We start from the raw sequence: 144,179 nt of genomic DNA on the forward strand, positions 1-144,179 counted from the left end.
AACAAAATTCTATCAGTGTTGGATTTACTATTAACTATTAATCTAGCATCAATTGTCATTCGTGGAACAGGATTCCAAGTGTAAAAGTGTTTCCTAACTTCACTCCTGAAATATTTGTCTCCAATTTGTTTGATTCTATCCCCTAGTCCTAAACTCTCCAACTAGCGGAAATAGTCTCTCTCTCTCTCTCTCTCTTTCATACCCGTTCCCCCGAATACCTTGGAAATTTTGATCAAATCTCAGTTTAATCTTCTAAATTCTAGGGAATGCAACTTGAATTTGTTTAATAAAAACATAGCCCGGAAACACTCAGCAGGCTCTGGCAACATCTGTGGGGAGTGAAACAGAACGGACATTCTCAGTCCAACATGACTCTTCTTCAGCACTGAACTCTTTGATTTGTTTAATCTCGCCTCATAATTAAATGCAGTGCAGGTATCATTCTGGTAAATCTCTGCTGTACTTTCTCCAAAGAATGAACTTCTTTTTAATCCATATCAGGGACTAGCGTTTATAATTTCCGCAACTAACCTGATTTTCTCCTCTCCTGGCTCCTGCTTTGGTACAGTCCAAGGGGCAACCAGGCTTCTCCACCCCTCCCTTCAGTAGGAATTCTTCCTAACTGAGCCCGGATAATAATTGTTGCGTGGGTTACCACTCAATGGGAAGCATTGGAACCAATCCTGATCCTATCCACACATTAGCATTTGCCAAGGAAATATCACTGGGCAGCAGTCAGGAATGAGGAATCTGGCTGGTTTTTCTCCCTTTCTCCTCTATCTAACTCATTTCCCACTCTGCTGTCTTGGCTGAGACCAGCTTGCTCGATACAGGCCCAGGTATCGAACCTCCTCCTAGCCTGATCCAATGTGGTTTACTTACTGAGCCAATGAGGAATCTCTATGTTTACTGTTTATATTTCTTAAAATAGAATGTGCAGGGCTACAGGAAAAGGGTAGGGAGATTGGGGCTAATTTCTTTCAAAGTGTCGGCACAGACATGATGGACAGAATGGCCCCTGTGTGCTGTACCATTCTCTGATATCATGAGGATACATTACCTTACATTTATCAATATCGAGTGCTACCTACCTCTTATCTGTTCCTTGCTGGATAGCAGGAAGGCCCTTTGAATTATATTCCTTTACCGTAGGATATTTCTACTCAGTGCAGCATCTGCAGTGGACATAAAACATTCTCTTCATAACATTTTTGTCGAGTTTCTAAGTGAAACTTAGCAAAAACAACATTTCAAGGATTTATCGCTGTTGCCTTTACCAGCAGACTTGCCCAGCCTGAGCTGCTCATGTTTTTTTTTTGATGACTCTCAGCTTGTCACTATGCAGCCAATTTTCTAGGCAATTCACCTCCTGACCATGGATTAAACAAGCCTTCACCTTTGCTTTAAGTATTTTTAAGGTAGGTCCTGTCAAATACCTTCTGAAAGTCACTGTGTTCCATTATCAACTTCATCTCAATGATGTCCTGCAAAAAAAAAAAAAATTCCAATAGCTTGACTGGGAATAATCTCTCCTGGCCTGGTCCCATGCTGGTTTTCCCTTTATTACTTTCGATCCCTCTAGATTTTTCTGAATTTCTTCTCTTATAATAGGCTTCAAGTATCTCAGCATCTTGCCCGTGACTGATGTCAACCTCACCGGCCCACAATTTGCAGGTTCACATATTTTTTGCACTGTCTTGGCAACTGGAATCTTGCGAGCTGGGTCTTAGCCTCCTGTTGCTTCCCAGAATTTGTAAAGAATTGACAAAATCTCAGACAGCATTTTGCCCTCTGCCTCCCCTAGTGCCATTCTCAACTCTTTAATTATTCTTGGATGCCTTTCATCAAGATCAGTTATTTTGTGAATCATCGCTGTCTTGGGTTTCCTAATGACCTTGATTTCCATAACCTTCTCTGATAAGTCCCTTGTTAGTCTGATTACTGGAATATGGTACCACAGCACTGAATACTTATTTAAATGTTCAGCTATACTATTCTGTTTGGTCACTTGTTTCCAGCTCTTATCTTTAAGAGGGCCCCCACCTGCATTGAACACAGCAAACGTAATCTTGTAATCACTTCCAGACAGAATAAATATCAGTTGAGAAATTACTGTTTCACCTCTGAGACAGAAGGTCATGGGTTCAATTCTCAGTCTAGGACTTGAGTATGTAAAAAAAAAAAATTGAGGCTGACAATTTACTACAATGCTCAGGGAGTGCTGCACAGTTGGGGGTGCTGTCTTTGGGACGAGAGCGTACAACCGTCTGCCCTCTCAGGTGGATGCAAAAGATCTCATGGACGCTATTTTGAAGTCCGGTGTCCTGGCCAATATCTGCCCCTCAATCAACATCACAAAAAACAGATTATCTTGTCGTTATCACATTGCTGTTTGTGGAAACTTGCTGTCACAAATTGTCTGCCCCGTTTCCTACATTACAATAGTGCCTACACATCAAACCTACTTCAAGGAGAGTTGGTGGAGTAGTGGTAATGTCACTATGGCATGGATGTTATGGCACAGCCGATGTTAAATGCTGAGTTGTTCAAACCACAGGTGGAAACTTGAGACAACTGCCACAACTATTTTTGCAATTTGTATGTTTCAAGATGCGGGCTTTGAATTCAGTAGTAATAAGACCACCGAGCCTTTAGATTTTTACAAAACTAGATTAAAGATTTATTAATAAGAGAAACGATTTTAAGCACATGCATATGTCTACAAACTACTACTATAATAACTTCTAAATCCCCTAATTAATCTGGCTCCCAGTTACACCTCTGTTAAGGCAACAGTAAGACACATAGGCAAGAATTTTCCTGCTCACCAACATGTAAAATGATGCGGAATGACCTCGGGCGGAACTCCCAATGTCATCCCACGTCATTTTCATTTTCGAGTTGGTGGGGGCGCAGCTGAGTCAGCAGTGTGCCCGCCGACATGTCAACGGCCAACTGAGGCTATTCAAAAAGCAATTAGTGGACCTGCCCGTCCAACCTTAAGGTTGGCGGACAGGTCGGGAGCACTGGTGGCCACCTGAGAAAGAATGGAACCTCCACGGGCGGGATGAGGTTTCATGACTGAATTTAAAAATTAACATTAACTTTTACTTAAAGTTATGTCTATGTCCCAACTCATATGACATTATCACATGAGGGGACATGGATGGTTAATGACATTTTCAAAAGAAGAACTTTTTCAGTTTGGGATCCGATCTTCCTGAGGCAGCACTTAGTCTCAGGGAGATCGGAGCGCTCCTTCACATGCATGCGCGATGAGGCACACTTCCGCATTAATTGGCCCGCCCACAAAAAATGGCCAAGGGCCCCCGATCGAGGCCAATCAGAGGGCTGTCTGCCCACACCCGCTCCCATACTCCCTCCCCACCCCCCCACCCCAACGGGGGGGAAATTTTGCCCATAGATTTTAAAAGACCCAGACAAAAAAACATGATACACTGAACAATCCAGTTCAAAGGGAGTTTTCTTAGCTTCAGTTCATTGCACACAGCAGCTTGAGGCATGAATGCTGAAGGCTTTTCACACTTGTTAGATCTTAAAATGTCTGCTTTTAAACACAGCCTTCTCTCCTTTATACATATTTTCCCCTTTGAATGCAAATTCCCATTGTTTCACGCTGCCTTTGGACTTTACCCTCCTGATAAGAAAAATTTATCATAGTGCCAATTTTATTAAAAATAAACACACTTTCTGAACTTCACCTCGCTAGGTGATACATTTCACACCTCCTTTGAAAACAGTCTAGCCTGGTTTATTTAGAAATGCAAATGTTCTTTTACACCTTACATTCTAAACTTCCCCCATGTTTACCTACTTAACATTTCAAACTAGCTTAGCTCCTAATACATCAAAGCCTCCAGACCAGCTGCCTTTAATCCAATTAAGCTTCTCTCTCTCACATACACACACAAACATATATAGACACAGATACCACTATTTTACAATGAATGCCAATAACATTATTATATCTTTCTAAAACTGGACTAGTACTTGAGAGGAGCAGTCTAAAGCTCTGGGTCATGAGTTCAAATCCCAACATGGCAGATGGTGGAATTTAAATCTGATTAAATCTGGAATTGAAAGCTAGCCTCAGTCATGGTGACCATGAGACTACCATTGATTGTTGCAAAAACCCATCTGGTTCCCTAATGCTCTTTAAGGAAAGAAATCTGCCGCCCTTATTTGGCCTGGCCTACTTGCAACTCTAGGTTCACTGCCCTCTGAAATGGCCTAGCAAGCCACTCAGTTCAAGGACAATTAGGGAAGGGCAACAAATAATGGCCTTGCCAGTGACACCCGCATCCCATGAAAAACATTTTAAAAAGCGATTCGGGACATCCAGGGAAAGGTGCTATATAAATGCAAGTCTTTTTTCTTCATGGTATTATCTGGCAAACATTTGGCTCATTTGTGAGATATTTGCCCTGTCCATTGTTGCATCGGGGGCGGGGGGGGATGTTAAATGGGTCCCTTTAAAATAGCACACAGAGGGATGCCAAACAAGTCCTTGATGACATTCATCATTCGTTTTCACCATAGCCTTAGTGGGGCCATTGGCGTCATCTTCCTTCTTCTCTGGCTTTCTTCAAGCCTCCCTCCGTCCATGCCTGAATGTTAACCACCCATTCGATTTTTCTTCTTCCTCTTCTGTTTTTACCCTCAATTTCTCCTTCACTTGTTGCATGTCAACACTTGATAGCGTGAGAATGCTGATTACAGTCATTTCGAAAGAACATATTGGGGCATTATGGTGTCCCCGCTGGCGGGTTTGCAGACAGGTGTTCATAAAATTCCCCAAGCGGTCTTCCCACCACCCACCAGCCAGCCACTGATCTGTCCACTATCGTAGGTGGGGCGGCGAGGCCTAGGGTCTGCCCCAAGTTGAGCCTTGACTGAATCTTGAGCTTGGCAGGGGGAATTCAGGGCTGGTGGCTGGAGTTTGAGAGCGGGGGTGGGGGGAGGCACCCGGCAAGGTCACCCTACTTGGGCCTCAGGCGGGAAGTGGGAGGGGGGCCTCTCTTAAGGGCCCCTCTTTCCACACCGGGAGCCCCCACCATGGTTTGTCCTCTGTTGGTGCTCTCTTCTCATCAAGGCCTCTTCATCAGGACCCCTACACCCTACTCCCCCAGGCCTCACCTCTCCTCCCCGCCCTTGCTTGGTCCTGGACTCCGGGACTTAGAATCTGGGGACTGCTTGTAGTCCCAGTCTTCGCTACTGTCGTGCTGGTGCCATTGGTGCTATTGGGCCTACATACTTGCTAGCCAATCAGATTGGCTGGCAGCTCTCTGAGGTGAGACTTCCTCCCGAGTGGGGTACAGAAGTCCCATCTCCAGCCCATTCACACCCCTCAGAGTGTTAAGTGCCTATGGGGCTACTGGGATTGGTGAGGATGAGATCTGCACTGACTCTTTGGGTGGTGGGGCAGGAAACTGTCCCCTCCATCTGAAAAATCCTGCCCTTGCATTTACATAGTGCTTTTCACAACCTCAATGTCCCTGTTATAACGTAGGAAGGCACCAGCCAATCTGTGCACAGCAGTTTCCTGATAATGCTCTTCTTCAAATCGTGGGATCTTTTGTCCACCTGGGCAAGCAGACTGGTTTTTGATTTAACATTGCATTAGAGAAACAGCATCTGTGGCAGTGCAGCCCTCCTTCAGTACTGCACTGAGGTCTCATCCAAGATGGCATGCTAAAGTTCCTAGAGTGGGACTTGAACTCACAACCTACTGACTCAGAGGAGAAGGCTTTATCCACTGAGGCATGGCTGATACTCGATAAAAACCACACATTACAGAAAATGATTCAATTGCAAAATATTCAGCGCCCTTAAAATGAATGGTGAAAATCTCAGGGAAAGACTATTAGATCTAACAAGTATATTTGTTCTTTATTGATCTCAATCCTGCTTTGCACATCTCACTGAGTCAAAATCCTGGAACTCCCTCCCTAACAGCACTGTGGGTGTACCTACACCACATGGACTGCAGCGGTTCAAGAAGGCAGCTCACCCACCACCTTCTCAAGGGCAACTAGGGATGGGCAATAAATGCTGACCCAGCCAGCGAAGCCCACATACCTTGAATGAATAATAAAAAAAACTATATACCTTCTTTCTAGAGATATAGCCATTGCTTACTCCAATGATCTTCTTGGATAATTTATCCCATAACCCTATCACCCTTTGGTTCAAAGAAGGTCTCCTTGACTACTTCATGTTTGTAACTTTCTGATTTATTTTTAAGAACTGATGCATCTGAACATAAAGAATATAGTTTCAAAATGTTTGTGTAGGAGTTTCCTTTGGCCTCAAAATGAACATTAAAAAGAAGGGTAGAACGTGATGTGATAAATGTGGAGCACCGTACCTACAATCAGTGCTTGTGCAGCTGGAGGTTCATTAAAAGCAACCTTCTACAAGAAATGATTAGCCTTTGCCCAATACAATTGGTATGCTGAGCAGCTATAACATGAATAATTACACCTGAATCAAAAATCCAATATTATGTGAAGTGATACGTTACATTGGAATTCTGTCCTTGGATGAAAATTATAATTCAATTGGCTAAGGGCAGCTGGATCCATAATTTATTACAAAGTGCAAATTCTTAATGCTCTTTGTGTGAAAACTTTGCAAATTTCTGGCAATTATTGTACAAGAGGAAAGGTTTACTATCCATAACTAACACAACTGTATGCACTTAGGAGGAGAATAAATTTACAAACAGGCTGTTTGCTTAATACAAATAGACACATTTCATGATACCAGCCCTCGAGTATTCCTTGCAACTACTGACATGTGATTAAGTTCTTTAAAGTAGAACAGCTGCTGATGCATAATTATCCTCTTTTAAATCAGAGCCATTACCAACTTAATCAGATTGTGTGTGTGTGTGTGTGTGTGGGAGCTCCATTAGGAAGTTGTGCCGAAAGTAACAAACTCAAATCACAGAAGATTTAGTGCCATTGGTGAGAGAGCAGGAAACAGACACAAAGACCAGAAAAAAAGATAAAAAGCAATTGTGGCTTTGTAAGGTGCTGGCTAGAATCCCTAAAGAAGAAAGGGCATCCACCTAAATAGCGCGCAGTCCAACCTCAGGAGGTCCTGCTGAATGCGGCTGTCACCGTGTGCACAGCAAGCTCCCTCAAACAGCAATGTGATAATCACTGAATTGTTGCTGCGCAGGAGGTGGCTATTTGGCCCACTGAGTCTGCGTCGGCTCGCCCCAGGTACAATTTATCTAGCGCCACTCCCCCCCCCAACCACCACCCCCCCACCTCCTCCCTGTAACCCTCCACTGTCTTCCTTTCCAGTGAACAATCCAATTGAGTGCCTTGATTGAATTTGCCCCCACCACGTTCTCAGGCAGTCCATTCCACATCCCAGCCACTCACTGCTTGGAAAAGTTTTTACTTGTGTCGCCATTGCTTCTTTTCCAATTAAGCTTGAAAAAAAAAGACCAGGTCATTTGATCTTGAAGTGATGTTGGTTAATGGATAAATATTGGCCGCAAAATTGGCGTGAAACTCCCCTGCTCTTCTCTAGAGAAGAGAAAGCTAATGGGTGAACTAACAAGTCTTTAAAATTCTGAAAGTGCTCAATAGGGTAGCTGGATGTGCAGAAAAGGGTTTCTTGAAGTGGGAGGAGGCTCGTGTGGAGCAGAAACTCTGGCATTGACCATTTGGGGCGAATGGCCTATTTCTGTGCTGTAGCTTCTATGCAGTTCTCCAACATAGAGCTATGGGATCTTTTAAGTCCACAAGAGCAGGCAAAAGCAGTTCACCCTCTCATCCAAAAGGCAGCATCTCCAAAAGTGTGGCACTCCATCAGTAGTGCTCTGGGAATAGCGGTCTAGATTACGTGCTCAAGCCTGGAGTGGGCCTTGAGCACATAAACTTCTGCCTCAGTGACAGGACTATTACCAACTGAGCCACACCTGACAAGAGTACCGAAAAAGAAAGCACTCCGTGAATGTTAGTTGTGGGCAGAATCAGATCTTCGTCTGTCATCCTCCAAATGCAAGGAGCCAGCCAACACTCACCAAGGGGTCAGAATGAATATTTAGCATCTTTCCCAATGCTCACTTACTGGGACGTCAATAGATTTGAAAATCAGGAGAGACGTATGACGGACGGCTGATTCCATATTGTCTGTTCCCCATTATCCCTCAAAGTCAAAGTTACCCCCATTGTCTCAGCTCACATGTGAAGAGTAGGTAAAAAATAGAAAGAAAGACTGGCGTTTATCTAGCGCCTCTCATGACCACCAGGTATCTCAAAATGCCTTACAGCCAATAAAACACTTCTGAAGTGTAATCGCTGTTGTAATGTAGTAACTGGTTCGGGATAGAATTAGCAGTCACATGGAGAAATGTGGGTTGATTAGGAAGAGGCAGCATGGATTTCTAAAGGAGAAATCATGTTCAACAAAGTTGTTGGAGTTTTTTGAACAGGTAACAGAGAGGGTTGATGAGGGTAATGCTGTTGATGTGATCTATATGGACTTTCAAAAGGACTTTAATATAGTGCCACACAACGGACTTGTGAGAAAAGGTATAGCTCATGAAATAAAAGGGACAGTAGCAACATGGATACAAAATTGGCTGAGTAATAGGAAACAGAGAGTAATAGTTCATGGGTATTTTTCGGGCTGGAGAAAGGTTTGCAGTGGAGTTCCCCAGGGGTCGGTATTGGCACCCTTGCTTTTTCTGATATATAATAATGATCTAGATCTTGGTGCGCAGGGTCAATTTCAAAGTTTGCAGATGATATGAAACTTGGAAGCATTGTAAACTGTTAGGAGGACAATGTAGAACTTCAAAAGGACATAGACAAGTTGGTGGAGTGGGCAGATAGGTGGCAGATGAAGTTCAATGCGTAGAAGTGTGAGGTGATGGATTTTGGTAGGAAGAACATGGAAACACCATTCTTAAGTGGGTGCAGGAGCAGAGGGACCTGGGTGTATATGTGCATAGATCATTGAAGGTGGCAGGACAGGTGGAGAGAGCAGTTAAAGCATACGGTATCCTGGGCTTTATTAATAGGGGCGTAGAGTACAAGCACAAGGAGGTTATGCTGAGCTTGTATATGACACTCATTAGACCTTAGCTGGAATAGTGTGTATAGTTCTGGGCACCACACTATAGGAAGGATGTGAAGGCACTGGAGGGAGTGCAGAAGATGTTTCCAAGAATAGTTCTAGGGATGAGAAACTTCAGTTATGAAGTTAGATTAGAGAGGTTGGGACTGTTCTCCTTGGAGAGGAGAAGGCTAAGGGGAGATTTGATAGAAGTATTCAAAATCCTGAGGGGGCTGGATAGAGTAGGTAGGGGAGAGGCTCTTCCGCTCATAAAAGGATTGAGAAGGGGGGGCCAAAGATTTAAAGTGATTTCCAAAAAAACAAACGTGACGTGAGAAAAAAAGTTTTCACACAGCGAGTTGTTCAAGTCTGGAATGCGCTGCCTGGAAGTGTGGATGAGGCAGCTTCAATCGAGGCATTCAAGAGGGCATTGGATGATTATTTAAATAGAAACAATGTGCAAGAGTACGAGGAAAAGGCAGGAGAATGGCACTAAGTCATGATGCTCATTCAGAGAGCTGGTGCAGACAGGATGGGCCAAATGGCCTCCTTCTGCACCATAACAATTCTGTGATCCTGTCAATTTGCACAAGGAGCAGTGTGATAATGACCAGATAACTTATTTGTGTGATGGGGGTTGATTAAGGGATAAATATTGGTCAGGGCACAAGCGATAACTCCTGTATTCTTCTTCAAAACACTACCTCAGGACCTTTTACATTACCCAAGGGTTAGGGTTAGGGTTGGGTGAGGCCTTGGCTTCATCCAAAACACAGCATCTCCAACAGTGCAGCAGTGACTCTGAGGTAAGTGTGCTACCCCTGCACCATAACTGACACTGCATTGGATACTCTTGTACACGAATCAAAGAAAATTAACATGCAAGTACAGCAAACAATCAGGAAAGCAAATGGTATATTAGCCTTCATTGCAAAGGAATTAATGCATAAATGTAAATAAGTGTAAGTACAATTATACAGAGCCTTGATGAGACTATACCTTGCGTACTGGGTACAGTTGGGTCTCCTTACCCGAGGAAGGATATATTTACCCTAGAGGGAGTGCAACAAGGGTTCACTAGGTTGACTCTTGGGATGAGGAGATTGGCCTCTGAGGAGCAACTGAGTAGACTAGGGCTGTATTCCCTGGATTTTAGAAGGATGAGAGATGATATAATTGAAACGAGGGGCTTCACGGGATTGATGTTTCACCAGCTCGGGAGTCTAGAACATGGGGCCACAGTCTCAGATTAAGGTGTCGGCCATTTAGGGTGAGATGAAGGGAAGTTTCTCCACTTGGAATGTTTGGAATCTGTATCCCAGAGAGCTATGGATCATATGAACATACATACATACGAATGTACGAATGAGGAGCAGGAGTGTGCCACTCGAGCCTGCTCTGCCATTCAATAAGATCATGGATGATCTGATTGTAACTTCAACCCCACGTTCCTGCTTACCCCCCGATAACCTTTCACCCCCTTGTTAATCAAGAATTTATCCAGCTCTGCCTTAAAAATATTCAAAGGCTCTGCTTCCACTGCCTTTTGAGGAAGAGAGTTCCAAAGACTCACAACCCTCTGAGAAAAAAAAAATCTCCTCATCTGTCTTAAATGAGCGACCCCTTATTTTTAAACAGTGCCCCCTAGTTCTAGATTCTCCCACAAGAGGAAACATCCTTTCCACATCCACCCTGTCAGGACCACTCAGGATCTTAAAGGTTTCAATCAATTTCCTTCACAATAAATGATAACATTCTATTAGCTTTCCTAATTACCTGCTGTACCTGCATACTAGGACTCATGTACTAGGACTGAATCTCAGAGTTCTGCAATCTCTCACCATTTAGATAATATGCTTCTTTTTTATTCTTTCTGCCAAAATGGATAATTACATATTTGCCCACATTGTACTCCATTTGTCAGATCTTTGTCCACTCACTTAACCTACCTATGTCACTTTGTAGCTTCTTTAAGTCCTCTATACAATTTACTTTCCTACCTATCTTTGTGTCATCGGCAAATTTAGCAACCAATTCGTCGGTCTCTCCATCCAAGTTATTTATATAAACTGTAAAAAGATGAGGTTCCAGCACTGATCCCTATGGCACACCACTCCAAACATCCTGCCAACCAGAAAAAAAACATTTATGCCAACTCTCTGCTTCCTTTTAGCCAGCCAATCTTCTATCTTTGCCAATATGTTACCCCCTTCACAATGAGCTTTTATTTTCTGCAGTAACCTTTGATGCGGCACTTTATCAAATGCCTTCTGGAAATCTAAGTACAATACATCCACCGATTCCCCTTTAGCCACAGCACATGTGACTCCATCAAAGAACTCCAATAAATTGGATAAACATGATTTCCCTTTCACAAAACCATGTTGACTCTGCCTGATTGCCTTGAATTTTTCTAAGTGCCCTGATATAACATCTTTAATAATATTTTCTAACATTTGCCCTATGACAGGTGTTAGACTAACTGGTCTATAGTTTCCTGTTCCTGTTTCCCTTTGTGAATAAAGGAGTTATATTTGCTATTTTCCAATCTAATGGAACCTTCCCCGATCTGGGGAATTTTGGAAAATTAAAACCAGTGCATCAACTATCTCACTCGCCACTTCTTTCAAGACCTTAGGGTGAAGTCTGTCTGGACCTGGGGATTTGTCAGCCCACAGCCCAAGCAATTGGCTCAGTACCACTTCACTGGTGATTGTAATTTTCCCAAGTTCCTCCCTCCCTTCCATTTGTTGATTTACAGCTATTTCCGGAATGTTACTTGTGTCGTCTATAGTGAAGACTAAAACAAAATTCCTGTTTAATTCATCCGCCATCTCCCTACTTTCCATTATCAATTCCCTAGACGCACTTTCTATAGGACCAACGTTCACCTTGTTAACACTTTTCTTATTTAAATATCTATAGAAACTCTTACTATCTGTCTTTATAGCTAGCTTTCTCTAATTTTCCCCTCATTATTCTTTTTGCCATTCGTTGCTGTTCTTTAGGTTTTTTCCAATCTTCTGATCTACCGTCTGCCTAATTATATGCTTTCTCTTTAACATAACATCATAACATTCAAGGCTATGGGCCAAGTGCTGGTAAATGGGATTAGGTGGGTAGGTCAGGTGTTTCTCACGTGTCGTTGCAGACTCGATGGGCCGAAGGGCCTCTTTTGCACGCTGTGATTATGTAATTCTGTGATACTGTCTTTAACATTTTTAGTTAACATGAATGATGGGCCCCCCTTTGGAACTTTTCTTCCTCATTGGAATGTATATATTCTGTGTATTCTGAAATATCCCTTTAAATGTCTGTCACTGAACCTCTATTGGCCTATCCCTTAACCTCATTTGCTAGTTCACTGTCTTGAATATGCTCAGTCATTGAGCATATTCAAGACAGAAGTTGATAGATTTTTGGATACCAAGAGAATTACGGGATATGGGGATAGCGCAGGTAGGAGGAGTTGAGGTAAAAGATCAACCAAGATCTTAATAAATGGTGAAGCAGTCTCGAAGGGCTGAATGGCCTACTTCTCTTATTTCTTATGTGCTACCAGCTATAGACCCCACAGCAGCATCTGTTTAAAGCCTTCTGGGTAAGACATCAGTGTAAGGCCCATATACCCTCTCAGATAGATGTGAATAATCCCTGGACCCGATTTCAAATAACAGGGGATTCACCAACACTTTTTCTTCAACCAACATCACTTAAAAGAAACAAGATCATCTGGTCACCATCATGCTGTTTGTGGCATGTTATGTTGTACGCGACTTAGCTGTCTCACTTCTTGCATTATGACAGTTCAATTGCAAAAAGAGCCTTTAAGCTCTTTGGGAACATCCTGAGGGTGTGAAAGGCGCTATATAGATGTAAGTTTTAAAAAGTTCTTTCATTGGATGTGAGTGTTGCTGGCTAGGCTGGCATTATTGCTAATCCCTAGTTGCCCTAGGGAAGGTGGTGTTGAGGCCCCTCTTTGAACCGCTGCAGTGGTGTAGGTACATAGACTCGGAAAATAGGAGCAAGTGTAGGTCATTCGGCCCTTCGAGCCTGCTCCACCATTCAATATGATCATGGCTGATCCTCTATCTCAACACCGTACTCCCGCTCTCTCCCCATGCCCCTTGACACCTTTGGAGTCTAGAAATCCATCTATTTTGCCTTCAGAGTCTAGAAATCTATTTCCTTCTCAAATAAACTCAGTGACTTGGCCTCCATGACCTTCTGTGGTAGAGAATTCCACAGGTTCACCACCCTCTGAGTGAAGAAGTTTCTCCTCATCTCTGTCCTAAAAGGCCTATCCCATATCCTGAGACTGTGACTCCTTGTTCTAGAGCTGCCCCCCACTCCCTCTCCACCACAGGGTTGTTATGAAGGGAGTTTGACCCAGCGACAGTGAAGGAACAGAGATATAGTTCCAAGTCAGGATGGTGTGTGACTTAGAGAGGAACTTGTGGGTGGTGGTGTTCCCATGCATCTGCTGCCCTTGTCTTTCTAGATGGTAGAGCTCATGGGTTTGGAAGGTGCTATCAAAGGATTCTTCCTTCCTTTCTTTCAAGAGCCACAAGAAGGGAGGGGAAGTAATTGGATGAAACCTTCTCTGCAGAAGCTCCAGTGTACAGATTAATCTCTCAGAACCCAGCTCCTGACCTGCACTCAGCTGAAGAAACGGCTGGGAGTGTGAGAGACACGAGATCTGATCTAATCCAACAGCAGTTCACAGAAATTCATTTTATGTTTGATTAATGATGGTTTGATATTCTTTTTCATAACTGCAGATGTTTTCTGTAACAGCTTCTGTCCTGAACTCCCAGAAGAACTGAATTGGTATAATTAGAGAAGAAGTGCTGCTAGGCTCCAAGTAGATATGACTGCAAGCCTGAAACAAAGGCAGCCATGTAATTAAAGTGGAAAGAAAGTCAAAGGGGAGAATGGGTTTGCTCAAAGAATTCTCTTTTTGTTTTAAAAGAAGTGGCCAATCACTGTTTTTTAAAAAAGAATGAAAGACTTGCATTTATGAAGCACCTTCCACAAACATAAGACAGCCCAAAGCACTTCGCAACCAATGAAGTATTTTGGAAGTGTGAAATAAAAACAGAAAGTGCCGGAAAAAAAAACTCAGCAGGTCTGGCAGCATCTGCGGAGAGGGAAACAGGGTTAATGTTTTGAGCCCATATGACCTTCCTTCACGAGGAGAATGAATAAAAAGAAAAGGAAGGCATTTCAAAAAAAAAAAATTATGCATTCATTAGTGGTGGTGGGGAGGCAGGGAAAGGAAGTACCTATCTCAGCTGCCCGTTCCCTGACGCTGGGGGAGGTGGGGGGACGGAGGGAATTTCCAATCCCTCATCCAAAGTCTCTCGTTGTGGGAGTGAGGCAGAGGGGGAGGGCATGTGCCAACTGTGAACGAGTTCATTCCGAAGGAAGGAGGGAGCTAAGCTTGGGGCCTGGTAGAATCACCCCTTACCTACAAGGAGGGCTGTAAAGGCACCACCCTTTACCCCCAAAGCTGTCCTTGCCTCCCTTGAGCTGTCTGGCTTCCCCAAGTTGTTGGAAACTCAGCAGGCCAGGGTTAAACCTGTAAAGCAGGTTACAAGTGAGGCTTACAGCCTAATTATACTGTTTAACCAGCTATCCCATCTCCAGGGAGTGAATAGGTTGCCCATCATTCATCAAACCCAGATGTGGGGTGTTGGGGTGGGGTCAGATTTGAGACTTTCAATGTTTTAACATCTCACCAGTCCCTAACTCAGCCATTTTTTGCAGGGTTGCCAACTGTACACAAGGAACACAAGAAATAGGAGGAGGAGTAGGCCTTATGGCCCATCGAGCCTGCCATTCAATGTGGATCACGGCTGATCTTGGACTTGAACTCCATTTTGCCACACACTCTCCATATCCCTTAATTCCGAGAGAGCAAAAGTCTTTCGATTAAATGTATCCAATGATGGAGCATCCACAACCCTCATTAATTAGCCCTCTGTAATTAATTGTATTCCTGGAGGTTTCATCACATGACTTGCCCCCACTCTCCAGCCATTAGTTGGCCAACACATCCATCCTTGTGACGTACTGCCTTCCTACATCAACTGGAAAGCAAAAACACCCATTACCCAATTGTTAGTCAGACAAACAGCCTTTTCCCCCCTCCCCCACCCATTTTCAATATTTTTATATCTGGTGAAGAGAAACTTTCCAAGAAAATGACAAAAAAAAAAAAAAATTTTTTATGTCCCGATGATTTGTCTCCAGGATTACACACAGCAGTGACCTGGAGATTGATCTTCAATTCCTGGATGAGGGCTGGAGGGTTGGCAAAACCAATTTGGTGGTTAAGGTTACCCCCACAGTCATTGTCGGGGTCATTGTTGTTAAGGAAGTTGGATAGCTGTGTGAGCCACAAAGATAAAACCTACAGGATAAAAGGTTACCTTTTTATAATGGGAGCTGCACGTATTGGGAAAATGACTATAATGTTACTGACGGGATCAGGAACAAAGCTTGTGACGGCTGTCTTTGTAAGGGTTGCAAGCAGAGACAGCATGACTTCATGAAGGGGAAATCATGCCTAACAAATTTATTAGAATTCTTTGAGGGGGTAACAAGCAGGATAGATAAAGGGGAACCAGTAGATGTAATATATTTGGATTTCCAAAAGGAGTTCGACAAGGTACCGCACATAAGACTACTTAATAAGATAAGAGCCCATGGTGTTGGGGGCAGTATATTAGCATGGATAGAGAATTGGCTAACTAATAGAAGACAGAGAGTAAGGGGGGCATTTTCGGGATGGCAACCTGGAGTGCCCCACGGATCAATGTTGGGGCCACAATTATTTACAATATATATTAATGACTTAGATGAGGGAAGTGAGTGTACTATCGCCAAATTTGCGGATGGCACAAAAATAGGTGGGAAGGCAAGTGATGTGGGTGACACAAGGAATCTACAGAGGGATATAGACAGGTTAAGTGAGTGGGCAAAAACGTGGCAGTTGGAATATAATGTGGGAAAATGTGAGGTTATGCGCTTTGGTAGGAAGAATAGAGGAGCTGAATATTACTTAAATGGAGAAAGACTGAAGAAAGCTGCAGCACAGAGGGATTTGGGGGTCCTCGTGCATGAATCCCAAAAAGCTAACATACAAGTTCAGCAGCTAATAGGGCAGGCAAATGGAATGTTGGCCTTTATTTCAAAGAAAATGGAGTTTAAAAATAGGGAAGTCTTGCTAAATCTATACAAGGCACTAGTTAGACCACACCTAGAATACTGTGAACAGTTTTGACCCCCTTATATAAGGAAAGATACACTGGCATTGGAGGCAGTCCAGAGAAGGTTCACTAGGTTGATCCTGGGTATGGAGGGATTTTCTTATGAGGAGAGGTTGAGTAGGTTGGGCCTGTACTCATTGGAGTTTAGGAGAATGAGAGGCGACCTTACTGAAACATTTAAATTCTTAGGGGGCTTGACAGGGTAGATGCTGAGAGGTTGTTTCCCTTTGTGGGAAAGTCTAGAGCCAGAGGGCATAATCTTGAAGTAAGGGGTCACCCAGTTAAGACAGAGGTGAAGAGGAATTTCTTCTCTCAGAGGGTAGTGAATCTTTGGAACTCTTTACCACAGAGGCCTGTAGAGGCTGGGTCATTAAGTATATTCAAGGCTGGGATAGACAGATTTTTAATCAGTAAGGGAATCAAGGGTTATGGGAAAAGGCAGGAAAATGGAGTTGAAGATAATCAGATCAACCATGATCTCACTGAATGGCGGAGCAGATTCGATGGGCCGAAAGGCCTATTTCTGCTCCTATTCTGATGGTCTTATAGTCGACAGAATAGGGAGAAATTATGCAGCGGCCTCAACAGCATCTACGTCAGGATAAACTCAAAACTTAATGGGGAACGCAAAAGTAAAGTGGCCAGGCAAACTTTTCATGTTTGGCAAAGGAAATGAATTCATAAGGAAAATTGAAGATGCAAACAAAGGCAAAATCTCTCTCTCCCCTTTCTTCAAAGGCTAGCAGCTCAGAAATAAGCCAAAGGACACGATGAAGAGATAGGGAGGGCATGCGAAAGTAAGCAGGTTGTATTAAAATGGGATTACAAACAAATATTAAATTGGTGGTGGTCTGGACTCAGAAGTAGTAAGTGCAACGGAAGATTGCTTTTGGGCTCAGCACCTCACTGAAATCACAAGTGGCAGATCGTAGCGCGGCTTAGTAATGATAAGTGACCTTAACAGTGTGCAGTAAATGGAAGTCATGGGACCCTGGATGATATTGACGCCAACCTGATTAAATTTGATGTGACTTGGGATTTGACACTGCCAACATCCAGTTATGCCATTTTAAAAGAGTCAGTTATAAGGGCATGGTGGAAGAGCTACATTTGATTGACTGGTGAAAATTGTTTTAAGACCTCAGTCGAGGATGAATGGAATATCTTCAAAGATGTACTAAAGAGCATCGAGGGGACTTACGTTGAATCACATCGAACATGCAGCACAGAAGCAGGCTTGTGGGTTTTTATCCTCGTAGCTGTCCAACTGCTACAAAAAAAATTGAAACTCAAGCTGGACATGGGCAAGAAATTGGTGGAACTTGAATCTTGCTGAAAAGAGAGGTGTGTTGTCCAAGCTCTTTGTCTTGCGCTCATCAGAACAAACTTAAGAACACCAAATTGGTGGAAAGAAGAGACTGATTTGTTAGGGGACTGATGGTCGGTGGCAGAGGAGGAACAACTAAAAGATGTATCTCAGGTTTGGCCAAGAGCTACCATTGTTAAGTTATGCATAGGATCATAGAGTGATGCAGTACAGATGGAGGCCATTTGACCCATCATGCCTGTGCCAGCTCTTTGGTACAGCTATCACACTGCCCTGCTATTTCCTCATAGCACTCTAAATGTTTTCTCAAGTGCCTATCCAATTCTCTTACTGTTCAATCTCCTTCCACCACTCTTTCAGGCAGATCATAACCAGGCATACCTAAAAATGAGGTGTCAACCTGGTGAAGCTATAACACAGGACTACTTACATGCCAAACAGCATAAGCAGCAAGTGATAGACAGAGCCAAGTGATCCCACAACCGACGGATCAGAACTAAGCTCTGCATTCCAGCCACATCCGGTTGTGAATAGTGTTAGACAATCAAACAATTCACTGGAGGAGGCGGAATATCCCCATCCTCAATGATGGGTGAGCCCAGCTCATCAGAGCAAAAGTTAAGGTTGAAGCATTTCCAACAACCTTCAGCCAGAAGTGCTGAGTGGATAACCCATCTTGGCCTCCTCCAGAGATCCCCAGCATCACAGAAACCAGCCTTGAGCCAATTCAAGTCATTCCACTTACTATCAAGAAATGGCTGAAGGCACTGGATAGTGCAAAGGTTATGAGCCCTGACAATATTCCAGCAGTGGTACTGAAGACTTGCGCTCCGGAACTTGCCACACTCTTAGCCAAGTTGTTCCAGAACACCTACAACACTGGCATCTACCCAGCTATGTGGAAAATTGCCCAGGTATGTTCCATCCACAAAAAGCAGGACAAATCCAACCCGGCCAATTACCACCCCATCAGTCTACTCTCCATCATCAGTAAAGTAATGGAAGGGGTCATCAGCAATGCTATCAAGCAACACTTGCTTAGCAATAACCTGCTCAATGACACCCAGTTTGGTACCACCAGCATTACACAGCTCCTGACCTCATTACAGCCTTGGTTCAAACATGGACAAAAGAGCTGAACTCCCGAGGTGAGGTGAGAGTGAGTGCCCTTGACATCAAGGCAGCATTTGACCGAGTGTGGCATCAAGGAGACCTAGCAAAACTGGGAGTCAATGGGAATCAGGGTCAAACTCTTGGCTAGTTGGAGTCCTACTTAACACAAAGGAAGATGGATGTGGCTGTTGGAGGTCAATCATCTCAGCTCCAGGACATCACCGCAGGAGTTCCTCAGGGTAGTGTCCTCGGCCCAACCATCTTCAGCTGTTTCATCAATGACCTTCCTTCCATCATAAAGTCAGAAGTGGGGATGTTCACTGATGATTGCACAATGTTCAGCACCATTCACAACTCCTCAGATACTGAAGCAGTCCATGTCCAAATGCAGCAAGACCTGGACAATATCCAGGCTTGGGCTGACAAGTGGCAAGTGACACTCACGTTACACAAGTGTCAGGCAATGACCATCTCCAAGAAGAGAGGATCCAATCATTGCCCCTTGACATTCAATGGCATTAGCATCACTGAATCCCCCACCATCAACATCCTGGGTGTTACCATTGACCAGAAACTGAACTGGACTTGCCATATAAATACTGTGCAGGTCAGGAACCCTGTGGTGAGTAACTCACCTCCTGACTCCCCAAAGCCTGTCTACCATTTACAAGGCACAAGTCAGGAATGTGATGGAATACTCCCCACTTGCTTGGATGAGTGCAGCTCCCACAACACTCAAGAAGCTCGACACTGTTCAAGACAAAACAGCCTACTTGATTGGCAACCCGTCCACAAACATCCACTCCCTCAATCACTGACGCACAGTAGCCGCAGTGTGTGCCATCTACAAGCTGTGCTGCAGGAATTCACCAAGTCTCCTTGGACAGCACTTTCCAAACCTACAACCAATACCACCTAGAAGGACAAAGGCAGCAGATAGATGTGAACACCACCACCTGGAAGTTCCCCTCTAAGCCACTCACCATCCTGACTTGGAAATATATCACCGTTCCTTCACTGTCACTGGGTCAAAATCCTGGAACTCCCTCCCTAACAGCACCGTGGGCGTACCTACACCGCATGGACTGCAGTGGTTCAAGAAGGCAGCTCACCCATCACCTTCTCAAGGGCCATTGGAGATGGACAATAAATGCTGGCCTAGACAGTGAAGCCCACATCCCGTGAATGAATGAATGAAAAAGAAGCAACAACTCAGTGTGTAAAAAAAGCTGTTTCCTCAAGTCACTGCTAGGTCAATTCGCGATGATCTTAAACCTGCGTCTGCTGGATTCCCGACCCTTCCACCACTGTCATTACGAAGTTGGATTTATAAACGCAATGCAAATTAGTCAAGTGAGTGTCTGGAAATTGGTAGCCGTGTCCAACAGCGTTTGGTTCTCAGGTCATTGTTGGTCACTATGAATACAAATGACTTGGATATTGGTCTAGAGGGAGTGGTGTCAACGTTTGCAGGTACTGAAATAAGAGGCACAGTGAATTTTGTTGGAAGATCAAAGCAGGCTGCAAAGAAATATTAATAAGATGGGGGAATAGACCACAAAGCTGCAAATGAAATTCAATGTCAGTGAGTGCAAGGTGTTGCATTTTGCTAAAAAAAAAGCAGAATTAATTATACTGTGAATTAAGTCAGCCTGGTGTGTATGTGTGGTGTGTGTGAAAGAGCAGAGAAATGGGCTACAAGTTCACAGGACATTGAAGGTAACGCCTCAGGTTAGGCTGTAAAAAAAAACTAATGGAATTTTAAATTTTATCACAGGAAATATGGAGTATCAAAGGCAAGTGATAATGATGCACTGATATTAAACTTAAATAAAACATCAGTAACCATACTGTGTGCTATATTGGACTCCACTCTGGAAGATCCCATGCAGATCCATTCAAATGATGCCTGGCATGAAGAAGCATACCAGTATAAATATGAAGAAAAGACCCAGCAATGTGTTTTCTTTGTTAGAAAAACGTGCTACTGGGAGATCTAGAAGAATTTAAATTTACCGAGCTCACTTCACAGCTTCAGGACGTTCCAAAGCGCTTACAGCAACTTTTGAGCAATAGTCATTGCCGCACTGTGGAAAACATGGCCACCAGTTTACACACAGCAACGTGATAAAGGCCAAGTCATCTGTTGTTAAAGCAATGAAAACATTATCCACGCAATCTGTTTTTGCGTGTTGGCCTGGGAACGCTGGTGAGAATCCTCCTGCTCTTCATTCAAGTAATGCCGTGGGATCCACTTAGGTCCACCTGAGAGGGCGGACGAGGTCTCGGTTTAACCTTAACCAAAAGACAGCGGGGAGGCGCAGCACTGGGAAGTCAGTCTAGGTTATAGGTTCAAATCGCTGGAGTAGCTCTTGAATCTACCTCCTTCGAACTGAAAGGCAGCTGTGTTATCCACCAAGTCACAAATGATTCTAAACAACAGATTGTATTTCTCTAGTGCCTCTGATGTAATAAAATGTCCCAAGGCACTTCACAATAGCATTACGTGCCAAACTTGACACCAAGCCACATAAGGCTATATTACAATAGATGACTTGGTCAAGGAGGTGGGTTTTAAGGATCTTCTTAAAGGAGGAAAGAGAGTTTAAGAGAGGGGATTAGGGCTCAGGCAGCTGAAACTCTAGGTACCAATAGTGGAGTGATGAAAATTGGGCAAGATGAAGAGACCAGAATTAGGGGATCACAGATACCTTGGAGGATTGAGAGGCTGGCTGAGATTACAGGGATCGGGAGAGGCCATGGAAGGATTTGAAAACAAAAATGAGAATTTTGAAAATAGGGATTGTTAAATTTGGAGTTAATATAGATCAGGGAGGACAGGAGGAATAGGTGGACAGGACTTGGTGCAAATTTGGATGACTTCAAGTCGGTGGAGGGTAGAATGCAGAATACCAGACAAGGAGAGCATTGTAATAATCAAGTTTAGGGGTAACAAAGGGGTAACAAATGGATGAAGGTAGCAGTTGAGCTGGGGCAGGAGCAAAGACGATGTTACGGAGGTGGAAATGGGAGGTCTTAGTGCCCCACGAATATGTGGTCAGAAGTTCATCTCCCAGTCAAAAATGACACAAATTGCAAAACAGTGTAGTTCGCCTTCAGAGAGTTGCTAAACTAACACCTTAAACCTCATTGAAACAATCTCAAAATGCTTTGCACAATGACTTACTATGGAAGCTCAGCAATGTCATGTAAGGAAAATTTGCCAACAGCTCAGTGCCAATAATATTGCACAAACAGTACAGAGAGAGGAGAGGAAGTCAATCATGAGCATCTGGATGAACTGGAGGAGTATAGGACACAAGAAATCCTTTTAAAATTAAGGATCTGGTTGAATTAATGCTGTCTAAAGCTCTTAGCCGTGTACTATAGCTTTACATTAACCACAGCAGGTCACCACCAGCAGACTGCAGCTCAGTATTAAATGTTCTTCAAACAATGGCTACCAGTTAACTGCAGAACAGCAATCCAAGAAAAATATAAAACACTTCCTCTGGAATGAGGCACAAAGTCAACATTTTTTAACATATCAAATTCTGCTCATTGGGCACATGAATCCAAAATTACAGCCCGTGGAAGCTCTTTTCTGGCTGAAATTCATAGAGCTCCCGACTGTAAGATCAGGAATTAAAAAGAGTTTAGCCTACAATGAAATGGAACATCGCTGTTGTTTAGGAGTTTGTAGTATTCTGTCGTAACTATCGCCACAAACAGAACCAAAATATTTTTTAAGCTGGCGGCAGATTGTAGATTTTGAGAATAGCCCTCTAAGCAGACAGGCACTAGGCAGATGCAGTCATTTTAAAATGCCTGGGAACATGCAACACTCTCAGATCTACCGTGAGTTCTGACACTACCTCTATCTGCTATCAGATTCCTAAGCTACTTGAACACTGAATTATACAGGCCTGTGTCCTCTGCATCCCTCCAATGTTATTATGTGGTCCAGCTGTTGCTCATCAATAACACTCTTGCCGTCTGTCTTGAGAGATGATGGACTGCACCCAGGGTGTACGTCATTTCTTGCATTGAACATTGTCTGTTGAGGCTGATTCGTGAGGGGCAATCCCTTCCGCAGCTGGCAAGGATGAACAACGTTGGCCCGAGGTCAACTGATGTTTTATCCAGCCAGCCTGCTCTCTTTTCCACCATCTGGTCATTTCTTTCGCCCTCTGCTTTCTCCATGCCATTCCTGACTCTTTGTCTCCAGGCAGTCGGATCAGCAGCGAGGGCTTCCCCTACATCAACCCCAATCCCCGTTATCTTGAGGTCTCGCTTGCAGACGTCCTTGTATCACAGACGTGGGCGACCTGCTGGCCTCCTGCCAATAGCAAGCCCATCATAGCACATGTCCATGGGGGGGTGTGGCCATCATCCATTTGGCTCACATGACCCAGCCAATGGAATGGTCGCTGTCTCAAGAGAGCAAACACACTGGGGGTCCCTGCCCGCTGGTGTACTTCCATATTCGGCACTCTGTCTTGCCAGGAGATGCCTGATATTTGTCTGAGGCTGTGGAGGTGAAAGCTTTCAGTTGCCTTTCTCGGCTTGCATAAATTGTCCATGTCTCACTACAGTAAAAGATGGCACTGAGGGCACAAGCCTGGTACGCACGGAGCTTTGTATTTTCTGGGTAGCTTGCTGTTGGCCCACACTTGACGTCTCAACTTTGACATGAGGCCATGGTGACCCCTGCGCTGATTTTGGCCTCAAAGGGACAGCTTGCTGGGAATTGTTCATTATAGGTGTGTGAAACTGTCAACGCCTGCCAGAGTGAGGTTGTCGGTGTTGGTAGATGACGGTGTCTCTACATCCTGGCCCATATCTTTGGTCCTTCTGACACTGATAGTCAGTCCAAGCTCCTCGCAGGCCTGGGAGAGCCGATCTACAAGCTGCTTCAACATGAGATGCCAGAGCAGCATCATCAGCAAACAGCAACTCATGGACTAGAGCATTGTGCACTTGGTTTTGGCGCGCAGTCTTGCCAAGTTGAACAGCTTGCCGTCAGCTCTGGCATCCAGGTGGACAACCTCATTTCAGTCACTGGAAGCATACAATAGCAGCATGGAGAAAAATATGCCCAAGAGCTGGTGCCAGTATGTAGCCCTGCTTTACCCCCGCTGCTGACCTTGAAAGCTTCCAGTGATGGTCTATTGTAGCTGACAAAACTGCACAGGTTCTCGTAGAAAGGAAATAGGAACACACATACAAATTAGGAGCAGGAGTAGGCCACTCAGCCCTTCAAGCCTGCTCCGCCATTCAATAAGATCATGGCTGATCTGATTGTGGCCTCAACCCCACATTCCCACCTACCCCCCAATAACCTTTCACCCCTTCCCTTATCAAGAATCCATCTACCACTGCCTTAAAAATATTTAGTTTCCACTGCCTTTTGAGGAAGAGAGTTCCAAAGACTCATTAACCTCAGAGCAAAATCTTTTCCTCATCTCTGTCCTAACTGGGCCCATTCTTTTTAAACAGTGACCACTAATACTGGATTCTCCCACAAGTGAAAACACCCTCTCCACATCCACCCTGTCAGGACCCCTCAGGACCTTATGTGTTTCAGTCAAGTCACCTCTTACTCTTCTAAACCCCAGCGGATCCATGCCTAGCCTGTCCGACCTTTCCTCATGAGACAACCCGCCTAATCCAGATATTAGTTTAGTAAACCTTCTCTGAACTGCTTCCAATGCATTTACATCCTTCCTTAAATAAAGAAACCAATACTGCACACAGTACTCCAGATGTGATCTCACCAATGCCCTGTATAACTGAAGCATAACCTCCCTACTTTTGTATTCAATCCCCCTCACAATAAATGATAATATTCTATTAGCTTTTTTAATTACATGTTGTACATGGATGCTGGCCTTTTGCAATTCATGCACTAGGACACCTAAATCAGTCTGCATCGCAGAGCTCTGCAATCTCTCACCATTTAGGTAATAAGCTTTTTTATTTTTCCTGCCAAACTTGACTTTCCCACATTATATTCCATTTGCCAGGTCTTTGCCCACTCACTTAACCTATCTATATCCCTTTGTAGCCTCCTTGTGTCCTCTTCATATTTTACTATCCTACCTACCTCTGTGTCATCAGCAAATTTAGCAACCATACTTTTGGTCCTTTCATCTAAGTCATTTATATAAATTGTAAAAGGTTGAGGCCCCAGCACAGATTCCTGAGGCACACCACTTATTACATCTTGCCATCCAGAAAAAGACCCATTTATGCCTACTCTCTGTTTCCTGTTAGCCAGCCAATCTTCTATCCATGTTAATATGTTACCCCCTGAGCCATGAGCTTTTATTTTTCACAATAACCTTTGATGTGGTACCTTATCAAATGCCTTCTGGAAATCTAACATCTACATCCAATTTACATCCACTAGTTCCCTTTTATTCACAGCAAGTGTTACTCCTTCAGAGAACTACAATAAATTTGTTAAACATGATTTCCCTTTCGCAAAACCATGTTGACTCTGCCTGGTTTTACCCTGAATTTTTCCAAGTCCCCTGCTATAATGTCTTTAATAAAAGATTCTAACATTTGGCCCTGTAGTTTCCTGCTTTCTGTCTCCCTCCCTTTTTGAATAAGGGAGAATAAAGAAGAGGTGATCTTATTGAAACACAAGAGTCGGAGGGGGCTTGACAGGGTGAATGCTGAGAGGATGTTTCCCCTCATGGAGAAATCTAAAACTAGGGGGGGCACAGTTTAAAAATAAGGAGTCTCCCACTTTAGATGGAGATGAGGAATTTCTTCTCTCAGAGGGTCCTTAGTATTAGGAATTCTCTCCCGCAGCAAGCAGTGGAGGTTGGGTCATTGCAAAAATTCAAGGCTGAGTTAGACAGATTTTTGATTGACAAGGGGGTCAAGGGTTATGGGGACAGGCAGGAAAACGAAGTTAAGGCCACGTCAGGTCAACCATGATCTCATTGATTTGAGGAGCAGGTTCGATAGGCCAAATGGCCTAACTCCTGCTCCTAGTTATATGATTTTGTTGTTCTTTCTTTCGTGGGACGTGGGCATCACTGGCACTTGTTTCCCACCCCTAATGGTCCATGAACTGAGTCACTTGACTCACCATTTCTTAGGGTAGTTAAGAGCTGACAAGAGGCAGCTACATTGCTGTGGGTCTGGAGTCACATGTCGACCAGACCAGGCGAGGATGGCAGATTGCCTTCACTCACATACACTGGCGAACCAGGCAGGTTGTTACAACAATCAACAATTGCTTCATGATCACCTTTACTGAGGCTAGCTTTCAATTACAGCTTTTAAAAAAAAAAATAATTGAATTTAAATGCCACCAGCTGCCATGGTGGGATTTGAGCACAAGATGCTGAAGCATTAGCCTGGGCCTCTGGATTACTAATCCAGTGGTATTACTACCACGCCACCACCTCCTGTGCTCCTATGTTCTTTCAGCCCCGCTCCCCCCACTGCCTCCCAGTGACAGTCACTCTTTAGGAAACATTACCCAAGTGTAAAAAGGACCATTCTGCATTAAACACAATGCAGAGGGGTGAAAATGCTGTTGTTTAACACATTTGGGCCCAAGTAGTAGGATATATTCCCATTTCTCTCAACATATGGGCCTAAAATCAAGTGTCTATGATACTAGCACGTGATAGACTGTTGTGATATTCTTCAGTCTATTATTTGGGCAGAGGCACGTTGACAGTTACGTTAATCCATTATAACGAGTTAACAACCGTGTTAAAATGACAGTGGAAAACCGGCCTTAATATGTTAAACAAAGGCTACATACAGTAACTTGTAGGTTATATTTCTTGATGTTCTGCCAGAAGATTAATAATAGCTATTTGTAGCAATTAGCTACAGCTTCTTAAAACATTTACAATGAATTACTAATACAAAAGCAAATTACTGCAGATGCTGGAAATCTGAAATGGAAACAAAAGAAATGCTGGGAAAAATCTCAGCAGGTCTGGAAGCATCTGTGGAGAGAGAAACAGAGTTAATGTTTCGGGTCCATATGACTCTTCTTCACAGCTGAAGAGAGGTAGATATGTGATGGGTTTTATGCTGTCGAAAAGGGACGAGAGGGTGGGGGTGGGAGTGTGGTGGAGCAAAATAGAAAGTCAGGAATAGGTTGGAGGTCAGGAGAGATGAATGACAAAGATGTCATGGACAGAAGACAAAGGGAGTGGTAATGATGGTATTAAAGTCTAAAAGTCCAGGGTAGGTGTACATAGCGGCATAAAGGTGAGCCCTGTCTGAAAGCAAGATAGCAGAATGTGTTAATAGCAGAACAAGGGTCAGCGCTTTCTCAAAACAAAACATGAGAACAAGATACAGACTGGCACTTGGGGTGGGGAAATCAAAACAGAGGACAGAGTTCATGGTCTGAAACTGTTGAACTCAATGTTAAGTCCAGAAGGCTGTACAGTGCCTAATTGGAAGATGAGGCGCTGCTCCTCCAGCTTGTGTTGGGCTTCACTGGAACATTGCAGCAGGCTGAGGACAGAAGTGCAAGCAGGAGAGCAGGATGGCGAATTGAAATGGCAAACGACAGGAAGGTTGGGGGTCACGCTTGCGGACTGAGCAAAGGTGTTCTGCAAGGCGGTCACCCAGTCTGCCGTTGTATCAGAATGATGGGCAGGAAACAAATCAGCTGGTCCATCATGTTTTCCCCACATTCCTGATACCTATAGTATCATGACCAGGCATTTCCCACCCTCCTTGAACTCCCCCCCCCACCCTAACAGCCAGTTAATCTCCTGGGAGGGGCAGAGAAAAAAAAAAACAGGACCAATAAGGGGAAAAAAAAACTTTGAAAATAGTTTTCTGGAATATTCGAAACCAGCCCAGATTCCATTCACGGTGTGTATGTTAAATGTTAATCCACTTACTTTATATACGATGCAGTCTCTTCTGTGTCAGTTTGCATTTTAAAACATAATGACTCAAAGAGACGATTATTTGTTTACAATTTGCCTGCACTTAACTGAGCCTAGTGCATCATTCTCCATATTTGACTCCTTGAACTGGCAAACCTGACTAGAATATTTAACAAAGGTATACTGTAGCCTGCCATTGACTAACTTGTGAGGTGTGGCAATGGTGAGGTGTGGTCAATTGGTGGTGCTCTTGTCTCGGAGTCAGAAGGTGTAGGTTCAGGTCACTCTCCAGAAATTTGGAGCACAAAAATCTAGGCTGACCCTTGAGTGCAGTACTGAAGAAGTGCTGCACTGGTGGAGGTACCGAATTCCGGATGAGGCATTAAAAGAAGGCCCTGTCTGCCCTCTCAGGTGGAGGTAAAAGGTCACTTGGCCAGTACCTGGAAGAGGAGCAGGGCGGCTATCCCTCAACAACACAAAGGCAGAGAGCCTGGACATCATCACCTTGCTCTCGTGCGAGCTTGCAAATTAGCTGCTGCATTCCCAACATTACAACAGTGGCAACACTTCAAATGTTATAAATGGTTGTAATTCTTCATTCACATCCCAATTTCACTGACAAAGCAAAAGGCCTCTCTCACCCAGAAAGCAATTAGAATGCAGAACTGTCTGATACGCGGAGTAAATGAAGGAAACAGCACAGACGCATTTAAGGGGAAGCTGGACGAGGTGGGGTGAGATGAAGAGAGGTGGGAAGGAGTCCACGTGGAGCATAAATGTTGGTATTTTGGTTAGAGCAGCATGTTTGTGCTGTAAAGCCAATTTAATTCTAAATAAAACTTAGCAGCGGCTTTACAAAAAGAAAGGGCGTTTTGAAAATAAACTTTTAGCCAATGCATTCAGCAAGGAAGGAAAAGATGAACCAGTGAGAGGGCTTGATACATGGACTACAATAAACTGCTTGCTCAAACTCAAAGAACCACCTTAAAAAAAAAATCAGTGAAGTATTTTTCCCTGATTAATTAAAACATGACCTGTTCATTTCACTAGTTATACATAGAAACAAAATTAGAAAATAGTTTGACAGTCAATTAAAAGGTCAGTACATTACAGCAATTTGCATTAATGTAGTAAAATGCTTCACAGCAGTTATGTCAATAAAATTTGACAACCAAGGCACGTAATTCAAATAGTTCAGAATTACCTGGAAAAACTCAGCAGGTCTGGCAGCATCGGCGGAGAAGAAAAGAGTTGACATTTCGAGTCCTCTTGACTCTTCGACAGAACTTGAGTTCGAGTCCATCATTTTCACGTGGTCCATCTCTGACACTTCCCTTCCCTTCCTTGACCTCTCTGCCTCAATCTCTGGTGATAGACTGTCCACCAATATCCATTACAAACCCACCGACTCCCACAGCTATCTCGACTACAGCTTCTCACACCCCGCTTCCTGTAAGGACTCCATCCCATTCTCTCAGTTCCTTCGTCACCATCGCATCTGTTCCGATGATGCTACCTTCAAAAACAGTTCCTCTGACATGTCCTCCTTCTTCCTTAACTGAGGTTGTCCACCCACGGTCGTTGACAGGGCCCTCAACCGTGTCTGGCCCATCTCCCGCGCATCCGCCCTCACGCCTTCTCCTCCCTCCCAGAAACATGATAGGGCCCCCCTTGTCCTCACTTATCACCCCACCAGCCTCCACATTCAAAGGATCATCCTCCGCCATTTCCGCCAACTCCAGCATGATGCCACCACCAAACACATCTTCCCTTCACCCCCCCTATTGGCATTCCGTAGGGATCACTCCCTCCGGGACACCCTGGTCCACTCCTCCATCACCCCCTACTCCTCAACTCCCTCCTATGGCTCCACCCTATGCCCATGCAAAAGATGCAACACCTGCCCCTACACTTCCTCTCTCCTCACCATCCAAGGACCCAAACACTCCTTTCAAGTGAAGCAGCATTTCACTTGCATTTCCCCCAACTTAGTCTACTGCATTCGTTGCTCCCAATGTGGTCTCCTCTACATTGGAGAGACCAAACGTAAACTGGGCGGCCGCTTTGCAGAACACCTGCGGTCTGTCCGCAAGAATGACCCAAACCTCCCTGTCGCTTGCCATTTTAACACTCCACCCTGCTCGCTTGCCCACATGTCTGTCCTTGGCTTGCTGCATTGTTCCAGTGAATCCCAACGCAAACTGGAGGAACAACACCTCATCTTCCGACTAGGCACTTTACAGCCTTCCGGACTGAATATTGAATTCAACAACTTTAGGTCGTGAGCTCCCTCCCCCATCCCCACCCCCATTCTGTCTCCCCCTTCCTTTTTTTCCCCAATAAATTATAAAGATTTTCCTTTTCCCACCTATTTCCATTATTTTTTAAAAACATTTTTTTTTTAATTTTTTAAAAATCTTTTATGCTCTCCCCACCCCCACTAGAGCTATACCTTGAGTGCCCTACCATCCATTCTTAATTAGCACATTCGTTTAGATAATATCACCAACTTTAACTTTAACACCTATGTGTTCTTTTGTACTATTGCTGTTGACATCTTTTGATGATCTGCTTCTATCACTGCTTGTTTGTCCCTACAACCACACCCCCACTCCACTTCTTTCTCTCTCTCTCTCTCTCCGCCCCCCCACACACACACCTTAAACCAGCTTATATTTCAACTCTTTCTTGGACTCGAACTCAAGCTCTGTCGAAGGGTCATGAGGACTTGAAACGTCAACTCTTTTCTTCTCCGCCGATGCTGCCAGACCTGCTGAGTTTTTCCAGGTAATTCTGTTTTTGTTTTTGTTTTGGATTTCCAGCATCCGCAGTTTTTTTGTTTTTAATTCAAATAGTTGTTGGGTACTGCAGAACTTGAGTGCTGCAGAATTTAAAAAAAACATGCTATAGAAGCTTTTTGTCTTACACTCATCAGGACAGATTCGCAAGCATACCAACAGTAAAGGGAACAACAATTTATATTGCATGAGAAGAGAGTGCTGATTGGTTGGCAAGTGGACACTGATTGGTAGAGGTATTGCCATGGAAAATGCACCAAGGAACAGTTAACTGCCAAGTTCTTGTTCGAATTCCAAAAGGGCAGATCGTCCAAGAGCAGCATTTGTGGCCCATCCCTAATTGCCCTTGAACTGAGGCCAGTTGGCTAGGCCATTTCAGAGGGCAGTTAAGAGTGTGGATCTGGAGTCACATGTCTGCCAGACCAAACAAGGATGGCAGATTTCCTTCCCTTGAGGTCATTAGTAAACCAGATGGGTTTTTACAACAACAATAATTTCATGGTCAATATTACAGAGACTTGCTTTCAATTCCAGGTTATTTATTAATTGAATTTAAACTCCATCAGCTGGTGTGATGGGATTTGATCCCATGTCCCCAGAGCCTGGGACTCTGGATTAACTAGCCCAGTGACATTATCATTACACCACCGTTTCCCCCTAGCGTGACAAATTAGAGACAACGGAGGAATTGAGAGGCTTGGTGGTGAGGTAGAACTGGGTGGGCATAGTTTACGAGCAGAAACTGTTGCAGTGTTTGCAAATGATGTTGTTGAGGGGCAGCGGTTAGAGGAGGAAAGGGGAGGGGCAAAGATGTATGGAGTGGAGAAGCCATTGCAGATGATTCAATAGCTACGATTGGACAGACAAAAATCAAGACAAAAGCAAAATACTGCGGATGCTGGAAATCTTAAACAAAAACAAAAGATGCTGGAAAAATTCAGCAGGTCTAACAGCGTCTGTGGAGAGATGATGGTGGGGAAAAAAAGATTGAAAGTAGGTTAAAAGGTAGGGATAAAACAATGAATAAAAATGAAAATAAATAAAAAATAAAAATAAATGGATGAAAACTAAAAATGAAAAAAATGAAATAAATAAAAAATAAAAATGAATGCTGAAAAAAGGGGATAAAAAAGGGGGTGAGGTTGGAGGAGAGAGTTCATGATCTGAAGTTGTTGAATTCAGCGTTAAGTCCAGAAGGCTGTAAAGTGCTTAATCGGAAAATGAGGTGCTGTTCCTCCAGTTTGCCTTGAGCTTCCCTGGAACATTGCAGCAGGCCAAGGAAGGACATGTGGGCATGAGAGCAGGGTGGAGTGTTGAAATGGCAAGCCACAGGAATATTCATTTTCATTTTTAAATTTTTCTCCACATTTTTATTTTTATTCATTGTTTTGTCCCTACCTTTTATCCTATTTTTGATCTATTTTCCCCATCACTGCCTCCTCCCCCCCACCCCCCCCCCCCCCACCCCCACCCCCGCCCCCTCAAGGGCCACCTGTTACTTGTTCATGTTGTTCTTTTCAGAGTGCTTACCCTTGCCCTGCTATTATCACATTCTGCTTTCTTACCTTAATGCCACCGTCAGCACCTCCTTCAGCCCTTACCACCACCATTAACATCCTCTTTGTCCTTTTGTTTATGACAACTTTATCGATCTCTCCTTTGCCCCCACCTATCACTGACCTTCTATCCAGCGTCACCTACTTCTCTTTAGCTCTGAAGAAGGGTCATATGGACTCGAAATGTTAACTCTGTTTTTTTTCTCTCCACAGATACTGTTAGACCTGCTGAGTTTTTCCAGTATTTTCTGTTTTTGTTGAACAAACTTCAAACCGGTCAAGTGCAGTTGCACTCAGCTGGACAATAGAGACGGGACATTGGAAGAGAATGGTGTGGTCAACCATGTCGGAGGCTGCAGATAGAACAAGGAAAATGAGAAGGGACAGTTTACTATGGTCACAGTTACATAGGATGCCATTAGTGACAGATAAGAACATTTTCAGTATTCTGGCAGGAGCGGTCTGTAGGGATTCACACATGAAACTCCTGAAAAGATGAGAGTTCCATCCGGGAATCAGGAAGGAATATATGTAAATATATAAAAGCAGCCTGGCTACTTTATAAAATTATTTTTTCTGTTTTGCAAAATGGGCACTTGCTAGACAGATAAAAATAGCTGCAGCTGATAACTTTCTTGTTTCTGGAATATTCTAAGTTGCTGCAATGGACGAAGGCTACCTCATCATCCTGGAATGTGACTTGTATTGTATAAACATTCCAGCCAAGCCAACACAAAGAAGGCTTAGGCAAAAAGTCTGCACCAGCCAGCTATATACAAAGGTAGGGCTATTGTAGCCTCCCTGTACATGGACGATGTCACCGTCTTCTGCTTGGATCCGTTGTCGGTGCGCAGACTGATCCACATCTGCGACCAGTTCAAACTAGCCTCAGGAGCCAAAGTAAATCGTGGGAAGAGCGAGGCCATGTTCTTTGGGAACTGGGCTGACCGATCCTTTGTCCCCTTCACCGTCAGGGCTGATGGCCTGAAGGTGCTGGGGATATAGTTCGGAGGGACCGGGGCATGAGTTAGAAACTGGAAGGAGCGAGTGTCTATGGTGAAAAGAAAACCGGGCATGTGGGAGCGACGCTCCATCTCCATTGCGGATAAGAACGTGGTCATCAGGTGTGAGGCACTCTCGCTGTTGCTGTACGTGGCGCAGGTCTGGCCCATTCCACACTCCTGCGAAGTGGCGATCACCCGAGCCATCTTTTGCTTTATTTGGAGGTCGAACATGCAGGGACGCGATGTACAAGCCTCTAGATAAAGGGGGAAAAATGTGCCCAACATTGCCCTCAAACTGATGGCTACCTTTGTGTGCGGCTGCATCAAGCTGTGCGTAGACCCTCGGTACGCAAACACCAAGTGTCACTACGTGCTGAGGTTCTACCTGTCCCCGGTGTTGCGAAGGATGGGTCTGGCCACGCTGCCGCAGAACGCTCCAAGTAGTTGGGACCATGCCGTACCACCTGTCCCTTGAGGAAAAATTTATGCCGAGAAACACCTTTGACCACAAGTCCATCAGACAGTGGTCAGCACGTAACGTCTTAGAGGCCCTGAGGGAAAAGGAGAGGGTGGATCCTGTGGGATGGTTCCCCGAGCAGACTGTCAAAGTCATTTGGCAGAATGCCTCATCACCAGAACTTTCCAACAAGCACCAAGACATAGCTTGGCTGGTGGTGAGAAAGGCCCTCCCCGTCAGATTCTTCCAACATGCCAGGAGTCTCACCCCCTCTGCACGTTGCCCTCGAGGTGGCTGTGGTGGGAACAAGACCGTTGTTCACCTCTTTGTGGATTGTGCCTTTGCAAAGAAGGTCTGGAGAGAGATGCAGTGGTTTCTGTCGAGGTTCATCCCGAGCAGTTCTGTGACACAGGACTCTGTGCTCTACGGGCTGTTCCCAAGGACACACACTGAGACAAACATCAACTGCAGCTGGAGGATCATCAACTCGATGAAAGACACTCTTTGGTCTGCCCGAAACTTGTTGGTTTTCCAGTGCAAAGAGTTGTCCCCGACCGAGTGTTGCAGACTGGCACATTCCAAAGTCCAGGACTACGTGCTGAGGGACACACTAAAGCTTGGGGCAGCCACTGCAAAGGCACAATGGGGAAGGGTCGCTGTCTAAGACCTTTCTGCCACAGTGCAGCGAGGGACTGGGAACAGTTGAGTGCCCCTTGGGCTGCACAGCTCAAAATGAATGCCTGCATTGAATACTAATTGTATTATAATTGTATTGAAGCACCTCAGAGTGCAACATGATATATGTTGATAACTCCAATACCATTGTCTGATTGTCTGCATTGACCAGATTGAAATGATTGTAATATTCATTGATTATATTGATGCACCTTGTGATCCATGTGTAAAAGTTGAATCTGATTGTACTTTTGTGATGGTGATTTTGAAATGTTTTGGAATATTCTTCCAGATATTTTATGAATAAAATATAATTTTCAGTAAAAAAGTTAGGGCTATTGACCCCTAATCTCCAATGCTCTGCTAATGGTCCCACCATTACCTGCTCCAAAACACAATAGGTTTCAACCAGGCATCTTGTTGGCTAAATAGCTCAACCTGAAACCACCCTGTCACATGACCAAGACTTAAGTTGTTTGAATTCCTTTAATTGCACAACTCTTGAATTTTATCAGTCCCTGTTTGACCTCAGCAGGGAAAGCAGGACTCCACACAAGCAGCCTGCCTCTGCCTATCATTTTATCATCTAACAGGTTGCAGCAGAAAAAGTTCTGTCCAGGTCAAGTGCCTGGCCCTCATCTACACTGAACTACTGGAACATTGAAACTTCTGTATCTGTGCGTCCAAGACTAATTCAACTCTACCTGCCTTCTTCTATTGTGGAAGTCCTCGCTTCTGGATCACCCTGTAAAAGTTCAGCCTCTTAACCTTAGTTTTTATCATGGTCTTTGCCCTGAACCCCATGTCTTTCCCTTATCCCTCTTTTATTGTATGAATGCGAGGTTGCAAAACTCCTTCCCACGTTTTGTGTGTGTGTGTAAAATGAACTACCCCTCTTATTTTACCTTATCTTGAGTTTGCTGTGGGGTTACTAATAGAGGATTGGATAACGCCAAAACTGAAGGGTTGGGAGAAACACACCACCACCCATAAAAGGTGGGGGGGGGGGGGGGGGTCGGAAATCAGAAATCAAAACCACCTTTTTGTTCACAGGCAGGTGAGAGAAGTTAGGGCTGTTCCCCCTCCAGTCCATAACAATGGGAATGGATTTGGGAAGGAAGGACAAGTTGAAGGTCTTTGTGGAATAAAGGGTGGAGATGGACTGGTACTTTGCAAAAACAGTGGGATCAAGGGTTGTTTTCCAGAAGGAAAGGGAGATGATGGCAGATTTGAAGGAACCATTAACAACATCAGCTACATGAGAGCCAGGAGGGTCTCATGGGAAAGTGGAACTCAGGGAGGGCATGAAAGGTGATCAGTGAAACTCCAGATGCAAGTTCAGGACTAGGACAGGGAGGGAACTTAGACAGGAAGATTGCCCCAATGGGCTAGGAGAAAAGGGGGTAAGTAGTAGAGGCCACTGAATAGCTCATCTCAATCTTAGTGACAAAGTAGTTCCTAAGTTCTTCACATCTATTGAAAATGAAGGCGGAGACAAGGGAATGGAGTTTACGACTTAGGGCAGCTCCTTCAATATACAAGATAATGGACTGAGTATTGACACCACTGCATCAATGAGTTGGACGTGGGGTATGATTTATGGACAGTCTATTTAAACAGTTTCCTGCACACTGCAGCAAACAGAACTCATGACTGAAACTCCAGGTAAAAGCAGGATTATTTCTCCACCAAAATGAAGTTAGTGGAAGACAGTTACATCATGCAAGTCGTGTGTGTAAAATAAGCCCCAGTCATTTAAAGCAGTAATTCACAGGGTAATTACTCTGAAGAAGTCATACGGACTCAAAACGTTAACTGTTTCTTTCTCCACAGATGCCGTTAGACCTGAGTTTTTCCAGCATTTTGTTTTTGTTTCAGATTTCCTACATCTGCCGCATTTTGCTTTTAATTACTTAATCATCTCCATTCTGGCTGAGATTTGTGGTGTCACTATCTTAAGGTAATTTACTTTAGTTGTTTGTAATAGGCAGGGTACAGACCTCACTCAACCAGCCCATGCCTGCAAAACCCAAAACAAAACCTTGATTAGATGTGATTCCACAATTGGGCAACACTTGCTGAACAATCCTGAGTGTGCTAATAGCTACACAAGCATCCAATTTAAGATAATCAGTCGACTTTGTAATGACTTATTTACTCATGCTAGACGTGACATACACTCACATGCAGGGATCTGCTGCCTGCAAACAAATCTGTTCAAACTTTGTGTCTTTTTAAAATGATCTGGGAGCTCAGAGATCCTATTGTTCCCTGCTGTTTTCTCCATGGCAATGCCTCAGCCAATCAGAACCAACTTGCCAATCAATCAGCACCCTTTTCTTGTGGAGCATAAATTGTTGTGATTGTTTAAAATTTGGCATTCTTGTTTGTTCTGATGGGTCCAAGGTGAAAACCTTCAACACATTTCTCTTTTCAGCAATATTAATGTTCTCAAATAATTCAGTTCATATCAGATAAATAATGATTCAGAAACACTATGCATTTGGTACAGCTGTGAAATGAGAAACTATTTCAGGTGTATAAATGTCAAAACTTATAGGCACATTTGTTGCTAAAGTACCATCATCGGGTAAACTTGAAGCTGTGGTTAAATCATCCTCACAAGCCCGTAACAAGTCACCTGCCATAGACATAGGATAATTCAGAAGTATTATTGGGAGCTTTTATGCAGTGAGAAATTGGGAATTTGTTGTTCCACTCAAAAAAAATTAACATGTCCTTTGGAAAGCATCAGGAAATATATCATTTTTCAAACACCTGCTTAAGGCACTGCTTTGATGGTGAAAAGTGTCCACTCCTCTTTACTGCATTGGCTCCCAGTCCACCAAAGCCTGAATTTTAAAGTTCTGATTCTCATAGTTACTTTCCTCCATGGCATTCTCCTAATTTCTGCCACCTCTTTAAGCAACAAAACCCTCCATCAACACGGCTTTCATTCAACTTTGGCTTTTTAAGCATCGTTCACTACCTTTGCCCCGCCACCGGCAGCCATCTCAGTCCAAAGCTCTGGAATTCCTTTCCCAAACTTCTTAGCCTCTCCAAGGACATTTAAGATGTTGTTTAAAACCTAACTCTTTGAGTAAGCTTCGACTGCCTGCCCTAACGTCTTCTCATTTTGTTCAGTCTCAATTTTTTCCTGAATACGCTCCTGTGTAAAGTGCCTTGGGATGATTTACTACATTCAAGGTGCTAACTTTTCTTTTTATACATTAATATGTATATTCTTTTAAACAGAATATTAGTTGGATACGAGGTTGGAAGTACAGCAATGATTCATTCGTGCAACAAAATACTGGACTGCATTGGCACAAGGCCTCACCTATATTAATCCTCCCTGGTTTATGATCTAATTATACATCCCAAATGACCTGAACTGCGCATATCATAAAACATGATCAAAGATATTGTTTCACCTACCTGCTTCCTGTGCACTTGAGAAAATGTCAGTGATTGGCAAGGCTGGAATATTGAAGAGTGGAACAAGAGGTTTGGAACTGCAATTTGTGCATGCGATTCCTTGAATGGAAGTCTAGGGGGAGCACCACCCCAAATTCACATTTAGACATTCCACCCTACTGACGAGGTTAATGATAAGCCAAAGACCAGGGGGATTTTACCCTGAATCACACGTCCTTAACAATGGAGTGGGGAGAAGGAAGTAGATTAATCTGCAACCCGGGTGACATCATGGTTAGGTTTGGATATTATAATTACAGCTTCTACAATGTCCGCAAGTTTCTTCCAGTTTCCAAACATTTTATTTACATTTCTACACATTTTGAAAACTTTAACTATGATTTGTCCAGCAGAACACAAATACACAAACTGTATACTGTAATTCGCCAAGTTCAATTAAATATACATAACCTTGTGCAACAGTTAAAACCAATCATCTGTAAGTTATTTTACAAATATTACAACTTAGATGGTGTATATAAACCTGGTCGACAGCTGTTCCAAACAGCAAATGTTAGAATATTTAATGCAACTTCATTTTCAAGACACAGGACCATAAAAACCTGCTAAAATTGTAATTTAGTAACCAATTACAAAATAGAAACATCCTTATGGAGGAAGAACAGAAATACAAAGTCTACTTCTGATCAAGTTTGTAAATTCTTGAACAGTTGATTAGGAAAGGCTAGAATTTCATATTTACAATTTTTTTTTTACACTTCACAATCCGATGATTCCCCAAATGCACATCCCGTTACTGTGGAAGGGATCGTCAACTCTGGTGGTATACATTCCATGCAAGACAAAACAGAGCTGCAGTAACCACCATATTTCTCCAGCTCACTCGAAACACCTGCATTGAATTTAACGGCAAGGCAATGCCATCCAAAGTTTCCGCTTGCTCTCTAGGCTTAGTGGCTGATTTCCCAGTTTTGCAATGAGTAACCAACATTCAGAAATATAACCCATCTTAGATTTGTCATCTTACACTCAAGGTAGCAGCACTACTTGACATTATTTCTCGAGGATTTGCCACTAATTTGCAGTACACATTCTAAACCGTAATCCGTACATCTAATTCTGCAAACAAAACACATTTTCAACCTGCTGTCCGATGTCAGTGTGCGGTTCCAAGTTGATGTCTTGTTGGATTAACTTTGATAGGAAAGAACTGCATACTCTGGGACACTCCGTGAGCTTTAATTCGAGAAAACATTCAAGTTAAATTTGCTTCTTCCATTTTGGAACAGATGGGGGTTACTTTTTTTTAAAAAATGGAGGGGGGGGTGCAGGTGAGAGTAATAGAACACAATTATCAGGGCAATACTGCGAGAAAACATTTTCTGCAAAAAAATGGCAGCGTAAAAAAGAATTTGCAGATTCCTAGACATGGCATGAGTGCTCCATTGGTGGGAATGTGAAGAAGCTCGAGGATGATTATGGATCAGTTTGTTAAATGTTTTATAAACCCCAAAGCCTGACATGACTGTAAGCACTCAATGCGTTTGCAAGTGAACGCAGAATCTCTATAGAAGGTGATGAGTGAACAAGAGTAGGCTGTCAGTCTGTGTATTAACGTGTCCCTTGGTATCAGTGCACCTGTGATGCCCTTGCATTTCGGCAATTCTTTCCATCACAATGGTTTAAGAACATCAAATGCTTGTGGTTATTCGTCAGTGACAACTACATCAGATTGTGCCAGGGGAAAAAAAACCTAATGAAAAGCACAGTTGACTTAGGAAATAAAGATCCACATTATGTTTGGCGAGATGCACCAGTGAGGACTGGCTAGATACTGAAATCTCTCAGGAGATAATTATCAGTGTAAGCAGCATACAATATCCTAACTACATTTCCAAGAGAAACTGTTAATTTGTATTCAGTCCATTATTAACATCTGCTATTGGCAGTTTCAGTGCAATGTAATCTGCAGTAACCACCTGTCTGCACTGCCTCTCCAATAGGCAGGTCAAGACGGTATAATAGTTCAGACTTGAACCTGTTTTGGCAAGTTCCCACTGGTGCTTCTTATATGCAAGGAAACACGTGATATCACCAATATGTATTTCATCAACCTTCCTTGCTCAATCTTATCAAATCTCATTCCTTCATTATTAAGCCTGTTCAGCTTGTAGATTGGTGCTTATCACAATGAGATTGAGATGATAAACAATTCAGCTGTGGGTGCCACCTGGATTTTCCCAGCCCAGCTTTTAAACTGCAGCGCAACCGTTCCAATGTCTGCATCAATTGCATACTTAGTATTAAAAGGGAACACCTTTAAAATAGTTCTTCCATTCCTAGAACACAGTTAGCTTATTTTGTTTCACACGCATCTCCAATTTTACAACATTAATTAGCAATTCCAACTTTTGAACATAGTGAGTTTGAATTTAACAAAAAAACCCTCCCTTTTGTATTAAAAAAATGTGCAATTCCAAGCAAGTGTGCATTCCTATTCCACAAGGAGTTTCCCAGTCTTTTCAAAATTCGTCTGTTCCTTCCATCTATACATCAGACGGAGACCAACACATCGAGGTAGAGTCTATCATAGGATTCCTTGAATAGGAGAATAAGGAGAAGGCTGAACAGACATGATGCAGTCAGGCACCAATTCAACCAGTAAACATCTGAAAAGCAAACAGAGAAAATGTCAGCGCCATGAAGAAACACCGTCCAGCTCTTTGAAAAGTGCGCGTGTTTTATACATGGAGCTAAACTTGAATGGGATGCCTGCTCTTTAGTGGCCATTTCCAGAAAGGGTCACGAAAGCAGGATTAGTTCCACTGTTGGAGTCCTCAGTGCTCATTATACAAGTGTTGAGGATAGTCATTTGGGCGAGATTCCACAGGTACTCCAGCACAGTTGGAGATCTACCAAAAAACAAGTCACCAACTACATGAGTAAGTAAGCAAGGAGAGAAAATAGAGAAAAGTGAACACGCTATAGTCCACAGTATGAGTGTCGAAAGACCACCGGCCTGAAGCATGAACTCTCTCCAAAGACGTTGCCCGATCTGGTGAAGGGCTTAGAATGCCCCATCAAAAGCAGTTGTGGAAGTAAAATCTATAATGGCTTTTTAAATGGAAAATGGATAAATATCTGAAAATCAAAAGCTAAAAGGGAAGGGGGAAAGTGACTAAATGGTAGTTCTTTCAGACAGCTAGTACACGACACGGGCTGAGTAGCCTCCAGTGCTTTAGAATGTTAATGGTTCCAAAATGTGTATGGTTAATTTTTGATCTTGTAATAGCACACTAGAACAAAATGATATAATAGCTGCAAACATTCTAGAATAAATTGGTGTTACAACCAATAATCCATCCAAATCCAACTTAAGGGCATTAAAAGCTCAATATTCTTGAGAGTAATAGCCAAAGATGTAACTTCCCTTGTATCATTTAAACGCTGCTCATTTTTCTTTTACATACCATAACTACATCACAGCACAAACCATCTCAACTGTACGATTACTGCTCTTATGGAAAAGTTTAACTCTCCTCCAATTTGCTCAGCAGTAGGGATTTACAGAATTGCGTATTCAGCTGAGATTGTAAAGGAGCATGAGGAGAAAAGCAACCATGAATACCAAAATGTACTGGGCCATTGAGATCTTTAGACTAGACGTTTATATACGGAGAATGCTTGGAAGGTTTGGAACTGCAGTGTACGATGACTGCATGAAGGATCAGGAACAAATCAAAAAATTGAGCTCTCAATTCAAAACATTACCTAGAACCCTCTGATAACTGTCTGCTCTCTGATCAAAACCCTAATGAAGCTTACCCTGGAACATTTGCTTTTCAATTATAGTGTTTCAGCTCAAGTCATGATAAATGCTTTTATTCAGAGAAACAGACACTAGAGGAATTACTCAATTTACGAAGATTGTAATTTGCAAAAGGACCTATTTCTTGCAGCATTTAAATGAACGGTTTTCTGAAAAGTTTGTATTGAACCCATCATGTTCCAGTACATTATGAGCTTTCAGTCAATACTTAAATTTTGAACACAAAAAGATTAAAATGGCCACTGCAAATCATGTGATCTGTGGCATTTTGAATGGCAGACAATCCTGAGTTCCAAACCAATACCGAATTAAATATGGACATGCACAGCTATCTGGGAAATTCACACATCCCTTTGTTTAAGGATGGATCATCAACTAAAGAACTATTGCATTCCAGTTGAATGAGTCTGGAACTCATTGCCCGAAAGGGTGGTTGAGTCAGAAACTCTTGTAACATTTAAGAAGCATTCAGATATTCATTTGCATAGCCATAGCCTCCAGGCCTTTGGGCCAAGTGCTGGAAAACGGGATTAGTGTTGTCAGATCTTTGTTGACTGGCGTGGAAACGATGGTCTGAATGGACTCATTCAGTGCTGAGTCTATGAGGTAAGTTCAGCAGATTTCCTTCCAAAAGGACATTAGTGAATCAAATGGGTTTTTACAACAATCTATTATAGCTCCATGGTCACCATTACTGAGACTAGCTTTCAATTCTAGATTATTTTTGATTAAGTAAATGAGTTGATTAACTGATCGAAAATTCCAACAGCTATCATGGTGGAATTTGAATCCATGACCTGGACCCCTGGATTACTAGTTCAATGACAGGTCCACTACATCACTGTCTCCCCAACCATATTATACAACCATGCCAATATGCGTTTCGGCTGCTGTTGTTTCTTCAGCAAAATCTGGCCCATGTACAAGTATTAAAAAAATGCTTGTCCATTTGTTCCACTTAGCCACCGTAAATAATACAGTCCATTAACACGTCACTTCACTCTACATTTTGAAATCTGGGGCGCTGTTTACTTTAATGCGTTATCTCTGCTGTACATTCAGTGAAAGAATCTCAATTTATTCAGACTTGGACATGACCTGAGCGAGCATTACTCGTGCATGCTAAATACTTCCTTCATGCCTTAACGATCAGGCAGAAAAGTTTCAATGTTGCCTTGGGGAATCCATAATTCATGAAGCTGCAGTCGTAAGTTTCAGTGTGCAGTGTGGTGTGGGGGTGGGTGGGGAGGAAAAAGGTCGCTACACAGGTAGGCAACCTTCAAATTAGTCTTGAGTTTAACTCTTTCCTACTACACAGTTGGATAAATTGAATTATCTATAACTACTTCAGTGCATTATAAAGATAGATTTCCAAAAGCAGCTTATGCTGAAATCAAAAATTAATGGCAGTTTTAGAATTTATAGGATCTCGTGTGCATGCATTGCAGTGTTGCCCAACGCAGATTCATTGGAATTGGAACAAGGACCATGTTCTACTCCAAGAGGAATAGGAAAAAAGCATGAGATTAGATAGCCTGCATGCTATAATGTGCCAGAACGTTATACAGATGGCAGATTAACAGGTGCACAACCTCATATTATTTGCCAGGCTAATTCATCAGTATATTAATCTTCACGACAGTAAACCTGGGTTAAAGAGATTCAAATGCATGACAACCTCATTAACATAGCTAAAACTTTGAGCTATTTCAACACTATAATGTTAATCAGAATAACCTATGCTTACAGCTCACTCGCTGTTAAGGAGTTGCCTTACCAGCCTCAAGACCCTTCCGTGGTGAGGAGTGCTAATGAGATTCAGCAGTGAGCCAACTGAGTCAGTCCTCGTATGCAAATAACAATAGGCGACCACAATCAAACAGTGAAAAGCATGAAAATGTAGTCATTGCTCCTTATAATTGCATTGTTCCAGTATAGTGGGTGCAGAAGCACGAGACAGCAATTTTCAGTTGAGGAGTTAATATACATCAAGGACTAGAAGAATCAGTAAACCACTAACAACATTTTTGACAAGTTAGCTCCTCCGAAATACTTAACAAGATATTTAATCAATACAATCTTAATTTAGAATAAGCAGATTTATACGTCAACATAAACACATTTAAGTTTAGGCTATTTTCTTCTGCTACACCATTCCAATGCACTGTCAGTGAGACAGTCAAAGGCAGATTTTTTTAATCACTTGGTACTATTCCACACTATAAAAATCATGTTAATACTATCGACAACTATCTAAAGTTATTTATCAACCGGCCAGCAGTGGTGTGGAGGGAACATTTACTGACTGATTAGTTTCTCACAAGGTCAGGTGTTAATCAACTACAAATAAAATCAGGAGACGCTGGAAATACTCAGCACAGGTCTGGCGACATCTGTGGTGAGAGAAACAGAGTTAAGGTCTCACACATGAAACTTTAAGGTTTTTTTTCCCCTCTCTCTCTTCACAGATGCTGCCAGACCTGTTAGGTATTTCTAGGATGTTCTGCTTTTATTTCAGATTTCCAGCATCTGTATTATTTTGATTTTGCCCTGGTCAATTTGAGATAGATTGTAACTGATGCTATTTAAACAGTCTTTACAAATGATGAGTAGTAGCAATGTACGATCTGAAGAGGGAAGAAGTTTTCTGAAACTACAGCCTAGGTGTTAGAATACTAAGAGACAGCCCACCTATTATTTAAATTACCCATGCCTCATTTTACTTCTTTATGCACTGCATCATTAGATCGCACAATTAATCCTCAGATTTGCTGCTGGTGACGAGGCACCTTCAAGTCTCTTCAAATACGTTATCAGCAACATCCCTTCTAATATTTTTTGTTGTGCATTTAAAAGCACAGCATTTAAAAATTTATTTTATGCAGTCATGCATGTGCGATGACTTAAAGGGGCTGACATGCGCTCAACTTGCATGGGAACATAGGTCACCAGCCATGACCAAACAGCAAGAGGAGTGTTCAAAAAAAAAATCACTGTATATCCTGAAATTTTCCTACCTTCTTTCTTTATCTACCCAGGCTCAGCAATGTCACCAGTGGTGAAAGGTCACAGATCTGAAACATTAACTCGATTACCCTGACCACAGATGCTGCCAGACCTGGTGAGAATTTGCATTTTCTTTTAGATTTCCAGCACCTGCAGTTTTTTTGCTTTGGTATTAGATAACTTGTTTCTTAGCTTTGGTCAATGTTACCAAGGATGCAGTTAGTAATGGACACTCCAAAGGAAGGATGTCTGCTCTCTCACCACTACCCTGTGGCATTGTCTTGAAGCACCAAAGCTGTGTGTTGACTTAACTCCCATCAATGCTAAAGGCTTACCAATCTTCTTCCAGGATAAACTTGTCAGCAACACACAAGATATCAAGTATAATAAAACATAACAAATAGCAGTAGACTATATGGCCCCTTGAGCCTGCTCAGCCAATCAATTAGATATTAGTAATATATTATAGTGTAATTACAATATTCTAGTGTATTAGCGTGCCAACTACTTGCACATCAATTGCAGAGGAAAACACCCTCTATGCTGAACCAACAATCAGTTTGTTCAAAACTGCAACACGCCCAGAATGTGTGCCAGCTTCTAATTGTTGGTCAGGTTTTCATAGCACACCCTTGGTACAGAGAAATGCTCAGATTCAGAGGCATAAGGCTATTTCAGATTCAGTCAGTACATCCTGTAATAAATGCCCTCTCATTATGATCTCCAGGTCAATATATTGGAGTTTAAAAATGACTAGAGGGCTAGAGGTCATAACTTTGCAAATAAATGACAGGATGTAAAGAAAACCTTAAGGAATAGTAGAAGCTTCCCACTTTTGACATGAACTTTGAAACAATATATTATGCAATTCCAGATGTTGGAGCTGCAGTACAGTAATATAGCATTACCGGAAGCGAGATTAGGTTCATTCCTGGATAAGTGTATCTACATACACCCTGCAGTCTCCCCATACATTGCAGCAGTTGCAGACAGCAAGGCAAAGGAACTAGTTCCTGTCACCTGTTGAGACGTGTGCTTATATATCCTTCCTTCTTAAACCAAATCTGTATGTTCAGGAGGATGTAAAAGGTCCCATGGCAGTACTCTAACAGAAGCAGGGAGCTCTCCAGGTATCCTAGACAACATTCCCCTCTCCACCAACACCACCAAAAATACAAGCTGAAGGGTCATTTATCTCATCTGTTTTTTCTGGGAGTTTACTGCATCTTGGTTGCAACGGCCAACATCAAAAGTACTTCGCTGGCTGTGAAGATCTCTGGTATGCCCACTTACCTGATGGTAATACCCTATTGTCTACACAGCACCTCTCATCATTGCCAGATTAAGAATTTATCAGATTATAAATTTGCATACATAAACCTATCAATATGTAACAGATGGAGGAGATCCTTCAGCCCATTTAACCTCATCCTACCAGAATATCAATCTTGCAGTATTCTAATAATCCAGCCATGTTTTTATTGAGCTCAGATGTTAATTAATCCCTTCCAACTACTGATACCCATCTCTAGCCACTATCCTGATTAGTTCTGGACTTGGGCTTTCTTGCTGCTGTTTTTGAAAAGTATTAAATATTAAATAATGCTTTATGTTCTGTACCGATTAACCATCTACTGTGCCAGTAGATCTTAGAACTCTCTTCTCAAAGCTAAAGTGCCCTCCCAATCCTTCCTCATGTGCTCTCTTCTGTTACTACCTTTGTGGATTAGACAGCCCCATACACTGTAATAATAAGTGTTCAAGTATTCTCTAACCAGACCACTGTACACCTTCAGCACAATCTTCAACTGAATGAATGTGGTAGCACATCCCAGCTTCCTGTTTGCTTTATTCTCATCACAAATGGAAACTGAAAGTGACATATTAATTAACATGCTCAGGTCTCACAATCTCTTCTCTGGCAAAATGTGTCCTGAGTACTCACACCTCCTATTTTAATTTCCAATATGCAGCACCTTTACATTTGTCCACAATTTTATTTCATTTGCACTGACATATCCAGAAACAATTCCTGTTTAGTTCTTAAGATTTTGGCTGCTTCCTGAATCTGCAAGGAGTTGAAATAGTGTGTCACCCTGATGTTTAGTACTGCTCCACTTCCAATTCTGGCAGATGCTGAACTGTAGCTGCAATATCGACTTTCAATTTTACACCACCTATGCTAATAACCCAATTCAAAATATATTCAAATTACTTTTCAGTCAGATGTGCAAATACATTATTTACCAACAGATGAAAATGATTTAATGCTTGCTGATCATATTGCAAGATGTATATATTTTCAATCAAGAACTGAAACCAATTCATTAGAAATGGTAGCATAGTGATGTTACTGGACTCATAATCCAGAGATCTGTGCAAATTATACAGCAACACGAGTTCAAATGTCACCATGGCAGCTGGGGAGTTTAAATTAAATATATCTGGAATAAAAAGCTAATATGATTTCATGGTGACTATGAAACTACTGGACAATTGTAAAACCCCATCTGGTTCACTGTTAGCCTTTAGGGAAGGAAATCATCCTTACTCGATTTAGCATATAAGTGACTTCAGACCCACAGCGACATGGTGGATGCTTAACTATCCTTTGAACTGGCTGAGCAAGCCACTCAGTTGTCAAGAAAGTGGCTCACTACCACCTCCTCAAGGGCAATCAGGGATGGGCAATAAAACCTGGCCTTGCCAGTGATGCCCACATCCCGTGAAATGAATGCTGACGTAAGTAAATGTCAACTTCCCCTTAAAAATAAATGCATGTGACATGCAATATGGTCTCTATAGGTTCAGTGTCTATTAGGCTGGGGGCATCTTTTTTGTTTTACATTAAATGACTGATCTCATTGCCAACCAAATTAATTTTCCCAAGACCGCAGATTGTGAAATTCTTCAACTTCCTCAGTCCTCGAGAGATGTTAAAATTCAAGCTTAGTGTCAAATTACTACTTCACCCTTTACACTTTCTGTACAGTTTCAAACTTTATAAGGTCCTACATTATGACTTTTCTTCACTATATCAACAAAAGAGAAAAAAGGCAATTCTACTAAGAAGAAAAATAGTAGCTTAAAATCCAATCAGAGATTCATGTGGACAGAAAGAGATGCACAGCCTTCAACTGTTCCACATTTAGATCTGTTTCAAAAACTCTTTAATAATTGAAGCACGACTTGATTTTATAACTGCTACAATCAGCATTTTGGACTTGGAAATCTAACTGAGTTAATCACACACAAAGCATACAACACTGGAGAATTTCAATCATTCCACATCTTCAGTCCTGAAGGTGTTAACTCTTGCTGTGGTACAGTTTCACTAGAGCCAGCCAATGCAAGTATCCTTTCTTTTTGTGGGAGTCTTGGTCATAAAACCATAAGATGTAGGAGCAGAAGTAGGCCATTTGGCCCATGTCTGCTCTGCCATTCAATGAGATCATGGCTGATCTGACAATCCTCAACCTCACTTTCCTGCCTTTTCCCCATAACCCTGGATTCCCTTACTGATTAAAAATCTGTCTTTCTCAACCTTGAATATACATAATGACCCAGCCTCTACAGCCCTCTGTGGTAAAGAATTCCACAGATTGACTACCCTCAGAAGAAATTCCTCCTCATCTCGGTTTTAAATGGGCGTCCCCTTACTCAGAGATTATGCCCTCTGGTCCTAGGCTCTTCCACAAGGGGAAACAACTCTCAGCCCCCTAAGATTCTTATATGTCTCAATAAGGTTGCCTCTCATTCTTCTAAACTCCAATGAGTACAGGTCCAACCTACACAACTTCTCTTCATAAGAAAATCCCTCCATATCCAGGATCAACAGAATGAAACTTCTCTGGACTGCCTCCAATGCTAGTATATCGTTCCTTAGATAAGGGGGCCAAAACTGTTCACAATATTCTAGGTGTGGTCTAACTAGTGCCATGCATAGTTTTAGCAAGACTTCCCTACTTTTATATTCCATTCCCTTTGAAATAAAGGCCAACATTCCATTTGCCTTCCAAATTACCTGAACTTGTATGCTAGCTTTTTGTTATTCATGCACGAGGACCCCCAAATCCCTCTGTGCTGCAGCTTTCTTCAGTCTTTCTTCATTTAAATAATATTCAGCTCCTCTATTCTTCCTGCCAAAGTGCATAACCTCACATTTTCCCACATTATATTCCATTTGCCAAGTTTTTGCCCACTCGCTTAACCTGTCTATATCACACTGTAAACTCCGTCATCCTCACCACTTGCCTTCCCACCTATTTTTGTGTCATCTGCAAACTTGGCAATAGTACATTCGTTTCCCTCATCCAAGTCATTAATATATATTGTAAATAATTGTGGCCCCTGAACTGTTCCCTGTGCCACTCCACTAGTCATCCTGAAAATGCCCCCCTTATCCCAAATCTCTGCCTTTTATTAGTTAGCCAGTCCTCTATCCAGGCTAATATACTACCTCCAACACCATGTGCTCTTAGTAAGTAGCCTTATGTGTGGTACCTTATCGAATGCCTTTTGGAAATCCAAATATATTACATCTACTGGTTCCCCTTTATCTATCCTGCTTGTTACCTCCTCAAAGAATTCTAATAAATTTTTTAAGCGCGATTTCCCTTTCATGAAGCCATGCTGATTCTGATTGATTATATTATGCATTCCTAAATGCTCTGCTATTACATCCTTTATAATAGACACTAACATTTTTCCAATGATAGATGTTAAGCTAACTGGCCTATAGTTACTTGTTTTTTTGGTCTCTCCCCCCCTTTTTGAATAAGGGTGTTACATTGGCAGTTTTCCAATCCTCTGGGACTTTTCCAGAACCTAAGGATTCTTGGAAGATTACTACCAGTAAGCTCTCCAACTGCTTTTCCCAAACTCAAGGAGCCTGGTCCTAATCTGGCTTATATTTATCTGCTGCTTTTGAGTTTCGAGGGGTTGGATGCTTGGAAAGGACTATGCTTAGTGTAGTTGGTGAATAAATCCTAAATCAGAACACCAGGATCTGTTTGCATGAGTAACTTGAGATACATACAAATTGAGAGCTTACTATTAAACTTTATATATGTGGCCCCTGAGGTTCCACGGAACATGTGTATGTAGTCCACACAGACAAAAGCTTATAGGACCCCTGCCTGGAGTGAGAATTTGGGTAGGCTCAAGCTTTGGGACCCCTAACATTTTAATAAAATTACTGGAAAATATTAAAAACATTCCAGTAAATCACTTCCACAAAATTAAAAACAATGAGCTGAGCCACACTTACAACATGCAGATCCTTTAGTGTCTAAGAATGCATTTATGCGAAAGGCACTGTATAAAAGCAGATCTAGATTCAGTGTCGGGAAAGAGTCTCTATCACATCTTTAGGAACAGCAGCATAGTGGTTATGTTGCTAGACTAGTAACCCAGACAACAGAGCTGATGTACCAAAGCAGGAGTTCAAATTCCACTTTGGCAGCTGGAGAATTCAATTCAAAGTAAAATAAATAAATCTGAAACAAAAAGCTAGTGGCAGTAACAGTGACCATGAAACTACTGAATTGTCATAAGAACCCATCTGATGTACTGATGTCCTTTAGGGAAGGAAATCTGGTATCCTTACCTGGTTTGACTCTAGACAATACAGTAATATGCTTGACTCTTAACTGCCTTCTGAAACGGTTCACTGCCACCTTCTCAAGTGCAAATTAGGGAAGCACAATAAATGTAGGCCTTGCCAGTGACATCCACATCCCATGAATGAATAGTTAAATATAACCTTTATAACAGTGGCACTGGTGTGCTGCAGTTAACAGTGCAGGCGTAACCTGACTCCAGAGGCAGGGCCCCACCTGAAACAACCAGAGTGTGTGTTAGAATATCTGCAGCAGGGAGTTTTTCTTCCACTTTGCTGCTGGAGTCAGTTCTAGTCTTTAATGTCCGAGTCCGAATGACCCTTCAACAGAACTAAGTAAAAATAGAAGAGAGGTGAAATATAAGCTGGGTTAAGCATAGCTAGCTGCTCACAATATCAGCAATATCCCTTTAGAATTGACACTCGCCTTGCATCATCCAATTAAATTGGGTTTTTACTCCCCCCCTCCCCTCCAAGTGTGTTTGGTGTCTTCCTATCTTTTCAGTCAGTCAGTTATTTGTTAAATAATGCAACGGCTATGGCTCAATTGGAAATGGTACTTCCACTCTAGTGTGGATGCTGGGATTTGTGAAGACAGTCGGCTGATGCTCCACGATAATTGCAGAGTAGCTATTTGGTTTCTCATTGTGTCTTTGGGACAGGTGGATGGCAGGGGAAGTAGATCCTTTTCACAAGAAAGGAAAAGTCTGTTTCTGCACCAAATGAAAATCAGGTAATGCAAGTGGCCCCTTGGTGCATAAAGCTATATTTAAAATTAGAATAAAATAAAAAAATGGATAACAGAGGCTATCGAATGCAGAAATAAGAAAGTTTCACAAGAATAAAAGCACGCATATAAGTCTTACTTAGTTCTTCACACCCTGCTCACCCCCTTTGCACCAAACCTCCCACAGCCAATCACATATATTGCTGGAATAGAAAATGCTCGAAAACATTCAGTTGGTCAGACGCCAGCTGCAGAGCAAGAAACAGAGTTAACGTTTCAGGGCGATGACCTTTCATTAAAACTGCATAGACAAATATTTTATTTACTTCCTAAGTAAGCACTGGTTATGGTCTTTTGAGGAAGCTGAGCAACAAGCATGTGTAAATACAGATGGCTGTAATCAGCACAAAAGCTGGCCTCCAGTGGTTGCTCCAAGCATAGAAACAGTTAGAGGAATGAAATGGGATACTAATGGGCAATTAAATTTCTAATAACCTTGCGAACCAACAACTTTAGTTCAGCAAATAATGGCCAACTCAGCTTTCAAACAACCGAGTTCTCATCTTCAGAGTACTCCCAAATGGTTTTGTGAAGTTTACTTATCATGGACCTTCCACCTGGGCTTTAGTTTAATGCAGAACAGAATTTAGCAACAGCTCATCTACTTGCAAACACCAAGGAAGCACAGCCTTCAGTTCAAAGTCCCTTTTGAGGAAGGAAAGCTCAACTATTTCTCAATGTGGCATCAAAAGCTAGAGGGTATGATTCCAGTGCTTTTAAGTTTCAGACACCTCTGATTAAATTTCCAAAAGGCATTGACAAGAACTTGATTCCAGTCTCAACCTTAACTCCATTACTGTTGTATTATGTGACTACTAGGATGGTAGAAGGCAAACCAAACTAGATGGATCTTGGTTTTTTCTTGTCCAGTAATTCTTGATGCTATGGAATTAATAGAGGTAAAGTTCACATTCCAGCTGGAATCATAGACTTGCACCATCAAAAATATATAACCCAATTAGGATTTGTGCATGAGACTTCAAGGGAATTGAAATTTCACTCTTGGTTCAGTGGCAGCATCTTATCTCCAATCTGATGGTTGTGGATTCAAATCCTATTCTCCAGAATCAGGAATACATAATCTGGATAGTCACTCCACTGTAAGAGTGCATGTGCTAGGCACAACCATCTTCAGTTGGTTCATCAATGACCTTTTCCTCCATCATAAGGTCAGATGTGGGGATGTTCGATATGTCCAGCACCATTCACGACTCCTCAGATACTGAAACAGTCTGTGTCCATATACAGCAAGACACAGATAACATTCAGGCTTGGGCTCATAAGTAGCAAGCAACATTTGCGCCGCACAAGTGCCGACCAATGACCATCTCTAACAAGTGACAATCCAACCACCTCCCCATGTCATTCAATGGCATTATCATCGCTGAACCCCTACTATCAACAACCTGAGGCTTATCATTAACCAGAAAATGAACTGGACCGGCCATATAAATGCTGTGGCTACAAGAGCAGATCAGAGGCTGGGAATTCTGCAGTAACTCATTTCCTGACTCCTCAAAGCCTGCCCACCTTCTACAAGGCACAAGTCAGGAGTGTCATGCAATACTCTCCACTTGCCTGGATGAATGTAGCTCCATCAACACAGAAGAAGCACAACACCCTGCAGGACCAAGCAACCTGCTTGATTGGCACCCCATCCACCACCTTCAATATTCACTTCCTCCACCACTGACGCACAGTGGCAGTAGTGTGTACCATCTACAAGACACACTGCAAGGCTTACCAAGCCTCCTTCGACAGCACCTTCCAAACACCTCTACCACCTAGAAGAACAAAGGCAGCAGATGCATGGGGACACCACCACCTACAAGTTCCCCTCCAAGCCACACACCATTCTTATTTGGAACTACATAGTTACAGTGAAGGAATGGCAAATTCAAATTCCTGGAACTCCCTTCCTAACAGCACTGTGGGTGTTCCTACAAAACATGGGCTGCAACGGTTTAAGACGACAGCTCACCACCACCATCTCAAGGGCAATTGGGGATGGGCAATAAATGCGGGCCGAGCCAGCAATGTCCACATTCCATGAACAAATAGAGAAAAAAAAAGGTATTTGGCTATTTGAGCCTGACCTTTACAGCCATGACTTTAATGTAACTGGCTGGTGCTAGATAACTTTGAGACGGTGTATACCTTTTATGGAATCGTTACAGGAGTTTCAAATGCCCACAGGAAAGAGCTGAGGTTTAGTTGTATATAAGTGTAGAGAATGCAACTGTGTACCCAAAACCATGACTGATTGACAGCACAAATGCCTGTACACTGCACTGGTCACCGACACAGGTAGTACTCACACAGATCTCACCAACCTACTTTCAAATGCAAGAAGGTTTATGGAGCTAGTCTACTGTATTGCTGACCATTTGCAATGTCTTACGTGAACAGTTTTCAGTTAAAATTGCACTGTCTTCATGCTAAGAAACTAGGTCAGTACGTAAGAATTTTTCAACGTATACTGCAATTTGACAGAAAACCTAAAATAACACAGCATGCCACTTTCGCAGATGCTTAATGCAGAATCCTGTGATACAAATAACTTATTCGTTTGGCAAGGCTAAATTCCTTGCATCCACTGTCCTCTTACTAGTGGGAGAATCTTACAAGGCACAAAAATAGCTCATAACACACATTTACTCAGGTATCACAGAGCACATTTTGAAGTCTAGAAAGAATCAATACATCTGAAAATAAATTATTCATAAAAAGGTTCAAAATTACCTGTATGATAAAATGCCAGGAACATTAATAATAATCCCATGAAGACATTACTCAAGAAGGTTACAAATCCACAAGTTATCCCCTCAGGCACTGGGTACACAGTCTCCACAAGTAGTTCAAAGAAGAAGGGAACACTGCTGGTAATGAATACCCCAACTAATATGCACGATGTATATAATGTTGCTGCAATGACAAATAAAGCCAGGTTTTTAGAAAAATGATCCAACAGTTCCACTTACACTATTGACACAAACATGTAGGTTAGTAAGTAGGAAGTCACTATATTAATCATCCCTTCCTCCCCATTTTTCCCAATGAGGAGCTGTGTTGCAAATCAAGGAGGTTGGAAGGGGAAAAGAGGAGAAAGAAAAAGTGCACACAGGAGTGACATAAGGAAGAGAGCATGAGAGAAAAGAGAAAGGGAGAGAAACACAAGAGAGAGAGAGAGAGAAAAAAAACGAGGCAGCTTTAACATTGCCTTTATCGACGTGTTGAGTGTGGTTTCTTCTGCCACTCCCTTATTTTGTTCCTTAATAAATGCTGTTCATCTTATAATAACTTCCAATCCTGAGAATGGGTCATTGGACATGGGAACTTGGGCTCACTGACTTCTCCCGATATCAGATTGTTATAAATTGAAGTCAGTAATGAAAGCTTTTACAAGATGAGTAAGGTGCACCTAATTGTATTCAAAATGGAAAACAGAAACACCTACCATCACTGCCTCATTACAGTTGCACAGAATAAAATGCGGTGGTGGTGAGAGGAGATTCCCAGGGTGATAAATATTTTGTGTACCTCTCCATGGCCTATCAAGGGAAGCATTTATTATCAAACTGAAGGCATAATCAATGCGTTCTTCACATTGGAAGCACTTAATGGGATTTGGATACAATAAAACAAACAGAAACCCCTTCAGCTTAAAATAGACAGGATTGAAATCTGGAAATGTAAAGCACAGATTACACAAATTAATAAATTGAAATTTATTCTCTAAAGAAACCCAAATCGGGATTTATTTGTTCTCATTATGAATTAAGTACCTGGTGTTACAGGCAAGTGAGTGACACCCTTGAAGCAGGTGAGGGCTACCCATGCAGATGACAGTGTGGCTCCAGAGAATAGCAGGAGCAGGATGAGTTTTAGCACTCCTCTGAAGAAGTCTGCAAATCTGCAATAAGGGACATAAAAGATGAGTCTCTCTACGGTTGCTGAACTAAACTGGGCATAAAAGAAATGTTAAAAAGCAACATTCATGTAGTAAAAACATGCATTTATAATAGTGTCTTATCATGCCTTCACAGGGAATGGATTACTTTTGAAGTCTAATCATTGTTATATAGGTAAACATGGTACCTAATCCGCGCATAACTAAGGACAACGAACAAATGCACAATCAGATGTGTTTTTGGTGAGTTTGGAACACTGGCCATAACACAGAAGAATTCCAGATATGTGAAACAAATCAAACGATTACAGTGAAGGATTAGTGGATGTCTGAAAAACATTGGGGAAAAACTAGAATTCCACCCAAAGTCTTATCTCTGTCAATTCCATGACTTTTCAATGACTTTGGGCCCTTTTTGAAAATTTCCATGACTTTAACAGGCCTGGAATATATAAATAACTTTTCCATGATGTTCCAAGGTTTTCCTTTACCTGCAGGAAATCGGACCTCCTTCTCTTCTATGAATAAGCATGGAAACTGGGAGGCATCAGTTTAATGTTTCATTCCCAAGACTGTACTTTCAACAATACAACACACCCTCAGTACTGCTGAGGTCAGATTACGCACTGAGATCTGTCTTAGGGACAAGCCACAATCTCTGGCTCAGCAGTGACAGCTCTGCCAAGTGAGTCTAGCTGACAGCCATCTAGACATATTATTCACATATATCCCCTTTTCATCTTTGTTCATAGGAAAACTTCAAAACTTTATTGCAAAGTTGAAGCATTTCAAAGATCTGGGTTAGAAAAAAAAACTCTTTTGTAGAGGGTGACTAGCATGTGGAATTCTCTGCCACCAGAGTCTATAAATTAAAAGTCACCAAATCTTACAGCACAGAGCGAAGCCATTTGGCCAATTATGCTGATGCTGACCCTTTGAAGGAACTATCCAAATTAATCCCCATTCCTCCTGTTCTTTCCAAATAGTTCCACAAATGTTTTCCCTGTAAGTATATAATTCAATAACTTAAGAGTTAAAATTTGGGATTTGCACATGGGGATAAATAGGAAAAGGCATCCAAGCACTTCCTAATCAGTTGATAATACAATCTCATTCATTGTTCGCCCACCTCCTCTAGCCTAGCAATGAACTCTTCAGGAAGCTGTTTAAAAAAAATTATGTCCAATTCAAGTTAATTCTTCCAAGACTCTCCAGGAGAATCAAGTTCCAAGAGACTCTGGTAGCCCATTACTCATTTCAAGTTCAACTGGCACCACACTTCCAATACCTGGAAATGTCCTCTTCAACCAGGAACTTAGTTATACAAGACAGGAAGGAAATTCAGCCCAACATGCCTGTGCTGGCTCTTTGATAGAGCTACCCAATCAGGCCCACTCCCTGTGCTCTTTCCCCAAAGCCCTGCAAATCTTTCTCTTTTCAGGTATATATCCAATTTTTGCTCCTTCAAGAGAGCCAGCGTAGACACGAAAGGCTGAATAGCCTCCTCCCCTGCTGTAACTAAACAGATTTTCTTTTGGAATTATTTTAAGAAAAGTCAATTAGGGAGTTGAAAGAATATTTATGTGCATTTACACCATAGCTATAGTGTAATCACCAATTTTTCAGGTGATCTGGTATCACGGTCTAAGCTGATGTTGGAATGAAGCAGAGTGAGGCTCTCTAGAGGAGGAAACCTCAATCTGCTTTGCTTCAGACTCAGGTTGGACGTTAATAACCAATTTACATTACACACAAACATCAGGGGAAGTTCCTAAGCGAGAATGGGGAGCAAACAGGAAAATGGAGTATTACATCCCCAAATGGAGAAATATGCTGGTGCAGGCAGGCACTGATGAAGTGAATGACCGTTTTCAGTGCCATTCTATGATGGTTAACAGAATTGGAACATATTTCTACTACGGCATGCTGCATGCAGGAGTGCAGCACTTTTAATGCTATAAAACATTCCAAAGAGCTTCATGCCCAAGAGAACAAACCAAGTGGTAGTAACAGGATTAGGAAAGTTGACCGAAAACAGATTAATATGAGCTTTAGTGAGGCTTTTAAAAGATTGGGAACAAAGTAGCAAGGGGATGAGGTCTAGGAAGAGAATTCCAGTGAGTTGGATGTAAACGGCAAGCTGTTGATTATAATGACAACAACTTGTATTTACATAGCGCCTTTAAGAGAGCAAAGCATTCCAAAGCGCTTCACAACAGTGTTATTCCAGCAAAATTTGAAACCGAGCCAGGCAGCTCAATATTAGTCACTGAACAAAATAAATGTATTAGATGAGGCTGCAGAGGAGAGCAACAAGATTGATCCCAAGTGCAAGGAGGATTAGTTATGAGAAAGATTAAGAGAAACTTGAGTTTTACAGTCAGGAAAGAAATGACCTCATCAAAATATTAAAATGCTATAGATGAAATACACACAGTTCAAAGACAGAAAACTAGGACCAGAGAACATAGATGGAAATTAATTTGTGTTGTCTGCTTATGGACAAATAAAAAAAAAATTCAGTGGTACTTTACACTTTAATATTTAAATAGAAAACTATCAAGAATTACAGCGATGCCAGAAAGTGAATCAATACGCTTTTTCTGAAAGTGCAATGCCATTTAAATATACTTTAATATAAGCACTTGAAAATACAATTAAAATTGATACCCTCATCAAATAGGAAATTAATACAAAGATACCAACTGAAGCCATAAAAATAGAATCTTAGCTTCTTGCTTTTAACAAATCCTTCCAACAATAGCGTTGTTTGTTGAGAACAGAAATCCTGTTCAGGCCTCCTTCAGTGGTCCAGCAGGGCACATGAAGGCAGTTTATGGGTGACCTATTGGGTTCCAGATCTTTGCTGATGCAAGTCTGAAGGTTACTAAGATAAAAGCAAAATAGTGCAGAGGCTGTAAATCTGAAACAGAAAACGCTGGAAAAACTCTTCTTCAGAGCTCTGAAGAGTCATTTGGACTCGAAATGTTAACTCTGTTTTTATCTCTACAGATGCGGCTACACCTGCTGAGTTTTTCTATCATTTTCTGCTTTTGTTCAAGGTTACTAAGAATGTGTGTGTGCATAGGTCAGTGTGACCACCTGGCTGGAGGGTGAGTAGCAAGGAACTCTGAAGCAGTGGTCTCCAATTGTCATCAATAATAGAAAGATACAACTAGGATAGGTTTCCTATATTAGAACAGTGATTGCACCTCTAAAATTCTTAGCTGATGGTAAAGTACTTTGGGACATCCTGAGGTCATGAAAGGCACTATGTAAATACAAGTAAAAACAGGAAAGTCTGAAATTACTCAGCGCATCTGGCAACATCTGTAGAGAGAGAGAGTTAACATTTCAGGTCTGTCACCTTTCATGAGAACTGTCACCATCCAAGCCCACAACCTCTAGAATCTGGCACTCCTCCTCTAACAGCACAGTGGGTGTATCAAGGCCTCACAGACTGTAGAAATTCAAGTAGGGAGCTCACCTCAAGGACAGTTAGGGATTGGCAATAAATGCTGGCCTCGTCAGCAAAACCCACAACCCCATGCACAATTTTTTTTAAAAAGATGCCAAGTCTAAATGGCACATGGAGCTGGATAAGAATAAATATCGTAGCCCAGCTAGCCTATTCATCTGAAGGACTAATCTGATATCTTTCCTAACCAAAATTCATTCCTTGCTGGATTAGATCCTATCATTTTCAAATATATTCCACTTCCAAAGAGCTTTACTGGTTTTAGAACCATAAAGGAATCTTTCACCTAGAGATGGCTCCAGGTGAACCTTGAGAAACATAGCCATTACTAATTACCGGATACTTCAACGGTAGAGCCTGTGGGCTGTGAAACATGTGAACAATATAATTATACATTTTGTCCTTCCAAATATAGAACATGATTCAAGCCCAGCAGTGCAATGAGTACATAATTGAATTAAAGTTATGGCACCCTTGAAAACTACGCTCATACCGACCTTTGATTATATGGCTTAAAAACGAAACCAGAAAGAAAAATCCATGGTCGGATGTTGTTTTTAAATTCATTTACGGGATGTGGACATCGCTGGCTAGGCCAGCATTTGCTGCCATCCCTAATTGATTTTGAGAAGGTGGTGGTGAGCTGCCTTCCTGAACCGCTGTAGTCCCTGTGGTATAGGTACACCCACAGTGCTGTTAGGGAAGGAGTTCCAGGATTTTGACCCAGCGGCAGTGAAGGAACAATGATGAATTTCAAGTCAGGATGGTGAGTGGCTTGGAGGGGAACTTCCAGGTGGTGGTATTCCCATGTATCTTCTTGTCCTTATCCTCGTCCTTCTAGGTTGCAGCAGTTGCAGGTTTGGAAAGTGCTGCCTAAGGAGCCTTGGTGAGTTTCTGCAGGGCACCTTGTAGATGGTACACACTGCTGTCACTATGTTTGTGGATGGCGTGCTGATCAAATGGGCTGCTTTGTCCTGGATGGTGTCAAGTTTCTTGTATAATGTGTATCAAATGCATGATGTACATCAAAAAATAAATCTCTTGGATAGGTAAATATAAATAAGACTAACCGTGCAATCATTATTCCAACAACACAGCCACCAATTGTTGACCAAAACCCAATCCAACCGGCATCAACCTGAAAAGAGAAGTTAAAGGATTAATGAACACACAAAACTGATTGCTTGCTACTATCTCTTCCAAAACAAGACATCTCGGACATCTCAACCTATTGCTTAGGAAGTATACAATCATACAATGATAGAGCACAGCAGGCCATTTAGCCCAGCGTGCTTGTGCTGGCTCTTTAGTAGGCCAACCCAACTTGCCCCACTCTCCTGCTTCCTCCCCATGGCTCTGATTTTTTTCCTTTCAAGCTTTACCTGAAATATAGGATAGAAACCTTGTTGAGACGCTAGGCCACAGGCCATTCCAAGAGTGCATAACATGTCACGTGCTCTCTGGTTTCTGGAAATGTAGTTCTCAATTAATTAAATTGACCTAAATTTGACCTTGCTCACTAAGTGTTCTATACTTGTATAAGGTTGGAGTACACATGCAGCTAACAAATGGAAGATCTGCAAAAATCAGAAAAACCTTAAAATCAAACGTCCACAAGAGAACAATGAAGATAATCCTCAAGTAACAACCTTAACCATTATATCTAGTCCTGTGCACATCACACTAAGAGGCGGTACCTACAGTCTGTAGGAGTTGGTTATGCTAGAGCCGTTTTAGAGAATAAACTTTTAATTGAAGGACAAAAAAACATCCCAGCTTCTTACCTGGCTCACCTTGAGTGGCGTTAGAATTACGTCCAATACACCTGACCAGCCTGCTAATATTCCCAGAGGCATAGCAAAAGCCAATGCAATCATCAGAAACCTGAAATTGCTACAGTGGCAAAATAGGACATTTAAAACATTACTTTCAAGTCAGGCCTGTGGCACTAAATTAACTTGTACACAACAATTGTCTCAAAATGCATAAGATACTTGAAGTTTATCACATTTTGGAAGCTTTAGTAAACAAGATGCAATCAGAGAATTACCACAAACTATGACCAATCATCTTATAAAGTACAGATGTGATTTCAGATAAATCCCAAGCTGCACTAAGAATTACACTACCAGCCAATTTAAGATTATCAGTTGAGTTCACAATGTGGCTTACTTACATCTGCTAGAAGCCACATATTTATGCTTGTCCAGGCATTGTACCTATTTTGAATTAAACAAGAGTGGGGGAAAGAGATCCCCGGCGATTCGCCATGGCAATGCTGTGAGCAGTGTCAACCTGCCAGCCAATCAGCATTCTTTTTTCACACAACATGAATTTTGGCATTCTTGCATCTGTCCTGATTAGGGCAAGACAAAAACCTTCGACAGCATGTCTCTTTTTGCAGCAATACTCAAGCTACATATGAACAATCATATGGATTAAGAGCAGGAGGCCATTCTGCCCCTTGAGCCACTCCACCATTCAATAAGATCATGGTTGATCTGATTATGGCCTCAATTCCAAACTCCAGCCTACTCCAGATATCCTTTCGCTCCTATTAGTCAAGAATCTAACTCTGCTGTAAAAATATTCAATGACCCTGCCTCCACCACACTCTGAGGAAGAGAGTTCCAAAGACTCTCAACCCTAAGAAAATAATTTCCCCTCATTTCTGTCTTAAATGGGAGACTCCCTTTTTAAACCATATTCCCTAGTTCTAGTCTCTCCCACCTTGTCAAGTACCTTCAGGATCTTATGTTTCAATAAAATCGCCTCTTATACTTCTAAACTCCAATGAATACAGACGCAGCTTGTTCAACCTTTCCTCTTAAGATAACCTCCCATCTCAGGTATCAGTCGAGCGAACCTTCTCTGAACTATTTCTAATGTATTTATATCCTTTCTTAAATAAGGAGACCAAAACTGCACACAGCACACAGATGTGATCTCATCAAAACTCTGTACAACTATAGCAAAACATCATAACTTTTATCTTCCATTCCCCTTGCGATAAATTACAACATTCCATTTGCCTTCCTTATCAATTGCTGTTTCTACAAACTAACTTTTTGTGATTCATGTACCAGGACACTCAAATCCCTCTGTACCATTGAGTTCTGCAATCTCTCTCCATTTAAATATGCTGGTTTCTATTCCTCCTGCCAAAGTGGACAAGTTCACATTTTCCCACATTATACTCCATCTGCCAAATTTTTGCCCATTCATCTAACCTACCTATATCACTCTGCAGGCTCCTTATGTCCTCTTGACAACTACTTTACTACCTAACTTATTTTACTACATATCTTTGTCTCATCAGCAAATTTAGCAGCCATATTTTAGATCCCTTCAACAAAAACTGAAAACACTGGAAAAACTCAGGTCTGACAGCATCTTTGGAGAGAGAAAAACAAAATTAACGTTTCGAGTCCATATGGCCCTTCTTCAGGGCTGAGAAGTGGAAATGTGATGATGTGATGAAATGTATACTGTTGGGGGGGGGGGGGGGGGGGGCGCAGGTAGAGACTGGATAGAAGGCCAGCAACAGGTGGGGACAACGGAGGGATTGACAAAGATGTCATGAACTAAAGGACAAAGGGGTTATTAATGGTGGTGGTTAGTCCTAAAGAAGGTGCTAATGGTGGCGTAAAGGTAAGAAAGCAGGATAAGGGTAGCATTGTATGAAAGAACAACATAGAACAAGTGACAGATGACTCTGTATGGGATGGCTGGGGGAGGGGGTGGTGGTGGGGAAAAAAAAAGTTTGAGAAAATGGGATCAAAAAGGGGATAAAACTATGGGTAAATGAATAAAAATAAAAATAAAAAATGGATAAAAAATAAAAATGAACGAAGAAAGGGGATTTAAAAGAGGGGATGAGGATGGAGGAGAGTTCATGGTCTGAAGTTGTTGAACTCAGAAGGCTGTATGGTGCCTAATCGGAAGATGAGGTGCTGTTCCTCCAGTTTGCATTGGGCTTTGCTGGAACATTGCAGCAGGCGAAAGATGGACACGTGGGCATGAGAGCAGGGTGCAGTGTTGAAATGGTAGGCGACCGGAAGGTCTGGGTCATGCTTGCAGACAGACCTGAGGTTTTCCACGAAGTGGTCACCCAGTCTATGTTTGGTCTCCCCTATGTAGAAGAGACCGCATGGGAAGCAGCAAATGCAGTCGGCCAAATTGAAGGAGGTACAAGTGAAGTGCTGCTTCACCTGAAAGAAGTGTTTGGGCCCATGGACCATGAGGAGGGAGAAGGTAAAGAAGCAGGTGTTGCACCTTCTGTGATTGCATGGGAAAGTGCCGTGGGAAGGGGATGAGGCACTGGGAGTGATGGAGGAGTGGACCACGGTCCTTATGGAATGCTGATCGGCTGTTGGGAGGTGGGGGGGGGGGTGTTGAAAGTGTTCGGTGGTGGCATCATGCTGGAGTTGGCAGAAATGGTGGAGGATGATCCTTTGAATACGGAGGCTGGTGAGGTGAAAAGTGAGGGCAAGGGGGCCCTATCATGCTCTGCAGGGGGGGTGTGGGGTGTGTGAGGGCAGAGGCGCGGGAGATGGGTCAGGCACGGCTGAGGGCCCTGTCAACCACAGCGGTGGGGGGGGGTGGGGGCTCAGTTAAGGAAGAAGGGAGACATGCCAGAAGCGCTGTTTTGGAAAGTGGCATCATCAGAACAGATGCGACGGAGGTGAACGAACTGAGAGAATGGGATGGAGTTCTTACAGGAAGCAGGGTGTGAGGAGCTGTAGTTGAGGTAGCTGTGGGAATCAGTGGGTTTATAATGACTATTGGTGGACAGTCTATCACCAGAAATGGAGACAGAGAGGTCATGGAAGGGAAGTGTCAGAGACAAACCATGTGAAGTTGATAGCATGGTGGAAATTGGAAGCAAAATTGATCAATTTTTCCAGGTCCAGACATGAGCATGAAGCGATGTATTGATAAGAGAGTTGTGGGAGGGGGCCTGAGTAGGACTGGAACAAGGAATGTTCCACATACCCCATAAAGAGACAGGCATAACTGGGAACCATGAGGGTATCCATAACCACACCTTTCATTTGGAGGAAGTGAGACAAGTTGAGGGAGAAATTGTTCAGTGGGAACACAAATTCAGCTAGATGGAGGAGAGTGGTGGTGGAGAGCTCTCAGACTATCTGGTGGAGGATGGAGGTGCAGAGGGATTGGACGTCCATGGTGAATAGGAGGCGGTTGGGGCCAAGGAACTGGAAATAGTTCATATGACATAGGGCATCAGAGGAATCGTGGATGTAGGTGGGAAGAGACTGGACAAGGGGAGAGAGAACGGAGTCAAGATAGAAAGAAATTAGTTCCATGGGACAAAAACAGGTTGGCACGATCGGTTTACCGGGGCAGTCCTGTTTGTGGATTTTGGGAAGGAGGTGGAAGCAGGCTGTCCGGGGATGGGAGACTATGAGGTTGGAAACTGTGGAGGGAAGATCTCCAGAGGAGATGAGGTCAGTTACAGTTCTGGAAACAATGGCATGACGTTCGGTGGTGGGGTCATAGTTCAGGGGGAGCTAGAAAGAAATGTCTGAGAGTTGGCACTCAGCCTCTGCAAGGTAGAGGTCAGTACGCCAGACAACAACAGCACCAACCTTGTCGGCAGCTCTGATCACAAAGTCAGGGTTGGACCTAAGGGAATAGAGTGCAGCAAGTTCAGAAGGGGGCAAGTTAGAGTGAGTGACAAGGATTAGAAATTGAGAAGGCTGATGTCACGTCGACAATTCGCAATGAAAAGATCGAGAGCTGATAAGAGGCCAGAGGGAGGGGTCCCAGTGGAGGGAGAATACTGGAGGTGGGTGATAGGATCCATGGAATGGCGGGCGGTGAGCAGAGGACTCCTGCCCGAAGAAGTGAGCATGGAGACGAATGCAGTGGAAGAAGAGTTCAGCATCGTGCCGAGCCCAAAATTCATTAAGATGAGGGTGTAAGGGTGTGAAACTGAGTCCTCTGCTGAGTGTTGAACATTCAGTATCAGAGAGGGGAAGGTCAGAGGGTATGGTGAATACACGGCAAGGGCTGGGATTAGAAGACGGGATGGGGTCAGAGGGACAGAAAGGAGTGGAGGGTCCTGGATGGGCATTGGTACCAAGAAGCTGTTGGAGCTTGTGTTCTTTAGCATCTGAAAGGAAGAGGTAAAGTTTCTTGTTAAGGTGTCAGATGAGAGGAAGAATAAAATGAAACTGGGGACAAGGACAGCTTTGAGATAGGATGAGTCAGTGCTGCTGGAGAGAGAGGTCGAGTGTGTTAGTATAGTGGCGTATGGCATGGAGTGTGGATCTCAGAATGCGGCTTTCCACTTCTCTTCAGCTCTGAAGAAGGGTCATATGGACTCGAAACATTAACTTTGTCTTTCTCTCTCCACAGATGCTGTCAGAACTGCTGAGTTTTTCCAGCATTTTCTGTTTTTGTTTCAGATTTCCAGCATCTGCTGTATTTTGCTTTTATCTTAGATCCCTTCATCCAGGTCATTGATATAAATTGTAAACAGTTGAGGGCCCAGTACTGATCCCTGTGGCACTCCAGTCATCATATCTTGTCAACCCAAAAATGACCCATTTATGCCTGCTTTGTCTCCCGTTAGCCAACCAATCCTCTATCCATACTAGTATGGTACCCCCTACACCATGGGCTCTTATTTTGTATAGTAATCTTTGATTTGAGGAAATAACATGTGCTGTGGATAAAGGGGAACGAGTGGATGTACTGTACTTAGATTTCCAGAGGGTATTTGATAAAGTGCCACATCAAACGTAACTGCGTAAAATAAAAGTGCTCATGGTATAGAAGGTTGGCTGGCTAACAGGAAGCAGAGAGTAGAAATAAATGGGTCTTTTTCTGGTTGTCAAGATGTAATAGTGTAATCTAATCTCAGGGTACTTAAAGGAAGTGGCCCGAGAAATAGTGGATGCATTGGTGGTCATCTTCCTAGATTCTATAGACTCTGGAACAGTTCCTACAGATTGGAGGGTAGCTAATGTAACCCCACTATTTAATAAAGGAGGTAGAGAAAAAACGGAATTATAGACCAGAGAGCCTAACATTGGTAGTGGGGAAAATTCTAGAGTTCATTTTAAAAGATTTAATAGCTGAGCACTTGGAAAATAGTGGCAGAATTGGACAGAGTCAGCATGGATTTATGAAAGGGAAATCATGCTTGACAAATCTACTGGAATTTTTTGAGGACGTAACCAGTAGAGTTGATGAGGGGGAGCCAGTGGATGTGGTTTATTTGGACTTTCAGAAGGCTTTCAGCAAAGTCCCACATAAGAGATTAGCATGTAAAATTAAAGCGCATGGGATTGGGGGTAGTGTATTGAGATGAATAGAAAACTGGTTGGCAGACAGGAAACAAAGAATAGGAATAAATGGGTTTTTTTCCGAATGGCAGGCAGTGACCAGTGGGGTACTGTAGGGATCGGTACTGGGAGCCCAGCTATTCACAATATATATTAATGATTTAAATGAGGGAACTAAATGTAATATCTCCAAATTTGCAGATGACACAAAGCTGGGTGGGAGGATGAGTTGTGAGGAGGATGCAGAGATGCTTCAGAGAAATTTGGACAAGCTGAGTGAGTGGGCAAATGCATGGCAGATGCAGTATAATGTGGATAAATGTGAGGTTACCCACTTTGGTAACAAAAACAGTAAGGCAGATTATCTGAATGGCTATAATTGAGAGAGGGGAATGTGCAACAAGATCTGGGTGTCCTTGTACACCAGTCGCTGAAGGTAAGCATGCAGGTGCAGCAGGCAGTAAAGAAGGCAAATGGTATGTTGGCTTTCATAGCGAAAGGATTCGAGTACAGGAGCAGGAATGTCTTGCTGCAATTATACAGGGCCTTGGTGAGACCACACCTGGAATAGTGTGTGCAGTTTTGGTCTCCTTATCTGAGGAAGGATGTTCTTGCTACAGAGGGAGTGCAGCAAAGGTTTACCAGACTGATTCCTGGGATGGCGGGACTGACATATGAGGAGAGATTGAGTCGGTTAGGATTATATTCGCTGGAGTTCAGAAGAATGAGGGGGGGGGGATCTCAAAAGTGGACAAACCTCCAGGTTCAGATGATTTGTGTCCCAAACTGCTGAGGGAGGCACAGGAGGAGATCGCAGGGGCTCTGATCCTAATTTTTAATTCCTCTCTGGCCACCGGGGAGGTGCCTGAGGACTGGAGAACAGCTAATATGGTTCCACTATTTGTGTTGTAGAGATAAGCCAGGGAACTACAGGCCAATGAGTCTCATGTCAATGGTAGGGAAACTATTGGAGAAAATTCTGAAGGAGAAGATCTATCTCCACTTGGAGAGGCAAGGTTTGATCAGGGATAGTCAGCATGGCTTTGTCAGAGGGAGGTCATGCCTAACAAATCTGATTGAATTTTTTGAGGAGGTGACCAGGTGTGTAGATGAGGGTAGTGCAGTTGATGCAAAGCCTTTGACAAGGTCCCACATGGAAGGCTTATAAAGAAGGCAAATGCACATGGGATACAGGGTAATTTGATAAGGTGGATTCAAAATTGGTTTAGTTGTAGGAGTCAGAGGGTGGTGACAGAAGGATGCTTTAATGACTGGAAGCCACTGCCCAGTGGCGTACCATAGGGATCTGTGCTCGGTCCTCTATTACTTGTCATTTATATAAATGACATAGACGACTATGTCGGGGGTAGGATTAGTAAGTTTGCAGATGACACAAAGATTGGCCGGGTGGTTAACAGAGAGGTTGAGTGTCTTGGGCTACAGGAAGGTATAGACGGGATAGTCAAATGGGCAGATAAGTAGCAGATGGAATTTAACCCTGAAAAGTGTGAGGTGATACACTTTGGAAGGAGTAATTTGACAAGGAAGTATTCAATGAACAGTACGACACTAATAAGTTATGAGGAACAAAGGGACCTTGGAGTGTGTGTCCATAGATCTCTGAAGGCGGAGAGGCATGTTAGTGGGGTGGTGAAAAAGGCATATTTTTCCTCACATCCCCCCATAACCTCCTGCCCCTCACCTTGAACTTATGTCCCTCTGTGACTGGACTGACCCTTCAATGAAAATTGAGGCATAGATTACAAAAGTAGGGAGGTCATGTTGGAGTTGTATAGAACCTTGGTGAAGCCACAGCTGGAGTAGTGTGTGCAGTTCTGGTCGCCACGTTATAGGAAGGATGTGATTGCACTGGAGGGGGTCCAGGATGTTGCCTGGGATGAAACATTTAAGTTATGACGAGAGGTTGGATAGACTTGGGTTGTTTTCGGTGGAGCAGGGAAGACTGAGGGGCAACCTGATAGGTGTACAAGAATATGAGGGGCATGGACAGAGTGAATAGGGAGCAGCTGTTCCCCTTAGTTGAAGGGTCAGTCACAAGGGGACATAAGTTCAAGGTGAGGGGCAGGAGGTTTAAGGGGGGATGTAAGGAAAAACTTTTTTTACCCAGAGGGTGGTGACGGTCTGGAATGCACTGCCTGGGAGGGTGGTGGAGGTGGGCTGCCTCACATCCTTTAAAAAGTACCTTGGCATGTCATAACATTCAAGGCTATGGGCCAAGTGCTGGTAAATGGGATTAGGTAGGTAGGTCAGGTATTTCTCACGTGTCGGTGCAGACCCGATGGGCCTCTTCTGCACTCTGTGATCTCATAGAAACCTATAAAATTCTAACAGGACTAGACAGGTAGATGCAGGAAGGATGCTCCCGATGGTGGGGGAATCCAGAACCAGGGGTCACAGTCTGAGGATACGGGGTGGACCATTTAGGACTGAGGTAAGGAGAAATTTCTTCACCCAGAGTGGTGAGCCTGTGGAATTCGCTACCACAGAAAGTAGTTGAGGCCAAAATATTGTATGTTTTCAAGAATGAGTTAAGTACAGCTCTTGGGGCGAAAGGGATCATAGGATATGGGGAGAAAGCGGGAGCAGGCTATTAAGGTGGATGATCAGCCATGATCATAATGAATGGTGGAGCAGGCTCGAAGTGCTGAATGGCCTACTCCTGCTCCTATTTTCTATGTTTCTATGAGTGGTGTGCCACAGAGATTTGTGCTGGGGCCTCAACTGTTTATAATTTATATAAATGTCCTGAATGAAGGGATGGATGGGATGGTTGCCAAATGTGCTGATGACACAAAGATAAGTAGGAAAGTAAGTTGTGAAGAGGACATAAGGAGGCTACAAAAAGACATAGGTTAAGTGAATGGGCAAAGATCTGCCAAAAGGAGTATGATGTGGGAAAAGGTGAAATTGTCCATTTTGGCAGGAAGAATAAGAGAGAAGCATATTATCTAAATAGCAAGAGGTTGCAGAGCTCAGATTCAGTTATACAGAGCACTAGTGATACCATATATGAAGTACTGTTTACCTGAAGTATTGGACACCTTATTTAAGAAAGGATGCAAATATATTGGAAGCAGTTCAAAGAAGGTTTACTAAACTAATACCTGGATTGGGTGGCTTATCGTATAAGGAAAGGTTGGACAGGCTAAGCTTGTATCCCCCTGGAGTTTAGATGAGTAAGAGGTGGCTTGATTGAAACACAAGGTTCTGAGGGATATTGACAGGGTGGAAGCGGAGAGGACATTTCCTTTTGTGGGAGAATCTAGAACTAGGGGTCACTGTTTAAAAATAAGGGGTCGACCATTTAAAACAGAGATGAGGCAAAATTTCTTCTCTCAAAGGCTCACGAGTCTTTGGAACTCTCTTCTGAAACTGGCAGTGGAAGCTAAGTTTTTAAATACTTTTAAGGCAGAAGTGGATAGATTCTTGGTAAGCAAGGCAGTGACTGATTATCAGGGATAGGTGGGGTACAGATTTGTGACTACTATCAGATCAGTCATGATCTTATTGAGTGGCGGAGCAGGCTCATGGGCCAAATGGCCTATTCCTGCTACTTGTTCGTATGTAGCACCTCATCAAATGCCTTCTGGAAATCTAAGTGCAGCACATGCACAGGTTCTCCTTTATCCACATTGCTTGTTACTTCTTCAAAGAATTCTAATAAATTAGTCAAACATGATTTCCCTTTCACAAAACCATGTTGACTCTACCTGATAGTACTGACATTTAAATGCCCTGCTCATAACCTCCTTAATAATAGATGCCAATCGTTTCCCTATGACAGATGTTAAGCTAACTGGCCTGTAGTTCCCTGCTTTCTGCCCCCCTCCTACTCAATCTTTACTACCAAGCGACTATTTGTACGCCTCAGCTGAAGGTCAACAACATTCCCAAGTGCTGTACTTAGAAATCAGTTTAAATTAGGTAATCAAGTCCTAGAGTAGTGTCTGGACCTACAATCTCCTAAAGTACAAGAGCTCTTAATACCAGTAAGGAAATAAAGGGAGTAAAATCAGCAAGAACATTATGATGGCTTTTCTGTATGCCACATTCAGCATCTTCTAACGTCATGTTTAATACATCGAGATTCAGGAGTTCAATTCATAAGTTGAGTTCTTCCTGAAAGGTCACTCAGAAGGAAAAGTAAACATTGGAAATACTTTTATGCTGTATGATGCTGTACAAGATAAAATCAAAGTTGAAATCGATACAGATTTAAGAACAAAAACCCATGATAAGGAATTGCAAAGAAACTCATCTCTCCAGCTTTAACTCAGTGATCCTTGATTCAATAACCGATGTGCAAGAATGAGTTTCAATTTAATTATTTAATGACATGATCTTCAAGACTGATTAAAAGTGCAGTCACAGTAGCAAGTTCAAGATATATCTAACTTGACAGCATCAAGGGATACTTCAGAAATTTTCTTTGGCGCCTTGAAGGAATGATTTTCCTCAGCCATTGTAATGGCTTGTGGATAAAGTTACTCCATATTTCAACAATGGCACGAAGCTCTTGTCAGTCATGGATCACCTGGCACTACAAAAGTTCTGCTCAGCATCAAGATCTGGCAACATCTTGCACACAATTCTCAGCACGACAGGCTCCTCTGCCAGAATGTAAATTACCCAACACGATGCAGGGCAAACTTACCTGAGAAGTCTGTAGATGCTGTTTCTGTAATTGAGCCTCTGGCTTGCAGCAGCTATACTGGGTGGAAGAGGAGGTTGAGATGGGAAGTAGGCTGTCAAAACAACCAACAGCAAAGCAGTCGCACCAAATTCTGGAAGAGGAAAAAGGTCAGAGTGTCAAGACATACATTGATCAAAGAAATTCACACATCGGAGAAATTAATTCTCATGGAATGAATAACTGTGATAAAATCCAATGCAGGCCAAGAATTTTAGCATCAACATGCTGGTCATACAGTTAGCATTACCCTGCCTTAGAAAATATCCTTTTACTTTCCACTTTTTCTCGTTAAAAATAAAATATCCTTGGTACTTAAGTTGAAGTAGCAGCATTAACACATAACTACTAAATATACTAACAACTAGAATCATAAAAATCGTTGACCAAAGCACTTCAAGCAGGTCATCTGCATTGCATCAACAGTCAGGGTACCCCAGTGGATTTATTTTCTCAAGCATACCAACTCTTCCACACACTCTCCACAAACCACTTTCATCTCCTGGCAAATTCAATCCCTTGCTCGAGAATTAAGAGCTCTTCATTTTTAAAACAGAGGGGTGATCTCATTGCAAAAGGTAGCAAGTTAAGCTGATGATAGGTTCAAGATTAGTTAGATAGTTACTAATGATACCAATTTGCAGATAGAGTTAACTGCTCAAGCTGTCTTAAAAGTACACCCTTCTCTTTGAAGCCAAATAAGTTAGAACCTGCTGCAAAAGTTTTTCCTCTCATCTCCCCACCAATTTAATTTGATAAGCTTAAATGTCAAATGTGAGTACTAGCGCAGGGATGGTGAGGAACTTAATGAAACAGAAACTTACCCAGAGTGCTACAACAAGCATGTCATTTCAAAAGCATTCATTACTTCAACAACCCTATGCAATTAGTCTTGGCAACAAGTGTTGTCTTTAGCACTTTTCCTTTAAGCAAGATAGATATTCAGAAGGATTCCAGAATTATACTAGCTGTTTAGAAGGGCTCAATTTAAATTAATGACATTTCAGCTGTGATTCTCTCCTTCTACAGAAGTGGACATTTAAGATCTGCACTCTAATCACTCACTTAATTTCCCCATTAGGAATTCAGTGGCAGTGCATCATTTTTGGTATCATGAGAAAGTATAGCAAAAGAACTACTGGACCTTGTTCAAAAACGTGGCAATTTTAGTAGAACTGCAACTTTGGAATAGACAACATAAAGAGCATTTTAACATTTGAGAGAGCATGGTGTAATCAGCGCATACCACAATCAGTTCAAAAGGAAAAAAGATGTGGTTGCTAAGCTGAACAGGATATTCTTTCCAGTACCCCAGCACATTCACTAACTGCTTAAATTGTACAAAATTGTATTAAATAGCTGTTCTGATAATGATCTTAGTGAAAATGGACTTTAAAAAGAAAAAGTTTGGTCACAGAGCATAGATTGACAAAATCCATTACAGGGTCACAAATGGTACAACTGAGGCAAGATTGAAATAAATTGTAGTAGGAACATATAATGGGAGAAGCAAATTTCACCAAAAGGGTTACTGTTCTGTAGCCCTTGAGTCAGTTATTGGCAGTAGCGAGCCCCATTAATGGCATTAATCTGAAGCATGCAGTACTACAAATGGCTTAAAACATTACATTAGCTTAAAGCTGCCTCTGCTGTCAACAAGGGAGATATAATTGAGGCGAATTTGATAAGAGCATAGAGAATCCAAAACAAGGGGCACAATAAGAGCTAGGTCATTCAGGAGTGAAATCAGGAAGCAGTTTTGCACACAAACGGTACTGTGGAACTCTCTCTCCCAAAGTACCATGGATGCTGGGTCAAGTTAAATTTTCAAAATGGAGAGTGACAATTTTTAAAATTAGGTAAAGCTATCGAAGGATATGGATCAAAGGAGGATAAATGGAACCACGTTATAGAAAAGGCACAAGCTAAATGAATGGAGGGGCAGACTCGAGGGAATGATCTTTCCTGCCCCTAAATTGAGACAATGGTTAAAACACAGACAGAATTCCATGGTACAGCAATCATGGATGAACTCTGGATGGAGCAAGATTTATGAGCTAGGTGGTCAACTAAATGTTCCATCTTATACTCCAATTATTTGGAAGAGTACACAGCAACTTTTGCACATTATTTGTGGACAGATTTATATCTACTACACTTAACACGATCTTAAGTTTTATCTCGTGATCCGGAAATGTGTTTTTTTTTATTCATTGGATGTGAGCTTCGTTGGCTAGGCCAGCATTTATTACACATCCCTAATTGCCCTTGTTCAGAGTCAACCAAATTGCTGTGGTTGGAATCATGTGTAGGCCAGACCAGGCAAGGACAGATTTCCTTGCCTAAAAGATATTAGTGAACCAGATATGTTTTTAACGACAATCAACAATGGTTTCACCATTGGACTTTTAATTCCAGATTAATTTAATTCCAGAACATCTGCATGGTGGGATTTGAACCCGAGTCCCCAGAGCATTACCCTGGGTCTCTGGATTACTAGCCTAGTGACAAAACCACTACACCGTTGCCTTCCTCTAAGTTCAATCAGTTAAGTGTACAAATTAGTCAACAAGGAATCTGTGAATAAAACAGCAGCATGGAACTATTCGGCAGGCCATTAATAAAAACAAAGTGCTGGAAAACTCAGCAAGTCTGGCAGTGTCTGTGGCGAGAGAAACAGTTAACATTTTAAGTCCAATATGACTCTTCTTTGGAACCCCAGCTGCTGAGTTTTTCCAGCACTTTGTTTTCATTTCAGATCTCCGACGTCTGCAGTATTTTGCTTTTATTATAAGCAGGCTATTAATTTGTTTCCAAAGCGCTGGCCTGAAACAAATTCTTTTGCATGCCTCGGTGTCCGGACAGGCCATTTAATACACTTGCATAGGAGGCAAGAACTTCCAAAATACTAGAACTACAGAAAGAGGTGGAAAAAAAAGATGAGTCAAAAAGCAATAGAAGCATTCATGAACTAAAAGCCCAAGAAAAAGGAGCAGGGAAAGACCACATGCCACCTCGGGCCTGCTCCACCATTCAGTAAAATCATGGCTCACCTTCTACATCAACTCCTGTTCCCTGGCTTATCCCCATCTCCCTTGATTCCATTAGGGTCCAAAAACTTATTGTTCTGTCTTTAATATAGTCAATGACTGAACACCCACAGTCCTCTGTATCAAAGAATTCCAAGGATTCATAAGCCTCAGTGAACAAATTTCTCTGACTCAATTTTAAACGGCTGACCCTTTTTCCTGAGAGTATGACCCCTCCTCCCCCTCAACCCCCTGCCCACCATAACCAGGTCCTTGGGTCTGCAGCCAAGGGAAACAACCTGTCAATGTCAACCATGCCAAGTCCTCTAAGAATTTTATGTTTCAATTAGATCACTTTGAATTCTTCTTAACTCCAGAGAATATTGGCCCATTCTACTCTCCTCACAGGACATTCCCCTTATTTCAGGAATTTCACTTCCTCTGAGGCAAACACATCTTTTGTTAGGTATGGTCTCACCAAAGCTCTGTACAATTGCAGCAGGACTTTCTCACTCTTATACTCAAGCCCTTTGCTTAAAAGCTAGAACTGACATCCTAATTGTCTGCTGCACACACATTAGCTTTCAGTTTATTCATTTACTATGCTTGGTTTCTTTACATGATATCCTGGAGACACAGAAGATAAAAGCTAAAAACTGCGGATACTGGAAATCCAAAACAAAAACAAAAACACCTGGAAAAACTCAGCAGGTCTGGTAGCATCTGCGGAGAGCAGCACAGTTAACGTTTTGAGTCCGCATAACCCTTCAACAGAACTAAGTAAAAATAGAAAAAAGGTGAAATATAAGCTGGTTTTAGGGAGGGGTGTAGAGTAGAGCTGGATAGAGGGCCAGTGATAGGTGGAGATAACCAAAAGATGTCACAGACAAAAGGACAAAGAGGTGTTGAAGGTGGTGATATTATTTGAGGAATGCGCTAATTAAGGATAGCAAGCAGGACAAGCAAGGTATAGATAGCCCTAGTGGGGGTGGGGTGGGGTGAAGGAATCAAAAAAGGCTAAAAGGTAGAGATAAAACAAGGATGGAAATACATTTACAAATAATGGAAATAGGTGGGAAAAGAAAAATCTATATAAATTATTGGAAAAAAAGGTGCGGGGGGGGGGAGGAGGGGATGAAATTGGAAAGGGGGTGGGGATGGAGGAGAGAGTTCATGATCTAAAATTGTTGAACTCAATATTCAGTCCAGAAGGCTGTAAAGTGCTGTTCCTCTAGTTTGCATTGAGCTTCACTGGAACAATGCAGCAAGCCAAGGACGGACATGTGGGCATGAGTAGGGTTGAGTGTTGAAATGGCAAGCGACAGGGAGGTCTGGGTAATGCTTGCAGACAGACCGAAGGTGTTCTGCAAAGCGGTCACCCAATCTGGGTTTGGTCTCTCCAATGTAGAGGAAACTAGATTGGGAGCAATGAATGCAGTAGACTAAATTGAGGGAAGTGCAAGTGAAATGCTGCTTCACTTGAGTGTTTGGGCCCTTGGACGGTAAGGAGAGGGGAAGTAATGGGTCAGGTGTTGCACCTTCTGCGGTTACTTGGGAAGGTGCCGTGGGAGGGGGTTGAGGTGTAGGGGGTGATGGAGGAGTGGACCAGGGTGTCCCGAAGGGAACGATCCCTGTGGAATGCCGCTGGGGGTGGGGGGTGAAGGGAAGATGTGTTTGCTGGTGGCATCATGCTGGAGTAGGCGGAGGATGATCCTTTGAATGCGGAGGCTGGTGGGGTGATAAGTGAGGACAAATGGGAGGGAGAAGAAGGTGTGAGGGCGGATGCGCGGGAGATGGGCCTGACATGGTTAAGGGCCCTGTCAACCACCGTGGGTGGAAAACCTCGATTAAGGAAGAAGGAGGACATGTCAGAGGAACTGTTTTTGAAAGTGGCATCATCAGAACAGATGTGACGGAGGAGAAGGAACTGAGAGAATGGGATGGAGTCCTTACAGGAAGCGGGGTGTGAGGAGCTGTAGGAGTCGGTAGGCTTGTAATGGATATTGGTGGACAGTCTATCACCAGAAATTGAGACAGAGAGGTCAAGGAAGAGAAGGGAAGTGTCAGAGATGGACCACGTGAAAATGATGGAGAGGTGGAAATTGGAAGCAAAATTAATAAATTTTTCCAGGTCCAGACAAGAGCATGAAGCAGCACCGAAGTAATCATCAATGTACCGGAGAAACAGTTGTGGGAGGGGGCCGGAGTAGGACTGGAACAAGGAATGTTCCACATACCCCATAAAGAGACAGGCAAAGCTGGGGCCCATAGCCACACCTTATTTTTGGAGGAAGTGAGAGGAGTTTAAGGAGAAATTGTTCAGTGTAAGAACAAGTTCAGTCAGACGGAGGAGAGTAGTGGTGGATGGGGATTGTTCGGGCCTCTGTTAGAGGAAGAAGCGGCGAGCCATCAGACCATCCCAGTGGGGGATAGAGGTGTAGAGGGATTGGACAACCATGGTGAATTCCGAATTCGTCCCACCCCCACCCCTCCCCTTTTCCAATAATTTATATAGATTTTTCTTTTCCCACCTATTTCCATTATTTTTAAATGAATTTCCATCCATTGTTTTATCTCTACCTTTTAGCCTTTTTTGATTCCTTCACCCCACCCCACCCTCACTAGAGCTATCTATACCTTGCTTGTCCTGCTTTCTACCCTTAATTAGCACATTCCTCAGATAATATCACCACCTTCAACACCTCTTTGTCCTTTTGTCTGTGACATATTTTGGTTATCTCCACCTATCACTGGCCCTCTATCCAGCTCTACCCTCCTCCCCTAAAACCAGCTTATATTTCACCTCTTTTCTATTTTTACTTAGTTCTGTTGAAGGGTCATTTGGACTTGAAACGTTAACTGTGCTCCTCTCCGCAGATGCTGCCAGACCTGTGAGTTTTTTTCAGGTATTTTTGTTTTTGTCCTGGAGACACATGTGTATCAAGAGTGGCGAGGAGCAGGAGAGATTCACAAGATTGGCCCAATCCTCCACATCTTTCAGTCAAGGGGAAAAATAAATTTTGTTCATGCACCCTCCCCAAAACAGCTGTTCTGTAAGTGATTCCAACGCATCTTTGCATATGCTGAATCATAGAATGGTTACAACACAGAAGGAAGTCATTTGGCCTGTAATGTCTATGCAAGAGTTATTCCCACTCCCCGCCTGTTCTCTGTAGCCTGGCAATTTTCTCTCTTCAGGTGCTTATCCAATTCCCTTTTGTCATGAAAATGGAATAATTTTCATAATATTATTGTGATCTATTGTAAAGGTAGGTTAATAGTGGGGTTTGGGTTAGTTTATCTCTGTGGATGTGTGTGGGGGATTTAATTGAATTAGAGACCGCTAATCTGGAGCTTTTGAGTGATCAAAAGGGGAGCTAGGTTTGAAATGCCAAACATGTAATCATGGCTGAAGTCTTAGAATGTGAGATGTGAGGAACATTTGCATTTTTAGATCAATCAGAGTAGTTTGAATTTCAAAGAGATGATGAGATGTTACATCTAGGCATATGAAGCTAAGACAAACAGTGTGTTTATTTTTCCCAAAGGTTTTTGATAATACGATAATATGGAAGATTTATATTATGGAAAAAGTAAAGCTGCAAAGACATATTGGAACAATGGAATTTACATTCAAAAGGGAGAAAAGCGTATAAAGGAGATGAGGTTATGTTTCAGGAAGAAGGAATTCTAAGATCTAACTTAAGTGTGAAAAGCCTCCAGCCTCTATGCATCAAGTTGCTGTCTACAGGAACTGAAGCTAAGAAAACCCACTGTGAATATCGCTGTCCAGGGTATCGTGTGGCTTTGCCTGGGTTTGTTGAAATTTATTTGTTTTACTGTTGCCTTAACAGAGGTATAACTGGGAGCTAGATTAATTAGGGGGTCTAGGAGTTATTACAGCAGTATTTTGTAGATCTATGTATGTGTTTAAAACCTTTTCTATTAATAAATGTTTAGTGTAGTTTTGTACAAAAACCTCAGTCTTAGTGGGCTCATTACTACTGAATTCAAGGCATGCATCTCAAAATAAAGTACAAATTGCAAAACAGTTGTGGCAGCTGTTTCAAGTTTTCCTCTGGGACTTGAGCAACTCTGCATTTACCATCCACTGTGCCCTAACACTTGAAAGCCACAATTTAATCATCTTCCACCACATTCTCAGGTTGTGCACTCTAGGTCCTAATCACTTGCTGCACAGGAAAATGTTTCCTCATGTTGCCATTGGTTTTGTCGGCAATCACCTTAAATCAGTGCCTCTGGTTCTCAACCCTTCTACTAATGAGGTACAATTTCTTGCTATTTATTCTATCTACTCCTAACAACCTTCTCTTCTCTAAGGAGAACAACCTGTTTGTTCAATCTTTCCCAAGGTATTGAATAACTGCATAAACTACCTCCCGATCTCAAGCAATTCAAACCTGTACCCTCTGTCATGGTTTAACTCTAAGTAATGCACCAACTTAACTTTTCTAGACAGTTAATTCTCCTGGAGACCTCTGTGAGGTTTCCCTTTAGCTATTTCCTCTCAAGGCTTCTACAATTTTTACACCATCTCAACCAGGCCCTCATGGGAAAGCAGAGTACTGGATCGGTCTTCTGATAAGAATACTAGGTGTAACGATCTCCAGGTACAAAGATCAATAGAGAAATTTTTTTAAAAGTTAATATTATTCACCTGCGTATAATAGAGTTTGAATGCGACCCTTTATAAAGTCAATGTGATGGTTGGAGGCAGTAAGCAGAGACGTGGTACCATTGGGTGCTGGGACAATCAAAGGGCCTACCAAAAACGCACAAGCCGCACCAAAGTAATTGAACAGTGATGCAACGGCAGTGGCTGTGGCCCTCTGGTCTGGAGGGAACCAGGTTGTTGAGAGAAATGGAGGAGCGTTTATTACGACAGGACCAGCGAATCCATTGAGCAGCTGTCCAATGTGGATCAACCTAAAAGCACAGAATAAAAATTACAACAGTGAATAGATGTCAACATTGACAATGTATTCAACGTCAATGAAATGTTACTCAGAATAATTTAAGAATCAGATTTTGAACACAATAAACTGAAAGACAAATGAATAAATAAAAGCAAATACTGTGGATGGTGGAAATCTGAAATAAAAACAGAAAATGCTGGAAAAACTCAGTAGGTCCAACAGCATCTGTGGAGAGAAAAACAGAGTTAACGTTTTGAGTCCATATGACTCTTCTGCTGAGTTTTTCCAAGTGAATAAAGTCAGCGATGAAGTGAACTTTTGAAATCAGCAGCTCTGCAGAAGCAATGAATAACTCGCAGACTAAAGCCAGAAGGTGTTCCAGTCTAGTCCAGTCAGGACTAGCTATTCATCAAAGAGATTTAGTGTCCTACACAGAGTATTCATGTTCGCAACAGTAAAGAGAACTGTCCAATAAAGATATGGTGTATTGAGGTACGAAAGCCCATTTTCTAAATCTACCTTCACCAAGCCAAATAGTTAAAATAGTCTTTCTGGAAACTTTTCATGTTGCACAGCGCCAAGAACACTTTCAAAAGGCTTCACAGACGCCCTTGGTTGCACAGGACAATTGCAGCTTTGTCAGCTCTAACAAAATTGCAGCTCAATAATGTTTTCAATCCCCTGACAAAACGTTGACAAATCAGAAGATTACTTCAGCAGTCATCAAAACAAAGCTGAGAGAACATAGAGCACTACAGTTTGGCATTGCTGAGGAATGCACTCAATTCCAGGTATCACTGGCATTTCTTTTCAAGCTCCTATCACAAAAAGAAAAGCAGCCCTGTTGTTGCGACTAGAACATCTCAATAGATTCATTGGCCAGACATTTCAGTGTCCTTAAAAAGAGACAAAACTCTTTACTTTTAGTTTGCAAGTACAATTTGTAATCTGAAATGGAATTAATCCTAAGGATTGGGAAAAGGCCATTCAGCCCATCGGACCTGCTATTTGAAAGAACTATCCAACTCGTTCCATTCCCCTGCAGCTCCGCAAATGTTTTCTTTTCAACTACTTTTCCCCCAATCGCTTTTGAAAGTTGCTATTGAATCAACTTTGACCATCTTTTCAGATAATGCATTCCAGATATCTGTGTTCTCTGATTAACAACCCTTCCTGCCATTGGAAACAAATCTCCATGGCAAATTCCAATCCCTAACAACCATCTCCATCCCTCTCCCTGGCAACTGTCTTAGGCTGAATAATACTGTTTGTTGCCTTGGTATCACATCTGACCTCAAAAATGAGCTTACGATCCAATATCAAGATGACCTATTTTTATCTCCAAATCATTGTTCAACTCTGTCCTTGCCTCAGCTCCCTTTCTGCTGAAACCCTCATCCATGTTGGTGTCACCTCCAGACTTGACTATTCCAATGCACTCCTGGCTAGTTTCCCATATTCAATCCTCTATTATCTTGAGTTCATCCAACACTTTGCTGCTCAGCTCTTAACTTGCGCCAAGTCTGTTCGCCTCCTATCCCTGTGCTCGTTGACCAACATTGGCTCCCGGTTAAACAACACCTTGATTTTGAAATTCCCACTCTTGTTTTTTAATCCCTCCTTGGCTCACACGACTCTATTTCTGCAATCTCCTCCTTATTTCTATAATTTCCTCCAGTCCTACGACCCTCCCAGAGAGATGTACTCTGATTCTGGACTCTTGAGCACCCCCAATTTAATAAGTCCACCAAAGGTGGCCATGCCTTTATCAGCACAGGCCCTAAGCTTTGGAATTCCCCCTCCTTCTTCCTTTAAGATGTTCCTTTAAAATCTAGCTCTTTGATCAAGCTTTTGGTCATCTGCCCTAATATCTATGTGAATTGGTGTCAACATTCTGCTTCATAGCACTCCTGTGAAACATCTTGGGTTGCTTGATTATACTAAACGTGCTATATAAATGCAAGTTGTTGTTGTACTGTAACAAAGCTCCTCAAGTTTGAGCACCTTTTTGATCTCCTTCTTAAACTTCTTTGTTCCAAGAAGAATAATCCCAGCTTCTCTAGTCTCTTCACGTAACTGAGTCCCTCATCCCTGGTGCCATTCAAGTAGATAACTGGCATTTCGTAACAAAGCCCTCTGGAGAAAGCAATGTTCACAACACTGCTGAGGGTTCACCAGAAACATGAACGGAAAAATAATTCCGTCCAGCACTAAGTTTGTGGAATTCCTCAAGAAGAGAAATAAATGTACACATGCAGAAATAAAACAAGTGTCACCAAAACTGAAACTTGTCAGTACAGTTTGCTGAATGGTGTTAATTCTTTTATATAATTTAAATTTTAGTTCACATCACAAGCTGCCAATAGGATTAGAGAAGCACTATGGCTTCAGATAGTAGTTGGCAATACAAATAGGGAAGTGTCTTGTTATCGTAAAATGCCATGTGAATTTCCAGATTTAACAGGTGCACTGCATTTGTTGACCCGTCCCTGCGGCAGTGAAAACATTGATAGCTGAGCGCATTTGTGGATTAAATGATCACATCACTGCAGATCATTTCTCTAATAATAAAGCCCGTTGTTAATTAAAATAAGTACTTGTATGGTAATGCCTTGGGCACTTATTTGGTCAGCCAGGTGTCTGGCACACACAGAAATCCGTTATGATGCTCAAGAATTTTGAGAAAATGTTGGTAGGGTTCCTGTTTCTTTCTGGTGTACATGCACGGTACGTAGATACACACTTCAAAACTTTAGCAGCCTTAGGTACACAAGTGTTTCACCAGCTAAACAAGTTACATTTATATAGCACATTATTAAATGCCCCAAGGAGCTTCACAGGAACCTTATCAAACGAAATTTGACAGTGTCACATGAGACGGACGACATTAGGGCAGATGACCTAAAGCTTGGAAGCATAGAGGTTTAAGGAAGGAACTTCGGAGCTTAAGGCTAAAGCAACTGAAGGCATGGCCGCCAGCAATTAAAATCAGGGATGCTCAAAAGGCTAGAATTAGAACAGAGGAGGATTATAGCAAAAAAAAAATACTTCTAACACATCCCACTGTACGTTCAGTTAAGACCCTATTAATTAATTTGCCGAGTTACCAGGAACGAAAGTGAGAAGAATCCCAGTCTGCTGAAACAGGTCTTTCCTTCTCAGTCCTGTTGATGAGACAGGGTATCTGGTAAATCTCAACATTTAGTGTAAGCTGTGGCTTAGTTGGCAGCACTCTCACCTCTCGACAAGAAGGTTGTGGGCTCAAGTTCTACTCCAGGGTGTGAGTTCGCAAAACAAGGTTGACAATCTGGTGCAGTACCGAAGTATGCTGCATTGTCAGAGATGCTGTCTTTTGGATGAGGTACTGAACTAAGGTCAATTTGTCCTCTCAGGTGGACAAAAAAGATCCCACGGCACCATTCAGAAAAATTTCAGGGGAGTTTTTCCAGCATCCTGACCAATATTTATTCCACCCTTCCTAACACCACCCTGGGCTATAGACAGAAGAATACCTTGGTTCCAATCTTAGAAATGATTTCTGATGAATTATCTTTTTGAAATAGATGAGGGCGAAGAGAGATCAATATAGAAACTGTCTAATTTCCACTTGTTCCTTATGTGAGACACAAAGGTACTTTTTTTTTGGAGAGTGTAAAGGACATACTATGAACTAAGCAAGGGACCCATGATTCAACATTTAGCCTCAGGACTGTGGTCCAGATGCAGTGAGTTTCAGGGTAAGGGGAAATCATTGGGAGTGTACTTTCTAATTCAAAGTTCTGCTCCATTCTATTAAAAAAAGTTGCAGAGGAATTTTGGTAGATCTCTGAGTGTCCAATCTTTGCTGGGTCACTCAGATTGCTGGGAGGCTTCTTCCCAGAAATGTTCTTAAGGAGATTTAGGGCTCCTCACCACTTTCAATTTGCCCTAGAAGCCATATTGTCTTGGATTCCAGAGAAGCTAATGCAGTGGCCTCTTCATGTTACAGTTACTTAAGCACCAGTGGAGAATTCATTATTTAAGAGAATTAGAGGCCCTTGAACAAAAACAACTCTAAGCTTTTCCTTCCCTTCAAAATACAGAGGGCAGATTTTCCTTTGCCACAGTAGTGGCATTGGAGGCAGGGAGTCTACCACCGCATCTAGATCCCAAAGCAGAAACTTCCCAGTCCTCCAACTCAACCCTTGAATGTCTGGCTGCATTAAATTGAAAGCATGGAGGCTAAGGAAACGAGCCAACTTCCTTGATTTTCTGATGAGGGACTACCAGACACCACCAGGGGGGATGGTGGAAAATGCTGTGGTGGCAGCAATAAGACAACTGATGGCCCTGATAGTGGCAGCGGCGCCATCAGGGCCACCTCTCCATCTGCTTCAAATGTGGTCTCAACTCATTCAGAGCCTTTTGTTCATCTTGTGATTAAAACCTTTCAGGCTGCTTCTGGACTCTAATTGATATTCCAGTGGGTCTTCTGCTGCAGCTGTGGGTTACTTCCATGTGGAGGTTGTACCATGAGACCACGCTGTATGTGTAACCAAGTTTGAACCAGGAAATGGATCAGGCCCACAACAGCTGGAAGTTCTGTGCCAGTCAATTCTTCACCAGAGGGAAGTCCAGACCATGATCTGATACTTGAACTCTCTTGGAATATAATGAACTGCTGGTGCTATTCCCCTCAACTCATGTCACCATCCAGACCAACTTAACTTCATTTTAAAATTTCAATGTGCTCGAGGGGACTGCCGTCACATTTAACCTCATTAAGATTTTTCTTAATGCAGTAATCCTCCAACTTATTAAACACAGTACTAATCCTTAGATGTTTAACAGATCTTCCTTCCATTGCTTTCATATGCATTGTAGTCAGCATTTTCCCAATTGTCCCTAGTGATCCTTACAGGAGGAAATGCAGGGTAGTTAACTTCAATTAAATTAAAAAAAAAACTCTTAAAACATAGTACCAGCTAGGTTCATTAGGCAAGTCATAAAATCAATCATGTCTGGTCTTAAGATTACATGAGCCTTTAAATGGACAAAATGTAGTAATTAAATCTTTAATGATTTTGGTCAAATCCAAGAACTGTCTTATACAATGTAGTTTTGCTTCATACTACAGATTTGTTTTCTTTATATATTTAAATATCAATAATCGTATAGATTAAGCATTGACAGAAACTTCTGCCTACACTCAAGTCGGTACAATTAAAAGGCATATTATTGGTTTCCTTGAAAAATCAAATGAAATTTAATTCAATACTTTTCACAGAAACGGACAGATTTTGGTTTTTAATATGCAAGTTTTATCTTGTTCGATTACAGGGAGAAATAATTATGTTTTAAAATCCATTCACATTAAATACGAACTCTTAGCACTCAGCTAAAGGTTTGCCAGTTCCAATGGTTTTGTTCAAAAGTCAAATTTCAACAATATCAGCAGTAATATAAAATCACATTCTTATTCCACCAAACCCCAGGATGTACCAGTTTTTGACTTACCATCTCTTAAATTCTTTGTATTCTCTATGTGGTTTAATTAATTTCTGTTTGAAAAAAAAATCAACTGCTTGGTCTTGCGCTCGATGCTTCAATGCTGTTAACTCTAGCTAAGGCTCCTCTAAAACATGCATCTGACTGGGCATAGGCTATTCCAATGTTCACTCGGTACTTTTGATAAGATGCTACTTTACTGCAACCTTTCAGGGATTTCACTTCAGCACTGAAATATACAAAATACTCAAATTGCCTTTCAGTTTTATAAGTGTTCTAGGATTCTACACTCTTCCTTCACATTAAAATTGGTAAGTTAGGAAAAGATATCTGGCTAAGGTCTAGAAGGGATCATTCTGCATCTCTGTGGGGAGCTATGCGCACAGAACCAGGGCTACAAAGCAATTAATAAAAACAAAAAAACTGCAGACGCTGGAAATCCAAAACAAAAACAGAATTACCTGGAAAAACTCAGCAGGTCTGGCAGCATCGGCGAAGAAGAAAAGAGTTGACGTTTCGAGTCCTCATGATCCTTCATGAGGACTTGAAACGTCAACTCTTTTCTTCTCCGCCGGTGCTGCCAGACCTGCTGAGTTTTTCCAGGTAATTCTGTTTTTGTTCTACAAAGCAATTATCCTGTCCTGGGCCATGCTCCCTAGCTAGAGATGCAGGCTACATCAGGTTACTATGTAACAAAGCTTTGCACATTTTTTCCATAAAGACAGTTTAAAGGATTGGTGAGACCACATCTGGTGTACTGCATACAGTTTTGGTCTCCTTATTTGAAAAAGGACATAATTGTGTTAGAAGCAGTTCAGAAAAGGTTCATTTGACTCATTCCTGAGGTGAAGGGCTTATTTTATGAATAAAGATTGGTCAGGTTAGGCATTTACCCATTGGAGTTCAGAAGAATTAGAGGTGACCTTATGAAACATAAGATCCTGAAGGGGCTTGATAGGGTTGATAGCAGGACAATGTTTCCTCTTGTTTGGGGATTTGGGGGTGGGGGCTCGGGGTTACAACTAGAGGATTTTAAGAATAAGAGGTCTCCCTTTTAAGACAGATGAGGAGAATTTTTTTCCCCTCTGGGGGTCCTTAGTCTGTGGAATTTTCTTCCCCAGAAAGCAGTGGAGGCTACATCATTGAATTACTTCAAGGCTGAGTTGCATAGATTTTTGATAGACAATGGAGTCAAGGGTTATGGCAGGCAGACAAGAAAGTGGAGTTGAGAGCACAACCAGATCACCCATGATCTTACGGAATGGCAGAGTAGGCTCTAATGGCCTACTCCTGCTAAGTGCCATGCTCTTAACAGAACATTCAGATGAATTATCCCAATTACACAAATAGCCAATCTTATATCATTCAGTACCAATTTGTCCAACCCAGTGATACCTACCATTTCTTGACAGTTTGGTTATCTATGGGAACACATCTCAGTAAGGCTCCAGTCGTCATCAGTAAGGCAGTGAGAACCACAGATAGTCGCAGGCCTGTGAAGAAAACAGTTAACAAAAAACTGAATCTCACTCACAATACTTTAAAAAAGCAGAATGGAGAGCACTTGTTTAGTGGGGTTGGGAGGAAGGGGTTTCTAAACAGAAGAAGCAATTATTCAAGACTTTCCCCACAACCCCTCCCCCCCTTTCCATGGTGGGAGCAAAGAGAAAACTGCACTAACTTTCTATCTTCAAGGCTTGGGAGAAAAACAGAATAAACCCTGGGGAAAAGTTAACAGCCACGTGCAGCTCATGAACTACAGCTTGCAAATGACCTCCCCAGTATATAGCAGAGTACCAGTTTCCCACACAAGTTGCACTGAGAAGCATTTCCATCTACTATATCTATTTGCAGATTCCCTGAAAGGTCAAAATATAAATGAAGTGCTCCATAAATGAAATAGGGGAGGAAGTTCAGCATTTTCCATCTTTATTCTTGTTTAGAGTTTAACTAAATCACTAGATGACTTCTGTATTCAGTACAGATAAGAATCATTGAATTTCTGTGCAAAAGGAGGGCCATATGGCCTGTTGTATAAGTATTAGATCTTGTATCTGAACTACTTGCTCGAGTCCAATTTTCCAATCATTCCCAATAGCCTTTAAGATGTTCTTTCTTCTTAAATGCAGCGATTGTCTCAGCTTAAACAATTATGTACATTTACAAGGGGCTGTTAACACAGTAAAACATCTAAAAGACGCTTCACACGAGGTGAAAACGAACAATGAGCAGTATGGGAGGCAACTGAAAACAAGATCAAAAGGGTTGGTTCTGAGCAGAATTTTTGAGTTGAGGAGAAAATTAGCAAGGCAACAGGTATTAAAGTGTCAGAGAGACCAAATGATTAAAGACATCAAAACATTTCAATAATACACATTCACAGTGCCAGCTGTGACTCAGTGGGTAGTGATCTCGCCTTAGATCAGAGGGTTAAGACTTGAACTTGACACTCCAGTGTAGTATCGATGGAGTGCTACACCGTCAATGAAGCCACCTTTCAAATGAGATGTTAAACTGAGGCCCTATCTACCTGCTCTCTCAGATGCAGACAAAAGATCTCACAACACTATTTTGAAAGGCAGGAGTACTCCCCGGTGGCCTGACCAATATTTATCCCTCAACCAACATCACTAAAACAGATTATCTTTTCACTTATCACACTGCTACTTGTGAGACTTTGCTGAGTGCAAACTGACTACCGCATTTCACTACATTAGAATAGCAACCAGATTTCAAGAATTCTCCATTGGTCATGAATGGCACCATAAAAACAGAAGAACTTTCTCAAAGCAACTAGGGATGGTAATAATCCACTGTCGGGAAAAATTCTTTTACTCCTTTACACTTTCCTAAAGTTATGGCCGTTCATCACCGATTCATGGGCCAGTATTTCACTAGCCTCCTCTTAACATTTTGAACAACTCCATTAAAACCGTGTGCTCCTGTAAATATGGTGACAGATTGTTAGAATATTGATTAATAATCAATAAGTCATCACATCTAGGCAGGGTTGATTCAAAAAAATTTTGTTGAGGAAAAGTATTACCAAACAAGGCTTGCAGAAGGCCAATGAGAGTCATGCAAATATTGTCACCACACAATTTAACACAGGATACACTTAAAAGCCAGGAGAAATTGGTATGCTGCTCCTAGTATCTCATGCCACTTGGTCAGTTCCCATTTATACTCTCACATGGTTTTTGTGTTTCATTAAGTGTTACAAAACAGGAAAAGTCAGATAGTTACATGATTGCACAATTACAAGTGATCTTTTGGAAACAAGAGACGGAGGTATGTACATGTGAAGGAAGCATACCCTTTTCAGTGTATGAGCAGAGCTATTGCAAACAGAAGTTCCAATGTGCATCAATTTCAAGAAACAGTGGCACATTGAGTAGGCTTCAGTTATTGAAAATGAATAAAATGTAAAAGTATTATTTAAAAACATAATCACCAATTTTCGGTGAATAAAGAACAAAAGCAGAGAAAGCCTACCTGTCACCCCACACCCCATTTAGTTTGAGTAATGAAGGTTCTATCTTATGTTCCCCTTTAATGAACAATCAGCACAAGATACAGTGTATAATGCCTACTATAGCAAGATGGCAAAGGCTTGGAAAGCAATGGTGGAGCACCTGCTTCTGTCAATTCCTGCTATGCATCTAACTCACCCTGAAATCCATTAACCCACCCAATAAGCAATACTTTTCTTTGCGTTTAAAGAGCCAGTAAGCATTAAACACTGGAAAACATTTGGACAGAACGGAATTAATACAAAATAAAAAGCACCAACAAACTTTTTATAACACTAATCTTGAACAGCCAATTAAAATGCCAGTACACTATCTATTATAGTCATTAGTTGCTTTCAGCTGCCAGTGGTCCCTGACGTATAGGTCTTGTTCAGCCAGCAGCACTGAATTTCACCAGCCAGGTTTTAAGGCCAGAGGCTGGGAATACACATCCATTACTGGGTCTTCAAATCTAATGTCGAGCTAAAGAATGAATTGAACAACATAAATGCTAGAAGAAACCAAGATTCAAAGAGCAATATAAAGCATCCAATAATAATATTAAAGAGGAAAGACAGGTTGGTCACCAGTTTTGATAAAGGTTTACAGACAAAACATGAATCTTGCTTGCTCTTCATAATGTTTGTTGGCCTGATGTGCACTGCCAGCATTTGTTTCATTTAAACCTATAATATTAGAGCTATTTTTACCATCCAGGTTGGGTTACACCTTTCAACACATTTAATAATGCAACTCCAAAGCACTACATCACTGTTCCTAGCAGATGTAATACAATACCAGCAAATTATTTTTCTGTGTCCATTAAATTGAGAATGCGAAATGATATGTATTACAGGACACAAACCTTCTACTCCTTAGGAAACACAAGACTATCGGCTGGAAAGGCAGGACGTACACAGTGGCATTGGATATCTATAAAAACCCACAGCTGCCACTGTGGCTCTATAATAAAAGATCTCCATCTGGAGTTGGAATCTCCACTATAGTCACACAGCCTTTTAAGAACGAGAAATGAAGCTGATTAAACTCCACAAGATCAGTAATTTTACTGGCTGACCCAGAATTCCACTGGTAAAACAATGGTGATTCAAGTGATTTCACTGACAGCCATGTGACAATTTACCTCAGTTATAGCACTCTTATCGAAGTCAGATAGTGACTGCAAGCCTCATTCCAGAACTTGAGCGATTGATCTAGGCCAACACTACAAGTACAATATGGAGGCACTGCTACATTTATCAGGTTTGCAGTCTTTCACATGATGTGAAACCAAGGGCCTACCTAGCACCTCCTCTTGAATAAACTGGCTATCACCATTGCCTATACAGTAACAGCTTCAAAACTAAGTAATGAGCAACAAGATCATGAAAACACCATCATCTGCAAGTTCCCCATTAAACTTGGGTGGATATATGTGGACGTGTCCTTCATCATCACTGGATCATTATCCCAGAATTGCCTACTTAGAATTTCAGCAGCAGCATCACCACAAAGGCTCCAGTGGTTCAAGAATCCTGGCGAAACTGACTGAATTCTTCTTTGGCGAGATGAAAAAAGTAATGGACAGGGGAATGTGGTGTAATATATATAGAACTCCAGAAGGCATTTGATAAAAATCCCTCAAAAGCCACTGTTAGCTAAAGTTGAAACTCATGCAATTGAGGAACTGGTTAGGAAATTGGCTCGAGTGACAGGAGCTAGAGTAAGGATATTATCAGTGTCAGCTGTAGCTCAGTGGGTAGGAATCTCACCGGAATCAGAAGGTTGTGGGTTCAAGTCCCACTCAGTACAGTACTGAGGGCACCTCTGACATTGCAGCAATCCATGTTTCAGATGAAACATTTAACTGAGGGCCCACCTGACCGCTCAGGTGGACATAAAAGATCCCATGGTGCTATTTTGAAGAGATGGGGAATTATCTTCAGTGCCCTGAGCAATGCTTATCCCTCAGTCAAAGTCATGAAGGACAGATTATCTGATCACCACCACTTAGCTGTTTGTGGGAGTTTGCTGTGTGCAAACTGGCAGCCCCCTCTCTTACATTACAACAATGACTACATTTCAAAAGTACTTTACTGGATGCAAAGCACTCTGGAACATCTAGTGGCCATGAAAGCCACTATATAAATGCAAGTTTTTATTGGACAAGTATTCCAATTGGATTGGATTAGTGGTGTCCTGCAGTTATCTGTCTTGGGGTCTCAGCTATTCACCACATTTATTAACAACTAAGATGATGGGATAGAAAGTCACAGATTCAAATTTGCTGATGAGACAAAAGTAAGCAGCATTATGAGCAGCGTAGATTGATACATAAAATTACAATGAGGTATTGGTCAGTTGTGAATGGGCAAAACTGTGACAAATAGATTTCAATGTGGGAAAATGTGAAGTCATCCACTTTGGGCCTTAAAACGGATAAAGCAGAGTAATTTCTAAATGGTGATAAAGCAGCAACAGCGCCAGTCTGAAGTGACTTGGTGGTACAAGTAGACCAGGTCATTAAAATGCAATGCTGGCCTTCAGATCTAGAGGACTAGAATACAAGGGAGTAGAAATCATGCTTCAGCTATACAAAGCTGTTGTTCGACTATACCTGGAGTTACTGTGCACAGTTCTGGGCAATATACTTTAAGGAAGGATATAATGGCCTTGGAGGGAGTGCAGTGCAGATTTGCTAGAGTGATACCTGGGCTTCAAGGGTTAAACTACAAAAACTAGGACTACATTCCCTGGAATTTAGAAGGTTAAGGCTTCTAATTGAAGCTCTCAAGAGATTAAGGGGAGCAGATAGGGTAGATAGAAAGAAATTATTGCCACTGGTTGGAGAGTCTAGGACCAGAGGGCATTGTCTAAATATAAGAGCCCACCTTCCAGAAATTTTGCCCTCATTTATACGATCATCCTGGTGAATCCACACGCTCCATGACTTGAACGAACTCTGTATAATGGGACCCCTAAATTAAGGCATATACATCACACTGTGGCAAACTACCACTGAAGCTTCAGCAACAACTGTGGATATTTGAAAGTTACAAACTGCTTATAAAAATATACAGGTTCAAAACCACTTCTTTCATCATCATGTGTAATAGTACACTCACTTATTCCACGGATTACAGCCATTAAATAGGCAACAAATTGTCATCACACACAAACATGCTTATCTTACTCTTGGTACAAAACCTATACTAGATTAATCGGATTCACATGCAAACCCTTGCATCCATTTTGCCTATTGCCAAGTTCATGCTATTTATGCCATTGTCGAGTTACACAGGCCAGCACAATAGGAAAAGCTACCACTCAGTTCCCTCAAATCTCACGCAGTGGGTTCCTCCTGATTAACATGCACAAAGGCAAAAATAAGGGGATTTAAGAATTTAATGTTCGTGCATCATTTGCTCAATTAGAAGGGCAGGCATCCCCAGTCCATGCACAAGCATTGGGCAGAAATCTGGGCCAGACTGCGTACCAATCCTCATGTACCTTGGAAGGAAAAAGATTAAGATAAAAGTCTTAAAATCAATTTGAGCAAGTTATTGCCAGAATGCTTAATGTGTTAAAAAAAATCAAACTACCCTCTTATTTTAACAAAGATGGCAAACAGTTTAAAATAAACAGTAATTACTCCATTATATTAGGGGTGGAAATTTGATAAGAGTTTGAGAGATACCACGAGTCATTTCCAAGCTCAAGGGTTTAAGATTTTCACTGTTAATTGTGTTACTTTTGTTTTGATGTGCAGACAGATATTGTTGCCACTCAGTAACGCTGGAGAGGAGTTCATGCTTCAGGTCAATAACCTATCGAAACTGGAAAAAGTTATGTGATACAATAGGTTTTAAGCAGGTAGAGATTGGGAAAGGAGGAAAGAAGGAAAGATCTGTGATAGGGTAGAAGGCAGGACAGACTAAATGACAAAAGGGATGATGGTACAAGATAAAAGGAGGTGGTAATTGGACAAAGGAAAGAAACAAAAGATGAATCTAGAAGAGGAGGTGTAAAAGCAAAAAGCAGAATCATCATCGACAGCAGCCATCCGAATCCTCAACCCAGGGTTCCAACTCCACTGCGTCCACCCATTTCCCGCACTTATACTCTCACCCCTTAGCCTGCAATAGGGTCCTCACCTTTGACAGCAGAATCTCAAATCAATGCAGCACTCACCTCTCCCCACAAACCAGTTCTTAACTGAAAAGGGAAGCAAAATATCATCAAGTAAGAGCAACTCCTGATTATTGTTTGTACAGAGTGCTTCATCAGCCATGTGTGAAGTCCAACAACCAGCAGGGTAGGACTGACATCCATGTAAATCAGAAGGTTAACAGGAGCCTGAATCACTCCGTTCTACTGCATTTTAAAAGGAGCAACAACCTACAATTATAGTGTATTTAACTTAATAAAATATTCCAAGGTGCTTTGCAGGACTGTTAACAAAATGTGACTCATATTAGATCAGATGACAAAAAGATTGGTCAAAGATGTCAGTTTAAAGGCAAGAGAGGGACCCGAGACCAAGATGAGGAGAAATTTTCTCTCTCAGGAGGGTTGTTAGTCTTTGGAATTCTCTTCCCTGGCAAGCAGTGGAGGCTGGACCATTGAATATATTCAAGGCTGAGTTGGATCAATTTTTGATTGGCAAGGGAGTCAAAGGTAATGGGAGGCAGACAGGAAAGTGGAGTCGAGGCCACAGTTAGATCAGCCATGATCTTAATGAATGGTGGAGGAGGCCCAAGAGGCCAAATGGTGGAGGAGGCCCAAGAGGCCAAATGGTGGAGGAGACCGTGGGGCCAAATGGTGGAGGAGACCCCGGGGCCAAATGGTGGAGGAGACCCCGGGGCCAAATGGTGGAGGAGACCCAAGAGGCCAAATGGTGGAGGAGACCCAAGAGGCCAAATGGTGGAGGAGACCCAAGAGGCCAAATGGTGGAGGAGACCCAAGAGGCCAAATGGTGGAGGAGACCCCGGGGCCAAATGGTGGAGGAGACCCAAGAGGCCAAATGGTGGAGGAGACCCAAGAGGCCAAATGGTGGAGGAGACCCCGGGGCCAAATGGTGGAGGAGACCCAAGAGGCCAAATGGTGGAGGAGACCCAAGAGGCCAAATGGTGGAGGAGACCCAAGAGGCCAAATGGTGGAGGAGACCCAAGAGGCCAAATGGTGGAGGAGACCCAAGAGGCCAAATGGTGGAGGAGACCCAAGAGGCCAAATGGTGGAGGAGACCCCGGGGCCAAATGGTGGAGGAGACCCAAGAGGCCAAATGGTGGAGGAGACCCAAGAGGCCAAATGGTGGAGGAGACCCAAGAGGCCAAATGGTGGAGGAGACCCAAGAGGCCAAATGGTGGAGGAGACCCAAGAGGCCAAATGGTGGAGGAGACCCCGGGGCCAAATGGTGGAGGAGACCCCGGGGCCAAATGGTGGAGGAGACCCCGGGGCCAAATGGTGGAGGAGACCCCGGGGCCAAATGGTGGAGGAGACCCCGGGGCCAAATGGTGGAGGAGACCCCGGGGCCAAATGGTGGAGGAGACCCCGGGGCCAAATGGTGGAGGAGACCCCGGGGCCAAATGGTGGAGGAGACCCCGGGGCCAAATGGTGGAGGAGACCCCGGGGCCAAATGGTGGAGGAGACCCCGGGGCCAAATGGTGGAGGAGACCCCGGGGCCAAATGGTGGAGGAGACCCCGGGGCCAAATGGTGGAGGAGACCCCGGGGCCAAATGGTGGAGGAGACCCCGGGGCCAAATGGTGGAGGAGACCCCGGGGCCAAATGGTGGAGGAGACCCCGGGGCCAAATGGTGGAGGAGACCCCGGGGCCAAATGGTGGAGGAGACCCCGGGGCCAAATGGTGGAGGAGACCCCGGGGCCAAATGGTGGAGGAGACCCCGGGGCCAAATGGTGGAGGAGACCCCGGGGCCAAATGGTGGAGGAGACCCCGGGGCCAAATGGTGGAGGAGACCCCGGGGCCAAATGGTGGAGGAGACCCCGGGGCCAAATGGTGGAGGAGACCCCGGGGCCAAATGGTGGAGGAGACCCCGGGGCCAAATGGTGGAGGAGACCCCGGGGCCAAATGGTGGAGGAGACCCCGGGGCCAAATGGTGGAGGAGACCCCGGGGCCAAATGGTGGAGGAGACCCCGGGGCCAAATGGTGGAGGAGACCCCGGGGCCAAATGGTGGAGGAGACCCCGGGGGCCAAATGGCCCACTCTTGCTCCTAATTCTTGCACAGAGGTTTAAGGACAAAATTCCAAGATTAAGGCCAAGACAGCTAAAGGCACAGCCACCAATGGTGGAGCAATTAAAATTAGGGATGTGCAATGGGCCAGAATTGAAGCAACAAAGATCTGAGGGCTGCAGGACCGGAGGAGATTATAGAGAGAGGGAGGGTCGATGAATTTGTAAAACAAGGTTGGGAGTTATAAAATGGAGGCGTTGTTGAACCAGGAGCCAATGTAAATCGGTGAGCATAGGGTGACGGGTGATGACGACTTGGTGCAAGCTGATACAGGCAGCAGAGTTTTGGATGAGCTTCTGTTTACGTAGAGTGGAAGATGTTTATCATGATGAAAGTGTTTACAAACTTGTTAAACTCATTCTAAATAGACAACTCACACCAAAACACATCAGCTGCTTGACAGCCCCATGAAGTCTCACACTCTTCCCACTCAACACTACACTTGAACAGCAATGTCTGCTACTTGCTTCTCAAAGCTCTCACTCTCTTTCTGCATGACAACTGCAGATTTTCTCTCTCTCCTTCCTTCCCCAACACAACATGATAACACAGGACAAAAACAGAATTACCTGGAAATACTCAGCAGGTCTGGTAGCATAGGCGAAGAAGAAGAGTTGACGTTTCGAGTTCTCAGTTCTGTCGAAGGGTCATGAGGATTCGAAACGTCAACTCTTTTCCTCTCCGCCGATGCTGCCAGACCTGCTGAGTTTTTCCAGGTAATTCTGTTTTTGTTTTGGATTTCCAGCATCCGCAGTTTTTTGTTTTTATTTCTATGATAACACAGGTATTAGCAATGTGTATAAAACCTTTTAGTTTGAAAACATAGAAGCAGAGGCAGCAAGACAAGTTCCCAGAAGTAGGGATTCTGCAATCCAGCATGTTCAACAGAAATACATGATTTAAAAAGATTACTTTCGCTTTTTTGTCTGATTAAAATAAAAATCCGTGACCGCAGTCAGCTTATGTTGGGGGGGCGGGGGGGGAGGGTGTTGCACTGGCTTATGATTTTCTGGTTGATGTTCACAATTAAACTGCATGTTACAATCCAGTTTATAAAATCTCACATTTATATAGCAACTTTCACTGCCTCAGGATATCCCAAAGTTTACAGCCAATAAAGTACTGTTGAAGCAAAGTCACTGCTGTAATATAGGAAACACGCAACCAATTTACGCACAATAAACTCCCACAAATAGCAATGTGAGAAGAGACAGAACCTGTTTGTAGTGATGCTAGCTGAGCGATAGGTGTTGATCAGGCCACTGGAGAGGACATTTCCACTTCCCTCGAGGCAACAAGCACACCGTAGTGCCCTGCCTCCAGGCCCTTAGCCACTGCTTCACTCTCCTCCCCCTACCCCCTCTCCTCCTGCCTAGAACTACACACCCCCTCTCCATCCATCCCCATCCCCCCCTACCTCTTCTCTCCCTCCCCATTCCCCCACCCATTCTTCCCTCCTCCTTTATTCCCCCTCTCTCCTTCAGCATGCACCCCCCTTCCCTCCCGTACCGTGCCCATCTTCACTCCCTCCCACCCCGCACCTCCCTTCCCTCCCACCCACCCCGTGCCCCACATCCCCCTCCCGTCTCTCCCCCCATATCCCCACCTCCCCCTCCCGTCTCTCCCCCCATATCCCCACCTCCCCCTCCCGTCTCTCCCCCCATATCCCCCTCCCGTCTCTCCCCCATATCCCCACCTCCCCCTCCCGTCTCTCCCCCTCCCCTCTCTCCCCCCATATCCCCACCTCCCCCTCCCGTCTCTCCCCCCATATCCCCACCTCCCCCTCCCCTCTCTCCCCCCATATCCCCACCTCCCCCTCCCGTCTCTCTCCCCCCATATCCCCACCTCCCCCTCCCCTCTCTCCCCCCATATCCCCACCTCCCCCTCCCGTCTCTCCCCCCATATCCCCCCAACCCCCTCCCGTCTCTCTCCCCATATCCCCCCCACCCCCTCCCATCTCTCTCCCCCCATATCCCCACCTCCCCCTCCCGTCTCTCCCCCCATATCCCCCCAACCCCCTCCCGTCTCTCTCCCCATATCCCCCCCACCCCCTCCCGTCTCTCTCCCCCATATCCCCCCTCCCCCTCCCGTCTCTCCCCCCATATCCCCCCTCGTCTCTCTCCCCCATATCCCCCCTCCCGTCTCTCTCCCCCATATCCCCCCTCCCCCTCCCGTCTCTCCCCCATATCCCCCCTCCCGTCTCTCCCCCCCATAACCCCCCACCCCCTCCAGTCTCTCCCCACTTCCCCCTCCCGTCTCTCCTGTACCCTCCCCCCCTCATCCATCGCCCCTATTCCCCACCCGCTGCTCCCTTACCTTTTTTGTCCATCAGCCACATAAGGATGAAGCAGGGGAGGAAGCCGATGGGGCCCCACAGGACCAGCAGTGTGATGTCCACCGTGCTGAAGCCCAAGGCCTGCTTGGCCGAGTTCTGGATGGGTCCCCACGAGTTCCACAGGAGGCCCTGCACGAAGCCGAGCAGCGAGAACGCGGCCAAGATCAGCCAGCGGCGCCGGTACAGGCGGCTGGCCGCACAGGCGGCGGGAGCCGGCACCAGCAGCGGCTGCACCTCCTCCTCGCTCACCCACATCGCCGAGGCCCCCCCCCCCCCGCCGGTTCCAGCCGGATTGTTGCCCCGGGTTACCAGCCGCTCGCCCTCCTCACTCAAAACAAGTTCTTCGCCGGGTCTCCGCGCATGCACCACCAGACGTCACCTCCGACGCACGCGCGTCATTCGCGCTCCGCCTGGGTTTGTTTCGTCATCTGCGCTCCATCTGCTACGTATCTACGTCATTGGCGCCCACATCACCACGCACCGTCTCCAACGTGGCTACGTCACCCACCCAGGCCTCATCCGGACGCATGCGCGCTACCCACCTACCTTTGTAACCAATGCACCTGTAGCAGTGTTTATGTTTGCTGCTGGGTTGGTAATCTCAGAAGTTTGGACCCTAGGGCACGAGTTCAAATCCCACTGTACAATCTGGGGGAATTTTAAATCCAATTATTTAAATTCAAAACAAAAAAACAGAAAATGCTGGGGAAAAAAAATCAGCAAATCTGGCAGCATTTGCAGAGCGAGAAACAGAGTTAACATTTCGAGTCCAGTGTTACTCTTCGAAACTGAAATGAAATTAAATGTTTAAGTTAAATCTTGCATAAACAAGTTGGTATCAGTAGCTGCTGCACTGCTACCAGAAGATATGCTATCATGGTGTCATGTGCCATCCTCAAACTGTAGCTCGTCTGCAACAGCCCTGTGACTCAGCCCTGTGACTGTGCTGAGGTGGAATCCTCTTTCTCCTGCCCTCCACTTTGCCCTCTAGAAGAGATCGCTGTAGCTTTTCAGCTCTGATCAAATGGCCAAAATACTGACAATTTATTTTCTGATGTCACTCTTTAGAGCCTTTTTTGCTCCTGCAATTTCAAGTTCTCTTCATTTGTCTTATGGTCTGCATATGGAATTTTTAGCATATGTCTCAGCAACCACATCAAAGGCCTCTACTTTCTTTGACAGATCTTTACTTATTGTTCAGGCTTCTGAGACATGCAGGAAAATAGATAGAATATAGCATCTTTTGAGTTTTTCCTGGTTACAAGCTTGAGTATTCTTGTTGTTAACACATCCTTCATCTTCAAAAAATTACTTATTAGCTATTTCTATCCCTCTCCTGACTTCAGAATCGCATTGACCTTCTTCTGTTATCATTTGTCCTAGATAGACAAACTTATCACTTGTATCAGTAGAGCACTGGATTCTCATAACTCGTCTGGTTCACCCATGTCCTTTAGGGCAGGAAATCTGCCATCCTAACCTAGTCTGGCCTACATGTGACTCCAGACCCACAGCAACATTGTTGACTCTTAACTGCCCTCGAGAATGTCCGAGCAAGCCACTTCAGTTGTATTGAAGAAGACCAGTGCCTTCTTTGGGGGCAATTAGGGATGTCCAATAAATGCTTGCTGGTGATGCCCAAATCCCATGTATGAATGAAAAAAGCATCTGTCTGGGGTTGGAATTATCAGGATGTGATGAATGGTTTTCTCCCCATAACGCTGTAACCTCTGAATCAAACATTTCCCTGAAAGGATGTAGTGGTTTCTACTGCATCCAGTCCCTGTGGCAAAGCATTCCATGCTTGAACAACACTCTGTATAAAAGGTTCCTTTTAATTTCTGGCTCTCTGTAAGGATTTAAATTGATGTACTTGTCACTGATTGCCCATGCAGAGGAAAGGTCTTTGTCTTTTCACTTTATCAAAACCCTTCATAATTAAAAAAATAACTATAAAATTTCTTCCCTGCACTTCTGCTCCAATTCTGGTATCAACAACCTCTCTTCACAGCTAGGTTTTAATCCCTGTCACCTTCCTGCTATTCTGTATATGCTCTATGGTTTTAATGTCCACACACGCGTCTTAGTGATGAGGCAGTGCAGCAGCAGAGAAGGAAAGAAAAAGAACCAAATCCTGCACTCTGGATCCCGCTCCCTCATGAATAAATACATGCCCCGTGTCCTGAAAGATCTACGGGTCGAGAATCAGCCTGTTCAGCTACATGAAGACCCATGGAGAAACTCGTGACCCTGAGTAGAAGTCATCCTTGAACTGAGGGATGGCTGATAATGAAAGTCCCAGGATGTTTTGTTATGCAAAGAATGTTGTTTCTTGCTATGTAACAGTATATAACAATAAACATTAATTTGTTGAAAATTTGAGCAAAAAAGTTATGAATCACTTGTTTTGAATGGCTCAAGTTTCCCAGGAATCATTGAAATAAAAGCACCATTCACTCACTTCACTGCCTTTAACCAAATCTCCTACTGAGTCCTCCCAGTCACAACAATACAATAGCATGCATAATTCATAGAATGATAGAATGATACAGCATAGAAGGAGGTTATTCAGCCCATTGTACCTATGCCTGCTCTTTGGTAGAGGTACACAGCCAGTCTCACCAACACCAACTACCCCCACACTCTTTTCCCACAACCTGGTATTTTCTTCCCCCTTCAAGTATTTATTCAATTCTTTTTTGAATGTTTACTATTCAGTCTGCTTTCACCACCGCTTCAGGCAGTGCATTCCAATCCCAGCAACTCACCATGTAAAAATAGGTTTCCTGCAGTTTTTAAGCCAATCACATTAAAATCTTTGTACTCTGGTTACTGGCCTGCCAGTCGAAACACTTTCTACTCTATCCAAAGCATTCGTGATTTTGGACACGGTTGTCAAATCTTCTAACCTTCTCTGCTCTAAGCAGAACATAACGTATGATTCATGATTCATGGTTCATGTGACTTCAGCTGATGGTATTTAGCTTGTGGGTTTTTCAATACAAAATCTGCTGTGTTGTGTCAGCTGTAGTTCTATGTGGCAGAGGTCTGTGGTGGTATTCTTGCCTTGGGAGTCAGAAGTTTGTGGTTCCTACTCCGAAGCCGAAATGTTCCGCTCCCATTTGTGGCGGGCGTGTTTTGCGGCGTGATCGGGAAATATTGCGAGATGGCCTTAGTCGCGATTCCCGGGGACGTAGATCCAGGACGCGATTGTCCCCTCCCCCATCAGTGGCGGGCCGTGTTTCTCACCGTCTCCCCCGTGTTTCCCACCGTCAAAGGTGAGGAACTTAATTTTAACGCATTTAGTCACGACTCACTGGGGATAGTGCGCTTTAATATCAAGCCCCACTCTTCTGCGAGACGCGCCAAAGGTGAAAAAATTTGATCAAACCACCAGGTTCCCCCACAACCAAAACAAAAATTGCTGGAAAAACTCAGCAGGTCTGACAGCACCTGTGGAGAGGAAGACAGAGTTAACGTTTCGAGTCCGAATGACTCTTCTTCAGAACTAAAGAGAAATAGAAATGTTGTGAAATATAAGCTGTTTGGGGAGGGTGGGGGGATTGCACGGGACAGGTGGAGCTGGATAGAGGGCCAGTGATAGGTGGAGGCAAAGGAGAGATTGCCAAAGATGTCATAAATAAAAGGGCTGTTGACGGTGGTGATGCTGGCTAAAGGAATGTGCTAATGGTGACATTAAGGGTAGAAAGCAGGATGAGCAAGTGACAGATAGCCTTAGTGGAGCTGGGGTGAGGGGAAGGGATCGAAATAGGTTAAAAAGTGGATATAAAACAATGGATGGAAACAATAGAAATAGGTAGGAAAAGAAAAATATACATATAAAAAATATATAATAATTATTAGAAAAAAGGGGATCAAAAAGGGGGTGGGGATGGAGGAGAGAGTTCATGATCTGAAGTTGTTGAACTCAATGTTAAGTCCAGAAGGCTGTAAAGTGCCTAATCGGAAGATGAGGTGCTGTTCCTCCAGTTTGCGTTGAGCTTCACTGGAACATTGCAGCAGGCCAAGGACGGACATTTGGGCATGAGAGCAGGGTGGAGTGTTGAAATGGCAAGTGACAGGAAGGTCTGGGTCATGCTTGCGGACAGACCGAAGGTGTTCCACAAAGCAGTCACCCAGTCTGCGTTTGGTCTCTCCAATGTAGAGGAGACCACATTGGGAGCAGTCACACACACACAAACACACACAAATCATGGACTTAAAGGGTGGGATAAAACAGTTCAAAAGCACGAATTGCGGAATACAGGATTTGATGTGTTGATTTTGATCAATGTCTTCCAAATTCCTTTCAGTTCTTGTGGATGACATGAGGTGGTCTTCCAGCACTTTCAGTCTTTAGTTCACTGGTTGAGCACTTGCCTTTCAATGTCTCTAACAGTGATTTTCCCCTTTGCCTCTTGGTAGAGGTTTTCAGAGAGAGAGCAGGTTATGGAGATATGAGGAGAAAAAAAACAGCTAGCTATTATTGTGGAATTACTGGAATATTCCACACACAGGAGTAAAAGGTTTCAGGTTTGTTCCTTTCAGTCTGGGAGCTATTCTGCTCTGGTCTCACACAAAACCTGGTCACCTGGTCATGAGCCAACTAAAATGCTGTTGTCAGGCAGCTCCTTTGGACCAGGGCTCCTTTCCGGCACCATCCTGTCTTTCATGGCACACTATGTCCCCAGACAGCAAGCTCAACTCACTTGGTTGAGCGCCGCCAACCTTACTGTAAACATGGGAGCGATCCACATCCTCGCCAACCTGCAAGGGAGAATCTATTTTCAAAGGTGATGAGGACCTTGATGTTGGGCATTCCTCCCCCAGTCTGGGACGTCTCCCTCTTGTTGTGGGCTAGCTTATCCTGCATGGAGACAGATGGAGAGAGTGTAGACACGAGGCCTTGGGTGGGTGTGGGTGATTTTTAGGTGGTACGGTCAGAGAAGAAAACTCCAATGGAATAACCTGGCATTCTGCACCTGAAATTTTTCCACAGAAATTGGGGTTGTGGTCAGTATAGGCTGAAGTCTCTCTGTATCCATTTCGGACATATATCTCAAAGTGTTTGAGTCCAGTAACAAACCGAGGCTTTCCTTCTCCACTGTGGAGTACCATTTCTGATACTGGTTTGCAGGAGTACCCAATTGGTCTCTCTATCCCTGATTCTTCTTCCTGGAGGAGGACAGTCCCTACCCTGATGTCACTCGCACCTATGGCTACTGTAAATGTTTGGTTAAAGTCCGAAGCTGCAAGCACTATTAAAATGGCCTACAGCCTTTTGAAAGCTATCCAGCATTTCTCAGTCCACGCTACCTTTGCTTTTTTCTGTATAGGTCTGTCAGCAGGGTGGCTACTGTGCTGAAGTTTTGGACGACCTTGGGGTAGGACCCACACATACCCAAGAACCTCATGATTTCCCGTTTCATTGTGGGAATGGGGAACTGTGCTACTGCTTTCAGCTTTGCAGCCCTGGGCAGTACTTATCCTTGACCCACTACGTGTCCTACATAGGTCACTTAGGCCTTAGCGAGCTCGCTCTTTGCAAGATTGACCACTAGGTTAGCTGGCTGTACTTTCTGGAAGAGGGCGTCCAGTTGCTCAGTTTCCCAGGTGTCACTGTACCCTAGGAGGTCATCTGGGTACACGACACAATTGGATAAGCCTGCCACTACCTGGTTCATCAACCTTTGAAAGGTGGCTGGGGCATTTTGGAGTCCAAATGGCGTGACCGGACACTAGCATAACCCATCTGGAGTTACAGAGGAGGAGATTTCCTTTGTGCAGGCAGTCAAGGGAGCCTGCCAGTGTCCCTTAAGTAAATCTAACTTTGTAATGTGGGCTGCTTTGCCTACCCTATCTATTCAGTCTTCCAGCTAGGGTATTGGGTAGAAGCCTGCTCGGGTCACTGCGTTAAGTTTTCAGTAGTCAATGCAGAACCTTGTGGAGGCACCCATTTGGGCATGAGCACAATTAGGGAGTTCCAGCTACTGCTGCTAGGCTCTATTAGTGGTGCTCCAACATGTAGTTAATCTCCTCCTGAACCTGGGCCAGCTTTTCTGGGTCTAGGCGATGGGGATGTTGACTTGTGGGAGGGGCCTCTCCCACATCCACATCATGTTGAGCTAGAGTGGTGCTGTTCTGCACTTAGACGGGTGAATAGGGAGTCTACGTTCACTAGTTTCTCTGTGTTGGTTAGCCGGGTAGTAAGGGGTTCAATGTGGGCCTCACCCACATCTCCATCCAATTCATCCCCACTGCTACCCTCCTCCTCTAGGTCGGTGGCACTGGGACAGGCTATTACCCACTTGTCCTCCTCTCAGCTTTGATATTGCTTTATCAGGTTGACATGACACAGCCTTTGCTTTCTCCCCTGACCTAGAGTCTCAATTAGATAGTTTACTTCCCCGAGCTTCTTTGCTAACTCTGTATGGGCCACTGAACTGAGCTTTCAAGGGTTCACCTGGTATTGCTAGGAGCACTAACACACAGTCTCCTTGCTGAAAGGTTTGGGCCCTGGCAATGTTTGTCTGCCTGTTTCTTCATAGCTGTCTGGAGATTTTCAAGTGTTCTCGGGCCACATCACAGGCTCTCGTGAGTCGCTCCTGGAACACTGTTAGATAGTCTAACATGGAGACTTCCTCCTTCTGTTCGAAAAACCTCTCCTGGATTAGTTTCAGAGGCCCTCGCACTTGGTTCCCGTAAACTAATTCAAACAGAGTCAAACCAGTGGACTCAATGGGTGGCGAACAGAAGGAAACCTTTACCCCAGCCATGGGAGTACTTGAGATAGTATGCCCAGATCATGGTCTGTAGAGTCTGGTGGTACCGTTCTAGCACCCACTGCGACTGCGGGTGATACACTGAAGACTTCAGCTGGGTCACGCCCACGTTACCCATGACTTCCTGGAATATTTTGGACATGAAATTTGAGCCCTGATCTGACTGGATCTCGGTGGGCAGACCATACCTGGTAAAGAATTGGGTTAATTCCCCCAGCCACTGTTTTAGCAGATATGGTTTTCAGGGGAACAGCCTGGGAAGCAGGTAGCCACACCCGTGATGGTACAGATATACTTTAGATTTGGGCTGGGGCCCCACACAGTCCACTAACACCTTGCTGAACGGTTCCCCAAAATCCTAGGTGCAGGTCGGGGTTTTCCCACAATCTGGCAGCTGTGGCAGGTTCTACAAAACCTGACTGCATCCCTGTGGAGGTGCGGCCAGTAAAAATGCTGGCTCATGCGTGCTTGGGCTTTGGGTGTACCGACATGCCCAGCCATCGGAATTTCGTGAGCTAGCCACAGGATTTCCCCTCGGTGGCACCACTACCTGGTGGATCACTGTCCAATCCTCGTTTGCAGGTCAGTGGGAGGGTCTCCATTTCCTCATCAGCATCTCACTTTTAATGTAGTGCCACTCAGGGATTGATTCTGCCTCAGCTTCAGTGTGGACAGTCTGAGATAAGATTTTTAACAGGTCTATTTATTACTTCCTTAGGGTCTCCTAGGCTCCTGAAAAAGGTGTCAGATAACAAGACCGAAGGGTCTTCTGTCTGCCTCCACTGATGGAGCTTGTCTGGCCATAGACTGTGTCACCACGCATCAGGGAAAATGCCAGGCACTTTCTCCTGCAGCTGTTCTGTCTTCCTGATCTCAGTTGGCTTCCCTGAGATCACTGGGTGTGCTATTGCCTTTGATCCCACCAGGTCATTGCCGAGGAGCAGGTTGACCCCATCCACAGGCAAACAGGGGCCGACTCCTATGGTCACTGGTCCTGACACAAGGCCGCACTTCCAGATACTCCCGGTATAAGGGGATAGGCCTGCACCCTCCGTCAATTTCCTCTACCAACACCTTGACACTTACTGCCCTCTCTGCTGGGAAGGTCATGCCTTTTTCCAGCAGTGGAGTTTGGTTGGCCCCTGTGCCCCTCAGTATTCTTACAGGCTTACTCGCTTCACCCTGGGGAAATGTGGCCATCCTCCCATAAGATGTAGGAGCAGAAGTAGGCCATTCAGCCCATCGAGTCTGCTCCGCCATTCAATTTGACCATGGCTGATCTGATAATGCTCAGCTCCACTTTCTTGCCTTTTCCCCAAAAGCCTTGATTTCCTTACCGATTAAAAATATGTCTACCTCAGCCTTGAATATACTTAATGACCCAGGCTCTGTAGGCCTCTGTGGTAAAGAATTCCACAGATTGAATACCCTCTGAGAGAAGAAATTCCCCCTCATCTCTGTCTTAAATGGGTGCTCCCTTACTCTGAGATTATGCCCTCTGGTCCTAGATTCTCCCACAAGGGGAAACAGCCTCTCAGCATCTACCCTGTCAAGCCTCCTAAGAATCTTATATGCTTCAAGAAGGTCGCCTCTTATTCTTCTAAACTCCAGTGAGTACAGGCCCAACCTACTCAACCTCTCATCATAAGAAAATCCCTCCATACCTGGGATCAACCTAGTGAACCTTCTCCAATGCTAGTATATGTTTCCTCAGATAAGGGGACCAAAATTGTTCACAGTGTTCTTGGAGTGGTCTAACTGGTGCCTTTGGACTACAAAATCCTTGTAACCCTCCTGGATTTATTTAACCTCACTCTCACTCCCAGGAGCGCCTCTACAAGGATTTGCAGCCACAGTCAGAGCCATAGCATGGTTAGCTATACACTCTGACTGACTCCCGTTCTCTACACGATGTGTATGTGCACTGATAAATCCCACTGTTTTTTCCTGTAACCTCCAGCAGTTGGCCTGGACGTGCCCTATCTTTTGGCAGTTAAAAACGCACAGGCTTTTTGGCCTCATTTTTCATCTCTGTCCTGAGAAGGGGCCCCCAGCATTCCCCTTTCTCCCGTGGGCACTCGGTTTCCTATCAGTCTCTCCACCTCTATCCTCTACAGTTGCCTTGGGAGTGACTAGGGGAGGGTCTCTTCTGGGACAAGGGTTTGTGGATCAGCTCATAATCCATCAGCTAGCGTGGCTGCCTGCCTGGCCCCTGTTACCCTTCGTCCCTCTATGTGTCTTCTTCTTGGGAAGGGTATGGGGTTTTTAAACTCCTTAAAAGAATTATTTCGCACAAGTATTTTGTAAGTGGCTGCTGTTTCAAGTGCCCGCAACCACTTGTCAAAAGCAAGTTGCTTAAGCCTTTCAAATCCTAGGTAGGTCTGGTCAGGTCGTTTCCTGAGGGTATGGAATTGTCGACAGTCTGCCTCCAGCGCTAACTGGTTGCACTCAAAATAGCCATTTTTCCTGCTTCATAGTCAGTGGCACTTTCCTCAGGGCAAGAGGGAGTAAACCTCGTGAGCTTTCCCTGAAAGTTGACTCTGCAGAAATAAGGGCCAACGTTGGACTGGCCACTTTAACAGCTGGTGCCAACCGTTCGCATGAGGTAAAGATGGCTTCCACCTCTGCTTCTTCAAATTTAAGGATCAAATGAGCAAACCAGATTACCTCAGTAATCCCTTTGGTCTGAGCGGGTGATGTGTTCAAGGGACCACAGTAGGATTCCTGCCCCTCAGCTGGAGCTGCGATCGTTTAAAATCCCTTTCTCCCTCTCTGTTCCGATCTTCTCTCCCGTTTCTCCTGTCTTTCCCTTTCTCTTTTCAGAAATACTAATTTCCGCTGCTCCCATTTCAACCTCTCTGGTGCTACACTATCTGTTCCATCGCCAGCAATTTCCACCTGTAGGCTGTTGGCTATCCCTTTTAAAATTTTGGGTGTTCTAGCTTTTGGGCAGACTTCCAATTCTAAGTGTCTCGCTAAACCTTTTAACTGTTCGAGGGACAGAACTTTTATATCCTCGAAAGTAATTTCCCCTAACTCTCCTCAAAAAGCACTGGCATCAAATGTGGACGTTTCTACACTTTAATAGTACAGACTCAAGAAGGTCACTTTTTAAAATTGGCTCCAAAGGAACAATTAACTTACCCCATTCTAATTCTTTCATTTCGTCTGTGGGAACAATTCCAGCACTGAGCCCCCAATTTGTTACAGCCGGGTCCTGGACGAGTCACAAATTTGTTACGACTGGTCCCGGGATCAAGTTCTCCCAATTTGTTGCGCTTCTGGGTGAGGAGGGATGGACTGGCTCCCTTTCTTTACTCAAGCCCCTCAATTGGGTGCAACAAGGTTAATTTAAAACGGACCCCTTCCCTCGTGGAAACCTTGTCCCAGTCCAAATGTATTTATGCTTTAAAAGGAGCCAATTTAACTAGACTCTCTCGAGTTAAAGAAAGAGTGAGTTTATTAGCTACTAAAGGCTAGGAAAAAGATAATAGAAATGCAGCAGACATACACATAGATTAGAAATGGGAAATTGAGTCCAAAAATAAAAATTAAAAAGATATACGTGTCAGTCTTGGCTTGTCTGTGAGGGAGTAGATGATGAAATGTTGCAGCTGTTAAGTTGGGGTGATGCTGCTAGCACTGACTTTGGCAGTTCAGCAGTTGGTTTGGAGATTCTTGGTTCTGTAGGTTAGCTGAAAGGATTTGTCCTGTTTCCTTTTTGAATATGGCTTTGCTGACTTGTGATTTGCTTCCAGCAATCAGAGTGTTTTTATAACCTGAAAGTGCAGTGATGACCAGCTAGTGTTCTTCAGCTGTGACTTTCACAGCACACACACTAGAAAACCAGGCTAGCACACAGAAACGGGATTGCAATTGGCTTTTTAAAATCCCTTTCCTTGTGTATTCATGGAAGGGAAAAGCAAACATGTCTTTTGCCCAGATCTATTTTATTTTCAATTTAGTTCATGTCCACAGTCTGGGATATAATTCAACAGGAGGTGGTAATTATTTTACATTATCTCCACAACCACAGGTGATTAGAGTTCTGATTGCATTGTATCATTTCCTTTGAAGTGCCTCTGCCTGAAGTAGGCCATGTCACACCTTTTATGTGTGACATTCTATTCTCTGTGAACAAGTTGGTCAAGTAATTTGTTATTTGTCACTTCATCTACCTCTCTTAGAACCATAGAACCATAGAAAAGTTACAGCACAGAAGGAGGCCATTTGGCCCATCTTGTCCATGCCAGCCCGAGGACACCCAGGCGCCCTTTCTAATCCCACCTTCCTGTATCCGGCCCATAGCCCTGTAGCTTACAGCACTTTAGGTGTTTAAGAGTTTAAAGTTTCTGCCTCTACCACCAACTTGGGCAGCAAATTCCAGACTCCCACTACCCTCTGTGTAAAAATGTTCTTCCTCATGTCCCCCCCTACACTTCTGCCACTTATCTTGAATCTATGTCCCCTGCTTCTAGAATTCTCCATCAAGGGAAGCAATTTTTTCCAGTCCACTCTATCTATTCTCCTCATAATTTTGTACACCTCAATCAAGTCACCTCTCAGCCTTCTTTGTTCTAAGGAAAATAACCCCAACCTATCCAATCTCTCCTCATAGCTACACTTTTCTAACCCTGGCAACATTCTTGTAAACCTCCTCTGCACTCTCTCCAGAGCTATTACATCCTTCCTGTAATGTGGTGACTAGAACTGCACACAATACTCCAGTTGTGGCCTCACCAGTGTTTTATACAATTCCAACATTATATCCTTACTTTTATATTCTGTACCTCTGCCAATGAAGGAGAGCATTCCATATGCCTTCTTTACAACCTTGTCTATTTGAACTGCTGCCTTTAGGGACCTGTGCACTTGTACGCCAAAATCTCTCACTTCATCTACCTCTCTGAATATATTCCCATTTATTTTGTAAGCCCTGTAACTGTTTGACCTCCCTAAATGTATGACTTCACACTTCTCTATGTTAAAATCCATCTGCCACTTTACTGCCCACTCCACCAACCCATCTATATCATTTTGGAGATTATGGCTATCCTCTACACTATCCACTACTCGGTCAATCTTTGTGTCTTCCGCAAATTTCCCAATCGTGCCCCCCACGTTCACGTCCAAATCGTTAATATATAATACAAACAGCAAGGGTCCCAACACCGAGCCCTGTGGACCACCACTTGAGACAACTTTCCATTCGCAAGGGCATCCATCGACCATTACCCTTTGTTTCCTGTTACAAAGCCAACCTTTTATCCAGTTTGCCACATTACCCTGAATCCCATGAGCTTTTACTTTCCTGACCAATCTGCCATGTGGGACCTTGTCAAATGCCTTGCTAAAATCCATGTACACAACATCCACTGCACTACCTTCATCAACCCTTCTTGGCACTTCCTCAAAGAATTCAATCAAATTTGTGAGGCAAGATCTTCCTTTAACAACTCCATGCTGACCATCCCTGACTAGTCCATGCCTTTCCACATGACAGTTAACCCTTTCCCTCAGGATTGATTCTACTAATTTGCTCACCACTAATGTAAGACGAACTGGCCTATAACTGTTTGGCATTTCCTTTGATCCTTTTTAAACATGGCAGGTGATGTGTGCCAGGTGGTCCAAATCCACAATTTGTAATTATTATGAGGTATGTGCACTGAATTCAGGAGTAATGAGTCCACCAAGACCTTTAGAGATTTAAAAAAAATAAATTAAAATATTTATTAACAAAATAAAAGATTTCAAGCACATACATAAAATTATAATAACTTACTACTATAGTAAATCCTAAAATTCCTAATTGACCTGACTCCCAGTTACACACCCACTTTAAGGCAACGGTCCAAAATAGATTTTAGATTTAAAACAGAACCAGAAAGCTAATACAGTACCTGCTTGACCATGGAATTCCAAATGGCTTTTCCCCAACTTCAGTTTTGTTACAGCGCAGACTTATGCACAAATGGCTTGAGACTTCTTAAAGGCTGTTTTACACACTCCTGTTAGATCTTACATGGCCTTCTCCCACATAGCCTTTCATTCTTCTTTATATATATTTCTCTCTTTTTAATATGTAAAGCCTATTGTTCCGTATGTCTTTGAAGCTGTATCGTTCTCATAATATAAAAACTTCCACGTTGCCAATATTGCCAATAACCTTTGGGAAAAGTAAACACACTCCTTAGCCTTGCTTATCTGGCTAGTTGTAAACAGACTAAGATCCCTTTGAAATCCAACAATTTCTCTATTCATCGAAAACTGCAAATTGCCTTCACACCTTACATGCTAAGCCAGCATCCATGTTTACTCATTAGCATATCAAGCACGGTCCTAAACCGAGCTTCTTTTGATGATTTCAAGCTTGCAGTAAACTTGACTCCAAATTTAACTAAATCACACAGACAGACCCAACTATAATCACACCCATAAACCTACTTCACAATGAACCAGAAAAATATTATGAAAATTATTATACTTTCGTCACAAATCCACATAGAAATTTTCTAGCAAGTGGTTACCTTACAGGTCCCTGCCAGCTTTTGCTTGTATGTCCTTTTTAAAAAAAATTCACGTCTTACTTAAAAGTTTAATATATCCATAAGTAGGATCCATGGACATGACACTGTGTGTAAATTGTCTGCCACGTTTCCTACAGTACAACAGTGAGTACCCTTCAAAAGTACTTCACTAGTTGTACAATGCTTTGGAATGTCATGAAAGGTGCTATATAAATACAGGCCTTTCATTTCTCTTTTGCTTTAAGAAATGAAACAGAACCAATAACCCATGGGCCAGCAATGTGATGGCGATCTGATCATATCCTTGCAATGTGTTCTATATTATATTACACATTACTGTCAATGAAAGAGCAAATTGGAATTGTGAAGGAGACAAATGTGTTGTCAAATTGTTCATAAGACATAAGAATAGTTTCTGCATGACTCGAATGATGTCACATAACCAAGAAATGCAAACTGAAGCATGGACTTCAATATTGAAAAGAACTCCATGAAGTTATATGTTCGGTAAACTGTAGAAAACTTATTCACAACCTCAAAAGTGTGGTAAGAAGGATGTTACCATTCAGCCCTTCAAGCTTGTTCCATCATTCATTGAGATAAGCTGATCTGTGACTTAACGCCTTATTGTCCTATATCCCTTAATACCATCGGCGAACAAAAATCTTTCAACCTCAATTTTAAAATTAACAATTGATTTAGCATCAATTGCCATTTGCAGAAGAGAGTTCCACCCTTTGCATAATGAAGTGTTCCCTAATTTCACTCCTGAAAGGTCTGGCCCTAATTCTTTTGATTATGCCCCCTAATCCTAGACTCCCCAACCACTAGGGATGGCTTCTCTCGATCTACCTTACCTGTTCCTCTTAATATGTTGAAAGCTTTGATCAAGTCATCCCTCAACCTTCGAAATTCTAGGGAATACAACTCTAATCTATTGAAACTATCCTCTTAGCTTAAACCTCGTCTTAACCATTGCGACCCTTAAGAAGTTTCCAGGTGAAAATTGGAACATTTACACTTCCAATAATTTTCTCAACATCTTTGCCTCCACCTCTGAGTGTGCTTTCTTTTTACTGCCCCAACCTGAGGAGGTCTTGTGGCACAATGTGTAGTGTAGACAATGTAGACATTGTACACAGTGTGTAGCCTTTAAGCCAGAAGCTTTGGGTTCAAGTACTGCTCTAGGACTTGATAGCCCAAGGAAGGTGTGTTCATAACATGGTCACTTAGGTTGAGTATCAATGTGTTAAATCCTTCCATGATATGCCAACAGCAGCTGGTAAGATTTGGAGAGATTCCTTGTCAACCATGTGATAGAAAGAAATTGGAGCCTTTACCATCACTATCCATAGCTCCAGACAACAACATGTAAAAGTGTATGAACCCACAACAACTTGAGCTGGTGGGTGTTAGATGGCTGATGTGGACCAGATTGGTACTAACTGCGTGGGGTTCAATATTCATTCCATTTGGGGCTTGCCTTTTTGCACTAACTGTGTTGGAGGTCGTGGCACTGTGGATAGGACCTGCCTTCAGGCAGAGAACTGAAGGAGTAGTTGGTCCTTTTAGTGCGATGTAGACCTTCGAGCACCAAGCTTCATTTTCACTCACGTCTTGTTTTCAAGGTTGCTAATGCATTGTGACAACTGCCTTCACTCCTGGTTAGCTTGAGCAAAGTCATATTATCTGCAGGGAAAGCAGTCCAAGATTAAAGGGAGAGGCTTATAAAAGATGCCAAAAAGAGTAGCAAGCTTGAGGATTGGGATCAATACACTCAGAGGGAGAGAAAAGAGAACAAAGAAAGAGTAAACTGGAAAGAAACAAAAAACATATTGTAAAATTTTCTACCATATGTAAGAAGGAAGAGATTAGTGAAAGTCCCTTACAGGCAGAGACAGGAGGAATCATAATCAGGAATAAAGCAATGACAGAGATATTAAATTAATATTTTGCATCTGTCTTCATGGTAGAAAGTGCAAAATAAAACCATTCAGAAATGATGCTGAGTCAAGGTACAGTGGAAATGAGGAACTTGGGGATATTAGTTGGAAAATTTAATGTGACTTGAAGTCAACAAATCTCCTGGGCCTAATGATCTGCACTGGGAGAAACAGTGGTGGAGTGGTACTTTCACTATGCTAGTAAATCCAGAGGCCCATTTTAGTGCTCTGGGGGGCATCGGTTCAAATCCCACCATAGCAGCTGGTAGAATTTCAGTTCAATTAATTAAATCTACTGAAAACTAGTCTCAGTAATGGTGACCATGCAACTATCATTGATTGCTGTAAAAACCCATCTAGTTCACTAATGTCCTTCAGGAAAGAAATCTACCATTCTTATTTTGTCTGGCTTACATGTGACTCCAGACCCACAGCTATTGTGGTTGACTTTGAACTGCCCTCTGAAATGTCTGAGCAAGAGCCATTCAGTTCAAGGGCAATTAGGGATGGGAAAAAATTGTTGGCCACATCTCAAATAATAAAAAAAACTTAGGGTTTAAAACTTAGGAGATAGTGAATGATTTGGTTTTGATCTTCCAAAATTCCTCAGATTTTAGAACAGTCTGCATGGATTAGAAGGTAGCAAACACAACCCTGCTGTCATAGAAAGGAGAGAGAGAAAACAGGAAATTATCAGCCAGGGAAATGCTAGAAATGTTTATTAGGGGTGTGGTAACAGAGCACTTAGATGATTGTGAGATGATTATGCAGAATCACCATGTCTTTATGAAAGGTGTGGATGCTTCAAAAATTTAGAGTTTTTTGAGATTGTAACTAACAGGGTAGATGTAGCAAGGAAGTCAAGCTGGGCCCCAGCTCCCAACTTTGGCGTGGGTCTGGACACCAGGTCCCACCTTCTGCTGGACATTCTCTGTGGCTACCAGGAAGTTCCGTCAGCCCGACCTCTGCCAGCAGGTGGCGATGGTGAGGTAAAGCACCTGGCAGGAGAATTGGTCAGCCTGAGTCCCTCTGTTGCATGAAGCGGTGTCTTTGGCAGGCTGTGGGGGGGAGGGGGGCGCAGAGCTGAAGGCCGCAAGGAGCGGGTTGAAACAGGGGCAGAGCAGGAGTTAAGGTGATCAGCCTGAAGCCTATGCCAAAGCCTGGAGATGAGGAGAAATGGCGTGGCTATGGACTCCAGCAGTACAAGTAGGCAGCTCACCATCACCTTCTCGAGCGCAATTAAGGATGAGCAAGAAATGCTGGCTTAGCTAGCTAGCCCTCATCCCATGAATAAATTTTTTTTTTTAAAAGCTGCGATAAGGATCCAGGAGGATTGTTTGGACAGCACATGATCTGTCCTGAGCGTGAGACGACCCAAGAGGCTGGAGATATTATTTGGGGTCTGGGTAACAAGGTAAATTGGGTTGTGTGGTTGATTAGCAAAAGGAGTGATCCGAGTGCGCTGGTTCCCAGCTTAGTTTCTCCGATGCGCTTCGAGCCCAGTTTTCAGCCCAGCCCATTACGTGAAGATTAGGGAGAGGGGATAAAAGGAAAAGGTTTGGGATTATGAACCATCCCTGGCACACTGGCCCCCATCGCTTAACAAACAACACCACACTGCGGCTGAGTCAAGACAGGGAGTTGAGCGCTGAATGGTTTTTCCGTGTTTTGTGGAGTCAAGCAACAGTCATCCATTTCTTTAAGATAAGCTTTTACATGAGTGTTTTTATAGGTTTGACGGTGATTAAATTAAAGATCACTGTGCTGGAACTTGCGTACACTCTGTGTGCTGAAACCCTACATCACTTAGATAACAGGGAGACCAGAAATTGTAGTGTATTTGGATTTTCAAAAGAGCATTCGATAAAGTGCACACACACGATAGACGTTAGTACACAAAATGAGGGCTCATAGCATTTGGGGTAAAATACTACCGTGCATTGAGGATTGGCTAACAGAAAACATAGAAAAGGAATAGATTGGCAGGCTGTAACTAACAGGGTACTGCAAGTATTATTACTTGGGCCTCAGCTTTTTCTCATTCATCCTTAGAGTTGAAGATGACCATGTTCATCATCGAGGGTGTTTGGTGGGTTTCCATTGGTTACGTAGGTAACTGCTAAGGCTGGTCTGTGCCTGGAAGATTCTGCTGGAGATAGGTCAGAATATCATAGACAATTGAGTTTTGGATGAACTGCTGGCTCCGGATTTCCTCTCTTTGCGTTTTCTCTTTGCCTCTGATTTCACTTGCTTTTGAAGGGGGCCGCACTATTTTCTGTTTGGTTGCGCCAGGTGCAAGTCCTGAGTGAACTTGTCCCAGCACTCGAAGTCGATATCAAAACTCCTAAGTGAAGCCATCAGACTGTCCTTAATGTGCTACCGTTGACCACCATAAGAGCACACCCCACAGTCAAGCTCGCCATAGAAAATTCAAAAGACGTGTCAGGCATTCTGGCTACATGACCAGCCCATTCAGTTGTGACTGCTTCAATATGTGGATGCTTGACAGGCCAGCTCGGGGGAAACCCCTTGGTGTCTGGTATTTTGTCCTGCCATCTGATCTTCAAAAGCTTCCAAAGGTGGCTCAAGTAAAAGTGGTTGAGGTTCTTGGCATGACACTGATATATAGTCCACATGCGGAGAACAGAGTGGGCAGGACTATTGCTCTATAGATTGTCAGTTTGGTAGGAAGACTTACTCCTCTTTGTTCCCAGACTGATGGTCGTAGTCTGCCCTAGGCTATGCTTGCTTCAGCAATTCTTGCATGTGTCTTGTCATCAATATAGACAGCTTGAGAGAGCGTGCTGCCATGATGAGTGAGCTTATCCACTGCTGACAGGTGCTGGTCATAGACAGAAAACTTGGGCTCCATATTTACAATGTGTCTCAATGACTTAGATAAAAGGACTGAAAGTGTTGTATCCAAATTTACTGGTGCTGCAAAGTTGGGTGCAAAAGAAAGCTGTGAGGTGGACACAATGAGGCTACAAAGGGATTTAGATAGCTTGATAAAAACAAAAAACTGCGGATGCTGGAAATCCAAAACAAAAACAGAATTACCTGGAAAACCTCAGCAGGTCTGGCAGCATCGGCGGAGAAGAAAAGAGTTGACGTTTCGAGTCCTCATAACCCTTCAGTAGAACTGAAATAAATAAGTGTTCTGTTGAAGGGTCATGAGAACTCGAAACGTCAACTCTTTTCTTCTCCGCCGATGCTGCCAGACCTGCTGAGTTTTTCCAGGTAATTCTGTTTTTGATATAGATAGCTTGGGTGAGTGGGCAAGAACATGGCAATTGGAATATCATGCGGGGAGCCATGAAGTTATTCGCTTTGGAAGGAAAAAATTGGAAAACAGAATATTTTTTCAAATGGTGAGAGAATGGGAAATATAGGTATTCAGCGGGACATGGGCACCCTTGTACATAAATCGAGGAACTTTAACATGCCGGTACAGTAAGCGATTATGAAGGAAAATGATGTTAGTCTTCATCACAAAGGGATATTAATGTATAAGTGTGAAGGCTTACTGCAATCGTATAGGGACTTGGTGAGACTACACCTGGTGTACTTTGTACAGTTTTGGTCTCCTTACCCAAGGAAGCCTTGGAAGAGGTGCACTGGAGGTTCACCAGTCTGATTTCTGGAATGAGGGAATTATCTGAAGAGGGGACATAGAGTTGACTGGGACTGTATCCCCTGTAATTTAAAAGAATGAGAAGTGATCTCAGTGAAACATAAAATTCTTAAAAGTATTGATAGGTATGGTGCTGGGGGGTGGGGGGTGGTGCAAGCTTTCTCTGGTAGGGGCGTCTAGAACTACCCATCACAGTGTTAGAATAAGGAATCAGCCATATAGAACTGAAATGAGGAGAGATCTCTTCTTTCAGAGGGTGATGAATCTTTGAAATTATCTACCCCAGAGAGCTGTGGATGCTCACTCATTGAACACATTCAAGACAGAGATCGATAGGGTTTTGGATGCCAGGGGAATTAAGGGATATGGGGATAGGGCAGGAAGATGGAATTTGAGGTAGAAGGTCAGCCATGATCTTTTCAATCACAGAGAAGGCGCAAAGAGCCTAACGGCCTCATCCGGCCCCGATTCTTAAGTTTTTATGCTTGCAAATCATGATTATTTTAAATACATAACAGCACAAATTAATCCTTTTGAGTACTGAATTTCTTTCAGAATTTGCATATTTGCTAAAAGCCACAAATTATTTTTCTATCGCAAAACAACACCCCTGTTCCCTGGAACAAAGCAAAACTAAACCAGGGCTGAAGGGCTTCATTTCTAGTTGGACCTCCTGTGTCTGCCTTTCTGGTAATTCCACTCTTGCTACCAATATTTCTATAGGATAGATTAAAAACATGGACTGTGCCAAGGTTACAAAACAAAGTTAATTTATTCCACTAGGATCAAATCGGTATCAACCATCAGAGAAAAGCATAACTTCGAGAAACAAACTATTTACAGAGAATATTAAAAAATTCACTGCCGATGCTTTAGATCTCTGTCCTATTTGGTGCCCCTGCTCCTCAACGCAGTCACTCATCAGGCTTGGTCTGCTGCCCAGCTCCTGGCTGCGGTCCTGTTCTCTCAGTCATGAGGCTTCTCAGACTCAGGGGTGCTACCAGTCATTTTGACTAGGTTTCCAATTCCCTTTCCAGCTCCTTAGTCACCCTCCTTGCTACTTTCTCCCTTGCCTCACAGCACCTGGCTCCTCCCTCAGCTTGTTAAAGACACTGCTCCCCGTAAGGAGGGGCCCAAAGGGGTCGATTAGTTCCTCTGCTCAGTGCTTTCCCCTGACATCACCAGCTGCTGCCAGAGACCCCGCTACAGATGACTCAATGTCCAATTCTTGCTGTGGCACTAAGTTAGAATGCACAGTAAGTTGCGTAGATGGGAACAGGCAGTTATCAAAACAATAGCAATTACAGAACTGACATCTATGACGGTAGGGACTTCAGTAGGCTTGAACTCTGCTGAGTAACTCACCTTATATGGTGGTACAAGGGATTAGAATCAAAGATTTGGGGAAGATTTATTGTAAGGGGTTAATCCCATCAGTGTGGTACGCTAATGCAATGCAGTTTACATCATCACAGGAGGTGATGCGACGTGTCATGATCTTGCTCTCTCTTGTAGACCACATGGCAAGTAAGATGTTTCTCAATAAAGTTAATGTTTTCCTTGACTCAGCAGACCCTGTGAATATTCTGTGTCAGCACAATGAGACGAAGGGTATGATATGGTGGCAGTGAGTGAAAGAACAAATATGGAAAAGTCTCTGCGATTACCAAAAAGCTTCAAGCTCAAAAGGTCTCAACCAGGCAGGAGCTTGCTGAATTGGTACCAAAGATTTGCCGGAAAGTGCACTGCATTGGACCTGATGGTGAAGCCAAGCAGCGCGCAGGTCTGTACGCTGTTGTCTGCAAGAGGTGTCTGCGCAGATGATAGATCCTATTCAGGCAAGGGATTGGCAAAGATAAAGTTATGTATGATGAAGTGTTAAAAACTACTTCAATCTGCCAAAGAATATCATTGTCAAGTGTGCTAAATTTAACAAGCATACCCAAAGACAAGGGGAAAGTATTGATACGTTTATAAATGGCCTGTATAGATCTGGGGAGAACTGTGAATATGGCAACTTAAAAGATTTATGAATCAGGGACAGAACTGTTGTGGGAGTCTTGGATGAAGCATTCTCTGACCAATTGCAGTCGAGAGATGATTTAACCTTAACAAAGGTAATTCAATCGAACAGACAAGCTGAGCGCAGGAAGCAAAATCAATCGGTGATTCGAGGCGACAGGGAGAATCATATCCCAAAAGTGACTGAATCAGTGGAGAATGTTAAATTTAAATGCAGAGAGGCAGCCATACAAAAGCAGGGGAGGCTGGAAGAGAGTCCATCAACCGCCTCAGCTAACTATAATCGGTGTGGAGGGGACAGAACACAAGAAAACTGTCCCACCAAAGAGGCCAAATAGCATTTTTGTAAAATGAAGGGTCACTTCCAAGCTATGTGCCACAGTGAGAAGACTGTACAGAATAAGGAAAAAGAAAGGCTCTTTAAAGGTAGCAAGAACTATGAAATAGAAAATATCAATGATATTGAGATGCCTTTCCTTGGGGAGAACCAATAACTCAGAATAAGTATATTCTGACTATAAAGAAAAATTCTAAGGGGAGGACCCATCGTCCGTGGTTAACTAAAGAACTTAAGGAAAGCATCAAACTTAAGGAAAAAGCATACAACTTTGCAAAGATGAGTGGCAGGTCAGATGATTGGTCAGAATATAAAGAATGGCAGGGAAGCCTTAGTTCAAACATGGACAAAAGAGCTTAACTCTGAAGGTGAGTTAAGAGTGACAGCCCTTGACATCAAAGCCACATTTGACCGAGTATGGCATCAAGGAGCCCTAGCAAACTGGAGTCAATGCGAATCAGGGGGAAAACTCTCCGCTGGTTGGAGTCATACCCAGCACAAAGGAAGATGGTTGTGGTTGTTGGAGGTCAGTAATTTCAGCTCCAGGACATCACTGCAGGAGTTCCTCAGGGTAGTGTCCTCAGCCTAACCATCTTCAGCTGCTTCATCAATGACTTTCCTTCCATCATAAGGTCAGAAGTGAGGATGTTCACTGATGATTGCACAATGTTCAGCACCATTCGTGACTCCTCAGTCCATGTCCAAATGCAGCAAGACCTGGACAATATCCAGGCTTGGGCTGACAATTGACAAGTAACATTCACGCCACACGAGTGTCAGGCAATGGCCAACTCCAACAAGAGAGAATCCAACCATTGCCCCATGATGTTCAATGGCATTACCATCACTGAATCCCACACTATCAACATCCTGGGGGTTACCATTGACCAGAAACTGAACTGGACTAGCTTTATAAATACTGTGGCTACAAGAGCAGGTCAGAGGCTAGGAACCGTTGAGTAACCCACCTCCTGACTCCTCAAATACTGTCCACCATCTACAAGGCACAAGTCAGGAGTATGACATAATGCTCTCCACTTGCCTGGATGAGTGCAGCTCCCACTACACTCAAGAAGCTTGACATTGTCCAGGGCACCACATCCACAAATATTCAATCCCTCCACCACCGACTCACAGTGGCAGCAGTGTGTACCATCTACAAGATGCACTTCAGGAATTCACCAAGGCTCTTGAGACAGCACCTTCCAAACCCACGACGACTACCATCTAGAAGGACAAGGGCAGCACTTAGATGGGAACACCACCACCTGGAAGTTCCCCTCCAAATCACTCACCATCCTGACTTGGAAATATATCACCATTTTTTCACTGTCGCTGGGTCAAAATCCTGGAACTCCCTTCCTAACAGTACAGTGAGTGTACCTACACCACATGGACTGCAGCAGTTCAAGAAGGCAGCTCACCACCACTGTCTCAAGGGCAACTGGGGATGGACCAGCCAGCGAAGCCCACATCCCATGAATGAATAATTTAAAAAAATAATAATGACTAAAAGATTAATCAGGAGAAAGAAATCAGAGTATGAGAGGAAGCTAGCTAGAAATGTAAAAATGGATAGCAGGGGTTTCTACAGGTATTTAAACAGGAAAAGAGTAAGTAAAGTGAGTGTTGGTCCTCTAGAGAATGACAGTGGGGAGTTAATAGTAGATAATAAGGAAATGGCTGATGAAATGAACAAATATTTTGCTTCTGTCTTCACTGTAGAGGATGCAAAAAACATTCCAGTAATGGCTGTAAATCAGGAGGTGGAAGGGAGAGGGGAACTTGGAGGAATTACAATCACTAACAAAGTGGTACAGAGGAAACTGATGGAGCTGTGGGCTGACAAGTCTCCGGGTCCTGATGGATTTCATCCTCGGGTCTTAAAAGAGGTGGCTAATGAGGTATTAGATGCATTGGTGTTAATTTTCCAAAATTCCCTAGATTCTGGAAAGGTTCCATCAGACTGGAAAGTAGCAAATATAACCCCTCTATTCAAGAAGGTGGGGAGGCAGAAAACAGGAGACTACAGGCCAGTTAGCTTTACATCTGTAGTGGGGAAGGTGTTGGAAACGATCATTAAAATAGGTTATAGCTAGGCACTTAGAGTAACTCAAGGTAACCAGGAAGAGTCAGCATGGTCTTGTGAAAGGCAAACCATGTTTAACCAATTTACTGAAGTTCTCTGAAGGTGTAACATGCACTGTGGATAAAGGGGAGCCTGTAGATGTAATGAACTTGGATTTCCAGAAGGCATTTGATAAGGTGCCACATCAAAGGCTATTATGGAAAATAAAAGCGCATCGTGTAGTGGGTAACATATTAGCATGGATAGAAGATTGGCTGGCTGACAGAAAACAGAGAATATGCAAAAATGGGTCTTTTTCTGATTGGCAGGATGTGATGAGTAGGGTACTGCAGGGGTCTGTGTTGGGACCTCAACTTTTTACAATTTATATCAATGACTTAGATTAGGGGAGTGAATTTAAGAGTTTCTACAGGTATTTAAACAGGTAACTAAATTTGCAGATGACACAAAGATAGGTAGGAAAGTATGTTGTGAAGAGGACATAAGGAGGTTGCAGACAGGTATAGATTGGTTAAGTGAGTCGGCCAAAATCTGGCAGATGGAGCATAATGTAGGAAAATGTGAAGTTGTTCACCTTGGCAGGAAGAATAAAAAAGCAGAATATTACTTAAATGGAGAACAGCTGCAGGATTCTGAGGTGCAGCGAGATCTAGGTGTTCTTTTGAATGAGTCACAAAAAGTTAGTATGCAGGTACAGCCAGTAATTAAGAAGGCTAATAGAATGCTATCCTTTATTATGAGAGGAATTAAACATAAAAGTAAGGATGTCATGCTTTAGTTATACAGGGCATTGGTGAGATCACATCTCAAATATTGTGTGCAGTTTTGGTCTCCTTATTTAAGAAAGGATGTAAATGCATTGGAGGCGATTCAAAGGAGGTTTACTGGATTGATACCTGGAATGAGTGGGTTGTCTTATGAGGAAAGGTTAGACAGATTGGGCTTGTTTCTACTGGAGTTTAGAAGAGCGAGGAATAACTTGACTGAAGTATATAAGATCCGGAAAGGTATTGACAAGGTGAACGTAGAAAGACTCACTTGTGGGTGAGTCTAGAGCAAGGGGGCACTGTTTTCAAATTAGGTGTTACCCTTTTAGGACAGAGATGAGAAGAATTCTTTTCTTTCAGAGGGTTGTGCAATTTTGGAACTCTGTTGCTCAGAAGGCAGTGTAGATGGGGGTCATTGAATACTTTTAGGGCTGAGGCAGGTAGATTCTTGTTAGGCAAGGGAATCAAAGACTATCGGGGGTAGATAGGAATGTGGAATTTGAAACACAAACAGATCAGCCATGACCTTATTGAATAGTGGAACAGGGTCAAGGGGATGAATGGCCTACTTCAGCTCCTATTTCACATATTCATATGTAAGAACATTTGGGCATCACAAAATGTTGAGCCAGAGCAAGATATTCTGTTTGTTGGCCAGGTCTCTCGAAGTCATTGGAAGAGGTGATATCAAACTGTATTACTCCTGTATTACTGGAGACAGGAGGACCTTTGATGTCATCTTCTTTTCCATCAAGACCATGGGAATGTCTTGGGATGGACCTCTTTGACCATAAAGGTAGGATGTTCTTGATCATAGTAGATGACTATTCCAGATGGATATAAGTCAGGCAACTGGAGGGTCACACTCCTGAAGCAGTGATTGCAACGTTGAAGGAGATTTTTGCATTACAAGAATCCCAGATCCTGTAATCTCAGACAATTTGCCAATGAATATTTTAAAGAGTTCGCAACATCATATCAATTTGTCCATATTACCAGTTTACTAAGATACCTTCAAGCTAATGGTAAAGCTGAGAGAGGAGCAGGTACGGTGAAAGCATTGCTAAAGAAGACATCCAACTTGCACTTCTGAGCTATCATTCAACTCCACTCTGAAGAAAAGTTATATTGGAATGAAAACATTAACCCTGTTATTCTCTCCACAGATGTTGCCAGATCTGCTGAGTTTTTTCAGCACTTTCAGTTCTTATATAGATTTAGGTGTTGGTTTACATACACAAATCGCTGAAATCTGGTGCACAGGGAACACCACCACCTAGAAGTTCCTCTCCAAGTCACACATCATCGTGAGTTGGAGCCATAGCACCATTCCTTCACCTTCACTGAGTTGAAATCCTGGAACTCCCTCCCTAACAGCACCGTGGGTGTACCTACACCACATGGACTGCAACTTACCACCACCTTCTCAAGGGTAATTAGGGAAGGGCAATAAATGCTGGCCTAGCCAGCAGCGCCCACCTCCCATTAATGAGTAAAACAAAAGGTACAAAATGCCATCAAAAAGGCAATTGGAACTTTATGTCGAGGGAGTTGGAACTCAGTTGAATAGAGACATGGCTGGACCCCATCTGAATTGCGTGTTTAGTTTTCAGCATCAAGTGTCAGGAAAAATGGCCTGGCAGGGATACTAACCACAATACTAACAAGGACCAGACAAAGGAGGCAGGTGTAAGTTGCAGCAGGAGCTGCAGCAGCTTGGCAGGAATTGTGAGGCTGGCAACAGCATTTGTGCGGCTTAAAGGGGAACGTCAGGAGCGGGATTTGAACCCCCACCCCTAGAAAGGGACCAAAATTCAACAAGCCACTGGCAAGATAAGGAATCACACTTATTGATTCTGGCATCTTAGATCACTTAGCCACCCTGACAACCAGTTGGTACAGCACATTTCACTGGAATACTAATGAGGCTTGGAGCACTGAATTATTAAGGCCAGTTCACACAAACTTGGCTTGCAATCCTTTGAATTTAGAATATTGAGGGATGATATAATTCAGGTGTTTGATTAGGGATTGGTTAACACACAAATACATTGGTTCATTTATGAAGGAGTTGAGAAGTTGGTAGCAGTATTACAAAGCTGGAAAGCTTGTACACATGTCAAATCTGTTTGATTCCTCACAGCAAACCGAGACCGAGTCTGTGTCACACGATGCATTGCATCATTTCCTCTCTAGTAATGTATACAGAAAATTTAACCACACCACTTAAAGGTGTACCACAACATCTCCCCTTTTCCAAATAAATAACTCCCTCTTACAGATAATAACTATTTACAATACATGGAAAGGCTTATTTATACTTTACAGCAGTATGAGTTAAGAAACTCAAAGACTTGAAGCATAGTGGCGGTCAGCTCATACTTAGTGACTGTAGTGTTAGCTTGAGGTTGTTGAATCTTCTCACAGTGGTCTGTGGGAGCGTCATACATGTATGTTCCTTAGGGTATTGTCTTGGATCTTGTCCTAGATGCAATGGATTTGCATGGTGGTTGAGGATTTGGTCTTATTTATCCCCCATTCTGTCTCACAGTTGCGTGATGACCTCGTACAAGCTCGGCTCTGGACAGGTCCTTGTCGCTTAGATTACCACATACCTTCCATGGGATGCTGAATCCTATCTTTAACCTTGACAATTCTTAGCTTGCATTCCTGTCAAGCATGTTCTTCATCCTCCCCCTTTTTTTTTAAAGTTCTTCTCTGGTTTTACGTAAGGGTGGTAGATTGATGAAAACTAGGTAGATTCGTTTGCACTGGTCTACCAAACATGAATTCTGCCGGTGATGAAACGGTTACACTAAGAGGTGTTACCCTAGGTGTAGCATTGCAGCGTGCAGATCTTGTTTGGTCTGTCTGCACTTCAGAATTAAAGTTTTCACTATATGAGCCATTCTTTTGGCCATGCCGTTAGATCTGGTGTAACGCAGCAATGAAGTAGTGTGACCTATTCCCCACTTCTCAAACATGTCTCTGAGTGGCTTTCCAGTAAATTGAAGCCTGTTATCTGATTTTTAAAATATAATTTATTGATTTACTATGAGACCCAATGTACAGATGTAATCAGTACAACAGAAGCCATGAGCCTACGAGGAAATTTGCAATCCAGCCCACCTGTACTCAATTTCTTGCAAACACTTGGTCCATTCCTCTAGTCTTCCCTCCAATTTTGAAGGGTGACCTCCCCAAAAGGAGACACATTCCATGTGAGCCCAGTCTGCATTGCATCATAACTCCAGACTGTAACACAGCATGCTAATCCTCCCAAAAGGATAGCATTTCCATCGTACCCCAAATAAACTGAAACCAGCAGTTACCGTGTATGCTCCAGTTCTGCTTGATGTACTGTGCAATTGATGGAAGATAGGATACTTAGAAAAATAATATGGCAACTATGAAATCATCCTCAAGAATATGGAAGAGGTTGGAAGTAATTTTAGCCCAAGAATGAGTAGGAACTTTGTGTGGTAAAAGTGTTTCCTTGTGCTGATTTGGCATATTTTTCTGACATGCCTTGCGCTTCTTAGCTGTGACTTTAATGTTATGGTTCATACCCAGCCAATAGACTGTCTCTGTCGTGAACTTCCTCGAATGATCTATGACCTTGTGTGGCTGCTGAAGTTTCTGGAGTATGTCACGTTGCAATCATTTCGGTATGGTGACCTGCTTGCTCTTTGAAGTTGACTCCCCGGGAAATGCTTTGCTCATCTCTATACGTCCAAAACTCTCTCACCAGCTTGTGGACATCCTAAGAGGTGTCTGGCTATCCTCTGAGAATCATTTTCCAGAGTTCCAGAGCTGTCTCCTCCTGTAGTTGCTGATAGTTCAACATCAGGTCGACCTTTGGAACATCTTGGCTGCACCTGTGCGGTGAATCAATCAATGGTATGGCATCCTCTCTCATCAGTACATCTCCCTGAGAGCTGCATTTCCTATTGAAATGGAATATTGTGATGTCAGATTGCTAACTGAAGTAATGGGTGTATCTTGGGTTGCTGAACTGCCTTGCAGTACCTGGCTGATTCCAGTATGGTTACCATGTGAGGTCTCAATATGCTGGTAGACCTGCAATCACTGGGCCTTTGGTTTCTACCAAGTAGAATGTCTGCCACATCCAAGGTGACTGACTGTATTTGCACTCTAGCATGATGGATCCTTACCATGGAACTACTGACCCATTATATGTTGGAAGCTTCGTGGTAGTGAGCATCACCATGGCTTTCCATTTCCGTGGGCATGTTGCTTGCAAAATTCTCAGGGGCAGAACGTTGTCCATTTTTGGCACGAGTGAATGTTTACTGACTTTCTTTGAATTGACAAGCTGAATTGTGGCAAATACTTATGACGATGTAATGGCATCCATGTTTTCCGTGACGTGGTCAGCGTGGAACGCAGGGTCATCGCGCCTCACAACATCTTGATCATCATCGTCATTGTCCATTTTGTCTGCCAACTCATGTATACTTTTCCTGTGGGATCTGGTATGGTCATTGCTGCTACTCGAAGATATTGCCTGGTTATGGTTTGCTTGAGCCTTTACACTACTCCTTGTAGCTCCTTTGGGCTTTGCTCTTCTCCCTTGCCACTACCTTTTGTTCCACGTGCCTTGCAGAAATTATGAAATGCTGGGCAACTCTTCAGTGTGTGTGGAAGCCCACACCTTCCACGTCTTCCACGTCTTCCCGGGTTTGGCTAATCCGGTCACTGTGGTGATGGTTGGAGTTGCACACGAGATCTGCAAGGGTTGTCAGCCCGCAATGACCTTTGTCCATCTTTAAGTAACTCATCAATGCTGCAGCCTTTGAGTTTGTCCAGCAGATCTTTTTGGAATGTGTCTATTAGAGTGGATGCAATCACTAATTCGCCGATTCTCCCTGGGGCCAGCTCCGCTTCTGAAAAATCGTAGTGGGCACCCTTTCTCTACACCGACTCATAAAATGATTGACGATTCCTTAGGCTGATGGCTTTATGACATAAACTGCAGGCAACGGTTATGGACACTCACTTTGATCCTGAACCAGTCTTCCAAATTTTCTTGGGATCTTTATGGTCACCTCCAGTGAGCCTGGATGCACTGAGCTAATGAAAACCTTCATTTCCAATGGCTAAATGAAACTTTATGGCCTGCTTGTCTGGTTCAGGCATGCCTCAAGTCAATGAACCATAGGCCAGGATTTTACAGCTCCACTGCGGTGGATGCAGCGAGCTATTTAAATCTTCATTCGGTTCGGCAGGATTGTAATATCCTGCCGGGCAGGATGGGCTGTAAAATCCTGGCCATAGTTCTGTAAGCTGTTTAAATATTTAAACTCAAAAAGTAGGTCAGCCTCCTTCCAAGTTAAGCTTGTGGATTTTGTGGACATTTTTGCAATACTCCCCAGACCTTCTCTGCCGTTTAAATGAATAATCCTGGGGTTTTACTGATCAGAGTTTGAAGACTGTAAATGCTTTGAGCGCACTGCAATATTTCAGTTGCTTGTAGGGTTCCTCTGTTTATCACAGCCCGCTCCACTGCTGCTGCGACACTTGGGATGAGTGGCGCTGTTGCCGCTTGCACGTACGTTCCTGAAGGTCTTCCCACAAAGCTGGGTTGCGGCAGGAACACACCACCTCGCCCCACAAAACAAAAAAAATGGTGCCGAAGACTTTCCCGGCCTTCTCCAACTTTCAGTTACGTCTGCCAATTTCGCAACGCTACTTGGGACAATATCCGCAGCATTTCTCGGTGCTCACCTCTCCCTCGCCCCGCGATGGATGCGGCGGCCTGTGTGCCAGCTTCCCTGGCTGAACGCTGCCCGCAGCGCTACACCTTTCAGTGCCCGGTTCCTACCTGTTAAACCCGCAGACTGTGCTCTGCAATCTCCAGTTAGAGTCCACACACTTTATGTTGACCGAGCGGTTTAAGTACTTTGGATATTTTGTCTGCTTACCAGCGTTTTCCATCAGCACTGACACCACATCGTGCACAGGGTACCTGAAAGTGAAAAAAATCATCTTCCACTGGCACCATGTGTTTTTTTCCTTCTTGTGCTTGCTAACAATTAAACATCAAGGCACCAACCACACATAAGGGATTGGTAATTTTTTTTATTCATCCACTGGTCACTCACGGGATGTGGGCATCGCTGGCTGGGCGATGTAGGGTTCCTCTGTTTATCACAGCCCGCTCCACTGCTGCTGCGACACTTGGGATGAGTGGCGCTGTTGCCGCTTGCACGTACGTTCCTGAAGGTCTTCCCACAAAGCTGGGTTGCGGCAGGAACACACCACTAGTTGCTCTTGAGAAGGTAGTGCTGCGCTGCCTTCTTGAACCGCTGCAGTCCATGTGGTGTAGGTACACCCACAGTGCTGTTAGGAAGGGAGTTTCAGGATTTTGACCCAGCGACAGTGAAGGAACGGCAATATATTTCCAAGTCAGGATGGTGAGTGACTTGGAGGGGAACTTCCAGGTGGTGGTGTTCCCATCTATCTGCTTGCCCTTGTCCTTCCAGGTGGTAGTGGTCGTGGGTTTGGAAGGTGCTGTTTAAGGAGACTTGGTGAATTCCTGCGCTGCATCTTGTAGATGATAAACACTGCCACTACTGTGCATTGGTGGTGGAGGGAGTGAACGTTTGTGGATGTGGTGCCAATCAAGCGGACTGCTTTGCCCTGGATGGTGTCCAGCTTCTTCAGTGTTGTAGGAGCTGCACTCAGCCAGGCAAGTGGGGAGTGTTCCATCACTCCTGACTTGTGCCTTGTAGATGGTGGACAGGCTTTGGGGAGTCATGAGGTGAGTTACTCATTGCAGGACTCCTAGCTCTGACCTGCTCTTGTAGCCACAGGAATGCACAGGTTCATCTATTAAGGAGTGAGAAGTTAGTAGCAGCATTGTAGAGTTGGAGAACATGTGCACAGGTCTGATCTGTTTTGTTCTTAAGAGCAAACTGAGACCGAGTCTGTGTCACATGATACATTGCATAATTTTCCCTTTAGTAATGTATACAGAAAACATAACCACACTCATCTAAAGGTGCACCACAACAGTACAGACCAACCATGATCTACTGTTTGGTGGAGCAGGCTCAAAGGGCTGATCGGCCTACTCTCATGTTTAAATGTTTCCAAAAATTTCAACTACTTATGAAAGACAGTTGGTTCAGTTGGCTAGATAGCTAGCAGTGGTTAAGAATAGTACCAACAGTGTGGGTTTAATTCCTACTCTGGCTGAGGTGGATTTGATCTGTGCCCCTGAGGATGGAAGGCGATGACTAAACCAGCACTGACACTGGCCAAGAAAATAGCTCAGGATGAAGCATCAGCAGACAATGAGCCAAGGACCTGCTATTGGGCAGAGCACACATACTGTACCATAGTCCATTTACATCTTATTTTTAAGCAGAAAATTTGAACCTATAAAAACTCGCACCTGATTAAATGTGACAGGATTTGTTATTGTAATCACTGGTTCTTTGAATTGAGTAGAATAGAGTGAAAGAACTGGCAATTATATAATGCCTTTCTTCTCTTCAGAATCTACCACAGTGCTTCAGTCAATGAAGCAGAATCTTACAATCAAAAGCAGAGATGGTGGCCATTCAGTCCATCATGCCCCTGCCAGCTCTTTGAAAGAGCTACCCAAATAGACCCCCTCGTCAGCTCTCATCCATAGCCCTGCAAATCTTGCCTTCAAACTACTTTTGCGATGTAAGTAGCCAATTTGTCTGAAGTAAGCTTCCACAAACAGCAACAAGATGAATGGCCATTTTTGGTAGAGATGGTTAGCGTGATGAGTGCTTGCTCGGGCACCGGGAGTGGTTTCTCTGCTTTTATTTCCATCTGCATAAATTAACATTGATTGTTTAAATATTTTGCCCCTGACATGACATTGTTAAAACGCATGGGACTTAATTTTTCAATAGCTGAGCTGTTACAGCGTCATTCTTTCATACGGTTGATGGATTAATTACAATTACAGTGGGTACTTATTCATCTATTCATTTAATTAAATGCACAGCGATGTGAAAAACATTCATTTGTTTCTCTTCTTCCTGACCCTTCTGGGCATGTTTTTGTTTTCCAATTTAAAATATGACAGTCAGGATCACAGTTCTTTGACATGTCACAATAATAGACCAAGAGTGAAGGAAGTTTTGAAATATGAAAAGGCAATAATGATCCAGCTCCATAATCTTGTGATTTTTTGACAACAAATTAGGATGTTTAACACAAAGAAGGGAGGGCAAGCTGGTCTGCTTTTATCGTTTTGGAGGCATCTGAATTAATAACATTTCAGATCTCAGCACCTGACTGGTTTGACAAAGAATGACTTGCATTTATATAGCAAGTTTCACAACCTCAAGATTTCCCAAAGCACTTTGCAGCCTTTCAGGTACCTCAGAAGTGCATTCACTGTTTTAACTTAATTTTCAACTTGTGCATAGCAAGCTCCGGCAAACACCAACGTGATGATTATCAGATAGCCTGTTTTAGTTTTTTTTTAATTTGTTCATGGGATGTGGGCATTCTTGACTAGACCATCATTTATTGCCCATCCCTAATTGCCCTTGTTCAGAGAGCATTTTAAGAGCCAACCACATTGCTGTTGGTCTGGAGTCACATGTAGGCCAGACCAGGTAAGGCAGCAGATTTCCTTCCCTAAAGGGCATAAGTGAACCAGATGGGGTTTTATGACAATCAGCAGTGGTTTCATGGTCATCATTGGACTTTTAATTCCAGATTTTTATTGAATTTAAATTTCACCAGCTGCTGTGGTGGGATTTAAACCTGCTTCCCTAGATCATTACCCTGGGTCTCTGGAATACCAGTCCAGTGACAATACCACTACGCCACTGTCTCCCCACAGTGATCTTAGTTGAGGGACACTGTGGGGATTTTCCCTGATCTTCTTCAAACTAGCACTGTGGGATCTTTTATATCCTTCTGAGAGGGCAGCTGAGCCTCTGTTTAATGTTTCATTCAAAATACAACACTTCAGGCTATGTAGCATTTCCTCAAGGCTGCATTGAGGGTGTTCACAAGAACATTCCTGGGATGAGGGGCTTATCTTATGAAGAAAGGTTGAATAGGTCGGACCTTTACCCAATGGGTTTTAAAGAATGAGTGGCGATCCTATTGAAACACATAAAATCCTGAGGTGGCTTGATAGGGTAGATACTGGGAGTGTCTTTCCTCTTGTGAGGAAGCCTAGGTCTAGGGAACACAACTTAAGAATAAGTCGTCTCCCCTTTAAGATGGAGAGGACGGGGATTTATTTCTCTCAGAGCATCATTATTATTAGGAACTTTTTTCCCCAGAAAGCTGTGGAGGTTGGGTCACTGAATATATTCAAGGTTTGATAGAAAGGAGTCAAAGGTTATGAGGGACAGACAGGAAAGTGCAGTTGAGACCACAACCAAATCAGCCATGAAATTATTGAATGGTGGAGCAGGCGTGAAGGGTGATGGCCTACTCCTGCTCCTATGTTCCTATCTTGTAATATTAGAACACAAGAATTAGGAGCAGGTGTAGGCCATTTGGCCCCTCGAGTCTGTTCCACCATTCAATAAGATCATGGCTGATCTGATTGTGGTGTCAACTCCAATTTCCTGTCTGCCCCCCCATAACCCTTGATTCCCTTGTCGATCAAAAATCTAACTCAGCCTTGAATATATTCAATGACCCAATCTCCACTTTTTATTTCTTATTCATTTGTGGGATGTGGGCATCATATGCTAGGCCAGCATTTATTGCCCATCCCTAATTGCCCTTGAGATAGTGGTGGTGAACTGCCTTCTTGAACCACTGCAGTCCCTGTGATGTAGGTACACCTGCTATAGGGAGGGCGTTCCAGGATTTTGACCCAGCAACAGTAAAGGAACAGCAATATATTTCCAAGTCAGGATGGTGAGTGACTTGGAGGGGAACTTCCATGTGCTGGTACTCCCATGTGCTTGCTGCCCTTCTCCTTCTAGATGGCAGTGGTCGTGGGTTTGGAAGGTGCTGTTGACGGAGTCTTGGTGAGTTCCTGCAGTGCAGCTTGTAGATGGCATAAACTGATGGAGGGAGTGAATGTTTGTTAATAGGGTGCCAATCAAGCGGGCTGCTTTCTTCAGGATGGTGTCAAGCTTCTTGACTGTTGTTGGAGCTGCACTCATCCAGGCAAGTGGGAGTATTCCATCAGACTCATGACTTTTGTCTTGTAGATGGTGGACAGGCTTTGGGGAGTCAGGAGGTGGGTTACTTGCTGCACGATTTCTAGCTTCTGACCTGCTCTTGTAGCCACAGTATTTATATGGATAATCCAGTTCAGTTTCTGGTCAATGGTAACCCCCAGGATGTTGATAGTGAGGGATTCAGCAATGATAATGCCATTGAATGGCAAGAGGAGAGGGTTAAAGATTCTCTCTTGTTGGAGATGGTCATTGCTTGGCACTTGTGTGACACGAATGTTACTTGCCACTTGTCAGTCCAAGCCTGTATATTTGTCAAGGTCCTGCTGCATTTGGACATGGGCTGCTTCAGTATCTGAGGAGTTGCAAATGGTGCTGAACATTGTGTGATCATCAGCGAACATCCCCACTTCTGATCTTATGATGGAAGGAAGGTCAGTGATGAAGGAGCTGATGGGCTTAGGACACTATTCTGAGGAACTTCAGCAGTGATGTCATGGAGCTGAAATGACTCGCCTCCAACAATCACAACCATCTTCCTTTGTGCTAGGTATGATTCCAATCAGCAGAGAATTTTCCCTCGATTCCCACTGACTCGTTTTGCTAGGGCTTTTGGTGTCACACTTGGACAAATGTGACCTTGATGTCAAGAGCAGTCATTCTCACCTCACCTCTGGAGTTAGCTCTTTTGTCCATATTTGAACCAAGGCTGTAATGAGGTCAAGAGCTGAGTGGCCCTGGCGGAACCCAAACAGAGCATCAGTGAGTAGGTTATTGATAAGCAAGTGCTAACCTTGACAGCCCTGTTGATGACTCTTTCCACCACTTTACTGATGATCAGGAGTAGATTTGTCCTGCTTTTTATGGACAGGACATACCAGGACAATTTTCCACATTGGCAGGTAGATGCCAGTTTTGTAGCTGTACTGGAACTGCTTGACTAGGAGTGCGGAAGAGAATTCCACTGACTAAGAACCACCTGAGAAAAAAAATTCTTCTCACTTCAGTCTTAAATGGCAGACCCCGATTTTTAAACTTTGTCTCCTAATTCTAGATTTCCCCATCCTCATTCACCCTGTTAAGTTCCTTCAGGATCTTGTACGTTTCAACAAGGTCACTTCTCATTCTTCTAAACTCCAATGAGTATAGGCCCAACCTGCTGGTATGGATGAAAGGCTGAAGTCTCTGAAGTGAGATCTGAACCCACCACTGACTCAGAGGTGAGGGTGCTACCAATTGAGTCACGCCTGGCAGCATGAAGGACAATCATTAAACGCAATTGAAAAGTCTAGTGAAACCAATTTCCTCTCATTCTTACATCTTCAACTACTACTGCTGTGCGAAGATGTCAATTTGAGAAGAGGCACTTCACCACAGGAAGAGGAAAAATGGAGGGATAATCATCCTATCCTCTTGCACAGCTATTTATATAGGACCAGTCTGAGCAGCAACGGGGGCAGGTCAATGCTAATGGCCCTTTCTGTCTTGGACATTGCCTTGCTCAGGGGAGCTAGTGAAAGAGGAGGAAAATATTCAGAAAGGGGCAGTTTCAACCTCAATGACAACAGACCAACTGAACCAAGAACATCATCAATCAATTAAAAAGAGTGAAATCCAACAGAGAATTCAGGAGAAACCTCTTTACCCAGAGACTGGTGAGAATGTGGGAACTTGCTACCACAAGGTGTAATTGGGGTGAATAGATGTATTTAAGTGGAAGTTCAATAAGCACAGGAGTGGGAAAGGAATGGAATATTATGCTGATGGGATGAGATGAAGAGGGATGGGAAGAGGCTCATGTGGGGCATAAAACTGACATAAATCAGTTGGGCCAAATGGCCAGTTTCTGTGCTATAGACTCGATGCAAAACTTGCTGCATTGCCAGCTTGGATGGAGGGAGGGCAGAAAATAGAAGCAATTGCTGAACATATTGATGATAAATATTGTGACCACAATGCAACCTATGCATCCCATGTTACAGGATGTCTTTCCCTTTTCACTGTGTGCTTGTTCTCAGCCCCCATCATTTAATAGGCCCCTTTTTGACATCGAAGCAGTTTAAGGAAGGAGAATTTAATAGCTGTCGGCAACAAGGTCAGTTGGAAGGCTTCCAAAGTATCCATACCTTCAATGATTGAAATAACATTAAAATGTGTCCAATTAAAAAAAAATTGTTGTATCGATTTCTCATTGGCTTGGATTTATTCTCTGACGGGACAGGTTGGTTTTTCCTTCCGATTTGATCTCCTGTCTAACGTGAAATCTCAAAAGTTAAAGGCCGCTGTCACAGGGAATCAGTCTATTAAATTACACTGGCTGTGTCCCAGTTTCAGAAGTGTTAGGTAGACTGAGCTATCCTCACCTCCAAACAGCTGTCCTTGATACAACGGCAGAGGCAATTTGCATAACAACTTTCGGATCCACAGGATACCCCAAAACGCTGCACAGCCAATTGATTTCTTTTGAAATGCTGGGCGGAATCCTGTTCATTCCAGACGGCAGGACCAGGGAAGTGCACCGCTTCCGCAATCTTGCTTTTTCCCATGCCACGACAATTACAATTTGGAGCGGCAGCAGCGTTACACGGGAGAGATGCGCGATTCCACGACCCTCTGTGCTTTTCAGCGGTGAAACCCCTCGTCAGCTGGCGATGATGCAGCTACGGGCGGGCTATGAAAGAGCCTCCTGGCCTAACAGAGAGGCTTCTGTGTCAGGGCCTAAGCTTTCCTGCCCAACTCTGTTGCCTATTAACCTAACTGACCAGGTGGATGTTCCCACTTGTGGGAGATACTAGAACCCGGGACACAGTTTAAGAATAAGAGGTCAACCGTTTAAGGGGAATGGAATATAAAAATAGGGAAGTTTTACTGCAGCTGTACTGGACCTTGTGAGGCCACATCTAGAATATTGTGTACAGTTTTGGTCCCCTTATTTGAAAAAAGATATAATTATGTTAGAAGCAGTTCAGAGAAGGTTCAGCTGACTCATTCCTGGGATGAGGGGCATATCTTATAAAGGAAGGTTGAACAGATTGGGCCTTTACCCATTGGAGTTTCGAAGAATGGGAGGTGATCTTACTGAAACAAGTAAGGTCCTGAAGGGACATGATAGGGTGGATATTGGGAGGATGTTTCCACTTGTGGGAGAGGCGCGAACCAGGGGACACAGTTTAAAGAATAAGAGGTCTTCCATTTAAGACAGAGATGAGGAGAAATTTTTGTTTCAAAGGACCGTTAGTCTGTGGAATTCTCTTCCCCAGAAAGCAGTGGAGGCTGGGTCATTGAATTTATTCAAGGCAGGGGTAGACAGATTTTTGATAGACAAGGGATTCAAGGGTTATAGGAAGAAGATTATAAAGTGAAGTTGAGACCACAACCAGAACATTATGACCTTATTGAATGGCGGAGCAGGCTTTAAGGGCTGAATGTTCTACTCCTGCTCCTAAGTCCTTTGTTCCTATGTTCTTTAAAGCACAAAGATGGCATGAGTGCTTTTCAAAATTAAGTTTTACTTGTAAATACTTCACAATACATTGGTTTCATTTTCTGGATGTGTACATCATCATGATGTGTTGATTTGAGCTGAGTCAGAGAGCTAAACGTACTGGTGCACCTCGTGGTTGTCATGCATTGATTGTTACAGGGGAGTTAGGGACATTTCCTTTATTGTGGAAGAAACAATGTGGTGTTTTTTAGTTCTCTCTTTACTGAGTGTCTACATTAGTGTAGGTCAGTGTTTGATGTGCCATTCTGTGGGACATGGCTGAAGCAGCTGGCCCTCCTTTTCATGCATTGTAAAGGGCATTGTCCGAGATCATTCTCAATGGGGATAATTAAAATATTGTGATGTAGGTGAACCCAAATCCCTGTAAGGACTTTGCATCCATCACCCTGAGACGGACCCACATTTGAGCAATACTAACACCACCCTTTAAGCCCCTCATTTTCTTACCTTGGCTGACTGTTCCCACCACCCCATCCCCACCCCACCCCACCAAGGATGCCAGGCCCTTCCAACTTCATTCTTCGATGACCCCAACACTACTCTCTTGTCCTCCCTTGGATCCCTCTTCTACTCCACCATGCCTCTGGCCCCACCCCGCACTCCTGCTGCCACCGCCCCCCCCCCCCACCCCTTTTCTAGCCTCAGGGCTGTGTGTGCGGTGTTCTGCTTACAGGCCAAAGTGTAACTGAAACTGGATCACGTGACACACTTCACTGCCAGCAAAGGCCTGCTACTATCTCTTAAAGGTATATTACAGAATGCAACAACAACTTAATTAGGCAGGATGCAAAATTTCAATTTCCCAATGGCAGGTTGAGATGCAGAGAAAAAGCCAGCAGTGTGTTTGTGGCATGTCGAGCCTCACACAGTCCTGTGGCGGGTTCATAATTGTAACTGATTTGCATTCCATGGATATGCATTAGCATAAAACCTTTTTTTAATTACTTCCTACCTTCAAGGTAAAGGCAGTAGCGCATGAAAATCTTGTGGCACCCAGTTCATGTTTGTTCAAAGGTGGTGTGCGTTACTCCCTCATGAGTGGTTGGTGCACTTATATCATTACAAAAACACGACATGGCGTTCAGTGGTGGTCAAACAGCCTGGCAGCAAGATGCAGTACAGGTACGACATGGTGAACAGCCTTAGATCCTGTTACATGGCATGGGAAGACCCTCGACGTTTTGGTCAGACTGCAAAGAAGCTGCAGAGTTGGAGGGTGTTGAAATCACACTGCGGTGACTGCATGGAAAAAATGCTTTGAAGACACAGACCGTTGGTGCTCAAGTAAGGAGTTGGTAAGCAGCCAGATCCCCCGTGGTGAGACTGCGAGCACAGCCTGTCAGTTTTGCGAGTGGGACAGCACAGCAAGAGGATCAGTACTGGGTTAGCTCAGTTGGGAAAGATGAGTGATCTGGGTGTGGGCTGGATGGATAGTGAGTGAGGGAAGAGTCAAACTAAAAAAAAAACACACAAAAAGGATCATAAAATCAGACCAAAGAAGGTTGAAATTATAACGGGTGGACCTTCAGAAAAGAATGAAAGTGGCCACAGCGACGCTTATCCCAGGTACTATATAAGAAGGAAAGTCCAAGGGATATTGTCAAAATGTCCACAAAATTCCCCAGTTTGAATTAGGATGCAGCTGACCTACTAGCCGAATTTAAAATGTTTAAATAGCGTACAGAGCTATGGTTTCTTGATTCAGGTGTGTCTGAACAAGATGACCAAGCCATAAAAATTTACCTAGCAATTGGGAACAAAGCTCTACACAGGCTGAACGCATCAGGATTAACAGCAGAAGAGCCAAAGGATCTCCAAAAGATATGGACTACATTGGAACTCGGGTTCAGAATCAGATTAAACTTCCGTATTCATCAACTAGAGTTCATGTCAGTTCGACAACAGCCTACAGATTCCATAGACCACTTAGACAGCAGGTTTTTTTTTTATTCATTCACGGGATGTGGGCTTCTCTGGCTGGGCCAGCACTTTATTGCCCATCCCTAATTGCCCTTGAGAAGGTGGTGGTGAGCTGTCTTCTTCTTGAACCACTGCAGATGTAGAGAAAAAGGTACATACTGTGATTTTACAAACGCAGAACTAGCAGACAGAATTGTTGAGTTGGTGATCGCCTCCACTCCCATTTGAAGTATTCTGATGAGATCTGCCAGACAAGCCCAAAACGTATAGCATCGAAGAACTACTCAAGGATGGACATAAGCACAAAGCGATCCTCACAGGTCGATGAAGCTTACAGGTCCTAAGCATAACCTCAATTGTTAACGCACTCAAACCTAGCGAGACATGTGGAAGGTGTGGTCTTCTGCATGCACCAAGGAAATGTCTGGCTTTCCAGCAATTCTCCAAGACATGTGGCAGAAAGGGCCATTGGCAGCGGCAGGGCACTAGAACAAAGGCTGATGCAGCTACAAGAGCTGTGCACTGATCCAAACAGACCGTACACAACGGGTATATTGAAGCAATAAAAGCGACCATCTGGTATCCCGTTAGAAACAAATACATGAGGTGACTGACAAACCAAAAATGATAATGATGTGCACGATGGGACGCAGAACGGTGAAAACATGTTTCACGCTGTCAATCCCGTGGGAATCATAGGCATCGTCACACCGTCCGAACTGTTTGCCAAGATTAAAATGATCAATCCTAAGAAAATTGGTAACTACTTCTTAGTAACCAAGACTGACACAGTGGTAAGTGCCAACAATGCCCCTGCGAATTCTAAAAGACATGTATTCATAGGTGTGGAAGACCTTGGCGAAACCTATTACTGTGCAACTTTCAGCTTACAATGATTCACTAATTCCATCTGCAGGATCCATAGTCCTGGACGGCAAGTACAATCAATCCTCTTGGGTCTCACAGGTGTTCGACATTGTGGAAACTAAGGTCCAGCAATCGCAGGTCTACTGGCATGCTGTGACCTCGCACTAGTGACAATCCATGGAATCAGTCGGACCTCATATGGCAGATCAACCTCAGAAACTACTCCTCTCATCTCAGTTCATGACCTAAAGTCAAACTATCCAATATTTTTCAACAAAATTGGCAGTTTCAATGGAGCTGCAACATTACACTTACAGGAGAATGCAAGTCTGTCGACTGATCTGGTACATTTTGTGCAACACAAATGGCAGCAGCTACAAGAAGAAATGGCAAAAATTTGTACATTGCAGAAACAGTGGAAAACCATAATTGAAGGGTGGCCTAATTCAAATCAGCATGTCCATGAACACATGAAACTATTTTGGCTTTACTGGAACAAGCTAAGCATCTCCCAGGGAGTCATTTTGAAAACTGGAACCTTTGAAACCTGATATTCTTCAACAATTTCATCACTCATACATGGGCGTGGATTGGATGAGAAGATTTGCAAGAGAGACAGTCTATTTGCCACGTATGAACAATGACATTGAAGTCATTGTCAAGAAGTGTGAGGCATGTCAAGAGCATATGCTTAGTCAGCACAAAGAACCACTCATTCCACATGCCCATCCTTGGTCCAAAATCGTATCCGACCTCTTTCATGTCCATGGCACTGATTTCATTGTCATCGTGACTAATTTACCATTATTTGACAATTGCACAAAACATCCAGCACAACTGTCATGCACACTCCAAGTGCTATTTTCAGTTTATTTGGTGCACCTAGAGAGATCATTATGGATAACTGTCCACAATTCATAGGTAAGCCATTTCAGGTCCACTTCATGTTGAGAAGTGGAATATCAATCATGCTACTTCTTCTCCTCATTTCCCTAGATCTAACAGCCTAGCTGAATGAATGATTTCCATGGTGAAATCCCTAATTCTCAAATGTTGACAGACCAAGCAAGATCTACACATGGCAATGTTACATCTGACAGCGACAGCTTTAAGTACAACTATTCCATTAGCGGCAAAGCTCATGTTCAGCAGACCAGTGTGCACCAATTTATCTACTATTACCCATTCTGCTCTCTCAGAAATTAGAGAACAGCTTTTGAAACTATAAGAGAAGATGACCAACATGCATAATTAAAAAGAGGGTGCACAGTTGCCAAGTTTACAGTTGACATCCCATGGCAACCTGTCGAAGTGACAAGGATTTGCTCAGAACCAAGGTCCAATGAAGTTATTACACACAAAGGTGTAAAGGTGAGGCCTAACTGAGGGCAAGTCAGGTCCATTCTAGTTCCTCAACCACTGTGCAGTCCAATGCCATCGAGGACAAGATTCCAAATGCAACCACAAACAACATCCAAGAATGACAATCCCACAGATCACTGTGAGCAAATAACAAAACCTCCAAACCAGGGTACCATTATAAGATCTGAGCATGCCAGCAGATTACCTCTATGCTTTAGAGACTCATAGATTCACTATTCCTGTACACTTATGTAATGGTAACTAAACATGAACATGTATTATAAATAGTTTTACATCTTTGGAAGGGGGAACGTATCTTTAAAAAAGAAAAAAAGATGTTGTAAAATGCCTCTAAGGGATAGCAGCATGGCATCACTAGAAGGAAGTGTGTCATGTGATCCAGTCTCAGTTTCACTTTGACATTTGAGCAGAGAGCAGCGCACACAGTTCTGCTGCTGATGTCTTCAAGTTTTCCAAACATGTATAAATGTTCTCATGTACCTACATGAACTCACAATGAGTGATGCATGCACAAGGCCACACCTTCCACATTTCTTGCTAGGTTTAGGTGGGGTAGTCTATGCGTTATGAGTGATTGGTGCCTTTATATCATTAGAAAAACACAACACTGCACGCCACTTTTCCCGCTCTTGCGGGCTCCATAAAATCCGCACCCCCCCAACCCCTGCAGTCACTGTTATGACAAACAATTTGTGCACAGCAAACTCCCTCAAAACAGTAGTGAGATAAATGATCTGTTTTAGGTAAAAGCAAAATACTGAGGATGCTGGAAATCTGAAACAAAAATCGCTGGAAAAACTCAACAGATCTGACAGCATCTGTGCAGAGAAAGACAGTGTTCACATTTCAAGTCCACATGACCCTTCTTCAGGTCTGTTTTAGGCTTTGGTTAAGGATAATTGCTGGCTAGGGTACTGGGAGAATTCCCCTGTCCTTTTCTGTATAATTTCTTTCATCTTTTCTGTCCAACTGAACAGAAAGATTGATCCTCGTTTTAACATTTCATCCAAAAGATTGAACCTGGATAGAATAACATTAAATTACATAGAATATACAGCACAGAAACAGGCTGGGTGGTGTGTAGGGAGAGACAGCGGCATAGTGGTAATGTCACTGAACTAGTAATGCAGAGACCCAGATTTAATCCATGGTTTCAAATGCCACCCAGCAGCTGGTGGAACTTAAATTCAATTAGCAAAATCTGGAATTAAAAGCAAGTCTCACCTACCCTCGATGACCATGAAACCATTGCTGATTGTTGTAAAAACCCACCTGGTTCACTAACGTCCTTTAGGGAAGGAAATCTGTCATTTTTACCCAGTCTGGCCTACATGTGACTCCAGACCCACAGCAATATGGTTGACTCTTAACTGCCCCCTGAAATGGCCACTCTGTTAGGGATGGGCAAAATTCTGGCCTTGCCAGTGACACTCACGTCCCATGAAAGAACAATTAAAAAAAAGGCCATTCAGTCCATTTTGCTGGTCATGCTCCAGTGAAGCCACTTCCCATCCTTCCTCATCTAATCATATCCTCATAACCACCTCCTTTCTTCTCCCTCATAATTTTATCTGGCCTCCCCTTATCTGTATCTGTGTACTTCAACCATTCCCTGTGATAAACGAGTTCTACATTCTCACTGCTCTTTGGGTAAAAAGGTTTCTTCTGAATTCCCTTTTGTATATCCTGGTGTCTATCTTATATTGATGACCTCTAGTTTTGCTCTTTCTCACAAGAGGAAACATTCTCTCGATATCCATTCCATCAATGCCTTTCATAACTTCAATGGTCTCTATTAGGTCAGCCCCCAGCTTTAGAGGAGGGAGTCCCAGCCTGTTCATCCTTTCCTGACAGATATAATCTTACATTTCTGGTCTCATTGTTGCCAACCTCTTTGCGCTCTCTCCTTTACCTCTATATCCTTCTTATAACATACTGCTTGTATGTGGCAGAATTGTACGTGATGCAAACATACAAGTTAAGAGCAGGAGTAGGCAACATAGCCCCTCAGGCCTGCTCCACCATTCGATTAGATCATGGCTGATCTAATGGTAACGTCAACTCCACATTCTCGCCTACCCTCAATAACCTTTCACCCCTTTGCTTATCAAGAATTGATCTAGGTCTGCCTTAAAAAATGTTCAAAGATTCTGTTTCCACCACCTTTTGAGGAAGAGCGTTCCAAAGATTCACTGCCCTCAGAGGAAAAAATTCTCCTCATCCCCTTATTTTTAACAGTGGCTCCTTATTATAGATTCTCCCACAAGAGGAATAATCCTCTCCACATTCACCCTGTCAAGACCTCTCAGGATCTTGTATGTTTCAATCAAATCACCTCTTACTCTTTAAACTCCAGCGGATACATACCTAGTCTGTCCAACCCTTCCACATAAATCAACCTGCCCATTCTAAGTATTAATCTAATAGAACTTCTCTGAACTGTTTCCAATGCATTTACATCCTTCCTTAAGTAAGGAGACCAGTACTGTACACAATACTCCAGATGTGGTTTCACCAGTGCCCTGTGTAACTGAAGCATATCTTCCCTACTTTTGTAGTCAATTCCCTTCACAATAAACAATAACATTCTATTAGTTTTCCTAATTACTTCTTGTACCTGCATACTAACATTTTGTGATTCATGCATTAGGACACCCTGATCCCCCATCCAAGTACTCCACGGAGTGAATTTTATACCCTCCCCACTCCCTGCTGGTGTACTTAAAGGACGGGGTACACGAAATAAAGCAGTTGGCCAGTCCGCCGCCTTCCTGCCTATCACCGCCCTGTACCCCATATTACAGGGGTGCAGATAAGGCTTCAGGCAGCCCACCTGTCCTGAGGCTTATGGAGGCCCTTAACTGGCCAACTAATGGCCTCAATCCGCCTCCGCCATAATTTTTTAAGCCACGGGGGAAGTCATGGGAACGGCAAGCAGACCAGCAGCTTTCACTGCAAGGACTGGGGGTGGGCAGGAAGGGGGTGGCACCTCCGTGGGGAGGTTCCACAGTGCCCATCAGGGCAACCGCCCCCACCCCCCCACCCACCCCCACCAAGATCATACATGCCTCTTTATCCCCCTACTCCCCAGCCTATAAAGCCCAAACCCTGCACCCCCTCCCCCTCCTCGCTGCGGCCTGTCAGGCAGGCTAGTCCGAAATCCCCAACCAACCTGAGCTCCAGGATCCATGGTACCTCGACTTCACAGGCTGCCAGTTGTCCCAGCAGTGGCCACTACTCCATCCCGGCGCTGCTGGGACTTCAGAGCTGCCAGCCAATCAGATTGGCTGGGAAGCCTCTAGGACAGGACTTCCTGTCCCTGAGGGGGCGGGAGTCCCCTTCCTCACTAATTAAGGCTGCCCCTAGCGTATTATCACTGTCGGGCAGCTGTATTTCTGGTCAGTGAGGAGCAGACAGACTTTTTGGCAGAGGGAGGGATGGTGGAGGTAATTGGTTCCCCCCTTAAAATTCATACCCCAGGTTTGCTCTAATCAAGGTTTGATACAAATAGAGCATTACTTCTGCATCGTTAATTTTATGTCCCTAGAAATAAACTCCAATGATTGGTTTGCGTTTTATCTCATGACCTTATTGACTTGCCCCACGACTTTTAGCGATTTGTTTATTTTTGCTCTCCTCCTCTACGCCATTTAGATTCATATTTTCCAAGTAATATTGAGCTCCTTATATTTCTTAGTAAAACATAATTCCTCGCATTTTAATACATTTCAACCTGTGTTGAAATTCCTTTGCCAATTATGTGTCCATTCTACAAGTTTATTCGTGTCTTTTCATTTTTCAGTCTTTTTCAGCACTGCCAATTGCCTCCAGTTTGGTATTATCCACAAATACCGAAATTGTGCTTTGATTCCGAAGTTTAAATTGTTAATGTGAATTATAAACAACAGTGGGCCCAGCACTGATCCTTGCGGGACCTCATTCTGCTCCTTGTTACCTGGCTCAGCATGCTCTTTTTAAATGATTCATTCACAAGATGTGGGCATTATTACCACTCATTGCCCATCCCTAATTACAATTGAGAAGGCGATGATGAGCTACTTTCTTGAACTGCAGTCCATGTGATGTCAGTAAACCTACAGTGATTATGCTTGTTTGTGGTGGTTTGGTACAAGTGAATAGCTTGTGGGACTACTTGAAGGGCAGTTAAAAGTCAATCACATTGCTGTGGGTCTGGATAAGGACAGCAGATTTCCTTCCCTAAAGGGCATTAGTGGACCTGTTGGGTTTATTACAACAATCTAGTAGTTACATGGTTGATAAACATGATACACAGAATCATTGAAACATAGAAACTAGGAGCAGGAGTAGGCCAAAATAATGATATCACTTATCACCCCACCAGCCTCCTCATTCAAAGGATCATCCTCCGCCATTTCTGCCAACTCCAGCATGATGCCACCACCAAACACATCTTCCCTTCACCCCTGCCGGCGGCAATACTCCAGGTGTGGTCTCACCAAAGCCCTAAATAAATGCAGTAAGACATCCCTACTTCTGAACTCAAATCCTCTTGCAATGAAGACCAACATGCCCTTTGCCTTCATAATTGCTTGCTGCACCTGCCTATTTACTTTCATTGACTGGTGTACAAGGACACCCAGATCCCTTTGTACATACACATTTCCCAATATATCACCATTTAAATAATACTCTGCCTTTCTGTTTTTCACACCGAAGCGTATAACTTTGCATTTATCCACATTATTCTGCATCTACCACGTGTTTGTCCACACACACAACTTGTCTAAATCATCCTGAAGCCTCCTTGTATCCTCCTCACAACTCACAACCTCACCCAGTTTTGTGTCGTCAGCAAACTTGGAAATATTGCATTTGGTTTCCTCATCCAAGTCATTTATTTATATCGTGAATAGCTGGGGCCCTAGCACTGATTCCTGGGGTACACTACTAGTCACAGCCTGCCGTCCAGAAAAAGACCCATTTATTCTCACTCTCTGTTCCTGGTCTGTCAACCAATTCTCAATCCATGCCAATATATTACCCCCAACCCCATGTGCTTTCATGTTGCCCACTAGCCTCTTATGTGGGACCTTATCAAAAGCCTTCTTGAAATCTAAATACACCACATCCACTGGTTCTCCCTCATTCTACTAGTTGCATCCTCAAAAAACTCCACAGTAGATTAGTTAAGCGTGATTTCCCTTTCATAAACCCATGCTGACTTTGTCTAATCCCGTTAATGTTTTCCAAGTGTTCTGTTACTATGTCTTTTATAATAGACTCTAGCATTTTCCCCACTACTGACATTAGGCCAACTGGTCTGTAATTCTCTGTTTTTTCTCCCTCCTTTTTTAAATAGTGGGGTTACATTTGCCACCCTCCAATCTGTAGGAACTACCCCCGAGTCTATAGAATTTTGGAAGACGACCACCTATGTGTCCAATATTTCCAGGGCTACTTCCTTTAGTACAATGGGATGTAGATTATCAGGCCCTGGGACCCTTTAACCCCATTAATTTCTCTAGCACCACTTTTTTTTATTAATACTGATTTTCTTCAATTCCTCCCTCTCATTAGACCCTTGGTTCCCTAATATTTCTGGGAAATTATTTGTGTCCTCTTTTGTGAAGGCAGGACCAAAATATGTGTTCAATTCTTCTGCCATTCCTTTGTTCTCCATTATAATTTCCCCTGTTTCTGACTGTAAGGGACCTACATTTGTCTTTGCTAATCTTTCTCCCTTCACATATTTATAGAAGCTTTTACAGTCTGTTTTTATGTTCCCTACAAGTTTGCTTTCATACTCCATTTTCCCCTTCTTGATCAATCTTTTTGTCCACTTTTGCTGAATTTTAAACTGTCCCCAATGCTCAGGCTTGCTGCTTTTACCGGCAATTTAACCCAGATTTCTTGAATGAAATTAATTTAAATTTCCCAGCTGCCTTGGTAGGATTTGAAGTTATTTCACCTCATTATTAATCTTCTAGGCCTCTGCATTACTGGTCTAATACACCACGGTACCGTGTTCTGACAATGCTGGAATCCTTCAGAGCTGCACTGAAGTGTCAGCCTAAATCATTACTTTAATTTCTGGAGCAAAACTTCAACACAGCTCCGAACTCCAAGACAAGTGTACAACTAAGAGGACCAAGCTGATGCTTAGGCTGGGGCTTTCCAATCCCGCCCAGTTGACTTTTGGCTGCCCTCCAAATCATTCCATCCCACCGGGGGCGATGCCCGCTGCTGCTGTGACCGGTTAATGGTGCCACATGGGAAGGTTGAGGGACTAGGAACCAGATATAAAGAGTGGGGAAATCAGAGCAGAGGCACAGGAATTGGGGACGAGAGGCAGGGGATAGGTTGAAGGGGGGACTTTGATTGGAGGCGTGGGCAGAAGCAGATCTCCAATTTGATTTTAAAAGT

General features: G+C 43.3%; 1 protein-coding gene across 3 annotated transcripts; it reads right to left on the reverse strand.

The window, feature by feature from the left end:
* Positions 1-37,948: 37,948 nt before the first annotated feature.
* On the reverse strand, positions 37,949-96,170 carry slc49a4 (solute carrier family 49 member 4). 3 transcript variants are annotated; one of them, XM_041200713.1, is made up of 9 exons: positions 95,814-96,170; positions 85,136-85,229; positions 77,991-78,259; positions 70,248-70,377; positions 60,050-60,149; positions 59,327-59,394; positions 54,654-54,781; positions 53,611-53,793; positions 37,949-40,295 (listed from the first exon to the last, which is right to left on the reverse strand). In XM_041200713.1, exons 1-9 carry the CDS (start codon positions 96,085-96,087, stop codon positions 40,180-40,182), a joined length of 1,362 nt encoding a protein of 453 aa, XP_041056647.1. In that variant the 5' UTR covers positions 96,088-96,170; the 3' UTR covers positions 37,949-40,179. The 3 variants fall into 3 exon arrangements, with proteins under 3 accessions (XP_041056647.1, XP_041056646.1, XP_041056648.1); XM_041200712.1 differs by having other exon boundaries at positions 60,041-60,149; positions 95,814-96,169; XM_041200714.1 differs by lacking the exon at positions 53,611-53,793 and having other exon boundaries at positions 60,041-60,149.
* Positions 96,171-144,179: the final 48,009 nt, after the last annotated feature.

This window comes from Carcharodon carcharias, chromosome 12 (assembly GCF_017639515.1).
Source record: "Carcharodon carcharias isolate sCarCar2 chromosome 12, sCarCar2.pri, whole genome shotgun sequence".
Taxonomy (NCBI): Eukaryota; Metazoa; Chordata; class Chondrichthyes; order Lamniformes; family Lamnidae; genus Carcharodon; species Carcharodon carcharias.

Excerpts from the sequence above, each read along its gene's own strand:
- slc49a4 (XM_041200712.1), bottom strand. The coding sequence starts at position 96,087 with ATGTGGGTGAGCGAGGAGGAGGTGCAGCCGCTGCTGGTGCCGGCTCCC. Across the intron at positions 70,378-77,990 it reads TCAAACTCTATTATACGCAG|AATTTGGTGCGACTGCTTTG; the intron begins GTGAATAATATT and ends TTCCTCTTCCAG. Across the intron at positions 40,296-53,610 it reads CCTGGCATTTTATCATACAG|ATGTTTACTGGTTGAATTGG; the intron begins GTAATTTTGAAC and ends TTTGCTTTTCAG.